General features: G+C 38.3%; 4 protein-coding genes, 1 non-coding gene and 2 pseudogenes across 11 annotated transcripts in view; 3 read left to right on the top strand and 4 right to left on the bottom strand.

Moving 5' to 3' along the window:
* Positions 1-43299, bottom strand: part of PPIG (peptidylprolyl isomerase G) — a 44553-nt gene extending 1254 nt beyond the window's left edge. The window contains exons 1-15 of one of the 4 annotated variants that reach the window (XM_054722876.1): positions 43197-43299; positions 42806-43060; positions 33302-33349; positions 31223-31300; positions 31048-31122; positions 30576-30683; positions 29876-29920; positions 27423-27510; positions 21163-21192; positions 20936-21075; positions 6076-6283; positions 5150-5317; positions 3357-3444; positions 259-395; positions 1-85 (exon numbers count right to left, since the gene is read on the bottom strand). The exon at positions 1-85 is cut by the window's left edge and continues 1254 nt beyond it. In XM_054722876.1, the coding sequence (XP_054578851.1) occupies positions 1-85; positions 259-395; positions 3357-3444; positions 5150-5317; positions 6076-6283; positions 20936-21075; positions 21163-21192; positions 27423-27510; positions 29876-29920; positions 30576-30683; positions 31048-31122; positions 31223-31283 (1233 nt within the window). In that variant the 5' untranslated portion in view covers positions 31284-31300; positions 33302-33349; positions 42806-43060; positions 43197-43299. Of the gene's footprint in view, positions 86-258; positions 396-3356; positions 3445-5149; positions 5318-6075; positions 6284-20935; positions 21076-21162; positions 21193-27422; positions 27511-29875; positions 29921-30575; positions 30684-31047; positions 31123-31222; positions 31347-33301; positions 33350-42805 lie in introns of those variants that run through there. The other 3 variants (XM_054722875.1, XM_054722877.1, XM_054722878.1) reach the window with 3 other exon arrangements.
* LOC103283431 (probable 18S rRNA (guanine-N(7))-methyltransferase) lies at positions 14487-15172 on the top strand (annotated as a pseudogene).
* Positions 28147-28242, bottom strand: LOC114230528 (U6 spliceosomal RNA; annotated as a pseudogene).
* Positions 43300-52311: 9012 nt separating the features above from the next.
* Positions 52312-84137, top strand: FASTKD1 (FAST kinase domains 1). The gene is made up of 15 exons (XM_028141052.2): positions 52312-52375; positions 55097-55614; positions 59942-60010; positions 62876-63001; positions 65577-65975; positions 67368-67478; positions 68861-68992; positions 70675-71161; positions 73125-73239; positions 77029-77157; positions 79217-79348; positions 79727-79840; positions 82102-82240; positions 82821-82935; positions 83891-84137. The coding sequence occupies exons 2-15, from the start codon at positions 55280-55282 to the stop codon at positions 83984-83986; spliced, it is 2499 nt and encodes an 832-aa protein (XP_027996853.2). The 5' UTR covers positions 52312-52375; positions 55097-55279; the 3' UTR covers positions 83987-84137.
* Positions 60166-60329, top strand: LOC129150824 (U1 spliceosomal RNA). Its single transcript, XR_008557569.1, has one exon. It is a non-coding gene; the product is annotated as a U1 spliceosomal RNA (small nuclear RNA).
* A 4193-nt stretch (positions 84138-88330) lies between the features above and the next one.
* On the bottom strand, positions 88331-102397 carry KLHL41 (kelch like family member 41). Its single transcript, XM_008138597.3, has 6 exons — positions 101199-102397; positions 97638-97795; positions 97178-97285; positions 93567-93752; positions 92246-92392; positions 88331-88678 (listed from the first exon to the last, which is right to left on the bottom strand). Exons 1-6 carry the CDS (start codon positions 102303-102305, stop codon positions 88567-88569), a joined length of 1818 nt encoding a protein of 605 aa, XP_008136819.1. The 5' UTR covers positions 102306-102397; the 3' UTR covers positions 88331-88566.
* Positions 102398-105539: 3142 nt separating this feature from the next.
* BBS5 (Bardet-Biedl syndrome 5) lies at positions 105540-139375 on the bottom strand. Of its 4 annotated transcripts, XM_008138598.3 has the most exons (12): positions 139229-139375; positions 136741-136823; positions 133042-133107; positions 131555-131604; positions 131296-131423; positions 125980-126115; positions 116751-116846; positions 113074-113136; positions 111206-111340; positions 107108-107191; positions 106103-106126; positions 105540-105949 (listed from the first exon to the last, which is right to left on the bottom strand). In XM_008138598.3, exons 1-12 carry the CDS (start codon positions 139285-139287, stop codon positions 105848-105850), a joined length of 1026 nt encoding a protein of 341 aa, XP_008136820.1. In that variant the 5' UTR covers positions 139288-139375; the 3' UTR covers positions 105540-105847. The 4 variants fall into 4 exon arrangements, with proteins under 4 accessions (XP_008136820.1, XP_008136821.1, XP_027996857.1 ...); XM_008138599.3 differs by lacking the exon at positions 113074-113136; XM_028141056.2 differs by lacking the exon at positions 116751-116846.
* Between the last annotated feature and the right edge of the window lie 4804 nt (positions 139376-144179).

The raw sequence follows: 144179 nt of genomic DNA, 5'->3' as shown, positions 1-144179 counted from the left end.
AGACACATGCCTGAGATCAGTTATTTTCTTCTCTTTTACTCTAACTGGGCTTCTTTGATTTTCTTTTATTTCATTTAACTCACTCCTAAAATATAAGAGGGGGAAAAAAGCCTTTTTATTAAGAAAAAACTGGTGTCATTAGCTAAATGATATTCTATTTTCCTTAAGATACCCAGAAACGGCTACAAATAACTGGATGCACTATAGTAAAAATATATTTATGTTCACTACATTTGAAATAATATAATTAAATCTTACTTATCCCCTTTGATCCATCTTTCACCACTTGATACTCTCATTCTTTGAGCTCTTTGCATCTCTTGCCTCCAATGTGGAGGAGTCTCACTCCGTCTGAAACGATCCCTTGATCTGGATCTAGATGGAGTTCGATAACGCTTAAGAAAATAAAAAGGAAAAATTAACTTATAAAAATATAAAAGCATTATACCATAGCTGAAGTGTATATATTTCTAGGTTCAAATAAAGTGTCTGATATTTCTATGCCCTCTAAAATAACTAAAATTTCTCCAATTTTCAGATAGGAAATCAATGAGAAAGAAATACTTTAAAAACATACTGAAATTCCAAATAAGCATTAACCACAGAAACTCTAGCCACCCACGCCTTCTCTAGAGAACTATCTATTTAAATGATGCTAAAGCAGAATAGGTTCAAGAACCCTCACAAGTTGCCAAGTTCCAATTTGGAAGTACGTGATCTTGATGCTTCAAAGCAAAAAGTCCCATATTATTAAAAAACAAAATAACAAGTAAATGTACAGATACTCATTTATTCAACCAGTAGTTTTTCAACTCTTAGGATGGCCAACCACTTGACCACATACTGAGGAAATATTAGTGAGTCAAGACACACCTGATTTTGCTCCCTTGGAACTTATATTCTACAAGGTTAGGAGAACAGAGACAGACATATTATCACAGATATGAAACATATATTCAGCCACAATTAGAATGAATATAAAAGAAGTAAAAGGCGCTTAGGGAATATATAACAAAGATATCTAACCTAGTGTAAAGAAAGGGTGGGAAAGTTAAAATGATAAGTAAAAGCTAAAAACTACGGAATATGTATTAGGAGATACCTAGGCAAGGGTGAGGAAAAGAGATAAAAGGGGGTGAGGAAGAACATGTTAGGCATAGAAATATACCATGGTTGAAGGTCCTGAGATAGAAAGAAATAGCATGTTTTAGAAATGATCAGAAAACAGATCAGTGTGGCTAAAGACAAAATTGCAAAGGAAAGTAGCACTTGATAATTTGATGAAGTAAGCAAGGACTAGCTTTTGTGAGGTCTTGTAGGTCATGGTAATAATTTTGGATTTATCCTAAGGACAACAAAAAGGAGTGACATAATTAGATTTTCATTTTCAAATGATCACTCTGGAGAAAAGATTACATCAGTGATTCTCAAAGTGTGGTTTAGGAATCCCAAGACTCAGTATGGTCTAGGGATTTGTGAGGTCAAAATTATTTTCATAATATCACATTATTTACCTTCTCCACTTTCATTCTTTATCACACAATGTAATTTTTCAGAGACAACATGGCATGTTTTGATGTCTTTGCTTTCATAGCTAATAGATTATGTGCTTATATACAGTAGTCTTATGTTTTAAATACTTCTCAGTTTTAATTTCCAGAAGAGTAAATATTAATAGATATAATCCACATCAACAAAAGCTCTTTTGAATCCTCAATAGTTTTTTAAGAGTATAAAGAGGTCCTAAGACAAAAAGTTTGAGAACTGCCATGAGAACAGTTAGGAAGGTATTTACAGTTCTGAGAATATACGATGAATTGAATTAAGATTACGGGAGTGGAGTTTGAGAAGCAGATAGATTTCAGAGTATTTAGGACAGGGGTCCTCAAACTACGGCCCACGGGCCACATGCGGCCCGCCGAGGACATTTATCCGGCCCACCGGATGTTTTTGCCGCCGCTGCCTGTCCGGCTTAGCAGCCGACTTAGCAGTGTGCATAGGAATTTGTTCACAGTTTTTTTTTTTAAACCATAGTCCGGCCCTCCAACGGTCTAAGGGACAGTGAACTGGCCCCCTGTTTAAAAAGTTTGAGGACCCGTGATTTAGGAGGTTAAACTGAGAGGACTTGGTGATGAATAAGATATATATGGTAGCAAAGAAAGGAGAAAAACAAAATGATTCTTGGGCTTGAAATTTAAGTAACTGTACATGTGGTAGTGTTTGTCCTGAGTCCAGGAATCTAAAGGAAGATTAGGTCGTAAGAGAAAGTGCTTATTGTATATACTGAGTTGAGGTGCCCATTAAGCAACTAAATGGCTGTCAAATAAGCCTTTGGTGAGAGAAGAACCGATGAAAATTTGACATTTATCAGCATATAGGGGGCCACTGAAGCCATGGGAGTGATGAGATTATCCAAGGAGCATATGCAAAATGAGAAGAGTTGGAACCCTGTTGTAGCACAATATTTAAAAGTGGGGTAGAAGGGTATGAACTGGCACTGGAAATGCAAGATAGAATAGCCAGAGATAGGAAGAAAATATGATGGGAGTAAAGCAAAAAGAGTATTACAGGTAGGGATATTAAGTAAGACAAAGACTGAAAGGATCCACTGGATTTTGTGACAGGAAGCTGACCACATGGCAAGTGCTGCTTTCAGGAGAATGGTAGATGACAAACTGAAATGGCTGAGGAATGAGTAGGAAATAAATAATATACTAAGTATACCTAAGTTTCTAAAATGCTAAAAACACAGATATTTAAATTCTGACAGGGACAATCTAGTAAAGACAAAGGGGGTGGGAGAAAAGAGGTAAAGGGGGAGTAAGGGGAGATATCTGTAATACTATCAACAACAAAAATATATTTAAAAAAGGAGATGGAATGTAAGAATAGAGTTAATTTTTAACAAGAGTAGAGATATAGTGGTCAGGAAGCAACAAGGGGGCACAGCAAAGACTTTCATCTCATTTTACACCATGTATTTGTAAAAATCCATTAACATCCCATGAATTTTAAGTTTGGAAGTACTAACACAAACAAGTTACTATGAAAAGAGAACATAATTCAATACCCACACCTACTCTGAATTTTAGTTACTTACATATATAACTATTTAAGAAACACTCAAATTATTTTAAGATAAATGCAATACTATTAAGATTTATGGGAAGGCCAAGATGGTTTGGCTCAGTTGGCCTGTGGACTGAAGGGTTCCGGGTTCGATCCACAGTAGGGTGTGTGCAGGAGGCAGCCAATCAATGGTTCTCTCACATTATTGATGTTTCTATCTCTCTCTCTCCCTCTCCATTTCTCTCTGAAATAAATAAAAAAGGATTTATGGGAAAAGAATCACCTACCCTCGGTCCTCTTCCTTTAATTTTCCTGCCAGACCTAGTAACTAAAAGTCGCCTCTGGTATGAAGCAGGCTGGGAGTTAAGTGGATTACTAGAAGGAAGCAAAGAGAACATTAAAACATTATTTTATAAAAATAAATCTGGGAAATATAGCTTTGCTGATCTAAAGTAATAAATTTAAAATCATATATAATCAGTGGTTTTCAACCTGGAATGTTATCAATGCCTAACAGTTATCTAGAAAAGTCGAAGCACTTTTTCAACAGTCAACAATGTCTGAAGAGGGTGCTATTGGTACTAAGTGCTCAGGAGTGAGGAATGCTAAAACCTTATAATGCATGAGGAAGAAGAACTAATTTGTCCCCAAATTCCAATTGTACCCTGTTGAAAAACATTGTTCTATAATCATTACTAAGATGAAGTTAACCTGACAGTGCTAAGGAAAATCACCAGAAGAGCTCAGTATAGAGGCCATATGCTGTTGAGAGAATAGTTTTAAAACTACCTTATTCCAAAGTACCTTATTATCTTACTAGGGGCCCGGTGCATGAAATTCGTGCACTCAGGGGGTGGGGGTTCCCTTAGCCCAGCCTGCGCCCTCCCTGCTGGGAGCTGGCCTAAGCTACCAGTTGGACAGCCTTAGTGCTGCCATGGAGGCGGGAGAGGCTCTTGCCACCACCACTTCACCCGCCAGCTGTGAGCCTGGCTTTTGGCTGAGTGTCGCTCCCCCTGTGGGAGCACAGGGGCCACCAGGGGGCAGCTCCTGCATTGAGTGTCTGCCCCCTGGTGGCCAGTATGCATTATAGTGACCAGTCGGTCTGTTATTCTGTTGATTTGCATATTAGCCTTTTATTTATATAGGATGAGTAGTTGTCCATTGATAATAAAACTATAGTGAAGTGTAATTATTGTGAATTAAGCAGAAACAATCTAGTCTGAATAAGCAAGATGTTTATACCAAAAAGGAAAACTATTTTCAAATAATGAGTTAATATTGATTGACATTAACAATATCCATATAAGTTATATTTGAAAAGGTCATTCTAAAGTAGTTCAAACATTTTCTCTTTAATATTTACTTCCTTAGTACAACTTAATACCGGAAGAAAAATAAAAATTCAATCAATATTAAATTTTATGGTTTTACTGTATTATGAAAGTATTGGGAGATTGCTCAGAATTGTATTACTTTTATAACATTCCTCTTTGTTCATAAATAATAGAAAGACTTCAACTTTTTATATAGAAAATTTCTGCAAGTATTTGAACATGATATCAATTTTCATTACCAAAATATCGTAAATCATGCAAAGAAAACAGCATTTTTTCCCTATCAGAGAAACTGAAAATGGTTTTTACTTAAAAGTTTAATGTATACAAAATAATTGAACTGTATACTTCAAATGGGTGCATTTTATTTTATGTAAATTTGTCCTCAACGAAGTTCATTTTAAAAAGAAAAAAGTTTAATGTATACAAATAACACAGTAAAACACATCTCATTTTTAAATGGAATTGGTTTAGAATTCCACTTAACATCTTTTTAGCATTTACAGTGCTTACTTTTCTTAAAAAGTAACTGTTACTCAAAATCTGCTTGCATTGTCAATTTATCCTTTTACCTATGTGGTTACTAGCAAAAAGGAGCTTTATGAACATTACCCTCTAAAGAAAGATTTCAATCTTGTGACAAAGTCACCAATTAAATTTTGTCTAAAATAAGTATACACTTTTTTTTAAAAAGAGAGATTACGTTAAAGATTGTAAGGCACTACAAGGTATATACATGTACATACCACTCTCTCTCTCTGTCTCTTTCTCTGTTTTTCCTTTCTTTCTCATCAGCTTTAGGAGGACTTTTTCTCATTAGAAATCTATTTTCAGGTATAGGAGGGATCTCTTCTGGACGGACAGTAGACTGGGGTTGTGCATCAAGATTTTCAGCCTCACTTTCACTAGATGGGCTTAATAGAAACACAAAACAAGTTTCATTTAGTTATTATGTGTCTACTCCAAATTTCCAATTGTTGGTACTTCTTTTCTTTAAGATATCTCAATATATACACCATCCTATACCCGAGACAAACCAACTAACCAACCAAAAATTAAAACGAAACGTCTCCATTGTTACAGTTTCAAAAAAGATTTCCCACTAAAATGAGCCCAAAATATAAAATTCCTTGGACAATGTAAACTTAAATAAACTTAAAATGTTTTAAAATGCAGGTAAAGAAATTAGTTGTTTTAGAGGAAATAGGTATATAAAGACAAATTTTGATACTAACACATGACTTCAGACAAAACGGGGCAAACAAATACAGTAACATCTGCTTTCTATCCTATGCAAAGGTTTTTAGAGCAAAGAAAATGAAGGACAAAAGAGCAAGGTAGACTGCTACAAAAAGTAAGGAAAAACAATAGTTGGTTTACTTCAATTCTCAGTAATCTCATATTCCATCCATAATTACAAACCTAGAAAACCACAAGTATAATTACACTGAATTCAGACAAAATTAACTGAATGGTTTTGTTGAAAATGGAAATGAATATACCCAAATTTAATCTAGAGACTGTAGAATACCAAAATGATTTTAATACTTCAAGCAATAAAATATTTCTATTTTAATGTTCCCATATAATTGATCCAAAATCCCAACAGATTTATTTATAAACAGAAGGAAATTAGAATATAAAGCTAGTATTGAAAAAGTAAAATTAAGACCTTTTTTTGCTTTTCTTTCGCTTCTTCTTTTCTTTCTTGTGTTTTCGGGAATTTTTCCTATGTTTCTTTTTTCTTTTTTTTGATTTCTCTTCAGAAGCACTTTCAGAATCAGAAGAATCAGAAGAAGATTGAGAATCACTTGAGCTATCTGAGTCACTGGATGATGATGAGGAGGAGGATTTATGCCTTTTCTTTTCTTCTTTCTTAGCTTTCATAAAGAAACAAAAAGGTCTTTTGGTCAACATGTTTTAGATAAACATTTTAAGTGGAAATTTATATTTTCTAAGTCCAGTATTTAATAGCTAGTCCATCTAGCTATTTGAACTGAGAGTTACAGGAAAGGAGTTAAGATTAGAATCCAGAGTTGTATCTATTGAAGGTCCCATTGGCTGTATAAGCCCATGGAATCATTTGGCCTGGCCCTGCCAAGGGATTAGGGGTGAGTTAATTAAGTGTTTGACCAAATATAGCAGGCTAATTTTTAAGTTGATAATTTTGTATAGCCTGAGAATGATTTTATAAACATCCAAATGGCCCTAAGCAGAAAAAAGGTTCCCCAACCTTGTAGAATTTTTGAAAAATAACAGATAAATCTGTAACAATAAGCTAAATTAATTTTAGGAAACATTTGATAGCATAGTTTTTTCAAAAAAGCACAGAAGCAACATTTAAGAGTCCGAGGTTCTAATCTTCTTGTAGTGCTCAACTTTTTCTCTTATCAAGACTGCAGGTAGAATAGGAGAAAAACAGCAGGAAAATACTTTGCATGAATGTGGAAAGATAAGAAACATGATTTCATTAGCATGGACTTATGTTTCCATGCCTTAGCATTCCCCTGATTAAGAAATTTAGCCATTTGAAAGTACTAACACAAATAGGTTACTATGAAAAGAGAATATAACAATTCAATGGAGACCAGAAGAGTAGACTTACAATAGAGGATGGTCATTTGACAATAATTAATAACTATATTTTTGAGATCTCTACAAAAAAATTCTTCAAATTAAAATCTTACTTTGGTTTAAGTAATAATTTTAAAAAGGGTCCCAAAAATCAGATGCTTTAAGGCAGGGGTCTTCAAACTTTTTAAACAGGGGGCCAGTTCACTGTCCCTTAGACCATTGGAGGGCCAGACTATAGTTTAAAAAAAAACTATGAACAAATTCCTATGCACACTGCACATATCTTATTTTGAAGTAAAAAAACAAAACGGCAAAAACACCCGCATGTGGCCTGTGGGCCGTAGTTTGAGGACGCCTGCTTTAAGGACTAGTAAACTAACATAAATAAGTGAAGTTAACCTGGTATAATACAACAGGAATTGGTGAAAGATATGACAAACCGCATAGAGCTTGACTTATCTAAATGTATTCTAATTCAAACTATGGACTTAAAGAGTGAATTCAAGCCAAAGATGGGACACCATTGTTACATGGGTAACTACAATAAACTGGAACACATCGACTACATTAGAACCCATCTATATATATATATATAAAAGCCTAAGTGACCAAACAACCAAACGACTGAATGACTGATCGACCGGTCACTATGACGCGCACTGACCACCAGGGGGCAGACGCTCAATGCAGGAGCTGCCCTGTGTGGTCAGTGCACTCTGACAGCCAATCTCGTGGCCCCTTCCCCCACCGGCCGCCCCACCAACCTCCCCTGGAGCCAGCCAGCCTCAGACCTGATCCCCACTCGTGCATGAATTCATGCATCAAAGCCTCTAGCTAGTTAACAATGATACCGGTAAATAAAATACAAAGTATTTATACTGCTTTTTCTATTAAAACTGTACCACTGCTTAACTAAATAGTAAATGAAGGGAAGATGCTATTTATCAAAAGTATTCCAGTAATAAATGTAGGGATCAGAGTTTGTGTATCATCATTTTATAACTAATAAGGCACACTGATCACCAATGGCTGCTGCAGAGAACAAAGACAACCTATCCTGTGCGACTCTTGGTCCTATCAAAACATTAAAAAAACTGAATCTGATCAATTTTTCTACAACCACAAAGCTAATAGGAAATAGAAGTACAAAAGAATACATTACATAACATGCGGGTGCAATCAGTAAAATCCAACATGTACAATAATGGGAAACACTATAGGACAAATGACCGAGGCAGCTCAACAAATAAATCTCAAGGAAATATATAGGGAGATGGTGTTGGAATCTATTAAAAACAAAAAAACTTGTAAGATCAACCCCAATGTTTGAACTTTATTTGGATTCAAATATTTAAAAATTAACATTAATGAGACAATCAGAAATTGAAACAGTCAGAATTTTTTATATTCAGAAATATATGGTGTATTTTTACGTGTTCATATTATTATGGTATTGGTTTTTTATTTTTTTATTTTTATTGATTTCAGAGAGGAAGGGAAAGGAAAAGAGAAAGAGAAACATCAATGATGAGAGAGAATCATTAAATAGCTGCCTCCCGCCAAAGCCGGTTTGGCTCAGTGGATAGAGCGTCAGTCTGCGGACTGAAAGGTCCCAGGTTCGATTCCGGTCAAGGGCATGTACCTTGGTTGCGGGCACATCCCCAGTAGGAGTTGTGCAGGAGGCAGCTGATCGATGTTTCTCTCTCATCGATGTTTCTAACTCTCTATCCCTCTCCCTTCCTCTCTGTAAAAAAATCAATAAAAATATATATATATATAAATAGTTGCCTCCTGCACGCACCATACTGGGGATCGAGCCCACAACCTGGGCATGTGCCCTGACCAGGAGTAGAACTGTGACCTCCCGGTTCATAGATTGACGCTCAACCACTGAGCCATGCTGGCTGGGCATGTATTGATTATTTTTTAGAGTATCTTTTAGAAATAATTAAATAATTATCAATAAAATGTTATGCCCAGAATTTGCTTCAAGATAACAGAAAATGGAGAACTGGTCAGGTATAGGTAAAAAGAGACTGGCCAGAAATTAATTGTTGAAACTAAGTAAATAACATGGTGTTTTGTTACAGCTGGTTTATAAGCTTTCCTTTAGCCTCAGGAACACCTAAGGTTTTGACACTTGGCCAAATCAATCTTGAAACTCTTAACTCAAAATTTATAGTAGTGTTCTACATTTTTGTGAGATAAGTGAGACTCTGGCTAAAGTTATTATATACTTGGTTAAGGACTTGTAGTTCACTGTCAAGACAGCTTTTCTAGTATCACTCACATGCTGCTGCACTGAAGAATGGGGATAAGGTTAAAAAGTTGACGTGACCCCAGAGGTAATGGCTTCCTCACCAACTGTGTTCCTCAGGACAATAAACATATCAAGTGTGAGATGCCTGGGACATAAGCAAGCTCTGCCTGGAATTTATGAGATCTCCACTATGCTACTGCTGTGCAAGCCATGCTGTTTTCTGTCCTGTATCATCTCTTAAAGTACATAAACTTACTGCCGCGTGAGCTATCTTATCCCATGAGTTCAATGGTTAATCTGAACCCAAGACCACTGTTGCTGGTGAGGCTGAGTGAGCATACAAAAATGTAGAACCTGAAAAATCTACTTATACATACTAAAAACCTGAGGGATATTGTGTGTGTGGGGGGGGGGAGGGGGGAGAAGGAGAAGGGAATCAAACTCAAATCTAAGAAAGAAAATAAATTGATAGTGAATATGTATAACTTTAAATAAAAATATCTGGGACCACATAATATAAAAGCAAAATAAAAATAGTACACATAAGCACAAAATATAACTGTTAAAATTACTTGACAAAATATAGTAATGCTTTACCCCATGGTTAACAAAGCTTTCTTCACCAGTTCTAACTTTTATATTTATTTTGCATTGAGATTCTTCCCAAGAGAAATATACTGTGACGTGTTTCTTTAAAAAGCAAGCCCATTCTCCCCACCAAATGTATTAAACATATTTCAAACACAATTTTTTAGTTTACATATCACTTTTCAAGGAAACATCTGTGTGAAGCAAGATATCACAGTAATAGGGAAGGCCAAAAAGAGATTATAACTATTTTTTAAAATATATTTTTATTGCCGAAACTGGTTTGGCTCAGTGGATAGAGCGTCGGCCTGTGAAACCAAGGGTCCCAGGTTCGATTCCGGTCAAGGGCATGCACCTTGGTTGCGGACACATCCCCAGTAGGGCGTGTGCAAGAGGCAGCTGATGGATGTTTCTCTCTCATCGATGTTTCTAACTCTCTATCCCTCTCTGTAAAAAAATCAATAAAATATACTTAAAAAATATATATATATTTATTAATTTCAGAGAGGAAGGAAGAGGGAAAGATAGAAACATCAATGATGAGAAAGAATCATTGATTGGCTGCCTTCTGCATGCCCCGCACTGGGGATCAAGCCTACAACCCAGGCATGTGCCCTTGACCGGAATTAAACCTGAGACCCTTTAGTCCACAGGTCGACGCTCTATCCACTGAGCCAAACTAAGGGCTATCTATAATAATAAAAGTGTAATATGCTAATTAGACTGGATGTCCTTCTGAATGAAGCCGGGGCTGCGAGGGAAGCTCGGGACCCGGGTGCCAGAGGGAAGCTGGTGCTGGCAGCCGGGGGAAGGAAGGCCTACTCTTGCACAAATTTTGTGCATTGGGCCTCTAGTTTTTTTTATATTGATCTTAGAGAGGAAGGGAAGGGGAAAGAGAGGGAAAGGGAGAAGGAGGGACAGAGGGGGAGAGAGGGGAGAGGAAGAGAGAGAAGGAGGGAGGGGGAGAGAAAGATATCAATTGGTTGCCTCCCATAGGTGCCCCGACCAGGGCTGGAACCAGCAACCCCATCATGTGCCCTGACCAGAACTCGAACCCAAGTCCTTGCGGTGCATGGGAGATACTCCAACCAACCAAGCCTCACAGGCCAGGGTGAGATTGTAACTATTTTTATGGTAATACTAGAGGCCCAGTGCATGAAATTCGGCCATCAGCCCAGCCTGCACCCTATCTAATCTGGGACCCCTTGTGGGATGTCAGACATCCCTCTCACAATCCTGGACCTCTGGCTCCTAATCACTCACCTGCCTGCCTGCCTGCCTGCCTGGTCACCCCTAACTGCCCCCAGCTGCCAGCCAGGTTGCCCCCAACTGCCCCCTTCCTGCCGGCTTGGTCGCTCCTAACTGCCCCCCCATCCCCCCGCTGATCTGGTTGCCCCTAACTGCCCACCCTGCCGGCCTGGTCGCCCCTAACTGCCCCCTCTGCCAGCCAGGTTGCCCCCAACTGCCCCCTCCTGCCGACCTGGTCATCCCCAACTGCACCCCTTTGCCAGCCTGGTCGCCCCTAACTGCACCTCTCTGCCAGCCTGGTTGCCCCCAACTGCCCCCCTGCTGGCCTGGTCACCCCCAACTGTCCCCCACCGCTGGCCTGGTCACCCCACGCAGCCTGCTTGTTCAGTCGTTTGGTTGTCCCTCACTAACCCCCCTGCTGGCCTGGTCGTAGGCAGCCATCTTGTGAGGGTTGATTTGCATATTACAGCTTTATTATACAGGATCATCTGCCTGAGTATCATATGACATCAATTATAAAAGGAAAATATACTGTGTTTTAGAAAAAATGCCTTGAAAGAGGGTTTAGAAAGTGCAGAAGTTGAAAAAGTTCCCCCCTTTCATATTTTCAGTATTGTTTTATGTGCAAAATTTAATTTAATTTATTAGTACATGTCCTTTTCCTAGGTATCTGTTCAGAATAAAAAAGAATCTGATTGGGGGAAAAACAATAGTAAAAAATAGATGAGTAAAAAGGCAAAAATTAGAGACATGACAACATCAGTATTAAACTACATTGTATTAATAGAATGTTGCTTTAGTTTCAAAATCTGTGTTAACCTAAATTGAAAAATATTATCTAGGCACGTAATTCTGACTGAAATATTATCCTTCTCAAATCAACAAGTATGTTTAACTGATTAGTATTAGACATATACACAAAATGAGGCCAAGACACGGAGAGGAAGAACTGTAGAATATATGGAGAAGTTCCATAAGGAACTTTACAAGACAATCTATTTGGAAAATAAGAACAACAAGTGTGAATTCAATAGCAAATAGCATCGGGAAATAGACACTTAATACATTTTTCTAGAAACTCTGACTAATGGTATACGAATTTAGCAGTATGGTCAAAAAGTACACAAGTAGAGTGGAAATGCTTTACAGAACTACAGTCAGTTTTGTAACACAACATATGTATTCCTATAAATCTCTGCTATGGAAAACCATACAATAAAACCACATGGCTTATGGGGAAAATGGTGTTGGGGTAGAAAATTCAAAAACTTCAGAGACACATTTTTAAAAAAGATAGAAAACTACTAAAATTGCAACAGCTTTACACATGTTAAATGGTTAGAAATTATATAAATATGACAATAAACAAGGCACTTTACTTTGAAAAAGATCTGGGGTTTTCTTGTGGAAGTGAACATGAGAAGGGCTGCAGCTAGTGAGTTACTGTAGAGTAGTAGAAGAGTGATCTGAAATCAGATGGAAAGTTTTAGCAGATTATGCTTAATAACACAGGTGATGAACTGAGGCAGCTTAGCAGATGTTTGAGGTGTGTGCATGTGTGATTTTTGTGTATTCCTATGAAGCTGTTCAGCTGGGTATGACTTTTTGCATTCAGTGTTTGTTATAAACAAGATCAAACAGACAGAGGCAAAGGTGAAATTGCTAAATTCAAATTGTTTTATAATCTATATATATAAAAAGCCAGCGACCAGAACGCCGGAACGACCAGAATGACGGGTCGCTATGATGCCCACTGAGGCCAGCAAACCAGCCCGATTGGGGGGTGGGGCCGGCCGGCCACCTCCTGCAGCCCCTCCCCCCGGCTGGCCCAGCCCCCAATGGGCCCCCACCATTGGCCTGCAGCCCCTCCACCTGGCCAGCCCCACCCACATCAGCCCTCACCACCCCATCGGCGTGCGGCCCCTCCACTCAGGCAGCTCCGCCCCTGATCGCCCCCCCACACCAATCGGGGGTAGGGCTGGCCAGCCAACCTATCCTGGCCCCTCCCCCTCCCCACAGCTGGCCCCACCCCCAATTACCCCCCCCCCAAAGAGGGCGGGACCCGCTGGCCATTCGCCCATGGCCCCTACCCCCAGCCGGCCTGGCCCTGATCTGGCCCCAATCAGGGCCTGAGTGGCTGGACCCCACCCGTGCATGAATTCATGCACTGGGCCTCTAGTACATAAATCAAATGGAACAAATCTATGATTTCAAAACAAGTAGTACAGAATAGATTATATTAGGATTAGAAATAAGGTCAGGAAAAAGTAGTGAAAATATCTGCAGAGTACTTACAAACTGCTAAGCATTGAACAAAGTCCTTTATAGGTATAATTTAAGGATGAGTATAGTCTGTATTTTAAGAGATGATTTTTACATGGTCAAAAAGTACACAAGTAGAGTGGAAATGCTTTGTAGAACTACAGAAAGGAATGGAGCAATTCTGAAGATGAAATAGATCCATCCCTCCCTAACATTAGAGAGTGTGGCAAAATAGGTTGAGTTGTTTGAATGGAAAATACACAATAATAAATAAATAATACAAAATAAAGTCTGTTTGTATACTCACAACTGTAAACCTACTTTGGCCCCACCCTGTGTAAGTAGAAACCCTAGACATAATATAAAAAACAAACATAGCCCTAGCCAGTTTGGCTCAGTGGATAGAGCCTCCGCCCTTGGACTAATGGGTCCCAGGTTTGATTCCAGTCAAGAGCAAGTACCTCAGTTGCAGGCTTGATCCCTGTCCCTGGTTGAGGCGCATGTAGGAGGCAACCAATTGATGGGTTTCTCTCATATCAAAGTTTCTCTCTCTCTGTCTCTCCCCCTTCCTTTCACTCTCTCTAAAAACTAATGGAAAATGCCAAAACCGGTTTGGCTCAGTGGATAGAGCGTCGCCCTGCAGACTGCAGGGTCACGGGTTCGATTCCAGTCAAGGGCATGTACCTTGGTTGCGGGCACATCCCCAGTAGGAGGTGTGCAGGAGGCAGCTGATCGATGTTTCTCTCTCATCGATGTTTCTAACTGTCTATCCCTCTCCCTTCCCCTCTGTAAAAAAATCAATAAAATATATTTTTAAAAAATATAAAAAAATAAAAACTAATGGAAAAATATTCTCAGGTAAGGATTTAAAAACAAAAAACAAAGACAAAACCATAAAAAAACTCTGAAAGGTAGAAAAAAGGCAGAGCAGCCAGGAATCTCTTGAGGATGACATGGTAGTTTTCAATTTGCCTCCAATATATCCTAGACTTCATGATGGAAAAGCCTGCTACTCAGAAATACCAGTGGGTACATGTTTTTAAAAGCCCCAAGAAAAGCTCTTTCCAGACAAAGGACTGGAAAAAGGATGACTTAGCAAAACACACACACACACACACACACACACACACACACACACACACACACACACACACGGCGAGGCTACGGCGTGTCTTGGATGAAGACCAGATCATGGTGGACCGGCAGAGCTGTTTTACCACAAGAATGAAGCTTGGGAATACATGCACACTCTAGGATGATTGATATGCAAACCAAAATGATTAGACAAGCATTGGAGCTCCTTGATCTGCCTGATGAGAAGCCCTGTTTCCTGTTGGATACTGGCTGCAGTACTGGGCTGAGTGGAGATTATCTCTCTGACGAGGGGCACAATTGGGTGGGCATCAACATCAGCCTTGCCATGCTGGATGAGGCTCTGGACCGAGAAGCACAAGGAGACCTACTTCTTGGGGGCGAGGGCTAGGGCATTCCCTTCAAACCGGGCTCCTGTGATGGTTTTATCAGCATTTCTACTGTTTAGTGACTCTGTAATGCTAATAAGAAGTCTGACATTCCTGCCAAGTGCCTGTACTGCTTTTTTCCTCCTCTTTATTCTTTGCTGGTCTGTGGAGCCTGAGCTGTTCTGTAGCTATACCCTGAGAATTCGGAGCAGTTGGAGCTGATTACAACCCAGGCTATCAGGGCTGGTTTCACTGGTGGTGTGGTGGTGGGCTACCACAACAGTGCCCAAGCAAAGAAGTTCTACCTCTGTTTGTTTTCTGGACCACTGACCTTTCTGCCAAAGGGCCTGAATGAAATTAAGGAAGAAAGGGAGGCAAGGGAATACAGTAGGTCCTTGGGTTACGTCAGAGACCCGTTCCTACAGCGCGACATAAGGTGATTTTCCCATAAGCACCTACGTCACTCACATGGAGCACATACACAGCAGTAATGAAGTGAAACAGTAAAATTTAAAAGATAACAATTCCCGACCTTTACTTGTGGTAAATAAATAATAAAAAACATAAAGCACATATGTACATATGTCGAAATGACAGAACTTTTTTTTTTTATAAATAAATGGGAGATGGTGACGTAACCACGAAACGACGTACGCTGAGTTCAACATAACTTGAGGACTGTCTGTAATCACTTAATATAAAAATAAATATAAACAACTTTGTAAGAAAGGCTGACATTAGACATTTTAGAGAAATGTGAATTAAAATTAGCTTTTTAAAAACCTATTATTAGCCCTAGCTGGTTTGGCTCAGTGGATAGAGCATCAGCCTTTGGACTGAAGGGTCCCCGGTTGGATTCCGGTCAAGGGCACTTACCCGGGTTGTGTGCTTGAGCCCCAGTAGAGCGTGTGCAGGAGGAAGGAAGCCAATCAGTGATTCTCTCTTATCATTGATGTTTCTATCTCTCTTTCCTTATATTTCCTTTTATTCTAGTGGCAATGTCTACCAAAATTACAAATGCATGACTTGTATAATCTTTTAATTCCATTTCTAGAAATGTATCTTTATAGTCAACATTTGCATACATGTAAAATGATATACAAAATATGGGAATGGGAACTGATGGGCAGAGATGGAAGACTTTTACCAACTATCCTTTTATACTTTCTAAATTTTGAACCAAATAAATGTTAAATTTAAAAGTAGAATTTATTTTTATCCTCACCCAAGGATATGTTTGTTTGTGTTTTTTAAAGAGAGAAAGGGAGAAACATCGATCAGTTACCTCCTGACAAACCCTCAACCTAGTTATGTGCCTCGACTAGGAATCGAACCTTGAACCTTTTTTTTTTAACTTCTCTTTTTTAAAAAAAATATATTTGTATTGATTTCAGAGAGGGAAAAAGAGGGAAAGAGAGAAACATCAATGATGAGAGAGAATCACTGATCAGCTGCCTCCTCCACGCTCCCCACTGGGGGCCTGCAACCCAAGCATGTGCCCTGACCTGGAATCGAACCGTGATTTCTTGGTTCATAGGTCAAGACACTCAACCACTGAGCCATGCTGGCTGGGTAAACCTGTAACCTTTTTGATGTACAGGACAATGCTCCAACCAACTGAACTACCCGGCTAGGGCTAAAAATAGAAAATTTTAAACTTTCAAGTATAACAATTGTTTCCATTCCTTCCTCTAAAAAACCCTACCTCCTGCCTATCGACTTGCACAAAATCGATTTCAAAGTATCTTTTACAAGAATAAAAATCCTTAAGACATAGGTATTGACTTTACTAACAACAACCAAACTCCAGAACATTTTACTTGTAAAAACCTAAGGTAAGAAAATGCTGCCAGAAACCTATATAATTTAATTTACTAAAGTAACCACAATAAATGCAATAAAGAAAAAAAGACAGAAAATGATACCTTTCCTGTTTATTTGAGATCTATAGACACAATGAACTTCAAATGAAACCTTTATGTTGATGAAAATCTCTAGTGTCTAGACCATCATCAAAATAAATTTTGAAATAAAGAAAACTATTCGTAAAATAGGTCTCCTTTAGATATTTTTATTCCACATTACTGTCTCCTCTTTCAAACATTTCTAAATTTAACATCCCACTGTTTTCCAGTAAAAGACCATCATCACAGCTCTTAATTCCTGGGTAAGGACATCGAAATGGAACCCTGTCAGCATAGTCTCTCTGGTGTCCTCCACTGTCTCCTCAGTGCAAGATTCACCAGCTGCTTCCGTACTGTATTCTTTCTGTACTGCCAAGCAATGTGTTTCCTGCCCCATATATGCAAAATTTCTGCTCATATAACTACTTATTTATTGCAATGTTGCCATAATTCATAATTCAGAACTTGTGTTTCGGTGTACTCTGTAATGTAGCAATGACTCTGTTTCTTGTTGCATGGCCATGGTGGACAGACTTCTCTTAACAACTGAAGTGAACTCTGAAAAGACCAGTATAACCTGAGGTCATGCCACGTCCAAAAAACCAGGAAATACCTTAATCAAGATAGTAGTTTCATTTTCTGGAGCTCTGTGTTCTATCCTCCACTACTATGCCCCTGAAAGCCTCTACAGGGATGTACTTTTTATTAGTCTCTAGTTTCCACCTCAGCATCTGTTGAAGGTTCTTCTGACTCTGAACCTTCTCAAGCACATTCAAATAGCCACAAAAAGCAGAATTTCCAATCTTGCAACAGCAAAGGGAGAAAGGCCCCAGAAGATTGCCCAGACTCACCAAGACCATTTACAGGTGGGCCCAGACAGTCAGATTTCTTCAGAAGTCTTTTTGTTTTCTTTCATGAAGTTAGAAAAAGAAAAAAAAAAGATTCTGTATTTATTTCTTTTTAAACTGGGGTATAAATCTCTCAAACAAGGTTTTAAATGTAATGATGGTGAACACCACAGTGTTGCACAAAGCTTTTTGAATATTCACAATTTAAAATTGTAAGGAGGCCATGAAATTTATAAATTGAATGTAAGATACAGCTCTGCCTTAAAAAAAAGATTATATAGATGCATGACAAAATCCATTCTGACCAATGTTCTAAACGGTAACTGAAGGACTGTAGACTAACACGTGCCAAACTGTGCACTCAAACATAATGGTATTTTCCTCTTTCCGCAGTGTTATCCAGAATAGCGCAGGCATGGTTGGAAACAAATCTAACCTCTTCAGGAACTATGGGGAGACATTAATCTTCCCCAACTGCTGAAACTGGTAAGGGCAAAGTTTGCTACCTTAACATGAGATTGAGGAACACACACTAAGATGCTACATCAACTTTCAGTACAACTTCCTGGCCACAACATCATGGGCAAAATTAGCATTTATCTCTTCAGGTGAAAAGACATTATAAGAGCACAAATGATATATAAAGAGTGAAGACAATCATTCATTTTCTCTTCCTTTCAGCAAATATTCAAACACTGATCCTTTAATACCCAAAAATCCCCACAAAAAACTGTTATAACAGTTACTAGAGAATCTATGATTACGGTTTATGATTTAAAATGTAACCTTTTAAAAATTACTTCAATCTCTAAATATTCACACAGCAGTCTTAACTTTTATAAGCAGAAAATAGATCCTGGCACAGAGACCTTAAAGACTACAAAATGAAAGGAGAAGAAAAAACTATAGTTAGTATAGAATAAAAGCTGAAGATTTCCTAGATGATATGGGGAAAAATAATATCTTAAAACCAAAATATTCCAATTGTACAGGTGACACTCTCAAGGATTAAGTATAAGTAGGTTCAGGGTCTAAAATTTGCAAGTAATACAGATGGCTTATTAATTTTTTTTTTAAACAATGTATAAGGTATGTAAATGTCTAATCACCATGCTGTATTCCGAAAACTCATATAGTAATTGTATGTCAGCTATAATTAAAAGTTTAAAAAATTTTTAAATTAAAGATACTCAACAACTATTCTTTTATTTAAACCCTTACTCAAGGATATGCTTTTCATTGATTCTAGAGAGAGAAAAAAACATCAATGTGAGAGAGATACATCAGTGGGTTGCCTCCTGGACACACCCCAACCAGGATTGAACCTACAACCTGGGTATGTGCCCTCAACCCTTCGGTGCATGGGATGATGTTCTAGCCAACTGAGACACACAAGCCAGGGCAACACCTCATTCTTTTTCTTTTTCTACTTTTATTGAATTCAGAGAAAAAGGGAGAGGGAGAGGTAGATACATCAATTATGAGAGAGAATCATTGATTGGCTGCCTCCTGCATGCCCCACACTGGGGATCAAGCCCACAACCCAGGCATGTGCCCTGATTGGGAATTGAATCGTGACTTCCTGGTTCACAGGTCAACACTCAATCACTGAGCCACGCCAGGTGGGCCAACACCTCATTATTTACTGAATCTTCATGAACACAAGGCATGCATTATACCTGTTGTTTGTAAATAAAGATAAGTAGGCAGACTCATGAACACCAAGAAGTTATATACACAGTCCCATTATGAGCTGCAGCATATATTCCTGAAATGGTTTATGAGGTACATATCTGATATGACAAAAAAGGAAAGGAATCTATCAGAATCAAAATTAAGCGCAGAGACAGAAAATAAAAAATAAGCCTTCTCTATGACCATATTGGGTCTTTCACAATTAAAACAAAACAAATTGTGCGTATTTCTTTTATAGATATGATTTCAGAGAGGGGGGAAAGAGGGGGGAGGGGGAGAGAGAGAGAAGAGAGAGAGAGAGAGAGAAACATCAATGATGAGAGAGAATCACTGATCAGCTGCCTCCTGCACGGCCCTCATTGGGGACCAAGCCCACAACCTGAGCATGTACCCTGACCAGGAACTGAACCTTGATTTCCTGGTTCATAGATCAACGCTCAACCACTGAGCCACGCCAGCCAGGCAAAATGTACGTATTTCTAAATGTTACAGAGGAACTCAGTATACCTAAAACTTGAGAACAGAATGTTCTACTTAAGTCAATTCTGAAAGGAATGTTAAAGACTAATGATTTAGTGACATAACAGAAAGAGCTCTAGATTTGGAGCCAGCAAACTAACTTGGGTTTGAGGCATAGTTCCCTGATGTGGTACATATATCTTCATCTGTAAAATAGGGGAAATATTATAGAACTGTTGTGAAGATCAGAAAAGATTATAGATGACTCTTGCCTTTGTTAACCATGAAAAACTAAGTATTGATGTTATTGGTTCCTAGACTAGTAAGAATAGTCAGTTCAACATTTTATCGCTTTCTACACAAATTTGAAGGTAATTCCACTATTTTTAGAGTGTCAGACTCAATCATCTGTAATAAATGGTAGCAGTTACATATTTGATATGTAATATAAAGACTTAAAATATTTACTTAAAGTTCTTACCATTTCAGATAATATCCTATCAAACTATTAGTCATGGTAACTTTAATTATCCTGGACTAAATAAAAGAAGTTTTTCAAACAAGCCAGATACTTCTGAATCTAAGCAGTACATGAAGGGGAAATAATTTATTCCCCTAAATTTTCTTAGTCTATGTTATTCTCCTCAATTGTCATCTTTTTTCCACTCTTTCTTTCCCTAGAACATAATTATTTTCCACGCTACCTAGACAACTAAGTTTTTTTTTTTTTTTTTTAATATATTTTATTGACTTTTTACAGAGAGGAAAGGAGAGGGACAGAGAGCTAGAAACATCGATGAGAGAGAAACATCGACCAGCTGCCTCTTGCACACCCCCCACCGAGGATGCGCCCGCAACCAATGTACATGCCCTTGACCGGAATCGAACCTGGGACCCTTCAGTCCGCAGACCGACGCTCTATCCACTGAGCCAAACCGGTTTCGGCGACAACTAAGTTTTTTTAAAGCTCCCCTCCCCCCCCAAAAAAGGTGGAAGCAGGACAAATTACTGCAAACTAATAATAAGAAAAAGTAAGTTGTTCTGTGGTAAATGAACAATGTATGAAATAAAACAAAACATGTTTTAAAAAAATGACATTTAAAAAACAAAAATATATTCAAAACTCAAAATCCAAATATTTATATCCACTTTAATGTGAACCTTATGCCAACTATTTAGAGTGTCTGCTGTTTTGTATGCATAAGAATTATCAGATATATGTATTTGTTCTTACCTTTAGATTTGGGAATTAGCTCTCCACAACTGAGTATCCGCACCTCAGCAAATGGTTTGCTAGCTGCATCTGTTTTCTGATTTTCTATCTCCCTCACAACTTCTTGACCAGAAATCACTTGCCCAAAAACAACATGATGCCTAAAGAGTCACATAAAAGTGATTAAATAAAAGCTTCTTATTTTAATGTTAATTTAAAGTAGGTTATAAAATTATTAAAATATTTACCCATCTAAATGAGGAGTTGGTTTTGTTGTTCTTTTGGAAATCATCAGACAGAAGAATAAAAACAAAGTCAGAGAAAAACAAAGTTAGCATCTCTACAAAGGAAAAGAAAATAACTGCATTGGAAACAAAGTTGTACAAACAAATCATACATCTTAACATAATACTTATTACATTAACCTTAAGGAGAATAGAATGCAATGTGCTTTCCACATAATGAATTTTCAAAAACTTGTTCTGATTATAAAAGTAATATCTACACATTGCTGAAAACTTCCATGTATTTAAAGTTAACATTTTGGTGTTATTTCTATCCATCCATGTTTTTTGCATGTGACTGGGTTCTTACTGAATATTCATGGTTGTATATTGTTCTACTATATGGACATATCAAAATTTGTCAAACCATTCCACTAGTTAATGGTTTAACAATAGTATTTTTAATCTTAACATTTTAAATAGTTAAATCACAGATCATATTGATGGCTCTCATACATTTCCTGTTGAACCTGAACAGAAGCATACAGTGTTTATAATTATTAAATTACATGTCAACGTTTAAAATTTTGGATGCTTTTACATAAAAATCCAGATTTTAGACCTTCTGAAAACCGGGAAGATGTAGAACCCGGCACATGGAAATAGTTGGCCAGACCGAGAATCCCTGCCTTCTTTAATACAGGAATTAATAGTTTGGTTCCTTGTCCCAGTAGTCTTTACTTATATTATTTAAGACCTGTAGCTTTTTGAGTTTGTTACCCCTGTCATAAAGTAAACTTCATGTTGAAGAGAGTTCTTGATTAAAACTTTGGATAAGCCGAAACCGGTTTGGCTCAGTGGATAGAGCGTCGGCCTGCAGACTCAAGGGTCCCAGGTTCGATTCGGGTCAAGGGCATGTACCTTGGTTGTGGCACATCCCCAGTAGGGGGTGTGCAAGAGGCAGCTGATCGATGATTCTCTCTCATCGATGTTTCTAACTCTATCCCTCTCTCTTCCTCTCTGTAAAAAATCAATAAAATATATTTAAAAAAAAAAACTTTGGATAAAACTCCAAGAAAGAAAAAATTCCTCTTTTTGTGAATAAAATATATTTTTAAAATCCTTTCTTTTTCCATATCAGCCTTAAAAGCTTTGTGGTTAAAAGAAGGCTGCTACTTGAGTAGCTAGTAGGACACACTAGGATGGGCATTGTATAAGATTTATTATTTTTTAAAAATCTTATCAGCCGAAACCGGTTTGGCTCGGTGGATAGAGTGTCGGCCTGCGGACTGAAGGGTCCCGGGTTCGATTCCGGTCAAGGGCATGTGCCTTGGTTGCGGGCACATCCCCAGTCGGGGGTGTGCAGGAGGCAGCTGATCGATGTTTCTCTCTCATCGATGTTTCTAACTCTCTATCCCTCTCCCTTCCTCTCTGTAAAAAATCAATAAAATATATTAAAAAAAAATCTTATCAAAAAAGACATTAGAATTTTGGAAGTAGAAATACCATTTAAGTTAACTAATAGTTAGCCCTAGCTGGTTTTGCTCAGTGGATAGAGCATTGGCCTATGGACTGAAGAGTCCCAGGTTAGATTCCAGTCAAGGGCACATGCCCAGGTATGGGCTCGATTCCCAGTAGGGGGTGTGCAGAGGGCAGCAGATCAATGATTCTCTCTCATCATTGATGTTTCTATCTCTCTCTCTCCCTCTCCCTTCCTCTCTGAAATCAATAAAAATATATTTGGGAAAAAAAAAAGTTAACCATTGGTTAAAGCACATACAATACTACTAAAAAAAAATAATCTAACATATACATTTATTTTTAAAAGTCCACCTTACTTTTAAAACTAATAACCCATTATTTCCTCACTGTTAATAGCTATGCTTACTTGAACTTGCTAAAAGCACCTAGAAATATAAAAACCTAGGTGCATACTTAGTTTTTATTATGTTATATTCAATGTGCAGGCATGTGTGTGTGTGTGTGTGTGTGTGCATAATCTGCATCTAGATACAGTTAATCCTCACTCCGCAGATTTCATATTTGCAAGTTTACTTGCTCACTAGAATTTATTTGTAATCCCTAAAGCAATTTCATAGTTATTTTCATGGTCATTCTCAGACTGGTGAAAAAGGTTGTTGGTGAGAAATATGGAAAAATGGGAACTCTTATAACAGTGCTGGTAGAAACATAAAATGATGTAACCACTGTGGAAAACATTCTGATGGCTTCTCAAAAAGCTAAAAGTGCTCTGGCTGGTGGGGCTCAGTTGGTTGTCCCGTGCACCAAAAGGTTGCTTGTTTGATTTCCAGTCAGGGCACATGCCCAAGTTGAGGAAGCCTATCAATGTTTAGTGCTCTCACATTAATGCTTCTCTTTCTTTCCCTTCCTCTCTCTCTAAAAATCAATTTTAAAAGTCTTTTAAATAAAGTTAAACGTAAATTTCCACATGACCCAGCAGTTCCGACTCCTAGGTATGTAGCCAAAAGAACTGAAAACGGGGACTCGTGGAAAGAGGTAAGATGAAATTAACACTTAGAGGGAAGATTCAGTGAATATACTTGAAAGATGTTATGAACTTAATAGAGATTTTGGTTAGCACAGAAGAATTTTATCTAAAAAAGGAAAATCAATTATCATGCCCAGTGTTAAGGATCTGATAAAATTGGCACTTACTGCTGATACTAAACTATACATCTTTTTGGAAGTCAATGCAGCAATATACAAAGAAAAACTTAAAAATGTGTAAAACAGCCCTAACGGGTTTGGCTCAGTGGATAGAGCGTCGACCTGCGGACTCAAGTGTCCCAGGTTTGATTCTGGTCAAGGGCATGTAGCTTGGTTGCGGGCACATCCCCAGTAGGGGGTGTGCAGGAGGCAGCTAATCAATGTTTCTCTCTCATCGATGTTTCTAACTCTCTATCCTCTCTCTCTAAAAAAAAAAAAAAAAAGAAAAAGTGAAAAACAGCCCAGCCAGTGTGGCTCAGTGGTTGAGCATGGACCATAAACTAGGTCAAGGTTCAATTCCAGTTCAGGATACATGCCCGATGGCAGGCTTGATCCTCAGTGGGAAGCGTGCAGGAGGTAGCCGATCAATGATTCTGTCATCATTGATGTTTCTATCTCTCCCTCTCCCTTCCTCAATAAAAATATATTTTTAAGAAAATGTGTAAAACATTTCAGTAAGTAAACTTGCAGCAAATTATAAACAATAAATAATTAAAATGCATCAAATAATAGGCACAACAATGTTCACTGCAGCAATTTGGAAAAAAGGGAACTAAACCAAATGTTCAAAAATTAGGTTAATTTGCCAAAACCGGTTTGGCTCAGTGGATAGAGCGTCAGCCTGCGGACTGAAGGGTCCCAGGTTCGATTCCGGTCAAGGGCATGTACCTTGGTTGCGGGCACATCCCCAGTGGGGATTGTGCAGGAGGCAGCTGGTCGATGTTTCTCTCTCATCCATGTTTCTAACTCTCTCTTCCTCTCTGTAAAGAATCAATAAAATATATTAAAAAAAAAAAATTAGGTTAATTACCCGGCCAGGTTGACTCAGTGGGTTGGAGCATTGTCCCGTTCACCAAAAAGGTTACAGGTTCAATTCAGGGCACATACCTAGGTTGCGGTTTCCATCCCTGGTTGATACACATACAGGAGGCAACCAATCGGTATTTCTTTCTCACATTGATGTTTCTCTCTCTCTCAAATCAATACATATCCGCAGGTGAGAATAAAATATATATATAGGTTAATTATATAAATAAACCACTGTACATTCAAACAATGTACTAACATGTAGCTATTAAGATGTTAATATTTAATGATGTGAAAAGAAATTTATATTATATTTGAAAATTGATTATAACAGTATATATACAACACTCACTCTACATACGTTTTTATTAGAAAGATGCTCTGGGGATGGGATTGTTTTCTTTTCATTTGTATGGTCTAACTTTTCTTCCTTTCTTTCTTTCTTTCTTTAAATATATTTTTATTGATTTCAGAGAGGAAGGGAGAGCCAAACTGGGTAGGGCTGTGTGGTCTAACTTTTCTACAAAAAACACAATAAAGTTGTTTTTGTTAAGAGAAAAAATATTAAAAAATCAGGCCCGGCCAGGATGGCTCAGTGGTTGAGTGTCGACCTATGAACCAGGATGTCAGGGTTCGATTCTGGTCAAGGACACATGCCCGGGTTGTAGGCTCAATCCCCAGTGGGGGGCGGGGTGTGCAGGAGGCAGCTGATCAATGATTCCCTCTCATCACTGATGTTCCTATCTCTCTCTCCCTTTCCCTTCCTCTCTGAAGTCGATAAAAAATATTTAAAAAAAAATAAATAAAAAAGAAAAACATCAGAAACCCTATGGTGTGGGACAAAAGTAGGTTTACAGTTGTGAGTACATGAAACAGTTTATTCCTGTATTACTGTTTATTAATTATTGTATTACTTTCCATATAAACAACTGTAAACCTACTTTTCTACCACCCTGTATACACATAAGAGAGTATTATGCAGCTGCAAAAAAAGAATGAGATAGGATCAGTTCATATTTATGAACTGATCTGGAGTGATTTCCAGGACATATTATTAAGTGAAAAGAGCAAATATTATAAATATACTACCTACTGTACAAGAAAAAAAGGGAAAGTAAGAAAATATATATGTATCTGTGTTTATGTTTGCAGAAAGAAATATAGGAATATAAACCAGAAACTAATGAGGTTGGTTACTAGCATGGATAGCTGGATATGGGGTGAAAAAATGGGAATGGAGTGAAGAGTTAGGAGAGAGTGATACCTCAACAGAATTTTAATTTTAACGTTTGGAATCATGTTAATGTTTTATAAACTTTAAAAATGAAAAGAAAAGAAAAACACACACACAAAAAAAACCCAGAACAAAACAAAACAACATGGGGAGAAGGAGAACTAAAGGAAATGTAATCAGAAACAAATGACCCTAACATGTTTTGAGTCATAAAACCACATAAAATTCACACCAAAAAATACTAATCCAAGTAACTTTTAAACATGGTATTTTAACTACATACTCTATGTCTAAAGAAAAAGTAGCTATACATAAATAGTGAACTCTAGATAATAGGCTATCTTCAGTGATATAGGATGGTTTTTTGTTTTTTTTAGGATTCATCGAGTAGAAATTTTGAAGATAAAAGGAAGCCAGGTGTTTCACTGTTGAAGAAGAGTTACAAATATGGAATGGAAAAACACTAGAATACACATGGTGCTGTTGGACTTAGTTCTTCTCAGAGCAGGAGAGTTTAAGGCTCTTGAAAGGGAGAGCAGATCTGTTCCCATAGGACATGATAAAAAATACATATTACTAACAAGAGCTCTGGGTCACAATTTTTTTATAGTCAGAATTACAAAACATCAGCAGTATTAGCTTTGGGGTTACAAATATATTTTAGTGAGTAGGCAAATTCACATATACAGAATCTTAATGAGGACTGATTTTATTTTACTTTTTGTAATTATGTAATTTATGGAGAGATACTCTGTAAATATCCTATTCCTTGTTAAATATGCCCTCTAGACCAGCCAGCATGGCTCAGTGGTTGAGCGCTGACCCATGAACCAGGAGGTCACAGTTCGATTCCTGGTCAGGGCACATGCCCGGGTTGGGGCCTCAATCCCCAGTGTGGGCGTGCAGGAGGCAGCTGATCGATGATTATTTCCCTCCCTCCCTCCCTCCCTCCCTCCCTCCCTCCCTCTTCCTTCCTGTCTGAAATCAATAAAAATTTATTTAAAAAGAAAAAAGTATAGTTTTTAAAAATATATATGCCCACTAAATTTTCCACCTAAATCTTTCCTTAATCAATTATTACTGAGATGACTGCAAATATAGTGATTTTTCTACTGCATCATTCCTTTTACAATAATGAGTTCATATTCTACTAAGGGACAGCTTTTGTGTTTCCCATTATTCACTAATTTTTTATACCTATGGACTCCTAGACTTGTTTTATTTGACAATGCAACACTTTTTGATGGTCAAATTGTCCTAAAGATGGTCAGTGGAAACACCACCCCTTCAAACTGGGTCCTGTCTTCTTGACAAGTTTTCATCATTTGAAAACTTTAGTACAATTCAACTTCCCTTTCAATAATATTCCCTTCTTCAACAATTCCTTGTTCTCCCTTCTTTAAAAATGCCCACCCCTTATAGGGCCCTCCTCTGTTTGTTAGGGATCAAGGGCAGGCACACAGAAAAACGACACACCAAGAGAAATATTTTCAGCTATCAGATCATAAATACTTACATGAAAAACTGAGAACCATTTGTATCCTTCCCTCTGTTGGCCATTGATAAGAGAAATTCTTTGTTGTGTTTAACAGCAAAACTCTCATCTACAGAGAAGCAAAGTTTTCAATTACATTACTTATAAACTACCCCCCAAAATTATTTCCACTCCTCTTCATGTCTTATGTCCATGTCATGTGCTCTTTAGTACCAGCAAAATTTAGGTAAAAGTCAGATTAAAAGAAGAATCAAATATTAAGCAATTTCCTTCCCCATCTTTTTAAAGTGTTTTTTTTTTTTTAAAAAACAAACCACCTCACCACAGGATATGTTTATTGATTTTAGAGAGGAAGGTACAGAGAAACGTGATGAGACAGAAATATTGATCAGTGGTCTTCTGTATGTATGTGCGCCCTGACCAAGGATGGAACCTACAACCCAGACACATGACCTGACCAGGAATTGAACCCGTAAGCTTTTTGTGTATGGGACCACACTCCAACCAATCAAGCCACCCAGCTGGGGCTCTACATCTTTTTATATTAAAATATTTCTAATTTTCAATCCCTTGCTATAAACTCCAATTACTCTATCAACCCCCTTTCTTTCCATTTACATTTGTCCTTTATGTTTTTTTGGAAAAGGCAAATTTCTTTGTTTAAACAAAAAAATGAAACTTACCTAAAAAGCAAGAGAAGAATCCAGATAGAATTTTTTTATATTGCCCCCCCCTCTTAAGAATTGAAAATAAGGAATGCTTCACAAATGTGTGCATTATCTTTGTACATAATCTTCTCTGTATCATTCCAATTTTAGTATCTGTGCTGCCAAAGCCATACTATTTATTTTACTTCTGAGCTCAAAGGGTACATATTATTCTGAGCATAAAGAGGTACTCTTTAACTTAATCTCTGCCACAGCATCACTTAATGCAAAGAGCAGCTTGCCTTCCAATCTGCATGAGAATGAAAACTAAGCAAGTGAAATTTGAAACAAAATTCACTGAATACCAAAGGTGAAAGATGGATAACAAGAAATATTTCCCCATTCACATGTTCATAGTCTTTCAAATGATCTTCACATCAATAAAAAATTCTAGCGAGAAAACTCAAATCTGGGAAAAATATTATAGCTAAATTTTGGAATATCAAGGAGAGTTTAAAAATTTTTTTACAGAAAAATGGACCCAAAATTTGGATATTGTTACTAAGAAATACTGCTGAATCACCTTTAATAAAGGTTAAGATCATTCAATATCCATTTATGGTAAAGACTCTCAACACAGTGGGTACAGAGAGAATATGCCTCAGTATAATAAAGGCCATATGTGACAAACCCACAGCTATGGGATACTGAATGGTAAAAAGCTGAAAGCTTTCCCTCTAAGGTCAGAATGAGATAAAGATGACCACTCTTGCCACTTTTATTCAACAGTAGAGGCCCGGTGCACAAATTCGAACACCGGCGTGGTCCCTTGGCCTGGCCTGCACCCTCTCGCAATCTGGGACCCCTCGGGGGATGTCAGAGAGCCAGTTTCAGCCTGATCCCTGCAAGCCAGGCTGAGGGACCCCACTGGTGCACCATCGGGGCCGGGGAGGGACCGCGGGAGGGCTCCAGGGCGTGTCCGGCAGTCTTGCCCAGTCCTCACTGGCTGGACCCCAGCAGCAAGCTAACCTACAGGTCGGAGCATCTGCCCCCTGGTTGTCAGTGCACGTCACAGTGACTGGTCCAATGGTCAAAAGAATGGTCAGCACTTAGCATATTAGGCTCGGACATCCCTCGCAATCTGGGACTGCTGGATCCTAACCGCTCGCCTGCCTGCCTACCTCATCACCCCTAACCACTCTGCCTGCCTGCCTGACCACCCCTAAATGCCTCTGCCTTGGCCCCCGCCACTGCAGCTTCATCTGGAAGGATGACTGGAAGGTTATTCGGCTGTCCGGTCTAATTAGCATATTTCGCTTTTTTTATTATAGATCACTTAAATCCTTCAAATAGTATGATATATGTATGTCCTACACCACAAACAAAAATTCTATCTCTATAAAAAGTCTATAATTTAAAAAATATATTTTTTTATTGATTTTTTGAGAGGTAAGAAGAGGGAGAGAGAAAGAGAAACATCAATGTGAGAGCAGAACATTAGTTGGCTGCCTCCTGCAAGCTACCTACTGGGGATAGAACCTGCAACCTGGGCTTTGTGTCCTGATTAGGAATTGAACTAGCAACCTTTCAGTGCATGGTACAATGCCCAACCAACTGAGCCAAACTGGCCAGGGCATATTTTATAAAAATTTTCACAAGAAAATTTACCTAACAACAAAAATTACCTCCAGAGTAGTTGAAGGTAGATGGATATTAGTACTGTAAACACTGTTTAGTAAATAATCTTATTGATTTAATAGAGAAAATCAAGTGAATAAAACAGAAACCATTAAAAACACAATTTAAAATAAAAGTAAACAGTTTTACCTTCAAAAAATCCTCCATAAATAGATTCCCCTCCTCGTCCATTTCCTAGGGATGAAAAACATGCATTCTTAGAACTCTCAAGACAGTAATTTCTTTCAAGGTGCTACCTAAACAAAATGCTTCTTAGAAAGTTAGTGCTTGAATGACTTTCAATACTACTCAAAGGTTCATAGCAAATCGTAGTCAATACTGACAAGATCCCAAATTACTTTCTTTCCCTTACGATATAATAGTAAGAATATGGCAAAATCTATTAAGATAAGGGACACACACACACACACACACACACACACACACACACACTGGTCAATTCTAATGATGATTATGTAGGTTTTTCAACAGAAATTACTGACCATTTTGAAAATGTCTTTAAAATAGAATCTTGATGATTTTATAATAAAAAATAAAGGTAAAAACTGTATGGTAGGTAAGGATTACTAGCTGTGAGGAAATCAAACACATACACTGATAGGTTACTAATGGAGAAATACAGTATTTTGTTTTTTATCAAGAAGCAAATTTCTGAAATTAATTCATACTTCAAAGGTGAAATTATTTCCTGTGCTTCCTTCTTTTAACTTATTTCTATGAGTACTTCTAATTGATAGGGCAAAAAAAAAACAAAAAAAAAAACCTGAAGATTTGAGATCTATGATATTTAACAAGGAATATATAATTTTTTTGTGAATCAAAGTCTTACCTTCACTGAAGTCACCACCCTGAACCATAAAATCTTTGACAACTCTGTGAAAGAGACAACTCTTATAATGCAATGGCTTCTGAGTTGATTTCCCTGTTCCCTTTTCACCTATAAAAAAGAAAAATTAGTAGGCCATTTAGTAGAAAGAAAATCAAGGAAGTAGTATTAAAGCATAATTAATGATGAAAGCTTTCACCCTGTAAAATAAATAATATAGATTTTTTTAAACTATTGAATTTTCACTCGCTCAAGAATTTTTTTAAAAATTCATTTAAAAAATGCTGAAGAGTGCTGAAATGTAGAAATCAATGTCAAATAAAATCCCATTACAACTAATATTTCTAAAAATTACTTTAACACAATGCTGCATAATTTGCATGTTAAGAATAAAAAGTAATATGCAAAAAGAAATCTAAAATTTGTTTAAATAAAAATGGGACTACTGTTAGGGAAATTGAAAATATCCACAAACCTGTACAAAGACAACGGAAGTTCTCGCATGTTTTGGGACACACATCAGAAAATAATTCAAAGACAACTCTTCCAGCTTAAAAAAAAAAAAAAAGGAGTTGGTTTAAACTTCCTTACTAATTTAAAATATTAAATACTCATTTATAAATGTTAAATAAGAACATTAATCTTCTTACCTGGTTGATTATTAATGGCGATGTCAAAAAAACATCGTGGACGTTGAACCTTTATTCCCATGGCTCCAATATTTCAATCTATGAGTAAAATACAGTTTTCAGACAAAGATTTCTTCATAAATTTCTGTAAAAAATATTTTATGGAGCATAAACTAGAAATGTAGTTTGAAATTTATTTTGATATTTACTTCCATGGCACAAAACATAAAGATTCTTTTCTTTTAGAGATAGATTGCATTTTATGAGGCACACAGAAAAGACAGGGGGAAAAAAGGCTTAGCCCTGGACAATGTGGCTCAGTTGGAGCATCCTCCCATGCACAGAAGGGTCTTGGGTTGGATTCCCCGTCAGGGTGAATACAGGAGGCAATCAATTGATGTTTCTCTTTCTCTCTCTCTAAAGATCAATAGAAACATAAAAAAGAAAAAGAAAGAAAAGGCTTAGCCATTATACAATACCAAAGGCCCAGTGTATGAAATTCATGCACGAGTAGGGACCCTAGGCCTGGCCGGCAATCAGGGCCCATCAGGTTCCCTGCCTCCCCGCCTCCTCCTTCCCTTGCCATCCTCACGCTGCCGCCACCATGCAGTTCCCCCTGCCTCCCTGCCTCTTCCTTCCTTTGCTCCCTCAGCACCCGACCGCCGCTGCTGGTCACCCGCCATGTCCTGCACCACCCCGATGGTCAGCACACATCATAGAGATCCAGCGAACTGCCATTCTCCCAGCTGAACTCCCGAGGAGACACTTTGCATATTAGCCTTTTATGTATATAGACTAGGGGCCCAGTGCACAAAATTCATGCACTGGGGGTCGGGGGTCCCTCTCACATACTGGGAGCCCTCAGGGGATGTCCTACTGATGGCTTATGTGGGGAGCGGGCCTAAGCCATACTCTGGCCTCCCTTTGTGGGAGGCAACGGGGCTGATCAGGGGAAGGCACCAGCCCCATCACGGCGCTGCTGCAGCCACTGCTAGTCACCGCAGCCACCAAGGTGTTTTTATCAACACGGACTCCAGTCCCTTCACCAAGAAAAAATGACAACTTTCTTTAGGCATTTTCAAGATGTGTCTTTCATAGGATATGCATTTATTTATTTATTTTTTATCCTCACCTGAGGATATGTTTCCATTGACTTTTAGAGAATGTGGAAGAGAAAGGGAAAGACAGAGAGAAACATCAAAGTGAGAGGAACACTTTGATTGGTTGCCTCCTGCATGAGCCCTGATCTGGGCCCCGGCCAGGGAGGAGCCTACAACCTAGGTACATGCCCTTGATCAGAATCGAACCCAGACCCTGCTGTCTGCAGGGTGAGGCATTATCCACCTAGTCAAACCAGGTAGGGCAGGATATGACATTTCTTCCAGCAGCAGACCTTCATTTTTTTCTCCAGAAGTGTGGTGGAAAAACCCTAGACCACCTTTTTGGATTCTTATTACCCAAGTTACTAAGAATATTACCAGTGGCATACAGGAAGCTTAGCCAATGTGCAGTCAGAAAAGGTGTTTCCTCTATAGTTCACACCAATCAACCGCTGGGCCCTGCCCAGGCCTAAAGCCTCTGGCCAAAGCTTTAGGCCTGGGCAGGCCCCTCCAGCTCCCTCTGATCACCTGCTCAACCCTGACCAGGCCTGCCCAGACCGAGGCTTTCGGCCTGGTGCCGCAGCGGACACCCAGCTCCCTGCTATCGATTGCAGGGGGTCTGCTTTGGCCTGGGGCCAGAGCAGACACCCAGCTCCCTGCTATGGATTGTAGGGGGTCTGCTCCGGCACCAGACCAAAAGCCTCCGCCAGAGGTTTTCGGCCTGGTGCCGGAGCGGACCCCAGCTCCCTGCCATCCGTTGCAGGGGGTCCACTCAGGGAGCCTATGTATGCAAATTAACCGCCATCTTGGTTGGGTTTATTTGCATACTTGCTCTGATTGGCTGGTGGGTGTGGCTTATGTAGCAGAGTGATGGTTAATTTCCCTATCACTCCTTTATTAGAGAGGATAATTTCTATTTTAACAACCAAATATAGATTGCCACCCCAAACAGAAAACTGTATTAAGTCTGTATGACTAGTGAACTCAACAGGCAAATTACCTTTAAATAGAGAAAAATCAAGGACAAAATGATCCAATCCTTTCAGCCCTGGAAAACAAAAGGAAAGTTTTGATTAAAATGGTGGTTTTAAAAAGAAAACATGCAAATCTCTAAAAAAACAAAGCAAAACAAAAATAAATCATCAAGGAAGAAAGGGGGATAATTTAACAACAGTAATAAATGGTTGATTTATATTTTGAGTAAAAGCACATTAAGTTTTACGTATGATATGTTCTAATCATGAACAATAGCATTTATTGATATGCTAGTGTAGACACAAAAAATCAGAAACATCAATAATGATAGAATTATTGATTGGCATGCCCCCCACAAAGATTGAGTACTGACAGGGAACCGAACGGTGACCTCCTGGTACATGGGTCGACACACAACCCTGACTCACAATGGCCCGGTGATCACAGAGATTTTTTAAAAGAGTAATTTCCAATACAGTATCCACTCCTCTGGAAACAAAATGCAAAACTCAAGGTTTTATGCTTTAAACTGGTTTATACCATAAACCAGTAAAATTCAACTACTAAAAATCTACTGTATGGAACTACCCTAAATTTAGAAAGCCTTTATGTATAAAGTTGGCCATCTTAGTGCTCATTTTAGTAACATATAATCAGAAGCAATCTATTAAATTTTATGAAAATTGATTAAATTATAGTCTCTAGTTAAACAAAATATCAGCAATATTAAAGCAATGCTTATAAAAATTAATAATTGGGGAAATGCTCATAATTTGTTAAAAATAATCAACATAACAGTATATGTAACATAATTATAATCACATACACTACTCCTGTCCCACCAAGACAAAGATTTATAAAAAGAAAAAAATGAGCCCTAACTGGTTTGGCTCAGTGGATAGAGCGTTGGCCTGTGGACTGAAGGATCCCAGGTTCGATTTCGGTCAAGGGCATGTACCTTGGTTTTGGGCACATACCCAGTAGGAGGTGTGCAGGAGGCAGCTGATAGATGTTTCTCTCTCATCGATGTTTCTAACTCTCTATCACTCTCCCTTCCTCTCTGTAAAAAAATCAATAAAATATATTTTTAAAAAAAGAAAAAAAAAAATGATTGAAAGGAAATAATCATTACTGTGTTTCAGCAATTTTCAACTAGTGTGCAACAAGAGGCACACTGTGTACTGCAAAAAATGTTTAAAACATGAAAGACCTGACTATTTAGTCACGGGAACTGACCTCCTTTTTCCTTGGATTGTCAAATAAAAAAAATGACAACAGCTTATACCACAACAGCCGTCTAGTGTGAATAAATCAAAATTATAACAATATTTTTGGTCAGATAGGCAAAAATCATGTTTGGTGTGCCAAAGAATTTTAGTAATAAGTTTATGTGTGCCATGAGATGAAAAAAAATGAAAATCACTTGTTTGATTGTAAGACTGGAGACAGTTTTTGTCTCACTGTACTTCTTGTCTACTTTTAATAAACACAATTGCTATTATAAAGAAAAAGTGAATAATAAAAAAGAAAATGTATATATAATCTCCGAAGAATATATAGAATGTACACATCTGGGAGGGCTATTATATTTAGGTTATGCCACATAAGGATACTTTTCATAGATATAGATTAAAAAATGATAAATATGCCTTAATTCAAGAAAGACGAAAGATAGCAAATTATCATTAAAAGCACTACACAAATCTTGAGAACATAAATGCTCTAATATTTAAAGCTAATGAAGAACAATGGTGACACAATAGATGGCTCAACACTATGTCCCTAACACTATTCAAACCAGATTTTATCTAATCAGAAATAGGACAGTATTTCCTCCATGAACTCCTGATACTACTCAAATAATATCCAAAACCAAACACAAGACAAACATCTGGTCAACTTTTCTTTTTTTTTTTCTCAAGAAAAAGTAAAGAGAAAATAATTCAGGGAAAAATCAAGCCTATGCAATTTTCAGTAAAATAGATGAATTTCCTAAGAATGGTGAATAATGAAATCTTTTAGTGTAGCAGTCTATAGATGTTCTGTTTGCTGCAAATTTGTTTAATCTAAATGAGTTGCAGCTATTTCTATAAAATCGATATAAAAAAATAATCATATCTAGCCTCATTCCTGTATAGCAATCACAAGTCTCCCCCATTAGATGAGGTATATGCTTTAGTTTAACCTAGTTTCCACTATTGCCTATTACAGTGATGGGCAACCTTTTGAGCTTGGTGTGTCAAACTTTGCCAAAAAACTGAGCATAACTCGGGTAGTGTGTCACTTTGAGGAAAAAACATTATTTCGCAAATGTTTCATCCTCGGCATGCGGCAACCTCAGCGGCCGCGTGTCATCAGAAATGGCTATGCGTGTCAGTGCTGACACGCGTGTCATAGGTTCGCCATCACTGGCCTATTAGCTGTTACCATTTATTATGTACTTGACCTCATGCACTCACCTCACCTGCCCTACCCCTTCAGAAATCTGAACTTGATATTTAATTTCATCTACTTTATTCAAAATAAAAATACTTAAAAATAAGATAATAGCCGGGACCGGTTTGGCTCAGTGGATAGAGCGTCGGCCTGTGGACTCAAGGGTCCCAGGTTCGGTTCCGGTCAAGGGCATGTACCTTGGTTGCGGGCACATCCCCAGTAGGGGGTGTGCAAGAGGCAGCTGATCGATGTTTCTAACTCTCTATCCCTCTCTCTTCCTCTCTGTAAAAAATCAATAAAATATATTTAAAAAAAAATATTTAAAAAAAAAAAATACTTAAAAATAAGATAATAAAGTTAATAACTTACCAAAAAAAAAAAAATCACACAAAAACTGCATAAAATCCTGGCTTTTAACTGTAACTTTATTTTATTTTTATAGTAATTTCATCTTTATTTTTATTTACTTTTTATATATGTACTAGAGGCCCAGTGCATGATTGAATCATGCACGTGTAGGGTCCCCTACACGCTTTCGCTTTCGATCACGGGGGAGCTGGGTGCCTGTCCGCTGGTGCACCAGGCGCCGGAGGCTTCTGAAAGGCCTGGTGCCTGAGCGGACAGGCACCCAGCTCCCACGCTTTCCCTTTTGATCGCTGGTGCACCAGGCCTTTCAGAAGCCTCCAGCGCGGCGGAGGTTTCTGGAAGGCCTGGTGCCTGAGTGGACAGGCACCCAGCTCCCACGCTTTTGCTTTCGATCGCGGGGGAGCTGGGTGCCTGAGCGGACAGGCACCCAGCTCCCCCACTTTTGATGGTCTGCGGCGGGATGTGAGCTCACTGCCCCAGAGGCCCCTTCTGTGTCGCAGCACAGCCATGGTGCAGACGCTGAGCTCGAGCCGCCGCTGGCGACGCAAACTCGGCGTCCCGCCGGCCCAATTGGCCACCCCAGCCACCCCGAGTCCCGCCGCCCCCCGCGCCTCCTGGCCAATCGCGGGCATAGTGAAGGTATGGTCAATTTGCATATTTGTCTATTATTAGGTAGGATGTTTATTGATTTCAGAGAGGAAGAGGGAGGGACAGACACATCAATGATGACAGAGAATCATCAATCGACTGCCTCCTGCATGCCCCACACTGAGGATCGAGCCCATAACCCAGGCATGTGCCCTGACCGGGACTCAAACTGTGACCTCCTGGTTCATGGGTCAACAGCCAACTACTGAGTCACACCAGTGGGGCAAGCTGTAACTTTTAATATTTTTTCACATATACTTCTACTTTTTTTCTAAGTAGAGAGAATCACATGTTGATTTAAGTGTTTATCAAAAATATCATACTTTTGTATGTGAATAGACATGTTATAATATTTTAAAATATAAGTGCTAGAATTATAAAGTTCTACAACAAATATGTATATTTCATAAAAATATCAGAGGTAACAAGTCATATATAAAAATTTAAATCTTTTAAGTTCATACATAAAATAATTTCCATATTCACCCAAAAGTAACATAAAGGATGGGGGTAGGGTTGGGGAACAAGCATATGGGCAACTAATTATTAAAATATACGGTAAAGGACAAGGTATTTATAATTAGGCAATAAAAAAATACAGTGACTTCATTATATTCAAAGAATCATTCACACAGTATGAGGGAATCAGTATATTACTGAATCTTAAAAAAGTAGATAGTAAATCCTTTTAAACTGTTAATATTAAGATGATCACCAGGTTTTTGCCGTTTCTGATTCCCTTGGTTAATTCCCAAGTGCCCTTAAATATTCAGCATAGCCAGAGTACACTCTGGGAGTTTCACCCTGACTATCAAAAGCTTAAGTGACCCTTTGTTGAATCTTATTTACTTTATTGTAACTGCTCTGTAAAGTCCTCGAACTGAGAACCTATGTATCTTCAAAGCAATGACTGGCCCAGCACTATATTATCAAATAAAAAGAATACTAGTTAATCAAGGCATAACTGGAACTAGACTTTTTAAAGAATATATATATATATATTTTATTGATTTTCCCAGAGGAAGGGAGAGGGATAGAGAGTTAGAAACATCAATCAGCTGCTTCCTGCACACCCCCCACTGGGGATGTACCCGCAACCAGGTACATGCCCTTGACCGGAATCGAACCCGGGACCCCTCAATCCGAAGGCCAACGCTCCATCCACTGAGCCAAACCGGTCAGGGCTAGACTCTTCTATTAAAAACCAGTGTCTTGGCCCTAGCCAGTTTTTCTCAGTAGTGAGAGTGTCAGCCCGCAGACTGAAGGGTGCCAGGTTTGATTCTGGTCAAGGGCATGTACCTCAGTTGCAGGCTCGATCCCTGGTCCTGGTCAGGCATGTGCAGGAAGCAACCAATCGATATATTTCTCTCACATCAATGTTTCTCTCTGTCCCTACCTCCCCCACTTCTGCTTTCTCTTAAAAAACAATGAGCCCTAACTGGTTTGGCTCAGTCAATAGAGCGTCGGCCTGCAGACTGAAGGGTCCCAGGTTTGATTCCAGTCAAGGGCATGTACCTTGGTTTTGGGCACATCCCCAGTAGGGGGGTGTGCAGGAGGCAGCTGATCAGTGTTTCTCTCTCATCCATGTTTCCAACTCTCTATCCTTCTCCCTTCCTCTCTGTAAAAAAAATCAATAAAATATATTAAAAAAAAAAAATAAAATAAAAAACAATGAAAAAAAATATCCTCAGGTGAGGATTAACAAACACAACAAAAAAACCCAGTGCCTTTCCTCCTGTAAGTACTGCTTCTCACATAGTTTATTGCCAACATGTATCTGTAGTCAGAAATTCTCCCAGAGCCTACCAGTAACCATCCTCTCAGCCTGTTTCACAACTGAAACAACCTATTTCCTACATCTGCCTAGTGCATTCTATGTCCCCCCAAAAATGTATACACACTTTAACAGCTAATAGCTCCATTTTGAAAATGAAATGTATTTTAAGTAAACACTACCTTTATTCAAAGTGTGTGTATACATTTTTTTGCGACACTATGTTTTTTAAAAAAGTGTTTTTCTTTCTTCCTCCTCCTCTCACTCTCTTCCAACCAAATCCACTATAAGAGGGAGCATATTCAGTGCAGAACCAAGATACAAGGATGGGAAGTTCTCATCTGCTTAAGTTTAATAAATAGGTAACAATTTATATACAAGATTCCACCTCTAAGTGTAATCATACTAAGGTTAATTAAAACTACAGTGGATCTTGAAGATTACTTTCAAAAAGGCAATCTAACATTCACAGCAGCCTCTTTACACTACCCCTAATGTAGTTCCCAGAGAACAAATGAGAAATGAAAATGAACTGCTTAAAAAACATTTAAATACACTCTTGTATGCCAGATTACTCACGAATTAAGTACAACTTAACTTTCTTTTCTGAGGTGTCAGGAAAGGTAACTATGCTCTACCACAAGTGCCCCTTCCCTTAGTGTCGCTAACAGTTACAAACAATTATGCTAGAATTTAACAGTGTATAGACATTTCCTAAATTCTTAAATCCTTTAGAAAACTTAAAAAGAGAAAAGCTGTAATGCTGCCAACTTCAGTGTTAAATAAGAAAATTATACACTTAAAAAAAATTTTAGCCTCCCCCGAAAACATATTTTTATTGATGTTTAGAGAGAGTGAGACAGATAGACAGACATCAATGTGAGAAACATGGATCAGCTGCCTCCTGACCAGGGGTTGGAACCTACAATCTAGGTATGTGCCTTGATTCAGAATCGAACCCAAAACCTTTCGGTATATGGGACGACACTCCAACTAACCAAACCACTCAGCTAGGGCAAGATACACTTTTTACACATACAATCCAAGAGCCATAAAAATATAGTTACAATTGTGTTAGTGCTGAACTGAAAAAGTATATACTAATTGGGAAATCTCTGCTAATATTCTTAATATTGTACCTGTAATTATCTAAGTTCTGTAACAATAAATTTATTTAATGTCTCCAGAGTTAACCTACACCATCCTATCAACATTATTCAATCCAGTAATTCCTATATAAAGAACTACAAAACTCCTGAAGTTTGGAGAAACTTTAGAAATAATCTGGCCCAATCTTATGATTTTATAGATTGAGAAGACTAGAGAGCTGAAGTGACTGGCTCAAGGTCACAAGTGGGGAAAAAGCAAGAGTTTCCTGATTAAGTACTCTATAGCTTCTCTGTGGAAACCAGCTTATTTACAAATATTCTAAGTAATGGCTCATTTAACTTTCCAGCATACTGACCGTGATGCAATAACTTAATTATGACTAAATCTTAAAATGAAGTTTTAATAATTAACATGGCTTAATATATAAACAAACAGGTTTTTCATTAGTTTTTAAAAAATCAATTCATAAATAAATGGAACAACAAATCAATGTTTCTCAAGTCAATAAATAAAAAAATTTTTAAATCAGAGGTAAAGCCCTAGCTGGTTTGGCTCAGTGGATAGAGCATTGGCCTGCGGACTGAAGGGTCCTCGGTTCGATTCCAGTCAAGGGCACATGCCCAGGGTGCGGGCTCGATCCCCAGTAGAGGGCATGCAAGAGGCAGCCAATCAATGATTCTTTCATCATTGATGTTTCTCTCTCTACCTCTCCCTTCCTCTCTGAAATCAATAAAAAAAATATGTTTAAAAAAAATCAGTCAAGGAATCACTCATGTTTTAAAAATAACCATTTTAAGCTGTAACCAGTTTGGCTCAGTGGATAGAGCCTCGGCCTGCGGACCAAAGGGTCCCGGGTTTGATTCCGGTCAAGGGCATGGACCTTGGTTGCAGGATCCTCCCCAGCACAGGCCCTGGTCTGGGCTCGTGCAGCAGGCAACCAATCGATGTGTTTCTCTCACATCGATGTTTCCCTCTGTCTTTCACTCTCTCTTCCACTCGCCCTAAAAATAAGTGGAAAAATATCCTCGGGAGAGGATTAACATAAATAAATAAATAAATAGCCCAAGTTAAAAAAAAATTAATATCAAAAATTGATGTCTACATTTATAAGTATGATTTAATTCTATTTCAGAAGGAGATTGCTGCTTATTTTAAGCCACCACTCAAACTGAAAGAGCAGATTTCTTGTCTGCACTAAAAGTACAAAGTCCCAGTTGCAACAGTTTTCTTGAGTATTCATTATACTTGCCTGTAGCAAATTCCAAGATGCAAGATTTGCCCTGCAGAAATAAAAACACATTGAGTTCTTATTAGGACCATATATGCATTAAACAATGGCAAAACCATTGACATGTAAATCAAATGAAAACTGAAACTTGGTGCTAAAATTAAAGCCCGGGGGTGGGGGAAAGTGCCACGTGACATAGTAGCAGAAGATTTGCAACAAACTCTTCAATCATTTGAGTCAATTATCTATGGATTCCCAAGTAAAACATCTTAGTACATTAGAATACTAAAAACAGATAATACATTATAATTCTGTTGAAATACCCTATTAGTAAAATAATAAGGAAATCTATCAACACATATTTCTTTAAAATAGCAACATTGAAAGAATTACAGATGGAGTCCTGATAGCTAACAGAACTAGTTCACCTATTATGAATGGCTACCAATTTCCCTTTAATTAAAGAATGAACGCTGCCTGACAGAAAAATCTAATTTAAAATATACAAAAGGACAAAGACCTTACTTCGAAGCCATGGATAATGCAAGACCACAATTAAAAGCACCAAAAACTAAGGCCTTTACTAAGTCCCAATAAATGCAATGTATGCTCTTCACTTCACTGGTACAAGAACTACCGAGTTCTTCTTCAAAGCCAATTTTACACAGAATTTTAACAAACCTGAATATTTTTGAAGCCCAGCTTCATGATAGTCTAAAATAAAAAATATATCGTTTTATAGATGAAGAAACTGAGGTTCAGAAAGATGGTTGAGTCGGCCCTAGCTGGAAAGCTCAGTTGGTTGAGTGTCCTCAGGATAGCCAAGGTAGTGGCTTCACTTCCCCGTCAGGGAACATACAAGAATCAACCAATGAACGCACAAACAAGTGGAACAACAAACTAATGTTTCTGTCTCTCCCTTCCTTTCTCTCTAAAATTAAAAAAAAAAAATAAATAAAAAATGGCTGAGCCAGAAACAAATCAGTATTTTCTAACCTAGTAAGTCTGCAAACTTGTACACTCCTGACAACAGTGGAAGGCGGCCCTGATAACAGCCTGCAACTACCAAAAACAAAACAAAACAAAAAAACACAACACGTAAAAAGCAAACACAATTCAAAAAATAAAAATAAAAAAGCACGGAATCCTACAAAACAAGACCCTTACGATCCCAGGGCACCAATAATACTGAATCATAAAGGAAACATTAAACAATGTAAAGTGAACTCTTTAAGACATGTTATAAAAATGTTCACCCCCCCCCCCCCATCATCCTTCTGAACTGGTAAATTACTGGCCATTCTTTGCCAAATGAAAATACACACACACACACACACACACACACACATTCTCCCTATCTGGTTTAAGCTAATGAAAGTTAACGTACCCCAAAAATTCCAAAACATTTAATTATTCCTTGGAAGTATTTGTGATCATTATTGCAAAAACTTGGTCCCGCACAGCAAGTACTGTTATGAGAAGAAATTGCACAAAATGGTGCTTTTATAACATTTTCCAAACGACTGGGAATTCTCCATCCCCTGGACTTAGCTCCTTTAAGATGAGCCAAATACACACACTTCCCCGCAAAAGCATATGGAGCTCAGAAGCCGTCATCTTCCTCCGAAAGTAATTCTCTCTCCTAAAGGGCCTGCGTTGCTCACGGATCGAGGGAGAACTTCGAGACAGCCCTGGGATGCGAGGGGAAGAGCCTGGCTTTCGGTTTTAGGAGGATGCTGAATGCTTAACTAAGTGGCCTGGGCCACTCAACTAGTCACGATAGACGCTGTCTCTACGAGGTGGAAAAGAAGGTCGCAGGAGGAAAGCCTGTCTTCAATCTAATCTTAACCCCCGTGATCCTGGCTCCTCGCCCGCTACGCTCCAACTCTAACCTGACAGGATGGCAGGTCACACCGCCCCGGACCCCGCCAACTCTCCTACCTGCCCACATTAGTGTTTCGTCTTACAATTCGGAAGCATCCAAAATCAGCCCGGCTGCCCAGAGTTCAGGCCGCCGTCGCTGCCGCCATATTACAGCTTGTGCGGCAAAATGCGTCAGGGAGGGAGGCGTGCGCCGCGATGGAGAGGGCGGAGGCTGGCAGGGGGAGGGCCGTGTCCCAGGCCCGGGTGACGCGGCGGGAAGCCTGCTCCGGGATCCAGCACCCGCAGAGCCAGCGCCACGGCCCGCGGGGGTCCTCGCTGGAACCTGGCAGCCCCGAGACCTCAGAGGGAAGACGGTTAAGTCGGCAGGGCCTGTCGTGCCGGCTCCGCCCCTCTTCTCCGGGCCCTTCCCGCTCTCGTGCCCCAGGACTGCTGCAGAGGACGCCGCCGAAACAGCGCGGGCTTCGGGCCACTCACCTGCACCCGTACAGTCTCCTCCCTCCCAGGTCCGGTCCTTCAGAGCGCTTCAAATCTACCGCCGCCAGAAAAGGCGCTAAAGCCCACTACCCGCCTCCCTCCCCCACCACCCAGTCCCAGTGTGGAGGGGAAGCGTCGCGCCGGAAGTACGTCACGGGTGGGTCGACCTTAGGTCCTGGTGTTCCCAGGATTGGGTCACCCCGGCCCTGCCTGGAGGTCTAGGATATTGGTGCTTGTGAAATAGCTCCTTTATAGGTAGTTTAGTTGATTGGGACCGTTTGTAACGGTAAGAATGCCATGTAATTCGCGAGATGAAGTGCTTCATTTAGGAAACACTTATTTGTCGTCTTTATTGAAAAGAAAGCCCTACCTTTAGGATGCTCCCAGCCAGTCTGGTTGTCCCTACACCAAAAAGGTAGCGGATTCTATTCCAGGTCAGGGCACACACCTAAGTTGTGGGTTGGATCCCCAGTTGGGGCGCAACCCATGGATGTTTTGTTTATCTCAAACACCCATGTTTCTCTAAAAAGAAAGAAAGCCCTTGCTGGTTTGGCTCAGTGGATAGAGCGTGTGATTGCGGACTGAAGGGTCCCGGGCTGCGGGCTCGATTCCCAGTTGGGGGCGTGTGGGAGGCAGCCCATGGATCAATGATTCTCATCATTGATGTTTCTATCTCTTCCTCTCTGAATCAATGAAAGTATATTTTAAAGATAAAAAGCAATAAAAACATAGGTGAGGATTAAAAAAAGAAGCTTCCAGTTCCGCTTCTAGTTAATGCTATGACACAAGTGTGTTTTTTTTTTAAGTGCTACTTGAGGAAAAGGGACAATTTCAAAGTCATTGATGCTCGTTTTTTATATTTTCACAATACCCCATGGTATAGGTTATTATCATTGTTTTTCAGATAAAGAAATTTAGGCACAGGGAGATTAAGTGGCTCCTCTTAAACACAGCTTCTAAATATCAAAGCTAGTCTTTGACTCCAAATACAGTGCTCTGTAGGGGAAATAGAACATATACTGTTATTATTTTAAGAAGTAAGAATCCCTAGATTATGTTAGAAATAAATGCCCACTGCTTTTTTGGGGGAAGGGTGCTGGGGCTATCCTTGTGGGGATGTGGGCAAGTTTTAAAGGAACTAGCTAAGGGAACTTAGGTTTTATTATTGTGTAAAAAGAATGTAAGTTATAAACAATAAAAATAAAAGAACTTAAGTTATGATTTAAATTTTTCACTTATTTATGGCCTGTGAATTAATTATCAACAGTAGTTAGACATGTGGTACATGTAAGGGTCTTGTAAAACAGGACAATTCCTTAAGCTATTGATTGCCTTTATTGCAAGGGAGCAACAGCATACTCATCTTTGGACAGTTAAATCGTTGTGTGATTTACACTTTGCAATGAGGAGGGCAATTCTGCAAGACCTTAAAAAATCTGATTTATATTAAGCACTATTAAAATGGATTTTCCTGAATATTGGTTTGTTTGATTTTTGTTTATTCAGCTTTCATCAGAATATATTTTTAATTAGGTATGACATACAGATTAGTTTCTTAGACTTCTACTTACTGGTAGAGGTAATGTGTAAATGACATTGCTCTTACATTGGTGTATTCTTCCTCTTTCTCATCCATTCAGTCAGAGACATTTTTGAAGAAATGTTACAGATCATCATACCATAATTAGCATGTTGAAGTATACAAAGGTAACATTACTAATCTTGTTCTATATATACCATTTTCCAAGATAAATACACATATATTGTCAATGTAAGAAACATCTACACCTAGAGAATTTTTATGAGTTCATTTGAGCCAAACTGACAACAACTGCTGGGGAGCAAAATATCAACAAATTGAGAATATGCTTCAGAGAATTTCAATTTTGCAGCTTATCTATATATATATAAAAGCCCAGCAACCGCAATGGCAGGACAACCAGAATGACTGGTGGCTATGACATGCACTGTGGCAGCCAACTAGCCTGATCTGGGCCCCCATTGGCACCCCCACCCAGCTGGCCCTGTCCCTGATCAGCTCTCAACACCTCGATCGGGGTCAGGGGCAGCTGTCCAAACACCCACGGCCCCTCTGCCCAGCCAGCCCTGCCCCCAATCGCCCCCCCCCCCACCCCATCAGGGGCAGGGCCAGATGGCCAACTGCCCATGGCCCCTTCCCCCGCTGGCCCCCACCCGTGCAAAAATTCATGCACCAGGCCTCTAGTTTTATATATTAGAATCAGTCAAAACCGGTTTGGCTCAATGGATAGAGCGTCGGTCTGCGGACTGAAAGGTCCCAGGTTCGATTCCAGTCAAGGGCATGTACATTGGTTGCGGGCACATCCCTGGTAGGGGGTGTGCAGGAGGCAGCTGGTCGATGATTCTCTCTCATCGATGTTTCTAGCTCTCTATCCCTCTCCCTTCCTCTCTGTAAAAAAATCAATAAAATATATTTAAAAAAAAAAAAAGAATCAAAGGAGGTGAGGTAAGAAGGGTTACAAGAAATCCATTGGTGGGAGATTAAGAAGGCGGGAGAAAAGCAAAATGGGGAAATCTCTGGGATTGGATAAAAAATAAAATGGAGAGCTACTTCTTTACTCCAGGTAAAGATAGACCTTTGTTAAGGAAGCTACAGGCCTAGGATGTGACTACCTGCTTAACCCTTTCAATTAAAGATTTTTATATTCAGAACATCCTATGTGGTTACTTTTAGTCTCTGAGTTTGTAAGGCCCACTATGCAGGCCTCCTCTGAGCTTGTCAGAATTAGTATGTGACCTCTTTCTAATTCATAATATGAGTTGTCTGATAATTATTTAATAGCAAAATATTTTTTTTATTTTATTGATTTTTTACAGAGAGGAAGGGAGAGGGATAGAGAGCTAGAAACATTGATGAGAGAGAATCATCGACCAGCTGCCTCCTGCACACCCCCTACCAGGGATGTGCCCGCAGCCAATGTACATGCCCTTGATCGGAATCGAACCTGGGACCTTTCAGTCCGCAGACCGACGCTCTATCCATTGAGCCAAACCGGTTTCGGCTAATAGCAAAATATTAATAAGTACTGTGGGAGCTAAAAAATAATACTTTCCCTCCCACCTTCTAAATTCTTCTAACTGGGCTAGTAATCAAATTAATAGAGATAGATTAATATGAGAAAATCAAAATTTTAATGCATGCTCATGGGAAATTCACATAGTCATGAAAATTCTAGCAAAGCAAATTTAAAAGAGTTTATATGACCAATTGCTATACTTGTTGAAGTTATACAAATAATCAGGCCAAATTCATTGAAACTAGACTTATGCTGTAAATTAGTCTTAATTTGGCTATCATTGAGAAAAATGAGGGTGATTTTAAAAAGAAAAATTGTGTTTCAATAGAAGCTATAATACACCATTGTGGACATTAGATTCTAGTTTAGTTAATAGTGCTTAAAGTTTTATTTTTCACGTGTAAACTGAACTGGGTCCTGAATTTTTCTTGTTTTCTTAGATATTTGACAACAACCCTCTGAACCAGCAATTTTCAATCAGTGTGCCAGGGTAATTTTTAAAACATGCAATATCTGACTATTCCGTCAGGAGCACTGACCTCTTTTCCCTTAGATTGTTAGATAAAAAATGACAACAGGCAACACAACAATATCCATATGGTGTGAGTAAATCAAAAGTATACTTTTTTGCCAAAACCGGTTTGGCTCAGTAGATAGAGCGTCGGCCTGCAGACTGAAAGGTCCCAGGTTCGATTCCGGTCAAGGGCATGTACCTTGGTAGTGGGCACATCCCCAGTGGGGGGTGTGCAGGAGGCAGCTGATTGGTGTTTCTCTCTCATCGATGTTTCTAACTCTCTATCCCTCTCCCTTCCTCTCTGTAAAAAATCAATAAAATATATTTAAAAAAAAAACAAAACAAGTCAGGAACACTGCGTCAGCTTACACCCGGTCAGCTTACACCCGGTCTCCAACACCCACCCATGCACGAATTCATGCACTGAACCTCTAATATATATATATATAATACATACACACACACACACACACACACACATACACACACACATATACACACACTGAGTGGCCAGATGATTATTATGCATTCAGAGATCATAATAATCTGGCCACTCAGTGTATATCCAATGCTGTCTCATGGGAATTTCATGTTTATGTGAATTTCCCTTGTGTATGTATTAAAATTTTATTTTCTCCTGTTAATCTGTCTCTGTTAATTTGATTATTAACCCAGCTGGAAGAATTTAGATAATGGGAGGAAATGCATTAATTGTTTTTAGCTCACACAGTGCTTATTAGATACCAGGGGCCAGTGCACAAATTCGTGCACTTTGAAAGGAACATGGGCAGCAAGGCTGCAGTGGGCACAGGGGCGGGTCTCAGCCCATCCTCCATGCCCCCACCTGGCCCCTCTCATTGCCGCCCGGGTCCCCTGTCTGCCGGCAGCCCTGCTCCCAACACTGCAGCTCCCATGCACTGACAGTGCCAGCCCCGCTTGCACCCGCTGCTAGCGCTGAGCAATTGGGACCAGTGGCACTGGGCACCCGCAGCGGGTGTGAGCTGCAGCTTCAGCGCTGACAGCGGGTGCAAGCAAGGCCAGCGCTGGCAGCAGGTGCGTGTGCCCGGCGGGACCGGGACCGTGATGAGCAGGAACAAAGAATTTTCAGTAACCACAGAGGCTCGCCCCAATGACAGCGACCGGCATCCTGCCTTGGTCTGGCGCCCCTGCTCACCTGCTTCACTAGCCCGCTGCAGCCGATGCCCACCATGTTCCGTGCTCTGCTGCCTGCTACCAATGCCTGCCATGTTCCACACGTGCCCCTGGTGGTCAGTGTACGTCATAGTGACTGGTTGTTTGGTTGTTCGGTTGTTCCGCTATTTGGTCTATTTGCATATTAGGGTTTTATATAGAGAGATAATATATATTACAAAGGGTGAGATTTTAGAAGATTCTTTTTTTTAAAGATTTTGTTTTTATTTATTTAAATATTTATATAAATATTTGGTTAATCCTCACCCAAGGATATTTTTTCCATTGATTTTTTTAGAGAGAGTGGGAGGGAGAGGGAGTAAGAGAGAGAAACATCAATGTGAAAGAGACACATTGATTGGTTACTTGCCTGGACCAGGCCAGGGATTGAACTTGCAACCCAGATATGTGCCCTTGACCAGGAATCAAACCTGCAACACTTTGGTCCAAGGGCTAGTGCTCTGCCATTGACCCACACTAGCCAGGGCTAGAAGATTCTTGAAAGATGTTTAGAAGCAGCATTACAAATGGCTGGTCCTGAGCCATGACAAAATTTTCACTGCTCTTTTCTTAGGAAAAATTGTTCGTTTTTTAAAATTGTCACCTTTTCTTAGTGTTAAAAAATATTTTTATGAAATGATGGTTATGGAATGTGGTAATTGTTTTCTTTCTCTAGATGTCCTTATTTGGACAAATGAAAAATTGGCATACTTTTTTTTGGTACCAGATATGTTGACATTTCACTGGTCTGTGAAATCCCAAAGTTTCCCAAATGGATTTGACATGGATTTATTGTTCTAAGAAGGGAGTTGTTGCAAGTAAAAGGAAGTGTTATCTCCAACAATACTGTGGCTTAAAGAACAAAGGATTTATTTCTCTCTTACACAACAGATCTGAGGTGGGTAGGCCAAGTCAGAGCACAGTTTTACTCCATATAGTAATCCAGGACTTCACTTTCTTCCGTGGTGTTATTCCAGCATACTCAGAGCCTTGACATTGCCTTAGGGTGTGTTGCCTTGGGTTTCAGCTGGCAGGAACAGAAAGAAGTAGTAATATCTTAAGACCTAAACCAGGAAGTAGCACATGCACTTTGGCTCTAATTCTATCAATGAGAACGTGGCCAAACGCAATTACAAGGCGGGAAATGCAATATTGGTGTGTGTCCTGAAAGAAGAGAAACAGGTATTTTGGTGGAATATTAACAGTCTGGACCACATATCCCATTAAAAGGTAGTTGTTTGCACCTTAGTTGGTTTGGCTCAGAGAATAGAGTGTAGGCCCTGTGGACTAAAGGGTGTCCCAGGTTCGATTCTGGCAAAGGGCACATGCCTGGGTTGTGGGCTAGATCCCTCCCACCCCCCAGTGGGAGGCGTGCAGAAGGCAGCCAACCAATGCTTCTATCTCATCACTGATGTGTCTATCTCTCTCTCTCCCTCCCTCTCTGAAATCAATAAAAATATGTGACCATTCTACAATGTGAGCAGACACAAGATTTTGCTGTGATGTTGCTAGTGTTTTGAACTATGTTTAGCCTCCAGCTCTCTTACTATAACTTAAGGTCACTTTTAATATCAGATTTAAAACAAAATAAAATAATTTAAAAATAATCAGAGCAGGGATTTCCAAGGAGTGACTTCAGTTAGCCCTTGACTTATTTTGCATGCCTTTTTTAAAAGATAGGATTATTATTATTGTAATATATATTTATTGATTTCAAAGAGAAAGGGAGAGGGAGAGAGATAGAAACATCAATGATGAGAATCATTGATTGGCTGCCTCCTGTGTACTCCACACTAGGGATTGAGCCCCAAACCAGGCATGTGCCCTGGGAATCAAACCATGACCTCCTGGTTCATAGGTCCACGTTCAACCACTCAGCTATGCCGGCTGGGCTATTGTTATTTTTAATCCTCACCTGAGGACATGCTTAGAGAGAGGAAGGGAGAGAGAAACATCGATGTGAGAGAGAAACATCAATTTGGTTGTCTTCTGCACGTGTCCCTACTGGGGATCGAACCTGAGACCCAGATATGTGCCCTTACCAGGAATCAAACCAGCAACCTTTCAGTGCACAGGATTATGGTCAACTAACTGAGCCACTCTGACCAGGCTAAAGATAGGATTTTTAAATTAAAGTTTAACATATATTCACAAACCGTAAGTATAGCTCAATACATTTTACAAAGTGAGCATGCAGATGTAACCTCCACCAGATTATGACGAAGAGCAATATGGGCATCCCAGAAGTCTCCATGCCTGTCCTCAGTAATTCTACCACCCCACCCAACCCACCCAGTAATTATGTCTCTTCACCCCACCCTACAAAGATAACCTCTATTCAGAGCTCCATCAGCATATATTACTTTTGTCTATTTCTGAACATTATCTAAATGAAATTATGAATATGTATTTATTTCTGGCTGGCTTTTTGCTCAATGTTTGTGAGGTTATCAACATTGCTGTATGCAACAATAGTTTGTTCTAATTTCTGTGTAGTGCTCCATTATTTGGGTGTATTAGTCAGGGTTCTCCGAGAAACAGAATCAACAGGCTATATATAGGAAGATATTTATTATGAGGAATTGGCTCATGTGAGAACACTCACAATCTGCTTTCTGCATTCTGGAGAGGGTCCCTGGAAAGCTGGTGGTGTAATTCTAGTTCACTACCAGGGGAGCTGATGGTGAAAACCCCAGTCCAAAAGCGGGAGAAAACCAATGTCCCAGCTCAAACAGGAAGGTAGAAAGCAAAATGGGAGAATTCCTCCTTTACGTGCCTTTTTGTTTTATTCAGGTGCTCCATGGATTGGATAATATCCACCCACTTTGGGAGGGCAATCTACTTTACTAAGTCCACCAATCCAAAGAGCAGAGAGCACTTTCATCCTAGGTCCTTTGTCTTCAAGCTGGTGCCCCGATTGGGGATCAAACCCGAAACCTAGGTATGTGCCCTGTCTGGGAATCAAATCCAAAAACTTTTTGGTATACACTCCAACCAACTGAGCCACCTGGCCAGGGCTGGGTAATTTTATTTTTAAAGAATGTTATTGAAGAAGAACTAGGAATGAGACAGGTCTGCCCAGGGAGGGTCTGGACCATGTAAACCATTTGCTCCTAAGTGTCCTTGGTTGGGAAGATAAAACCTTGTGATTCATTAACTGGCTGTAAATTGTTTAGCATTGTTTAATTATTTTGTTTCAGTTTTCTTTATTCCACTTGTCAAAGAATTTTCCAAGCTTCTTACATCCTGCCACAATATCTCATTTTAATTTTGATTTGAATTTCCCTAATGATTATTGATTTTGAGCATTTTTTCATGTCCTTATGGCCATGGAGAAATGTCTACTCAAGTTCCTTGCACATTACAAAATATTTTCATCATTGAGCTATAGGAGTTCTTTATATATTCTGTCTATTAATCCCTTAATCAGATACAACATTTGCAAATATTTTCTCCTTCTGCCTTCTAGATCAAGTTTACTAAAATACCTAATAATAATTGCCCTGGCCCATGTTCTCTCTCTTCTCTCTCTCTCTCTCTTCTCTCTTCTCTCTCTCTCTCTCTCTCTCTCTCTCTCTCTCTCTCTCTCTCTCTCTCTCTCTCTCTCTCTCTCTCTCTCTCTCTCTCTCTCTCTCTCTCTCTCTCTCTCTCTCTCTCTCTCCTCTCTCGCCACCACACACTCTCTTTCTAAAAATCAATGGGAAAAATGTCTTTGGGTGAGGATTATAAAAATAAAAAACACAATAAAAAAACCTAGTAATACATTTACCCTTGCTTCCTCACAGCATCCAATGTAGAGAAAAGCCCCTCTTAAATCTTTCCCAAATCACTTAGCACAAGACTAAAAACTATAATAAGTTCCTCTTAACACCTTAATTTAACATCCCCTGGGGTATGTTCTGCTTCATTGCAACCAGTCAAATTTATTTAACTGTAGGTGTATTCCTGGTGGTCTTTGATTGAAAGGCATTGTCACAGGTCAATCTCAGTTTCATCCCTATACAGTAGTAGGAAACAAAATTCCACACGTGTCTTTTCCATGTTTACGTTTTCAAATTTTATTTTTCTAAATATTAATTTTTATTGTATATATAAAAATGTCAGCCTTCCATGACCGAGACCAAACCTCAGATAGCTGAGAAACACTGACCTAAACGGCCTGCAACACTTCAACAATTTTAGGATGTGCTGCCCCAGCGTCTCTTTCAAAGAGGAACTACAATGCCCATAATTCCTCCAAACGCGTAAGCGACGTCTATTCGCCCGACTTTGCCGCGACGTCCTCTGGGGCATGTAGTGCTTGCATTCCGCCTCGCACTCTGCGCTCACCGGCATTTTTTCCGGTTTGGGGACGCACAGCACCAGAGGAAAGGTGATGTCTCTTGAGTCAAGACTAAAAACTGTGCTATGAGGGAAGGGTGAGCAACGCAACTGAGCCCATTGTGTCTGTCGTTGGGGATCAGGAGTAGCCTTCTGACCTACCGTTACCAGCTTTCGCGTGGATCCTTCTACAAAGTTGCAGGGCGTTGGAGGAAGTGTTTGCGGGCAAGTCGGGGTCAGGTAGCTGCGGTGGATTTTCTTTTTCCACCCAGCATGTTTTCAGGCCCGGGGCACAGGGTTCCACGGAGAAACCGAGGCCTTCTAGGTGGTTGGATATTTTTAGAGCGCGAAGATCCCGGGCCGGGGCTGAGCCCACGCCGGCCGACCCGAGAGACCACGTTTATTCGTTCAGCGCTGCTGTGTGCGGGGCGCGGAGCGTGCTGTCATTTGCGAAGGGTATCGCTATTTATCCTGCACGGAACCATCTGTACCAAACTGGGAACAAACTAAACCAGTTCGCAGATGGTACCTATCTCTCACTTATAGCCCCAAGGCCCTCCTTTGGTTAGATGTCTTCCCCAAGGTTACTTGTTGGGGAAGAGCTGGAGACTTGTCCCTGGTATTGTAACCATGGAGTTGCTTCCACTTTCAATTGTGGAGAGATGGGGGAATCTTGAAGATAACTTGGCTTTTTGTGCAGAGTTTTCCGAGTTGTGTTTGGCCCAGGTGGCCCTGGGGTCCGGTTGCTGTACTGATGGCCACACAAGTAGCCAATACTTTTTCTTACCGTTTTTTTTTTTTGTGAGCTTGGCATAGTCCCAGAGAGGAGTCTGAGTACACGTTTAGTGTTGGGTTGTTAGTGTAATGAGGAGTTCAAGTTGAAAGAGTCGGAATAATGGGTATGATTGTCCCAGCTTCACTAGTACTAGAGTAGTTTTTAAATCCTTTTCAACCTAGCTTTTCTTATCTGTAAAATGCAAACGACAATATCTACCTGGCAGGTCCAGAAAATTTAATGGCATAATATATTTTAAAAGTCCCTTTTAGGATGTTGCAGAAGTATTAGATGATGTGATTTTAGCCCTAGCTTTAAAACCATTGTTTCTTAACTAGAAATATAAACAGTTATGTTTTAATTATTTTTTAAAATTGATTCTACAGAGAGAAGGAGGGAAGGAAAGAAGAGAAACATTGATTTGTTATTCCACTTATTTATGCACTCATTGGGTTAGTTCTTTTTTAAAAAAATTCTTTCTTGTTGAAAGTATTACATATATCTCTTATATGAGCCCTCAACCTTGGCGTATCCGGACAACACTCTAACTAACTGAGCTACCCGGCAAGGCCTATAATATATTTTTAAAACAAATTATTTTTCATAATTATCTTTAGTTCATTTATTGCTTCACCATATCTTGTTACATCACTTGTTTTTTTTTTTTCATATTTTCTGATTGGACCTTTAATCATCTTGCTTATTGGTTAAAACCTATATCTAAGGTCAAAAATGACTAAATTGTTTGAGTTACTTTGGGGCACCAGGAGAAAGAAGCAAGAAATTATCCTGAAAGCAAGTATACCAGAGACTTATCCTTCTGAATTTTTTTTTTTTAATTATGGCTCTGAATTAGTGGTTACTCTTTGTAGAAACTGTAAAGGTGATATATTTATTTATTGCAGTTTTACTCTCTCTCTTTTTTTTTTTAATCTTCACCCGAGGACAATGTTTAGGAAGGGAGAGAGAGAAACATCAGTGTAAGAAAGAAACATCTATTGGTTGCCTTCTGTATGCTCCCTGGATGGGGATCAAATCGTACATTCAGGTATGTGCCCTGACTGGGAATCAATCCAGCAACCCTTTTGTGCACAGGACAGTCCTCAACCACCTGAGCCACTAAGTCTGGACAACAATTTTACTCTTTTTTTTTTTTTTTAAATTTCTTTATTGATTAAGGTGTCACATATTTGTCCTCATCCCCCCATTCCCATCCCACACCCCTCCCCACGGATGCCCCCCCCCCCCTGTTGTCCTTAACCGTTGGATAGGCTCATATGCATGCACACAAGTCCTTTGGTTGATCTCTCCCCCCTCCTCCCAACCTCCCCTATCCTCCCTCTGAGGCCCGATAGTCCGATCGATGCCTCCTTGTTTCTGGTCCTGTTCTTGTTCCTCAGTCTATGTTGTTCATCATTTCCCCTAGATGAGCGAGATCATATGTCACTAGAGATATACTTATAAGAACTGAATGTGAGACGAGCAATAATAGTTATGCTGATAGACAAATGAATCAGTCTGTAGTGAGTTTCTTTCTGGACCAACAGTTCTTTTGAGACCCAATTTCAATGTCCACCAGTTCCAATTTTACTCTTTTATTTAAAAAAAAAAAAAAGTTCTGAATTTGAGACTTTCCCCTGTTGCTGTTATGGTTAAATTTGAAAACTTTATCTAAATGTTAGATGTAACAACATTTAAAAAATAATTTTAAGTTATAGTTGACATGCAATATTATTTTATTTTCAGGTGTACAATGTAGTGTTTTGACATTTATGTACCTTATGAAGTGATCACCACAATAACTTTAGTACCCGTCTGCCACCATATTATTGACTATATTTCCTAACAAACATTTTTTAAGTGGGATGCAGAAAGAAGCCTTGTTTTCTGGACATTCAGTTTTGGATCAAACCCTACTATCTAGTTTAGACTAAGAATAACATCTCTAGTTAGTGCAAAAAAACTTGTTACTTTAATTTGAATGTTGGAATTAGTTTGATATTAATCATATAAGTATAGCCATCTTAAACCAATTATTTTACAGAGGCTGTCTGTTGGAGTGGGACTTGGAGTCATCATAATGGAAGCAAAAAATATGAAGGAAAAACAGTTATTTTTATGCCAGCATGTTGTACCTGGCTACTAGTTGTAAATGGTTTTCTTTACCCACGAAAATTTGTGATGTGAATGAAAAAGCACCTTTTTTCTAGACTCATTGTTTACAAATATGCTTGCCCTAAGAGCTATTTGTTCATTCTCCTGGAGAGTGTTTCGTTTTCGACCCTTCGGTTGTGAACCATTAATTAGCCAGATGGATAAGTGTACAAATGAAGAGCAAGTATTTGATCTTATTGAAGAAAACAAAGCCATAATTTCAGAAGAGGAAGTGGGATGTGCATTTAATATACTTTGGCAGTTTCAGAGCCAGAAGACCGGCTTGTTGAAAAGTGTTGAATGTATCAGAAACCATCCCCAATTTCTTACTCTTTATAATTTAACTACAAACAAAATGGAATTTATGAATGATGATAACCTGGTGAATGTGTTGTACTGCATACAACAGTAAGTAATGTATTTTTAGATTTTATAGAAATGATTATATTTAATTTTCTAAATATCTCTTTAAAATGGAAAACTATATTTTTCTTATAGTTTTTCTGATCACCTAATATTTTAAAGATGTTTAGAGAATATTCTTTGATTGTGGTAATCATTTCACAATATTTTTATCTCAAAGCATCATGTGCAACCTCAATATATACAATATTTGTTAATCATCTATACTAATAAAAGGGTAATATGCTAATTAGACCAGACATCTTCCGGGCATCCTTCCGAAGTCCTTCCAGACAAAGCCACAGTGGAGGGGGCCGAGGCAGAGGTGGTTAGGGGCAACCAGGTTGGCAGGGGAAGGCAGTTAGGGACGACTAGGCCAGCAGGGAAGGGCTGTTAGGGGCAACCAGGTCAGTAGGGGAGGGCAGTTAGGGGCAACCAGGCCAGCAGGAGAGGACAGTTAGGGGCAACTAGGTCCACAGAGGAGGGCAGTTAGGGGTGATCAGGCAGGCAGGCAGGCAGAGGTGGTTAGGGGCAATCAGGCAGGCAGGCAGAGGCAGTTAGGGGTGATCAGGCTGGCAGGGGAGCAGTTAGGAGCCAGTAGTCCCAGATTGCGAGAGGGATGTCCGACTGCCAGCAGGATTGGGCCTACACCAGCAGTCGGACATCCCCCGAGGGCTCCCGGATTGGAGAGGGTGCAGGCTGGGCTTAGTAACACGCCCTCCCCTGTGCATGAATTTTGTGCACCGGGCCTCTAATACTTCACTAAAGCTGGGGGAAAATTTAAAAAGGAAAGAAACTACATTGTTTGCAAGGGAATCAAGCCTTCAGAAGAACTGAACTCCCTAAATAAAGGATTCAGCAGTTATATAAAGGGTAAGAAAGCACACAGAAGTTATAATTAGTCTGTTTGTTAGTCTCTGGTGGAAAAATAGTTTTCTCACAGGATTATCCAACTTGCAAGGGCTATTTAAGTAGCTACAGATGTTGACATTGCACAAAGCATAGATAGTTTTTATTAGGGAGTCAACATACAGCAAAGGGGTCTAAAACTTTACTTATATTGGGGATATGTGTAAGAATAAAAAAGAGTGGCTCTCCCTTGTTTTTGGTGGTCTTTCTCAGATTGCAAAGTTTTTTCTCCGAGGTACATGAAGAGAATATGTAATGATGAACTGGGCAAAATACCAGTTTTGCTTTCTCAGTGGTCATGTTAGTTTAGAAAATGCCGAACCAGACAAAATTAAACAGATCTTTATTGCAGGACTCTTCAGAGCCATTAATATGCCAGTGTATATTTGAATTCTGAGTGGGCATTTTCCAAACTTATTTAACCACAAAACATTGTGTTGAACTGATGTGTGTATCAGGCACAGAAGGAGAAATGCTGCTTGGTAATTTGCCTAAAAACTGCATTTCTATGTTTCCCTCAAGTCATCTATATATATAAAAGCCTAAGTGACTGTTACAACTGAACAGCCCGAACGACCGGTTGACCAGTCACTATGATGTGCACTGACCACCAAGGGACAGACGCTCAATGCAGGGGCTGCCCCCTGGTGGTCAGTGTGCTCCCACAGCCAACCTCCCATGGCCAGCCAACCTTCCCCAGTCCCTCCCCCTGCTGGCAGGCCCTGTCTGGCAACCAACTGGCTCAGCCCCAATTGGTACTGGGCGAGATGGCCCCAATAGGCCCTGGTCACTATGGCCAGGCCTAGGAACCCCACCCGGGCATGAATTTCGTGCAACGGGCCTCTAGTATTTTAATAAGGAAAGGATTTCAAGAGTAATGTAATTGTGTTTTCAAGATTTTTAAACAGGGATGTAGTTTGATTTTGCTTCATGACTCAACCTGAAATTCTTTGATTTTTAGGAGATAAAATAATATAGGCTTATTAACATTATAAAGAAGCTGAAATTGGTTAAAAAGAAAAACTTTTATACATACAATATATGGTATATGTCGCTTAATTACATGTGTAAAATGTCCATTGTTAGTAAAGATATACTGGAATAGGAATTCTTTTCTAAAAAATATATTTTTATTTAAAAAAAGCTTTACTGGAACAGGAACTCTTATATGTTGCTGGTAGTGTAATATGTGTTATGAACTTTATTACATTTTTATTTAAATTTTATTTTTCAATTACAGTTTATATTCTGTATTGTTTTGTGTTAGTTTCAGGTGTATAAGATAATGGTTAGACAGTGGTATACTTTACAAAGTGATTCCCCCGATATTTCAAGTGCCCACCTGGCATCATACATAGTCATTACAATATTATTAACTACATTCCTTATGTGTACTCTACATTCCTGTGACAATTAAAAAAATATTTTTATTGATTTCAGAGAGGAAGGGAGAGGGAAAGAGAGACAGAAACATCAATGATGAGAGAGAATCATTGATCAGCTGCCTCCTGCACGCCCCCTACTGGGGATAGAGCTTGAAACCTGGGCATGTACCCTGACCAGAATTGAACTGTGACCTCCTGGTTCATAGGTCAATGCTCAACCACTGAGCCACACCGGTGGAGCCCGTGACTATTTTGTAACTACCAATTTGTACTTCTTAATCCCCTCACCTTTTCATCCAGTCCCCCAGCTCCCCTCCTCTCTGGCAACCACCACTCTGTTCTCTGTATGTATGAGTCTGTTTCTATGTTGTTTGTTTCTGTTCTTTAGATTCCACATATGATATTTGTCTTTCTCTGACTGACTTATTTCACTTAGTATAATACTCTCTAGGTCCATCCATGGTATATATCATGAACTTTAAAACTACCCTTGGGGTGGAAAAAAAACTACCCTTGGATCCAATAATTTTGCTTCTGTAATTTATCCTAAAAGAGTGATATGAGATACATATAAAGATTCTTCTACATGGAAATTCATCTCAGCATCTATCTATATATATATATAAAAGGCTAAGTGACCGATCGTCCATTCATCTGACTGACTGACTGGCTGGTACATATGATACACACTGGCAATTTAAAAATAAATGTTGACTCATGCACTTCTTTATAGAGAAAGGGCGAATAGCAATATTAAAATATTTTGTATTTTAATTTTATACTATATTATATATACTATTTTGACATGTAATTTTCTGCAGTAATGTAATTACCACACAAATCTTTCTTCTAATTAATTTCCTTTCAATGTGCACGAATTTGTGCACCTGGCCACTAGTTGTTTATAATATTGAAAAACTAAAATTCAAATAGGTGACTGTTTAACCAAACGATATTATATTTACTTAATGGAATAATATACAATCATTAAAAATTATGTTGCCCTAGTTGGTTTGGCTTCGTGGATAGAGCTTTGGCCTGTGGACTGCAGGGTCCCAGGTTCAATTCCGGTCAAGGACACATGCCTGGTTGTGGACTTGATCCCCAGTAGGGGTGTGCCAGAGGCAGTGGGTCAATATTCTCTTTCATCATTGATGCTTCTCTCTCTCTCTCCCTCTTCCTTCCTCTCTAAAATCAATAAAAACATATTTAAAAAATTATGTTTTGAGTACTATGTAATAACTTACACAAATGTGTACAATATAAATTAACTAATTTAAAAAAGCAGGATATAGAAATGTTAAAGAAGTATGTATATTTCATGTGTGTAGAAAAAATAACTGAAGAGAAATATTCCAAATAAATGATGGTGGCTATTTATGAGTAGCAGAGTTATAATTGATTTTTATTACCCCATTACAATTTTTCTTTATTTTACAAACTTTATCCTATAGAAATATTTTTATAATCAGAGCAAAGTAATACAGGTTATGTGCACATTTATTTATTTATTTAATAATACATTTGTGTTGTTTTTTTAAAATATATTTTTATTGATTTCAGAGAGGAAGGAAGAGTGAGAGAGAGATAGAAACATCCATGATGAGAGAGAATCATGGATCGGCTGCCTCCTGCAAGTCCCCCACTAGGTATCAAGCCCACAACCCGGGCATGTGCCCTTGACTGGAATCAAACCTGGGACCTTTCAGTTTGCAGGTCGACGCTCTATCCAGTGAGCCAAACCGGCTAGGGCTATGTGCACTTTTAACATGAAATGCATCTTTGAGCATTTTTATTGTTCAGTGGAGGGCATTGAAACAAGCAGATAAAACGTTAACGGGATATGAGATAAAGTATAGATATATATTAGATTGTACTAAGAAATCAGAATACTGAAATGAAAGCGGACCAGAAATAAGGACTATTTAAGAGTATAATAACCTGCAGTTCACTTTTGCATTATAATTCATACTACATGTGTTTTTAATAATTTAAAAATGCATAGATATAGAAAATTATTTTCTCTTGTTTTTATTGAGGTTTGCTGTTGAGTCCCATGACCCACTAGTTGAAGCACTAGTGACAGAAGCATGGAGAAGACTGGAAAGGCAAGTACTCTGAGTTCTTCCCCTACGGTCAGGGTTATCTTTTTCAGGGTTAGCACAGTGAAATCTTGTAGGAAAAAAATGGGGAGTGTGTTTTTCCTTGAGGGAGAAAGAACAGTATTTCAAATGTTTCCTCTTTAAATTAAGAGTCAGGAACAATACTTACCTGGCAGGGGAGATACCATGATCACGAAGGTGGTTTTCCCAGGGCAAGGCTTATCCATTGCACTCTGGATGTGCTGACCCCTGCGATTTCCCCAAATGTGGGAAACTCGACTGCATAATTTGTGGTAGTGGGGGACTGCGTTCGCGCTCTCCCCTGGGAAAAAAAAAAAAAAAAAGAGTCAGGAACATACACAAACAATAGTATGGGGAATGCCTGGGGTGGGGCAGGGTTGGGTGGAGGGAGGCAAAAGGGATAAAATGGGAGACATCTGTAATTTGTTTCTGTCAACAATAAAACAAAAAGAGTAGGGAACATAATGTGCTTTTCCACATTTACACTTAATCCTATCTAATAAAAGAGTAATATGCAAACTGACTGTCACTCCACCACACAAGATAGCTGCCCCCCTATGGTCAAAGATGGCTGCCCCCATGTGGACACAAGATGACCACTACAAGATGCCTGCACGGGAGGGCAGTTGGGGGGGACCAGGCCTGCAGGGGAGGGCAGTTGGGGGCGACCAGGGCTGCAGGAGAGGGCAGTTGAGGGGGACTGGGCCTGCAGGGAAGGGCAGTTGAGGGGGACCAGGCCGGCAGGGGAGGGCATTTGGGGGGGACCAGGCCTGCAGGGGAGGTTAGTTGGGGGGGGACCAGGCCAGCAGGGGAGGGCAGTTAGGGGCAATCTGGACAGCAGGGGAGCAGTTAGGCATCAATCAGGCTGGCAGGGGAGTGGTTAGGGGGTGATCAGGCTGGCAGGCAGAAGCGGTTAGGGCAGTGATGGGCAACCTTTTGAGCTTGGTGTGTCAAACTTCGCCAAAAAACTGAGCATAACTCGGGTAGTGTGTCACTTTGAGGAAAAAACATTATTTCGCAAATGTTTCATCCTCAGGAGCAGCAAATGTTTCATCCTCGGCATGCGGCCGCCTCAGCAGCCGCGTGTCATCAGAAATGGCTACGTGTGTCAGTGCTGACACGCGTGTCATAGGTTCGCCATCACTGAGTTAGGGGCAACCAGGCAGGCAGGTGAGCAATTGAGAGCCAGCAGTCCTGGATTGTGAGGGGGATGTCCGACTGCCTGTTAAACGGGCAGTTGAACATCCCTCGAGGGGTCCCAGATTGGAGAGGGTGCAGGCTGGGCTGAGGGACACCCCTGCCCCCCGCCCCCATGCACGAATTTCGTGCACCGGGCTTCTAGTCAAACTATAAATAAGGTAGAGTCAGCTATTCATGGACTGGCATTTTTTTTAACTTTATTTTTATTGTTGACATTATTACAGGTGTCCCTATTTCCCCTTCCTCTCCTTTCCCCTTTGCCAACCTACACCCAGGTCCCCCTCAACCCCCCTTCCCTCTGGCCAGCACTACACTGTTGCCTGTCTATGGGTTATGCATATATGTTCTTTGGCTAATCCCTTCACCTTCTTTCATCCAGTCCCTCTTTCCCCCCTCTCCCCTGACAGCTGTCAGTCTGTTCTATGTATCCATGCTTCTGTTTCTATTTTATCTGTTTATTTTGTTCATTAGATCATGGACTGGCGTTTTTGAATTTTCTTTTCTGGAAGAGTTCTACTTCAGAAAGAATATTTTCTGAGTGATAGGCAGTTAATTAAAACCTAGATGTTCAAAGGACAACAGGGGGGTGGGGGCATGCGTGGGGAGGGGTGTGGGATGGGAATGGGGGAATGGGGACAAATATGTGATACCTTAATCAATAAAGAAATTAAAAAAAAAAACACAAACAAAAACAAAAAAAAACCCTAGATGTTCAGGAGCCATAAAAAGAGAAATAAGAAGATACCAGTTTACTAGAAAGGAAAACACTTTAACAGCATCTGTAGGAACTTGCCTATCTCTCTTTTTTTATGGAGAGGCAATGAGCAGAGTTCATCAGTGACTTAGAAGCTTTCAGGTCCATTGCTGCAAATATTATCAATTCAGATTTATTTCCTAAACTACAAACTCATCTATTTTCTTTCTTTCTTTTTTTTTTTTTTTTGTTAATCCTCACCTGAGGATATTTTTCCTTTGATTTTTTTAGAGAGCATAGAAGAGAGAGGGAAAGACAGAGAGAAACATTGATGGGAGAGGAACACATCAATTGGTTGCCTCCTGCATGTATTTCCACCAGGGCCCGGGTCGGGGAGGAGCCTGCAATCAAGGTACGTGTCCTTGACCAGAATCAAACCCGGGACCCTTTGGTCCACAGGCCGACGCTCTATTCACTGAGCAAAACTGGCTAGGGCCAAACTCTGTTATTTTCATCATGTTGTTATAATCAATAATCATCTAAAAAATGTGAAATTTATTCAGGGTATTCTTGAATATTGAGGAGTTTATACAATTTATATTATACAAGAGTATATGAGAATTCTCCATTTATAAGAGAGCTGAGAGAATAACAAAGCTCATTTTGGCAAATCTTCACTGAGGATCAAGCTGGCAACCTGGACATGTGTCCTGACCAGGAATTGAACGGTGACCTCCTGGTTCATAGGTCGAAGCTCAACACCTATGGTTGAGCCACACCAACCGGGCAGCATGGGTTACTTTAAAAATAACAAATAACATTTTAGAAAAATTCATTTTAAAGTAGTAATGTATTAGTAATATAATAATATTTTTATAATTTTTTATTTTACAACTGTTTTTTATGTGTTTTAAGAGGAAGTAAATACTAATGATCTCTGTATATTTCTTCAATAGGTTTGATATAAATGTGCTGGCAAAATTTGCCACTTGCCTAGCAGATCAACACTTATATTTTAGTCCATTAATGGGAAAAATAGCTGATATTGTAAGTAGGAACTTGGAAACCATACAGGACTTAAGGTAAATTTATTCAGAAAGCCCTTGTGTTGTGGTGGAAAGGTTCTGGGCTGTGTACGCATACACACTTAGATTGGCCAATTTCTAATTATGTGACTTTAACTTCTTGAGAAGTTCACTGTCCGCATTTATAAAACAGGGCTAGTAGTGTAATTACTTTGCAATGTTGTGGGAATTAGAGATAAAGTATTTAAAGTATAACACAATATTGTAACAGTTTAGTCCGTTATATATACCAATGTTTATGGCAGTATTAGTTACAATTGCCAAAAGATTTGGAAACAACCCAAATGTCTTTCAATAGAAGAATGGACAATCAAAATATGGTATGTATCTACAATAGAATATTATTCAGCTTTAAAAAGGAAGGTAATTCTGACACATGCTACAACATAAATGAACCCTAAAGACATTGTGCTAAGTGAAATAAGCCAGACGCAAAAGGACAAATTCTGCATGATTCTGCTTCAGACGAACTACCTAGAGTAGTCAAAGTCAGCAAAACGAAGTAGAATGTCTGTTGCCAGGGGTTGGGTGGAGAGGAAATGGAGATTTATTATTTAATAAGTAAGGAGTTTTAGTTTGAGAAGATGAAAATGTTCTCCAGGTGGATGGTGGTAATGATTGTACAACAATGTGAATGTACTTAATACCACTTAATTGTACACTTAATAATGTTTAAAATGGTAAATTTTACATTATGTCATTTTTCTACACACATAAAAGTAGCTTATAAAAGCAGACAATAAAAATTGTAAAGTAAATTTTGTTTAACTTTAAAAATTATTATAGACCCCTTTAGAAAATCTAATGAAATATTTGGACATTTCCTCACTCCAAACTGCAGTTACAAATATATATATATATAATTTTGAAAGATAATTTCAGGAGTCTTTATGGTTAAACTAAATAGCAATGTTAGGTTACTAGTTAATGCTAATATTAACTTTAAACATTTGTTTTTTTTTTTGTTTTTTTTTTTTAACTTTAAACATTTGAATGGAGAAGCCAAAGTATTGAACAACTGGGTCTTTAAAAATAGATTTATTTTCTTGAAAAGATTAAAAGAAATTTGGAAACAAAAATATGTAAATAGTTCCGCTATCCTAATGGTTGAGATAGTTTCCGATTTATATTTTTATATCTTTTCTGTAGGTGGTTTTCTATTATCATCACCAGGTATTTGTTATATGTCTTTTTTAAAAAAAAATTCACTTATTGATTTTTAGAGAGAGAGGAAGGGATTTTTGTGTGTGTCCCAATTGGGGATCCAATCCATAACCTTGGCACATTGAGACGATGCTCCAACTGAGCTACCCAACCAGAGTCCTTGTTATATGTCTTTTCCATTCTGCATTTATTCATCATTATGGATGCATTCTTGTAGTTGTGATTTTCATTATGTAAGAGCTGTCATTTGAAAGCAGGGACCTCACTTTTATAATTTTGTTGTCTTCCAAGTGCCCAGAAGAGCGATTTATGTTTTTTTATTATTATTATTTTTTTGATATATGTTTTTTAAAAGTGTTTATTGATTGAAGAAATATTAAATGCTACTTCATGTTTGGTATTTTCTGTCATATTTAATATCAATCTAGCATGAAACATTAAAATATATAAAATCATTAGAAATATTTAACCAAGATTTTTATTAGTAAACTAGAGGCGCAGTGCACGGATTTGTGCACAGGTGGGGTCCCTTGGCCTGGCCTGCACCCTCTCGCAATCCAGGACCCCTCGGGGATGTCAGAGAGCGGATTTCAGCCTGATTCCCACAGGCCAGGCCAAGGGACCCCACCAGTTCACAATTGGGGCCGGGGAGGGAACATGGGAGGACTCCAGGGCATGTCCAGCCCATCTGGCCCAGTCCCAATCAGCCGTACCCCAGCAGCAAGTTAACCTACTGGTTGGAGTGTCTGCCCCTTGGTGGTCAGTGCGCGTTATAGCGACTGGTCAAATGGTCGAATGAACGGTTGGACACTTACTGTATTAGGCTGTTATTGTATAGGATTACAGATATACAGAGACAAGAGTAATAAAGCAAAGTTCTATTACCAAAAATACAAAATGAGACTTTTAATGTTGCATTCATGGGCTGTTGGTCCAGTGATTTCTGAGTAAACTTCATTAAAATATTTTCCTTTAGTCCTGGCCTGGTAGCTCAGTTGGTTAGCATCATCTTGATACACCAAGGTTTGATTCCCAGTCAGGGCACATACAAAAAGCAACCAATGAATGCATAAATAAGTGAAACAACAAATTGATCTCTCTCTTGCTCTAAAAAAAAAAAAAAAAAAAATCAATAAAGAAAAAAATTAAAAAAAATTTTTCTTCAAAGAAGATGTCTATAGAACAAGATATTATATATACTCAATAAAAATATTATTTCAGTGCTTTTTTTTGTTCAAAGAGGTTCAATTACTCAGAGATCTGAGTCAAGTTCTACTAGTATTTAAAAAAATTGTTATAAAACCGATAATATTTTTACCAGTTCCTTTCTATATCTATTTTTTTAATCTTAGATTTGTTCATTATTCTTAAGTAATGTAAAAATTTTTGCATCTTTTTCCTTTTTCAGGTCTTTGTCTGTTTTGATGGTCAGCATATCTTCTTTAACATCACGACGTTTTCAAGAACAATTAGTGAAGAAAACAGAACTTCTTTTTGGTACCATAGATTCTTCCCAGGTCAACACTGCAAGAAGAATAGTACAATTCCTTAGAAATATTAAATATAGTTATTACCCACTATTAGAAAGGTGTAATAAAGTGTTCTTAAGCAATATGAATGACCTTGACTTGGACGTCATCAGTAAAGTATTTAGTCTGTACCACTCTCTACAATTTCATAATTTTGAATTTATTTTAACAACTAAAAAGAGGCTAACTGAAATGATTCCTCTGTTTGATCAGCCGGCTACCTTTGTAAAATTGTTTGTAGTATTGGGACCCGTGGCAGGACCTGAAGAAAAGAAACAGTAAGTTCTGCTAAAAATGCTTTACTTTTCTGTGGAGACTATATGGAGCCTTCAAGCTTAGATCTTGCATTCTGGAAGGCACAAAAATCAACTGTGGAATGGAAAATAATCTCATGTGCTCTGCTCCTTGATTCTCTGTTTATTCTAATTTACATCTCAAACTCTTATTCTGCTATTGTGTTCTGAAAGGGAGCCAGTACCCCCTTGTGACAATGGATGAAGGAGAACACTATTTAAAGATCTTTATTCTCCCTTCCTAGGTCATGTTACTGGCTTTAAAATAGGTATAAGACTGCCCTGCCCAGTGTAGGCCATGGACTATTCAAAATTATAGTAGTTAACAAGACCAATTTTTGCTTTGTCTTCCCATTCATTATCAAAAACATTTATATTCTGCACATTGGCATATATTCCCATGCCAGGTTTGAGTGAATTTGATCTACCTCCCATCTTAGAAGAATTTCCAGTATTGCTAGATATTAATGTAGATAGAAATTTTAGGGATATAAAAATGAGCAAATACTGTATAAATGATTACTGATAAGAGCAAATGGGTAGCCGAAACTGGTTTGGCTCAATGGATAGAGCGTCGGTCTGCAGACTGAAAGGTCCCAGGTTCGATTCCGGTCAAGGGCATGTACCTTGGTTGCGTGCACATCCCCAGTAGGGGGTGTGCGGGAGGCAGCTGGTCGATGATTCTCTCTCATCGATGTTTCTAGCTCTCTATCCCTCTCCCTTCCTCTCTGTAAAAAATCAATAAAATATATTTTTTAAAAAAAGATTTAAAAAAAAAAAAAGCAAATGGGTAAGTACTATTAGTGGATTAGTTAAGCAGGGGTTCCAGAGAGTTGCATAATAGAGGTATCTACATCATTACTCTGTTAGCCAAAACTTCATGGAGAGTTTTATTTTTAAGAATCCTTTGAAATATATATGAAGAAATTTAAAGATACATTTTAAGAGACAGTCATGATGAGAACAAGATGATTATTTAAGAAACCTGTATTGGAATCTCTTTTTTTTTTTTGTCACTATTATTAAAATCTCATATGCTAACGCAGTACAAATGTTGAATTTAACTGGGTTCCTGCCTTCAAAGATTTTATATTCTAATTGGGAGGGTAGAAATATATAATTGAAATATGTAAATACTATGACACTGCAAAATAGTTTATGAATAAGTACTCAAATTAGTGATACAGTTAGTAAGTGCTATGGGCAGACAGAAAAGTGAGAAAAATGAACTAAAGTGTCTGGGAAAAGCTAGGAAGAGCATATTTGAATTAAGTTTTTCTTCATATTATTTTCTATTTGTTACTTAAGAACTGTTATTTAAAATTTTTTTAATAAACTATCCATTTTTCAACCTAAAATATTTTTCTTTGCTTCTAGACTTGAATCAACTATATTATTGATGTCAGAGGAGCTGACCAGCCAGCAAGCCCTGGCAGTTATTGGAGCAATGGAAGAGATGGAAAGCAGAAATTTACGTCTGATTAAAAAGTAGTCCTTCCTGAAATTCATGGTGTTAAGTTTAGTTGTCATTCATAAGTAGCTATGTTTTTGAGGAAAAATTATGTTTTTTTCCCCTATAATCTAGCTGTTGGTTTTGAAGAAATAAGGAGTTAACACTTACGGTATTATTTATTTCCTAGTTTGTTTTTCAAAATAGAAATTCTGAAATTGTTTATAGTATTTTTCATTTCATTTGCTACTGTTGTTATTCTCAAGCAGAGTATCATAATCTAGGAAAGTTGAGAGCATAGAGCAGGATCCTACTTTTCAAAAGGACAGTTTCTGGAAAATAGTTGACATCTTTGTAAGCTTGGTTTCACACCACAGTTGTTACCTTGAAATCATACTACCACATATTAACTTTTTTGTTAACTTGAGATTAAGAAGGAAATAAATTCATGGTTCAACATATATATACATGTATATGTATATATGTTATTATTATTATTATTTTAAAAATATATTTTTATTCATTTCAGAGAGGAAGGGAGAGGGAGAGAGAGAGAAATATCAATGATGAGAGAATCATTGATCGGCTGCCTCCTGCATGCCCTCTACTGGGGATCGAGCCCACAACCTGGGCATGTGCCCTTGACTGGAATCGAACCAGGGACCTTCAGTCTACAATCCAAAGCTCTATCCACTGAACCAAACCAGCTAGGGCTTATGTTATTTTTTTTATTATCTATCATGTTCCATTTTGAAAATATTCCTTCTGCCTTATCCCTCCAACTTACTGTCTCAGCATTTCCGATTGCTTTGAAGCATTTCTGTTATAAGGCCAGTGGATTTAAGGAAGAAAAATCAGTTTTGATAATTGTTAGTAACTCTTGGTAAATATTATTTTTGGAGGGAGGATGTGGAATTTGGTGGCTCTTCTGAGAGATTTATTTATTTAGGAAGTAAAACTATGCTTTTCTTCTTACTATTGATAATTAAATATTTCATTTATACTTCATTGATAGCTCATTCTATTTTGTTATATTTCTATCACCATCTTTAAAAATTTATTTTTATTTTTCAATGACACTTGATATTCAATATTATATTAGTTTCAGGTGTACAGCATACTGGTTAGACACTTATAACTTATAACTTACAAAGTGATCCCCCCTCCCATAAGTCTAGTTATAAGTTATAACTTATAACTTATAACTTACAAAGTGATCCCCCCTCCCCATAAGTCTAGTACTCACCTGACAACATTTCTATCGCCATCTTGAGACGGTTCTTCAAGAACAGAAAACCTTGTCTCATTCATTGCTGTCTCTCCAGCACAGAGTGTGTCTGGCATGAAGGAGCTCCTCGGTAAGTGTTTAATAAATAAATGAGTGAACTGGTTATAATAGATGTTTTATCATTCTTTTTAGAATTGCTTCAATTCTGCATAAGAATTTGGAGAACTATAAACCAATAGAGTTATTGAAGATAACTCAAGCATTGATTGTTTTACATTTCCAAAGTAAAGAGTTTTTTGTGAAACTCAGAGAATTATTGCTTAGGTAAGATCAAAGCAGAAATATTTGTTGAGTCTTTCATTTTGTAATCTAATCTTTCAATTTATAATCTAGTTTGGTTTAATTATGTAAAGAATTTGGAACTTTAGGAGGTAGAATTGGATAGCTTATTATTAAAAATGCTAAGACACTTATCTCTTCCCATGCCCATTCTGCCAATGCTTATACTTGGTATATTTTGAAATGGAAATGAGGCCAGTGGGGTGATGAGTTCTGTAGGGCATGCATAAAAAGCCAAGCCATTCTTCTTTTTGGCAGGAATAGCATAACATGAAAATATTGGAGCTGCTGAAGAAGGCAAAATTCATATTTAGGGGCCTTCAATTTGATTTCTTATCTTTATTTTTTAAGATGTTTTATTGATTTAAGAGAGAGGAAGGGAGAGGAATAGAGAGAGAGAAACATTGATGAGAGAGAAACATTGATTGGCTGCCTTCTGCATGACCGCCATTGGGGATCAAGCCCGAAACCCAGGCATATGCTCTGATTGGGAATCAAACTGTTATCTCCTGGTTTATAGGTCTATGCTCAACCACTGAGCCACATTGGCTGGGCCATTGGTTGATTCTTGTATGTGCTGACCAGGGATCAAATCAACAACCTTGGCATATGCTCTAACCAACTGAGCTACCTGGCCAGGGCCTAAAGATTTTTATTTATGTATTTATTTTTTAAAACTCTTCTTTTAAAATATGTTTTAATTGATTTTGGAGAGAAAAGAAGGGAGAGGTAAAGAGAGAGAAACATTGATTATTTGCCTCCCATATGCACCCAACCAGGGATTGAACCCACAACTTGGGCATGTGCCCTGACTGGGAATCAAACTGACGACCTTTCAATGTACAGCATGATGCTCAACCAACTGATCCACACCGGCCAAGGCCCTAAAGATTTTTAAAAGCTCTCATTTTTTAATTTTATTTTAACAACTGCTGTCCTCATGGTAAGAATCTTACCCTGGATGTTTGGGAAAGGAGACATAAAGAATGGAGTCAATTCTGTTTGTTTTTTTTAAGGCTGGACTTCCTAGATAGAAGTAAAATGGGAACCAGTATAATTCAGTGATTGCTGTATGCTGATGCCTGTACTAAGTACCAACTCCTTACAGGTCATAGCAGAAATTCAGTCCAAAGTCTGTCTCTAGCAATAGCACTGGAAGAAACATTGTTCTGATACTGACCTTTTTGTTTTCAGGGACCATGGTTTTATTTTTGCATTAAAAAAATTGGGGCCCTAACCAGTTTGGCTCAGTGGATAGAGCGTCAGCCTGCGGACTGAAGGGTCCCAGGTTCGATTCCGGTCAAGGGCATGTACCTTGGTTGCGGGCACATCCCCAGTAGGAGGTGTGCAGGAGGCAGCTGATCGATGTTTCTCTCTCATCGATGTTTCTAACTCTATCCCTCTCCCTTCCTCTCTGTAAAAAATCAATAGAATATATAAACAAAAATTGGGATGTGCTTTATGTTATCTTAAGGCTTCCCTTAGTAACTCTATGGACCTGTCTTTGATTTAGTTAACCCTTCTTTAATTAACTTGTATTTTAAGCCTCCCCCATCCATTAGTTAGAATAATAATTACATATTTGTATTTTAATACTTACGTATATTTTGTTTTTCTTGCTGATGTGTTAATTTTGTTCTTTTTACTTTCCCTCCCTTTCTTTATAGTTATTTGAAAATCAGTGTCAAAACTAGTGAGATTTCCATCCTGGTCTGTGCCATTTCTAAACTTCCATCTCCTCACTTAGATGAAGTGGGGATATCTCGAATTGAAGCAATTTTACCACAGTGTGACCTAAGTGACCTGAATAGCTTTGCCACATCTGTTTTAAGATGGATTCAATATGGTCATGTGTATCTGGATAACACTACTGGAAAACAGCTGAAACTACTTCAAAAATTAGATCACTATGGTCATCAGAGACTACAAAAATACAACAATTTGAATTCGTTAAGGGAAGAACTTAAATCTTTAAAAGGAGACTGGTTTTCTGAGTGTCTTCTTGAAGAAACAGTTGCTACTTTACAGCGCTTGGTGGATGAAATTAATTACACAAATGTTGCGGGAATTGCATATTTTATTTCTAGAACTAACTACCTCAATACTTTGCTGCTTGACAAGATAGCCTCAGTGGTCCTTCAGCAGATTGAAAAGGTGAAATTGAAATGTCACACCATTTTATATAGTTGTCAACTTAAAAAAACAAATGTGTATCGTAAGTACTTTGAGACCTTGATTGGAATTTGAAGTTTAAAAATTAAACTTTAATTTTTGGTTCAGCAATTTGTTGTTCCTCCTCTTAAAGCCTTTTTCTCCAGCATTACAGATATGGACAGATTGTTAAAATCAGTAGTCAAAATTAATTGACTAGAAGGAAGTACTAAAAGCAATACTGGTTATTATTAAGAAGGATATTAGAGTATGAATAATTTTTGTTTTCCCTTTTTCTTATTTTCTGTAATCCTGTGATACTACTTTTCCTATTTTAAAAAAAACTACATTTAAAAGTGTAAGAAAAGTGTGAAAACAGAAAATTATAAGGTATCCACTGACTTCAGTACAGTTTACCCTTGAACAATGTGGGGGTTATCATTAAATCCTTATATAACTTTTGACTCTTCCAAAACTTAACTACTAATAGTTTACTGTGTTTTTTTTTAAATTTCATTTTATTGGTTTTAGAGAGAGGGAGAGAGAAACATTGATTTGTTGTCCCATTTTTTATGCAGTTGAATAACATATTTTGTATCTTAAATGTATTATATATTATATTCTTATAATAAAGTAAGCTAGAGAAAAGATGATGTTTTTAAGATAGCCCATCCAGTGTGGTTCAGTGGTTGAACATTGACCCATGAACCAAGAGGTCACCAGTTCAATTCCTGGTCAGAGCACATGCCTGGGTTGCAGGTTCCATCCCCAGTAGGGGGTTTGCAGGAGGCAGCTGACCAATGATTCTCTCTCATCATTGATATTTCTCTCTCTCTCTCCCTCACCCTTCCTCTCTGAAATCAATAAAAAAAAATTGTAAGAAAGAAGATAAGGAAGAGAAAATACATTTATAATATTTATTGAAAAAAATTGCATATAAGTGGATCCATGTAGTTCAAACCCATATTGTTTAAGGTCTACTGTATTTTAAAAAAATTTATTGATATTTAGAGAGAGGAAGAGAGAGAAACAGAAACATTGATTTATTGTTCCACTTATTTATGCATTCAATGCTTGCTTCTTGTATTTGCCCTAGCCTACAACCTTGGTGTATCGTGACAATGCTTTAACCAACTGAGCTACCTGGCCAGGGCAGGTCTGCTGTATTCTTAAATTACCAGTGTGTTTTCTTACAAATTCATTTCTGGAACTTACTTGTAAAATGCTGCTTTTTGGGTTATTGTTTTTATAAGATTTTTACTTAGTATTCTCTCAAGTGAAAATAAAAGTCTGTCTTATCTGTTTAGCATATTTTTTGGTTGTATTGGATGAGTGAGTGAATAGTGAAAAATAGTAAATGAGAGAAAAATAAATTATGATTATTATAAAATAAGAAACCTCTTTAATTACATTATGAGTACAAAATGCACTGATATCATATAAATTATATAAATTAGTGACACTTCCTTTCATTTTTAAAAAATATTTTTTCATTGATTTTTATAGAGAGAGAGGAAGGGAGATGGGTAAAGAGATAGAAACATCAATGGGAGAGGAACAACACCGATTGGCTGCCTCCTGCGTGCTCCCCTTCTGGGGACTGAGCCAGCAAGGGGGCTTGTCCCTGACTAGGAATCAAACCGGTGATCTCTTGGTTTCTGGTTTGACGCTCAACTGCTGAGCTATAGTGGCTGGGCTTCCTATGCATTTTAATGACTAGTGAATTTCTAGAGTAGGATTTTACATCTAACAAGATTAATTTGTACATTATCTGATTTACTTTTTCTTTAGAGTTACTAGAAATTAGTGGCGTTAAATAGATTATAGTGGGGTAGAAAAATTAAATAGAGTAATGCATGTGTCATTTAACTATAGGCATGTTAGAAAATAACTTCTATCCAAAATAATTAGGTTAAAATTTTGTTTTACTGAAGTTAAAGTAAACGTTTTTGTTCTGTTTATACAGATCCATCCTTTTGCAATCTTTGCTATTATTCTTCCATTCAGCACCTTGAACTATGATCCACCTCAAAGGGATGAATTTTTTGGAACTTGTATTCAACACCTTAATTCTTACTTAAGTAGGTAACTTGGTACTAAATTGAATGAATAGGTGGGAGAATACTATTGCTGATATTTCTCATTTAAAGGATAACCATAATAGCTGTGAGTTCTATAAAAAAGTTTATATCCAGTTTTGAAACTTTATTATTATGAAATGTCAAATGTATGGATAAAATTGAAAGAATGAACAAGGAACAACTACATACTCATGGGGTAGATTCAGTTATCATTAACATTTTATATTTGCTTTACTGTTTGTCTTCCTTGCTCTTATTTTTTTCTGAGCCATTTGAAAGTAATTTGTAGACATTGTGACCCTTCACCTCTAATTACTCAGGCATACGCCTTCCTAAAAATAATGAATGTCTTCTATATCACCACAATTCTGCTATCACAACTAAGAAAATTAATAGTCTCCTAATATATAATACGCAGTTTATGTGTAAATGACCTTCATTATTCCCAAAATACAAAATACTGTGGTTGTTTACCCAGGATCTATTCAAGGTTCACTCATTGTGTGGCTGATCTCTTAGAGTCTAGAATATTCTCTGGGTTTTTGGTTTTGCTTTGGTTTTATTTTTTGCTTGAGATGGATTTGGAGAAAGGTTGTTTTTTTTTTTCTAGTATTCTCTTATCATAGCTTTCAAATATACAGAAAAATTGAAAGAACAATATAACAAACATCTCTATACTGTACCCACAATCTAGCTTTTGAATAATGATTGATTTATTGCCATATTTGTTATGTGTATATACTCATGCATGTCTGATGAACTATTTTTTGTTATTGTTTTTATATATATATATATATATATATATATATTGATTTCAGAGAGGAAGGGAGCGGGAGAGAGAGAGAAACATCAATGATGAGAGGGAATCATTGATTGGCTGCCTCCCGCATGCCCCCCACTGGGGATTGAACCCATAACCCGGGCATATGCCCTTGACCAGAACCGAACCCGGGACCCCTCAGTCTGCAGGCCAACACTTTATCCACTGAGTCAAACTGGCTAGGGCCTATTTGTGGATTGTTTAATGTTTTTGATTTTTTTTTTTAGATAGAGAGGAAGGGAGAGGGATAGAGAGATAGAAACATTGATGAGAGAGAAACATCATGGATCTGCTGCCTCCTGCATTTCCCCTACTGAGGATCAAGTTAGAAACCTGGGCATGTGCCCTGACCAGGAATTGAACCAGCGACCTTTTGCCTTTTGATTCATGGGTTGATGCTCAACCACTGAGTCACACTTGCTGGGCTGATGAATGATTTGAAATATCAGCCCTAAATACTTGAGGTTATAAGGACATTCAATATCACATTAAAAAAAAAGTTAACAAGTACCATCTATACCATAATCAAATTTTCCCAAATCTCACCAAATTGTCTTTTATGACTTTTTTTAAAGCAACCAATATTGAGTTATTATGTCACTTTCTCCCTATCTTTTTTTCCCATTGGTATTATTATTTTTTAAGAGATTGGCCATTTATTGTTGAATGTTCAGATTATTGATTTGTCTGATTGTTTTTTGTTAAAACTGTGCTCCTTCATCTGCAGTATTTCTAGTAATCTAGAAATTAGGAATAGATGCTTGATTAGATTCAGATTAAATATTTTTAGCAAACATGCCTTGTATGCGTTGCTGTGTACCTGACGTTTGTATCACATCTGGAGACACACAATATCTGATTCTTTGTATCAATTTTAATAGTTAAGCTGGTGTGAGACCAGTATACATTAATTTATCAGTATCATGCTCAGAGACTTTACTACATTTTTGTGGGATTTATAGGTCATATAGTGTCTAACCATGTCTGCCATTATTGTGTCTGCTAATAGACAAGTAAAATGGGACTGTGATATGTGTATGTTTGTATATGAATGAGTATATACAACATTTTTAGTAGCACAAGTGTATGTAGAAAGATGAGACTTGAAACTGAGACTTAGAATATGCTCTCCCGGTTGTTCAGAAGGAAATGAAAATACATCTCTTCTCATATTCTCTAAATAGAGGCTTAGCTATTAGAATTTCTTTTTAAATTTAGGGTATAAGAGAAGAAAGGTTGAGAAATACAGCTTTGATTTTTTAAAAAGACTTTCTGAGAATGAAAATTTTTAGAGACCTTTATAAGATAATTAAAAATAACTAATGGAGTAATAATTCTCTTTATTTTGAATAAATGTTAGTTTTGACAGATCAGTAAATACCTCATTTATCTTGATCTTGCTTTATTAAAATAAACTCAGCAAAAATTCCAAAAGAAAATATTTCATTCTTTTTGTAAAAAGACAGTTGCAGTAGGGCATTTTGGATGACTCCTTGCCTCTCATCAGAAATGTCTCTTGGATGAGGCAAATCAGCTAAATTATCTCAAGCCTTATACTCTGGGATATGTACCATGCTGCTGGGTGACAGGTAAGGGAGGAGGTGCTAGGTGAGATCTGAGCTTTTTGCATGTCTGCACTCAGCCTGGAAATCTGAGATCCCTACTGAGTAGCACAGTGCAGCAGTCCAGGCTACAGGCTGGACTCTCCAGGTTAAATCTCACCTTCCACCTGCTAACTGTGTGACTTTGAGCAAGTCATTTGACTTCTCTGTATCTTTGTACGTTCATTTGTAAAGTGGAAATAGTAACCATTTCTGCTGCATACTGAAGTGAGATTTAAATGAGTTAATATTTGCAAAGTGCTTACAGTGATACCTAACAATTCTGAGTACTATTATATTATTATTAGAGGCCCGATGCATGAAATTCCTGCAAGAGTAGGCCTTCCTTCCTCCAGCTGCTGGCACCAGCTTCCCTCTGGCACCTGGGACCTGGGCATTCCTCCAGCCGCCGGCAGGCACCTGGGACCTGGGTTCCCTCACAGCCCTGGCTTCATCCGGAAGGTTGTCCGGAAGGACGCCTAGAAGGACATCCGGTCTAATTAGCATATTATGCTTTTATTATTATAAACTAGCGTTCCCGTTGCAGGAAAAATCCTGCAATAGGATTTCCTGCTGCACTCTACCCCGCTTCCGTTCCTCCCTTGTCGCCCGCCCCACCTTCTCCGCCAGCCCGCCTGCTTTTCCCTTCACCCCTGGCCCCGCCTCCGCTCCTCCCTTGTCGCCCGCCCCGCCTTCTCTGCCAGCCCGCCTGCTTTTCCGTTCACCCCCGGCCCTGACTTCGCTCCTCCCTTCTCCCCCCCACCCCCCCCTCCCCCGCCAGCTTGCTTGCTTCTTCGAAGCTTTACTCCCTTCTGCAGCTCTTGGCTTCTTTCGACACTGTCTTGATATGCAAATTACCCCACCATCTTTGTTGGGGTAATTTGCATACTTGTCCTGATTGGCTGGTGGGCGTGGCTTAGGTGTAGCGAAGGTGCGGTCAATTTGCATATTTGTCTATTATTAGATTAGATCATCAGTATACAGAGACTGGGATCACTTAGTTTTCTGTATACTATTGACCTTTAGTTTTGAATTCTTTTTATTTTCAAGGCAATTAAAAACTTTTAATGAAAGGATAATAATAATAAAGAAGCATATAGTATGAATTTATACAAATTCATAAATTCACCCATGGAATCAGTATGCAGATCAAGAAACAAAATTACTATAGTACCCTCCTTTCTTTTCCCCTTTTCTATTCTACCCCCACCCAAAGGCAACTACTTAACTACTGGCAATATATATTATTTTGGGCAAGAATGTGTTTGTATCATTTCTTAAAAACCTGGTTTTATCTGAATAAAGTGTGTGCTTACGTATATGTGAGGTGGCTGTAATAATTTTTAAAAAATCTTAATTTTGTTTTAGGTCTATTGGATCCTCTCAGGTTAGTGTTTCTTGGTTTCTTTTTGGCCACACTTGAATATTTTCCAGAAGATCTGCTAAAGACAATTTTTAACATCAAATTTTTAAGCAGATTGGATTCTCAACTTGAAAGTATGTATCTATATTTTATTGTTATCATTTGTATATTATATCTAAGTTTCAGCTCTACCTATACCAAAGCACTTAAATGTTAATTTTTTGTTTGCTTATAGAAGTATTTCCTGCTTATTGTAGAAAATTTGGAAAACACAAAAAATATAAGACAGAAAGTAAAAGATTACTCAATCTTATCATCAAGTGAAACTACTACTTTTAATGATTTGGAGGGTTTCTTTCTTTTCTATCTCTTGCCTGCTCTTTTGTATATGTTTATGTATCTACTAGAGGCTCAGTGCATGAATTTGTGCACAGGTGGGGTCCCTGGGCCTGACTGGTGAAAGGGCCACCCGATCTGGCTGATGGGGCTGGTCAGCTGGAGGGAGGGACTGCAGGGAGGAGGGACCACGGGAGGTTAGCCAGCAGCCCCGATCGGGGTCATCGGGGCTGGTCAGCCGGAGGGAGGGACTGCAGGAGGTTAGCTGGTCGCGGGAGGTTGGCTGTGGGAGTGCACTGACCACCAGGGGGTAGCTCCTGCGTTGAGCGTCTGCCCCCTGGTGGTCAGTGCGTGTCGTAGTGACCAGTCATTTGGTTGTTTGGTCGTTCGGTTGCTTAGGCTTTTTTATATATAGAAGATACATATTTTAAAACAAAATTTGGATTATTTATGTATTCACTTTTATATGTTGCCTTAAGTCATTGAACTGTATTTTGAATGATTTTTCATGCCATTAAATATTTTTTGATGTCATGATTTTTAAAAAATAATTCTTTATTGTTGAAAGTATTACATATGTCCCCATATTTCCCCCATTGACCCCGTCCAGCCCACCCCTGCCCCAGGTCTTCAGCACCCTGTCTGTGTCCATGGGTTATGCATATATGTATACAAGGTCTTTGGTTGATTACCTCCTCCGCCTTCCCTCTGAGATTCCCCACTCTGTCCCATGATTCCATGTCTCTGGATCCACTCCGTTCATCAGTTTATTTTGTTACTTAGATTCCACACAGAGTGCAATCATGTGATACTTGTCTTTCTCTGACTGACTTATTTCACTTAGCATGATATGTCATGATATTTTTAGTGTCTAAATAATCTGCCATTATATAGATGAAATGAAGTTTATTTATCTTAGAGGTTATTATAAGGAACTAAAGGCCTAGTGCATGAAAATTCATGCAATGGAGGGGGGTGGTCCCTCAGCCCGGCCTGCCCCCTCTCACAGTCCAGGAGCCCTCAGGGGCGGGAGGCGACCTGGCGATCAGGGGAAGGTGACGCCCCATCACACGTCTGCTGCTGCCACTGCTGGCAGCGCAAGTCTTGGCCGGCCCTGGTTACTTGAGCCTCGGGAGGCCATGAATGGCTGGGAAGCTGCCATCCAAGGCTTGCCTGCGACTCAGGCTGGCCCTGGGTGGCTGGGGGGCTGAGGGGACTGGGGGACTCTGGAGGCAGGTGCCTGACGCCCTGGCGGGGCTGAGGGGACTGGGTACCGCCATCTTGTGGCTGTTGGCGCCGCCATCTTTGAGGGCATGGCAGTCAATTAGTATATTCCCTCCTTATTGGCTGTGGGTGCCTCCATCTTTGAGTGGGAAGTCAACTAGCATATTCCCTCCTTATTGGCTGTGGGCGTCGCCATCTTTGAGGACAGGACTGTCAATTAACATATTCCCTCCTTATTAGCTGTGGGCGGTGCCATCTTTGTGATGGTGTGAGGGCCAATTAGCATATTCCCTCTTTATTAGCTAGGATGATTGTTATGTATGAATCATTGACCTCATTTTTGTTTCCTGTGGATAGAGTCCTAAATGCAGAATAATGGGTCAATGAAAATTCTTTGGTAGTATTTTTAAAAATATAGATTTAACATTAATAATTAGTAGAAATAACATAGGAGTTGGTCTTAATCATGCCACTGAATGTAGTAAGTTAAAAACATAAAGCATGTGTGTGCAACTGAAATGATTTTATCAGAATAAAAGTGTCAACCAATAGTGAGGACAAATGAATGTGAAAAATGGATTGTCTTTGCTAGGTTCAAGCTATCAAAATCCATTAATATATTTTTTATTTCAGTTTTATATTCAACTCTAAATAGCAAGGTCCAGTTTCGTCTTATGGAATTAAATAGAGCAGTCTGCTTGGAATGCCCTGAGTATCAGATTCCATGGTTTCATGACCGCTTCTGTCAGCAACTTTATAATAAAGGTTTGAGTTTTCTTTGGTTCAGAAAGTAAAGTTTAACTCTAAAGTACATTATTGTTATTTTTAAATTTACATTTAACTCATAGTACATTGTTGTTATTTTTAAACCTAACCATGACACCAGAGTTCCCAACAGTGCCATGACCTGTTTAATGGGACCTTTTTGTAGGTGAGATTTGTGTAATAAGAATTTATTATTATTAATATTTGGTAGAGAGCAAAGAACTTGTGTTATACTGAATCTAGTGTCATTTCATATGATATTACATTGAAGCCCTTGTTGGGAATATGAATCTTTATGTTTCAGTTTATAGAATTGGATGGTTTTCAATTCAAAAACTGATTATTTTAAGTAAAGTAATTCTTTTTATTTTTATAAAGATATTGGCAGCCTGAATGGAGCACAGCAGCAGATTTATAAAATGTTAGCAGAAGTATTAGGAGGAATCAATTGTGTAAAAGCCTCCGCTCTTACACCTTATTACCACTCAATAGGTAAGTCATCTCATCAACTGGAATTTTAAAGAGAAGCTTTTTTGCATTTTTTCAAGTTATCTTGAAAATTTCTGGCCCTGGCCAGGTAGCTCAGTTGGTTAGAACATCTTCCCGATACACCAAGGCTTCAGATTTGATCCCTGGTCAGGGTACATACAAGAAGCAACCAATGAATGCATAAATAAGTGGAACAACAAATCGATGTTTCTCTCTCTCTCTTTCCCTTCCTCTCTCTAAAAAAACAAACAAACAAACAAGCAAATAAAAATTTCCAAAGACACAGAAGTAGAAAAGAACAGTGCAATGATCCCTCCAGTTCCCATGACCCAGCTTTGGTTACTATTAGCATTTTGCTGTTCTTCAAAAAAATTTCTTTTAAGGTCAGTCTTTCATCACTTCTAAGTACATAAAACTCAGGTTTAGATTCACTGGACATTTCTGGATCTTCTAGACATTTTGTCCTCTCCATGCAGTGTCCTAAAGTTAGGGAAATTATTTATGTCATTGTTTTAAGTTCATCTCAAAAACTAAGTTGGATTATCAACCTGGATGAGGATTTTCATAGGTATGTACTCAACTCTAACCTGGTTAATCTTGTTTCTCAGTGGTGTAGTTGTAGAAGGAGAGAGAAAGAAAGAGAGAGCCTTAACCAGTTTGGCTCAGTGGATAGAGCGTTGGCCTACGGACTGAAAGGTCCCAGGTTTGATTCCGGTCAAGGGCATGTACCTTAGTTGCGGGCACTTCCCCAGTAGGAGGTGTGCAGAAAGCAGCTGACCAATGTTTCTCTCTCATTGATGTTTCTAACTCTCTATCCCTCTCTCTTCCTCTCTGTAAAAAATCAATAAAATATTTTTAAAAATTTAGATTAAAAAGAAAAAGAGAGAGAGAAAAACACTGATTGGTTGCCTCCTTCATGCACCCCAATTGGGGTCGGGATCGAACCTGCAACCTATGGAAATCAAACCCTGATCCTTCGGTACATGAGCCAATGCTCTAACCACTGAACAACGCTGACCAGGGCGATAAGGATGGCTTTTTAAAAACTTAACCACAGTACCATCATCACCCCCTACAACCATTCACAATAATTTCTCAATGTCAGATAGCTTGCCAATGCTCAAATGTCTCAATTTTCTTTTGTTTTATATTATAGTTGATTTGTTAAAAGTGGGATCCAAACATTGCATTTGGTTATTTATCTTTTTTTTTAAGTTCTACCTTTCTCTCTTTTTGTTCTTACAACTTATTTATTGTAAATACACATGCACACACACACACACACACACACACATATATTTCATATTCTGAACTTTTCACACAATTGCAACCCTTGGTGTCATTTAACATGCTCCTAGATCCCCTGTTTTTCCTGTAAATCAGTAGTTAGATTTAGAGGTTTGATTAGATTCAAGTTATATATGTATGTATAAATTGGCCAGACTACTTTAGTATAGGTGGTGTGTAATTTTCATTGGATCATATCAGAAGACACATTAAGCTCCATCAGTGGGTTTGTATATTATCATCTCATCCATTAGAAAGTTTTCCCATCGCATTTCACCTACTGGTTTTAGTAGCCATTAAAATAATTGTCTAGCCCTGGCCAATGTGGCTCAGTGATTAGAGAGTTGGCCAGAGCACTGAAGCGTTGTGGGCTCAATTCACAGTTAAGGGCATGAGGGCATGTACCTGAGTTTCAGGCTCCATCCCAGTTGGGGCACATGTGGGAGGCAACCAATCGATATGTCTCTCACATATTGATGTGTTTTTTTTCTCTCTCTCTCTCCCTCTCTCTAAAAATCAATGGGAAAAAATATCCTCAAGTGAGAATTAACAACAACAAAAAATTTAAAAAAATATCATTGCCTAAATCCATCATTCATTGGAGGGGGGCAAAGTAGTGATCTTCTACATCTGTCATTCTTTCTGAGTTTATTGGCTTGAATTTGTTTAAAAAACTTTCAATATCAACTATTTATGCTTATGTACACTTCCTATAGCAAAGACAGGATACATGCCTCAATCTTTACTAGTTTTCAGATGTGTTGGCTTAGCTCCCTCCAAATGTGACCAACAGAATCAAGGGGGTTAAAAAGAAACTCTTCAATGTGATTTGGCCTAGTCTAGTGCTTAAATGTAGCCCCATGCTAAATACTAGTTATAGTTTAATAATACTTGCTGGTTGATTTGTATTGATTGATTTTGGACCAGATCTTATAAGTTGGATAATTCATACTGTTGATTCTTGTACTTGCTTATAGATTTTGAGTGTATCTTGGATAAAAGAAAAAAACCTCTTCCTTACGGAAGCCATAATACAACTTTAGGAAAACTGCCACAAATGCACTGGGAATCAACTACCCAAATAGTTGGATCGAGACTGCCACCAGGAGCTGAAAAGTAAGTTAATTTTTAGTTTCAGATTTTGTCATCTAAATGTTATATTTGGCATAATCGAATGAACTCATTTATCAAGGATTTATGGCATAGCAGAATCTGCTTCTCATTCATCTTATGCATTCTGCCTCTATACCTTTGCTTTTTCTGTGCTTTCTGCTTTAATGTCCATCCTTCATTGTCCAAAGCCTAGCATAAAGTGCTAATCTCCTAGTTGACTTCAGCAGAAGCAAATAGTATCTTCTTTGGAGTTTCCATACCTTTCTGCTTTTCTGATAGCACTCTGCCACTTCTTACTAAAGCTTTGTCATTTAATCTTTGCATCTCACAGTGTTTTCCTTACATATGGTAGGTTCATAATAAATACATATTGGATAGAGAAACAAATGGATGAAAGCATTGAGATATTTATTATAATTGCTATAATTCTAAGAAATAGGCTTAATTGTCAATATTAGACAAACAATAACTTGGTATACTCATTTATATTCATTTGATTTTTTATAAAATACAACCTTTTCCTGAAAGGCTTATAATTATTCATTTTGATTTTAGAACAAATATTTATTTTTATCTTACATAGAATTGCTTTGGAATTTTTGGATTTAAGAGCTTTTTGTAGAAACATTCCTCATTTAAAAGGGAAATCTGCTATGAAAAAACGACATTTGGAGATTTTGGGCTATCGTGTAATTCAGGTATGAGATACTCATGTAAATCATCCTCTTAAAAAACCTATGGTATGTGAATTATATCTTAATGAAAAAATGCTTTATGTAGACAGTTATTCAGACAGAAAAATGTACATGTGTTTCTTTTTTTTTTTTCATGTGTTTCTTTTTAATGATGAAGTTCTAGAATTACATCTTTTAAAAAAAATTTTTAAAAATATTTTTATTGATTTCAGAGAGGAAGGGGAGAGGGACAGAGAGATAGAAACATTAATGATGAGAGAGAATCATCGATTGGTTGCCTCCCACTGGGGACCAAACCCGCAATCCGGGCACATGCCCTTGATCAGAATCGAACCTGGGACCCTTCAGTCCGCAGGCCAATGCTCTATCCATTGAGCCAAGCCAGCTAGGGTGAATTACATCTTTTTAATATTTAAAAAAGTTGTATTAAAATATCTGAAACAAAATATCCTTTATTTTTTGGAAGAATGTATAATCATAAAAGCATAATATGCTAATTAGACCAGATGACTTTCCGGACAACTGTTCAGATGAAGCCGCGGTGGCGGGGGCCAAGCCCCTTGCATGAATTTTGTGCATCGGGCCTCTAGTAGTAAATAAAAATCATTACTTATACCTAGAAGACCTGTTGACTTGTCTTCATTTATCTTACCAGATGGATAGAGTTTTAAAAGAAAAAGGCTAGAGTATGAATGTTGGAAAGGTGCCTAGAAAAAAGTGACCATTGTTGGTATTATAGGAACAGGAGAATGAAAAGAGCTGTGAGGTAGAAAAAGATTTTCTGGGCCGCCAGGAAGAAGGACCCACTTGGCTTCCAAAACGGGTTCAAAGGCTATGCTTATGTAAACTAACTTCATAGAGTTTCTACTGCTATGCTCAGTAGTGCTTAGAAGTCTTCCCTGATGTTTTTTGTTGTTGCCTTAATATCCACTCAATCTGCATTCTTATTTTTTCACAGATCCCTCATTTTGAATGGAACTCTATGGCACTGTCAACAAAGGATGCTCGAATGGACTACCTAAGAGAACGTATATTTGGAGATGGCAAATCATGATAGTAGTTTTTATTTAAAATTAGTTACCATAGTGTGTTACATATGAACTTATTTTAATTAAGTGGTCTGACTCAGTTAAATAATTGACTGGTTTTAAGGTCAATTGAATCCATATTAAAATAAACAGACATTTTACAATAGAATATCCTCTCTACTGTCTGTTGGAAAATTGTTTAAAATTCTTAATATAAAGGACATGTAGCTTTTAAGAAACTTAAATAGTTTACAATACAATTCATCTTTGAGTACATACTATGTGCCAGGAACTGTTTTTGATATTGAGAATACAGCAGTGAGTACACTGTATCTTCAGGAGTGTAGTCAAACAAAGTAAATGAATAAAATATACCTTAGCCCTAGCTGGTTTGGCTCAGTGGATAGAACATCGGCCTGTGGACGGGTTCAATTCTGGTCAAGGGCACATGCCCGGGTTACGGGCTCGATCACCAATAGGGGGCATGCAGGAGGCAGCCGATCAATGATTCTCATCATTGATGCTTTTATCTCTCCCTTTTCCCTTCTTTTCTGGGGGGAAAAAAAAATAAAAAAAATATATGTGTGTGTGTGTGTGTGTGTGTGTGTGTGTGTATGTATATATATGTGTACATATATATATGCATATACACATCTTAGATGATATATTTTTAAAATATATTTTATTGATTTTTTTACAGAGAGGAAGGGAGAAGGAGAGTTAGAAACATCGATGAGAGAGAAACATCAATCGGCTGCCTCCTGTACACCCCCTACTGAGGATGTACCCGCAACCAAGGTACATGCCCTTAATCGGAATCAAACCTGGGACCCTTGAGTCCGCAGGCCGACGCTCTATCCACTGAGCCAAACTGGTTAGGGCTCCTTAGATAATGTTAAGTGGTATGGAGAAGAATTCATAGGAACATTATGGGTGGGTGTAATTCTCAATAGGGTGGTCTGGGAAAGACTTACGAGGTTATCATTTAAGTAAGGACTTAAGGAGGTGAGGCTGACTCAGGGTAGAGTACTTTAGGCAAAGAGATGAGTAGGTGCAAAGATCCTGAGGTAGGAATATGCCTGCTATGTTTGAAAATAACAAGGAATCTACTGTGGCTAGAGCAGAACAAATGGGTTGGAAGTATAAGAGGAAAGGTAGATAACAGCCAGAGTATGATCTCATGGCTACTCTGAGTGAGATGAGAGGCCGTTGGAGAGTTTCTGGCAAAGAAATGAAGCACTCATATTCTAACTGGATCACTTTGACTACTCTGATGATATGAGAAAAGACTGCAGTGGGGCAAGTGTATAAGCAGGGAAACCCATTGGAAGATCATTACAGTAATCCAGACAGGAAATGGATGGAGGCTTGGAGAGGGTAGTGGCAGTGGAGGTAATGAGAAGTGGTCAGATTTTTTAATGTATTTGAAGGCAGAGGCAACAGAACTTGCCCAAAGATTGGGTATGAAGTATGAAAAAAAGAGAGGAGTTAAGGACAATTCTGTTTTTGTCCTGAGCAACTGAGAAGATGTCAATGCCATTGACTGATTTGGGGAAGTCCAGGAGAAGAGGAAGGTGGGAAGTGGTGGTGGTGGGGGTGAGGACCACAAGTTTGTTTTAGACATGTTGAGTTTGTGATGCCTTTTAAATATCTAAGTGGAGTAGGCACTTCAATAAATGAGTTTGGAAGCCAGGGGAGAGGTGCAGGTTTCAGATTTAAATTTGGAAGTTTCAAGCAGTATTTAATGTGATAAGACTAGAAGAAGTCACTGAAAGTGATTAGAGCAAAGAAAGTGTGACTGAAGGAAAGGTCTGAGGACTGAGCTCCGGGTGCTTGGACATGAAGGGGTCAAGAGGAAGAGGGTCAAGAAGAAGCAAAGGAGACTAGACAGGATTGGCCAGTGAGGTAGGAGGAAGCCAAGTAGGTGAGCTGGAAACTGGGAAATATCCATTACATTTAGTAATGTGAAAATCACTGGTGTCCTGGCCTGTGTGGCTCCTTTGAGTATCATCCCATGCACCCAAAGGTTGCTCCTTCAATCCCAGTCAGGTTACATGCCCTGGTTGTGGGCTCAATCCCTGGAGGCAGCCAATTGATGTTTTGCTCTCACATTGCTGTTTCTCTCTCCCTGTCCCTTCCTCTCTCTCTCTAAAAAAAAAAAAAAATCTTTAAAAAAATCACTGGTAACTGTGAAAAGAGTAATAAAAGAGTAGTGAGTAGTTTTGGTGAAGTGATGAGTTTGAAAGTCTGACTGATTTAAGAGAAAGTGGGAGGAGACAAGACTTGCTTATAAATGGAAGCAAAGAAATGGGGAGATAGCTGATGGGGAAGTGAACCAATCTTGACTTGGTCTGATCCAACAGATGCTGAGGAAGGAATAATGATTTCCTCTCTGTCTTACAACACATTTATTCAATTAAATAGTTACTTAGGGCCTACTTATGTGATATAATCCCTAGCCCTTCTTCCAAGAGTGGTATAATTGTGCTCAGTGGAAAGCCATATTGTAAGACCTTTAGGCCACCTGGTCCGGGGGTGGGAAGTGTGGGTAATTGACTATCTGAAATTTGTTATCTTCTGACTCCATGACCCTCTAAATTCATTCTGTCTCAAAATAAAGTTGGTGGCTAGAGTGCCTTGAATCTTAAAATATGTGCCCTGCATGTAATTTGCTCCACTGATATTTAGTTTAGGTTTAAAATATACAATTATTTTGCATGTCGAGATCCAGTTCTTAATTTTACAAAATGTGAACTTCACAGAACCTTTTGTGCAAAACAGAATCAGTACAGTAAGCAAATGAAAGATGTCTCTCCTTACTTAGTTTCCTAATTCTGAATTTCCTCATGATACTCATTTGTATTAGCTGATACACTTAATGCTAAGTGTTTATTATCCATTTTATGAATGTGTCCTATTTCTCAAGCAAATGATTACCAGGACTAAACCCCTTGAAGAGGTTAAAATATTTTACTGTGTAACTTTTAGAATAAAATGATTAGACTGGTGAGGGTTATAAATTAAACTGACGAGGGTTATAAATGAAAACCCAGATAGTATATATTTTAGATACATAAAAATCCTGATTAAATGACCCACGTATACCTTTCACTTATTGTCACACAAAATCTGACTTCTCATATACCACATCTCTCCTTTCTCTAAGTTACCTGATTCAAAGAATATATAAATATATTTGTATGTATTTATATTTTTGTTTGATGATTTTTCTGTCTAAATAACTAAATAAAGCATTTTTTCATTAAGATATAATTCACATACCATAAAATTCACTCTTTTAAAGTATACAGGTCAGTGGTTTTTAGTACATTCACATGATGTACATGCAACCATCATCAGCACTATCTAATTCCAGAACATTTTCCTTATCCCAAAGCATTATTTTTACAACTTAATCTCATGTCTACAGAGTTCAGCACTCTCTCTAATCAGAGAATACTCCATATCAGTCCTAAATCAGGTTTCTCAGAAAATAGCATGTCAGGATAGATGTTAAACATGTTTATGAAAGCAGGTGAGGCCCATAAGCGAGGATTAGTTGATGATTGGAGAGCATTGAATGTGATGGTTCTGGACAAACCTACGAGTCAACTTACTATATACAGTTGTGAGTATATGAAACACAGTTTATTCTTGCATTATTATTTATTAATTATTGAATTATTTTTCATATGAACAACTGTAAACCTGTTGCTCCACCCTGTATACTACTACACTAAGAACAAACAGCTTGAATATAAGGGTCTTATATCCCAGGAAAATGGAATAATACCGTCATCTTCCCTTCAGAAATTTGCAATAGTTCTTTCCTGGAAAGTATAGATAAACCAATGAATACACACCCTCCTCCATACCACCCACTGGCCCCAACTTCTGCCTCAGCAGTTTACGGACACTTCCCCTCCCTCTCACCACAGATACTTTTGTTAATGGCTTGAAAACTGCGATTGGCTGGTTTTAAATCGAAAAATTTTTTTTATTTAAATCACAAACAGTATACCAGTGTCACAAAAGAATGGAGAAAAAGATCACTTGAATTTGATTACTTAGAGACTTTTCCCCTTCAAATGAGACTCATTTATTATACTCTTTAAATAGCATTTTGGAAGTCTCTTGGCATGTAATCTTTAATATAATGCACAGGATTCTTGTCATATCTTGAAGCACTAGGAGGGAATGTTTTTGATGTTTTAAACATTTAAAAAATGTAGATGTACATATCTCATTTTCCAGTTTAATTTGTAATAGGAAACATGTAAAGTTACCCTAAAAATGCAAATGAAGGAATTAGCAACTCAAATTTAGGAACCTGCTTTATAGTCATTGATTGAGAGATCTCAAAAGAAATAATCTGTTCAAATTAATATTTAATTTCTCATTAGAAAATGGTTTTAAGATATGATCCTTACATTGAAGATTCAGTGTCTCTGAGGTTTTGATACCCACTGCTAACCTCTTGCACAGTAACTTAGTGGATAATTTCTACATGGATCTCTGTATAGGCTTTAAAAAAAACCCAATAAATTAAAGTCCTGTTATCCAAACAAACCACCTCCCAATCTATTACATTTTTTCACCTTCTTGTTTACAGTTTAGACACTTTGAAGAGATTTAAACGTGTTGCGAGGCAACTAGCTCCTGAAGCATAACGTATTTCCTTCAACATCCCAGCCCATTCCTTTTTATCATCTTCATACCTGGTAGAGAAAAAAGAATAATCAATAAGCAGTTTTTAAGTAGACAGTTCTTTATGTGTTAAATATACAAATGTGAATCTTTGAGAAACCCTACTGGTTCTTAGCCAGAGGAGGTTGCCCTTGACTGGTGTAGAATAATATTTGAATTCCTCCCAAAATATTCATCCTTTGAATGAGCTATGTCTGAACTTCCATAGTATTTAATCTGGATGCTTAGGCAGTTACGTCTTATTTGGGAATCAGAGACTGTCCAGAGGTGAGGAATAATACACAGGCAATTAATCATTCACTTTGGACTGATAGATATGGCTGGTTTTTATGAATCAAGGCCAACAGACTCTATCTTAAGGTAAGAACTGGATGAGCAGGGACCGATGGTTGCCTTGGTTATGAATTTCAGTTGTTCTCATACCCTAGTGCTCAGCACAGAACCTGACACTAGTGGTTACACCATAAAAATCAGTTTTCCTGCCCCTGTGTGAGTACTACTCTTAGACAGCACTTATGTTAACTAAGATCTGGTTGTTCCCTGTGAATATTCAGGGTTATAAAGTTTCAGACAACTAGAATTCCTCTGCCTGGTGCCTGGAATGCTTTTCTGTCTTTGAGAAACTCCCAAATGCTGCCTTCTCTCTGAAGCCTTTCTTGCCTTCGTCTCTTCATTTTTCACATTGTCCTTTAAATAGTATCTTTATAGCAATTATTCTGTTTCAATACCCCTCCTATATTTATGTTCTTAACAAGCTCAAGGGCATTTGAGGACAAATAATATATCTTACTCATTTTCCCTCCAGAAGCAATCATTACTTGGCATAAAGAATTACCCCAGCCCTGGGTGCAGTGGTGAGAGTGTCAGCCCAAGCACCAAAGGGTGGAGGATTCCATTCTCAGTCAAGGGCAGGTACCTGGGTTGCAGGATTGATCCCAGCCCTGGTCCCCTTGTGTGGGAGGCAGCCAATCGATGTGTCAACCAATCGACCTCTCTCTCTCTCTCTTTCCCTCTCCCCCCACCCCCGTGCTTTCCTCTCTCCTTCCACTATCTCTAAAAAAAATTAGTGAAAAAAATATCCTAGGATGAGGATTAATAATTAGCTGATAACTATGTAAGATATGCACTATGTGACTTAATTTCTTCAATAGTTCAAATTTAATTCTCAACAGTTGTATTATACATCAAGTGATTTTTATGTAGAGAAAAGTAGGCAAAAAATATTTTACTACTAATAAAGGGAAGAACCTTAATTATCTAAAGAAAATTTGGGGCAGAAAATTAAGAGAATGTTTTTTTTAAAAATATATTTTTCTTGATTTCAGAGAGGAAGAGAGGGAGGGAGGGAAGGAGGGAGAGAGAGAGAAAGAGAGAAACATGAATGATGAGAATCATTGATTGGTTGCCTCCTGATTTCAGAGAGGAAGGGAGAGGGAGAGAGGGAGAGATAGAAACATCAATGATGAGAGAGAATCATTGATTGGCTGCCTCCTGTGCACCCCCCACTGTAGATTGAGCACAACCTGGGCATGTGCCCTGACTGGGAATTGAACTGTGACCTGGTTTATAGGTTGAAGTTCAATCACTGAGCCATGCCGGCTGGGCAAGAGAGAATGGTTTTAAATGACCTAATGAAAAAAATGACATTTAAGCATGAGGAAGTAGAAGTTAAATGAGGCTGAAAAGGTTTGCTTCCTGGCAGTTATACTGATCATTGTCATCTCTTTTTTACATCTCTGCATGTGTGAATAGACCTTCACTAGGAGGTTGAGGGCAAGTGGGCAGCCACTTTCCCAAAGATCAGTGGCTTTCCACCAAGTCACACTGATTGCTGGACCCCACCTCCAGACTTTCAGTAGGTCTGTGGGGAGGGCTGTGAACTGGCATATTGGACGAATACCAGGTGCTGCTGTTGCTGCTTTGGGAGCCACTGCAGATCATTGGTTCTCAAATTTGACTGCACGTTGGTCTTAGGCTCTACAGCAGCGGTTCTCAACCGGTGGGTCACGGTTGAGAACTGCTAGCAGGGTCGCCTAAGACCATAGGAAAACACAGATATTTACATTACAATTCATAACAGTAGCAAAATTACAGTTATGAAGTAGCAATGAAAATAATTTTATGGTTGGGGGTCACCACAACATGAGGAACTGTATTAAAGGGTCACGGCATTAGAAAGGTTGAGAACCACTGCAAGCTGAGGGGGAAAGCATAAGTTTGGCAGTTTCTGGATGGATGTTCAGCTTGAACTCACTTATGCTCACCTCAGGCAACTGAGATCTATTTCCTGTAAACTTAGATCCCCAAGCACAGTGCCTGGGCTGAAGGCAGCAGGCACATGGTTTTCTGATGGTGACCAGACATCTATGCACTGTACACCCTGCTTCTGACTTATGTGACTCTTCATGACACAACACTTATCTGGGAGGTAAAGTGGATGGCTACTTTTTACTTTTTAAAAAAGCTTTTCTAGCCCTAGCTGGTTTGGCTCAGTAGATAGAGTCATCAGCCTGCGGAATGAAGGGTCCTGGGATCGATTCTGGTCAAGGGCACATACGATTCCCAGTGGGGGGTGTGCAGGAGACAGCCAATCAAGGATGTTTCTCATCATTGATGTTTTTATCTCTCTCTCATTCTCCCTTCCTCTCTGAAATCAATTAAAAAAAATACAATTTTTTTGCTCTAACCGGTTTGGCTCAGTGGATAGAGCGTCGGCCTGCAGGCTGAAAGGTCCCAGGTTCGATTCCGGTCAAGGGCATGTACCTTGGTTGCGGGCACATCCCCAGTGGGAGGTGTGCAGGAGGAGCTGATCGATATGTTTCTAACTCTCTATCTCTCCCTTCCTCTCTGTAAAAAATCAATAAAATATATTTTTAAAAATAAATAAATTTTTTATAAAAAAAGCTTTTGTAACTAAATCCTCAAGAAATATGTAAAACCATAGAAATTAGATTTAAAATAGAATTAATGAATTCATGAAAAACTCAAGAGTTTAAATATTTCTTCAGAACTCTGTTTTCTGAGGAAATTAAAGTACTCTCTGGTAGAAAGGTAGGTGGCTTGGAAGTAGCCTAGAGCATTGCACTTTTAGAGCTGGAATGGAGCTTAAAGGATCAACAGTCCAATTCTCATTTAATTGGTTAAGAAACAAGCCCAGCCCTAGCCAGCTTGGCTCATTGGATAGAACGTCAGCCTGTGGACTGAAGGGTCCCAGGTTTGGTTCCGACCAAGGGCACATGCCTGGGTTGTGGCTTGATCCCCAACGGGGGTTGTGCAGGAGGCAGCCGATCAATGATTCTCTCTCATCATTTATGTTTCTATCTCTCTCTCCTTCTCTCTTCCTCTCTTGAAATCAATAAAGAAATACATTAAAAAAAAATGAAACAAGCCCAGATAGGTTCTGGTTAGAAGTAGCAGCATTCGCAAAGGTTCAATTAGATTCTGAGTCTACTACCAATAAGTAGCTTACATTTTGGGAAAGCCTGGCTTACTATTTACTTAAAAATTGTTCATTTTGTCAATTACCACTTATCTGAATTTGATATTTGGTTCAGAAAATTGGAGTGGAGAGAACTTACTTCCATATATCATTGACTTCAGTGGGTGCAAACTCTTTGGACTCCAGCTGAATCATGGCAAAACCACTGATGGCATACAAGGATCCAGCCAGACTCACCAAACTGATGGAACTTCTTTCCTGGGGAAATTCGGTCATTGCTTCCCATCTAGGAATTATTGAAAAGACAACCAATGTAAAACTAAAGAAATGCCAAATGTATTTACTGACCAATTATAGGTAATTATAAAGAAATTCAAGAAGCATGGGCACCCAAAATTAGAAGATGAAATTTGCTACTAGGAAATATCTAAATATTATTCCTTCCTTTGAAAGAAATAACCAGATTAGATATAAAGTTCTCAATATGACAATAATATATGCATACTATAGACAATCTGGAAAATACAGAAAGGTATAGAAGAAAACAAATATCCCCTATGATCATACCTTCCAGACATAATCAGAAGTAACATTTTGGTGTAATTTTGTCATTTTTATAAAAGGATACATTTAAATATTAACATCCATTCATACATATAAATGAAACTAAGAAAATAATTACAATTTTGTGTGCAGCTTCTTTAACTTTCTATATCATGAGTTTACCCATATTATATAGTCTTCAAAAACATTATTTTTTTAATGATTATTTAAGTCCTAGCCATAGAAGTTCCTTGTAATTTTCAGATACTAAAGTCTATTTTGTAATCAGGCATACATGGTTTCTTAAAAATGTAATAATAGTTTAATTTTTTCTTCATTGCTAAACTGAGAGTATAAAAATTATATATTTATTCAGTGTGTGAGTTCAAAAATTTAAAAAAGACGAATTTTCTGTAAATATTTGTCTAATGTTTTCACAATAACTTTAAGCCAATAAAAGCTTAAAAGTGAAAAATTTAAGAATATCATAAAAAGCATAAAAGAATTAAACTTCTGAAGCACTCATGCTTTACAAATATCACAAGCTACGGGTGGAGGTCTTTTCATCCTTAAAGAAACTACCTGTTTCAAATCAAATAACTCTATAGAGACATGTATATCCACTTATGTGTAGATAATTATTCAGAAGTGTTACCTTTGCATGAATAAATTCACAAAGTTAATAACAAGTACAAATTAAGCACTCCAACATTACCTTGAGGGTCATGCGTTCCAAATTACAAACATGTAATGCAGCAAAATGTTATGCATTTTTACACTCAGTAACAGGAAAAGAAACCCAGATGAAGATATTTTCTCTTTAAGTCTTACTTTCCTATCCTCCTCTCCCTGTGGTCTAGAAAGCTTAACATTTATCCAAAGTTAAAATATATAGTGATTCACATGCAGTAACTCACTTATTGGTTGTGAGGTCAAAAGCTTCAACAGATGCTGAAAGACCATCTTCAGTGACACCTCCTGCAACCACAATTTTGCCTTTATGGATAGCCACTCCGAACATCGAACGTGGGGTTTTCATTGGAGGCATATCTTTCCAGTCTCCTTTTTTGGGGTTGTAGATAAATACTCTGTTTGTACACTTTCTGTAAACATATAAGACAACAAAATGATCCTTATAGAACCTTTCTTTTTTGAAAGAAGCAACTTCACGAGGCATCTAGCTTTGCTTCTCATATGAAATATGTAGTATAGCAGAGAATCAGAAAACCCCCAAAGTATTCTTTATCTAATTTATTTTTCCTTTTTATTGAATTTATTGGGGTGACACTGATCAACCCCAAAGTTTACTTAATCGGAACATATGCCACCAAGCAAAGGACAATTTTTCAAATGTGAGCACCAAAACTATTTTGTAATTTAATTATACTATTGGAAGGTAGAGCACCTTTACTCTTTTTGTTGTTGTTGTTTTTAATATATTTTATTGATTTTTACAGAGAGGAAGGGAAAGGGATAGAGAGTTAGAAACATCGATGAGGGAGGAACATCGATCAGCTGCCTCCTGCACACCCCCTACTGGGCATGTGCCCGCAACCAAGGTACATGCCCTTGACTGGAAATAAAGCCTGTGATCCTTCAGTGCACAGGCTGATGCTCTAACCACTGAGCACATCGACCAGGGCAGGAAATCCACATAGAGTATATTTAATTCTGTTTCTAAATTCAATGGAAGACATGAATAGAGCAAAATATAAACCATAAGCCCTTCATTGTGTGTTAGTAACAAAATGTTTATTTCATTATCTGAATATCCTGAGAATGAATCAGTTAACTTAAAAAGTAATTAGGTGAGACTGTACCTATTTTAAAATTTATGTAATATGCCCTAACCAGTTTGGCTCAGTGGATAGAGCGTCGGCCTGTGGACTGAAGAGTCACAGGGTTCGATTCCGGTCAAGGGCATGTACCTTGGTTGCTGGCACATGCCCAGTAGGGGGTGTATAGGAGGCAACTGATTGATGTTTCTCTCTCACCGATGTTTCTAACTCTCTCTCCCTCTCCCTTTCTCTCTGTAAAAATCAATAAAAATATATTTAAAAAATTTATGTAATATGATGGCTCATTTCATTTCAGTCCATCATTAATAAACCAATGTATTTTAAGAACCCTGGAACTATAGATTAGATAACTAGCCATCTGAGTTGATGAGTAATGAGAATATTTTTATATGCTAAATGCTACTAGAAAAACATGGACTCACCTGAATTCTTCTTCTTAGTGTATGCCTTATGTTTCCTTAAAGTTATCCATAATTTAGAATTCCTAATAATAATTGATTAACTGAATATATTTGGTAGCCAAAAAGCAAACAAACAAAATCCCAACTTTTTGTGAGGACAATTTTTTCTTCAGTCTTAGAAAAGACCAGATACCTGAAGTAGAAGCATTTCTCCTAATATTTGACTATGAATATTACTTTAAAATTTCTTGCCCTTCCAATGTAGCTCTGGTTGAGCGCTGACCCATGCATCAGGAGGTTACAGGTTAGATTCCTGGTCAGGGCACATGCTCAGGTTGCAGGCTCAATCCCCAGTAGGTGGCGTACAGGAGGCAGCCAATTGATGTTTTTCATTGATGATTCTATCTCTCCCTCTCCCTTCCTCTCTCTGAAATTAATAAAAGAAAAAACATTTAAGATTTCTTGACTAGAACATGATACAAAGTCATGTTCATCACATTCAGTGGTGATAATTAGTGCAATTCAGCGCTTACTTTTAGATAATGACTCATTTCAAAGTTCCTGACTGGCATTTGCCAAGACATGCCTTAGTTAATCATATTCTCAAGAGGAATATATTCTTACTGACAAGACTTGTACGCTTCTTACTGACATAACAATTTCCCAGTTACTAATACTTGAAGGAAACAATTTAAGCCACTTGGCAGGGTCATTATGTTTCCAAAATCAGAAGCTGCTTAATAGATTTTCTATTTCATTTACTCAGGAAAAAATGCCCCAAGTAAGATTTCTTTTTTTGAGCTACAGAACTTTCATTTCACATACAGTGGATTTGACAGTTAATCTTGAACAGAAATTTTGGTCATCCAAAATAAGATTTTACACTGGGTGGGTTTATAATATGGCTTTCCTTTAAATATTCATTTGACAGTAATAACTGGGATTAAGGAGAATTTCAAAATGTTACCTTTGACTATAAAATGATTATATAAAAACTCATTGCTTTTTTCAACCACATTTTATGTGCTATGTTTGTCATTTTAATTGAATATTAACTATTAACTCCAGAACATAGAATTCTTTACTTCTATCACATTTCCATATTTTACTCTCCTTTCCTGTTTTGCCCTTATAATTCTTAAAAAAAAAAAAAATCCTCATCAGAGGATATTTTTTCCATTGCTTTTTCAGAGAGAGTGGAAGGGAGGGAGAGAGTGGAAGGGAGGGAAAGGGGAAGAGAGAAAGAGAAAGAGAGAGACAGAGATAACGATGTCAGAGACACATGGACTTGTTGCCTCCCCACATGCACCCTGATCTGGGGGCAGGGAGGGAATCAACAACCCAGGCACGTGTCCCTGACCGATCGAACCTGGACCCTTCAGTGTGTGGGCAGATGCTCCAACCACTGAGCACACCAGCCAGCATTGCACTTAAAATTCTTTTTTTTTTCTTTTTTTTTTTTTTTTAATAATTCTTAATTCTGGCTCCCTTTCCAGGATTGGACATCTCTATTAATTAAACAACTTGGACAAATGATGACAAAGCCAAATTAGAGTTTTCAGGGGCAGGAAATATTTCTCACTATTTAAATGGAAAATCTTCATTTTACCAGACAGGCTACTGGCTTATCTGACTGACTTCTAGAATACTCTGAACTCAGGTCTCCCTTTGAGTTATACAATATTTTTCCTTATTTCCTATCCCTTGAGAAGTGCCTAGAAATCAAGTTAGGTTTACATATGGAACTGCATCCTGTTTTTCTCACAAGCGACTGGGCATTAGTGGACATACCAGGGTTAAATATTGTAAATACCCGCTCTGTCCAGGAGTAAAGTGAAACATTGCTGAAGAAATAACTGCCCTATTTTCAGTCACCATGCTTTTCAGTTTTAAGCTCTCCTATCTAAATTCTCTCTTATGAGTGTAAAGTACAAATCCATGATATTTTTATGCACTATTGTCAGTAATTATATTTTAAATTCTAAATTAAAGAGATACTTAATTTTGTATCTCCTTCTAGCCAAATGAATAAAAAAAGCCCATTGGTTTTAATGCAGTAAGATATAATTATAAAATAGCTAAATAAAATATTTGATTATGCTCCTAAGTATTCTTTTTCTACTGTAAGACGGCTTATGTTGGAGGTATTATGAAATCATTTATAATATACTCCAATAACTTTTCTAAATTTAAAAAATTTCCCCCCAAAGACGTATGGGTGAGAATCAAGTCCTATTTCACTACGGAGATTTAAATGAAAAGAGGAAGGAACCCTTGTGAGAAAAAAACACTTGGATGTAAAGCACCAGGAGGGTTCAGGGTACTCACTTGTCATCCGTCTTTCCTCCCAGACAGTATATCATCCCCTTATGTGAAACCACATTATGGCCATAGACTTTGATAGGAAGTTTTTTTACTTCATTCCATTTTGCAGCCCTAAAATCAGAAGATGAAAGAATTTATTTATAAGCTTTCAGTAAAAATATGAAATATGAATGTTCTAGGCCAGTGATGGCGAACCTATGACAAGCGTGTCAGCACTGACACGCGTAGCCATTTCTGATGACACGCAGCCGCATGCCGAGGATGAAACATTTGCTGCTCCTGAGGATGAAACATTTGCGACTAGAGTCTTGGAGATAGTTTTTTCCTCAAAGCGACACACTACCCGAGTTATGCTCAGTTTTTTGGCGAAGTTTGACACACCAAGCTCAAAAGGTTGCCCATCACTGTTCTAGGCACTCATGGAACTGAATGCTTAGGAAATGGGAATGTCATACAAACTTACACAGGATCATAGCATAATACTGAGTCCAGCGAACCCTCCGTTTGAAGGTCTTTGCCTGCAACTACATAGATTTTGTCATCTGCCTCTCCCAGACCGAAGAGACACCTCGCTGAAGGCAGAGGTGGAAGTCCAATCCACTCAGATGCAACGGTATCAAGCTGAAAGAAAAAAAGAAAAAAAAGAGGAAATGTGGAGCTTGTTAGCAAAAGGTTACAGATGTACCAGAAAATATCTATACTTTATGAGGTAGTCAAAGATCTTGCAAGTAAAATACAACTATAATTCAAGAGTATTATATTTTACTTAGGAAAGTGAGAAAATCTACTTGGTTTAACAAAGTAGCTGAAAGTAACAAAACGTGTAAGATTTTAAGAAAGGAAAGGGAATGAAATGAGTCACCAGAGGTTGGTTAGAACTGTGAAGTTTGTTGTCAAATTTTCATCCCTCGTTCAGGTTTGAACAGGGAATCATAATACTTTTAGGACACTGGAGAAAGAAAGGTTTTCACTGCAGGGAGGGTCACAGTATGTGAGTGATCCCCGCTTGCTATATTTAACATGCTCCCCAAGCCGGCATCCGGGACAGCTGGACCTGTCGCTCAATCCACAGACAACTGGAACATTAGGCAGTATCTTCTTTCCTCCAAAACTTTTCAGGTTTGCTTTATTGCTTTATGAGATAGGCAGGTGTTCTAGCTTATCACCTCCCAGCCTTTTGTTGAGAGTCAACTGAAATGTGCTTCTCTTTTTTTTTAAAAAAAAAAGTATATTAGGAAGTAACTGCTTGTTTTTGTGACTGCCACTTCTGCAAGCCTAAGATCGCCTTCTAAGTGCCCGTGGCCTGGGGGAGGTGATTCCGGTATGTCTGGCATCAGTTTCAGCTTACTGTTACTATTACAACTTACTATTGGTTATTTTAAGATTTTCCAATTTGCATGTAGGACACCAAGGCACAAGAACACGGCTCTCTGAAGGTAGTGCCACCACAGACTTGTTGAGCTCTCTAGTGCTACTTCTGTGTAGCGGAAGAAAAAGAAATAAAACCCAGAATGAATGGATACCAAGAACAAATGTAGACGCTAATGGCTGTGGTGTAGGGAGGGGTCTCTGCGGAAGCCCATCAGTATCTGGTCTAGTAACCTTGGTTAAAGCGAAGTACTAATTAAGACTAGATGAGAAAAGTGGTTTAATCCCCACATGTGCATTAGCTTTGCATTTACTAATTTCAATATCTACATTGTGATCACTAATGTTTTCATTTTTGGGAAAAAAAATCCTTTGATCAAGAAAGTGGTGCGCAATATAGTAGAAATAATAATGAACATTTATGGAGTTTTGACTCAGTGACAGGGTTTGTACTAAATGCTTTACACTGGTAATCTCATTTAGTTCTCCAGGATAGGCACTTTTATTGTCTCCATTTTACAGATGAGGAAACTGAGGCACAGAAGTGTTGAACAGTTTGCACAAGCTCACAGAGCTTGTAAGTGATATTCAAATGCAAGCTACACAAATCCATAGTTTTTGTTGTAAAATGGGAACAGAAGCCCTCATGACCCCATGCTGGTGGGTTTATTGCCCATGCTTTGCAGCACTGTCGACATCCCCTACTACCCCTGAAAGGGCATTTCCTGAAGCAGACGGAACAGTAGACTGCCTGCCAGACTCTCTGACATGTGAGCTGTCAAGTTATTGAACCACTAGGGCTCCAGTTTTCTCATCCTTAAAATTAGGGTTTGGACCTAGATTATTTTAAGATGTGGTGCTGTTCAAAGATTTGATGAATCTATTAACTCTATGAAAAAAAAACACCCTCTCTTATCTATGTAAAAAAATCCTCATAATCTATTTACAGTATACAATCAAAGGCCATATTACTCCTAACTTAGTACATTTTAAATAGATGTGAACAAGCAAAAATGCAACACCTGAAGTTCTCATACCTAAATTTTCTTATGAGTCATAACCCTCTTTTATGACTGGGTGTTTTTTTTCTACTTTAATGCATAAAGAGAAACTTAATAATGAGCCTATGATGCAATGAATAATTCATAGTTATATTAAGGAATACATAAGAAGGAATAATAATTCATAGTTATATTAAGGAATACTATAAAATAATTGTTATTTGGGTAGAGAATTAAATTTTTTACGATGCTAAGACTTCTGCTAACTAAAAACTTAAGAGGAAGAAAAATCAATATGACAGAATTCCATTAAGGTTCATTTGTATGTCCCCTAGAGCAGTGGCTTCATGCATCACAATCACCTAGGGGGCTCACTCTCCAGAGTTTCTGTCCACAGGTCTGGGTGGGGCGATTGGGTATTTTTATCCTGGCATTTTGTTCTACTATTTGTGCCTTTTAAAAGGAGCAAGGTATGGGCAATTACAGGGAGCTGACCCTTTCAACTTTGTATCACTGTTTTTATGGTTATAAAAACATCAAGCAGGTTTCTTGAACCAGAAATGAGAGGCTAAGTCAATAAAAGTAAGGGTAGTAACAGGATGGAAGAAAATACAGGTAAGACTGTAAGTATTCCATGGGTCTATACTTTCTAGATATCAATCTGTATTTGATGTAATTTTTACTTCCTAGATATAATTATTGTCTTTTAAATTGAATTTGCCCTTTTTGTAATTAAAATTAGGACTTAGGAAATTTTGTGTCCCACATTCAAATACTTATGATTACAGCTTCTATTTTATTTTTATATTTCTAGTTAACATTCTTCAGTGGATCTTTGAAAATTAAGAAGCATGGTTAACATGTATTATTACATTTTTCAAGATTAGAAAAAGCTGGTTAAATGCCATATTTTGTGAATGCACAGTATTCACACACTTTGAGAGTACGTAGTTACTGTGGTATGACATTCTACACTTACTTAGCTCTAGCCTTCCCAACTCAAGTGCCCAGAAATCCCAGGCCATGACTAGATATGACCTAAACAAACTCTTCGAGCTAGCCGTAAGCTGCAAATACTGGTACTGGCATTAGTGAAGATAAAGGTGAAGCCGCTGGTTCCTTCATAAACTGATCAAGTACAAGGTGTTGATAATATGAAACAAACTCCCTTCAGACAAACTACAAAGAGTCTATTAGTTTAGGATTTGTTTTCTAAGAAACTTCTGTGGTTTTACAAAACAGATTAAGTTGTAATAATGTCTAAGTACAACAGTGATCCAAATAAATGTGACCATTTGTCATAATAAAAAATTATTGTAAATTCCTAATATTATGAATCAATTCAAATTAGTGACACTTGTGCAGACAGTTTTTCCTAGAAGGTAATTCAAAGTGCGAAATATATACACAAGTTCTTTTCATTTTCAACAAAATTATATTATAGGCAGTAACTATAAATAAGAGATGACAAATTAGTTTCAGGAAACTTGGAAGAAGTTAGAAAATCTGTTCAATTATAGCTTCTTTTGGACTGGAATAGGACATCAAGTAGAATAAAATGCAAGCAGCCCGAATAATTCGCAAATCAGCTAACTGGGTGATGAGTAACAACCTTTCATTTATATCTCTACTTGTATAAAAATTGCCTTTCTTACCTGGAAGAAGTATGACTGTAGAGGTTGATCCTTATTTTCTTCATCCACATATAGTCCTCCTACCACATATACCTGATTTTGTTGGGTAACGATGCTGGAATGATTTCTGGGAATCTGTTCAGCCAATGCAGTAAGGTAGCATTCATTTTCTGTGGGATCATAAGCCACTGCAGCTGTGTCATTAACCAAGAGGATGAGGTCTTTGACAAACATTCCATGCCTGGGAATGTCATTCAGGTACCCAGGAAGTAAATCTTCATCACCAACATCTCCATTCACCTCACCATCCCCAGCCTTCTCTGCATTTTTGCTAGGTTCTGGAAGTTTGCCTGCGAAAGCATCTTTGAGAACCTTGATTTTTTTCTGGAGTTCTGGGTTGCTTTTAATTATATCATCTTTCTCAACGTGATCTTTGAAATATTTTTCTGTCATAAGGCGAAAACGGATACAATCAAACACTTCGCTAAGGCTTTTCACTCTTTCTTTGTCTGTTCGCACCCATTTCATCACTGCCTCAAACACCGCTTCTTCCTTTTCTACATTGAGGCTGTCATTTGAAATGACGGAGATCAATTCCTGTGGAGACAGTTGCATGAAGTCCTCTTCCTTACAAATCTGTACAAAGCGATCAGACACAAATTCCCGGGCAGAGATGGCAAGTCTTGGGCAGTCCAGGAGAAGTCCTAATCTCAGGATGGCTAGACAGTTACCAGGAGCCAGTCTTTTCTGAAGGTAAGAGACACAGACAGTGAACACTGAGGGGATCTGAAAGCGGCTGGCCAGTGCAAAAATGTCTTGCACGTTTCCGTCGTTGAGATCAATACTGGCGGAGTAGAGGTACTTGATGATTAGATCCAGGATGGCGGAATCCACATTATCTAGCACTACCTCCTTTTTTTTCGCCTCATCAATGTCAGATAAAAAATACTCACGGAAGTAAGGACTACACGCTGACAAAATCAATCTGTGGCACGGAATACTTTTGTCGCCAGCTTTTAGGGTGCAGTCGATGAATTTTTTCTCATCCAGGAGATCTCTTAGACCATCCTGAAGAAGGGTGGATTGGTAAAGCCGCAGTTCCTCTGCGAGTTCCCGCTGGGATTCCATTCTGTGAGTAACCTGGGTGAGGAAGGGGACACTGAAGGCCTTAGCTCCGCGCAGCACACAGGTCTAGCGGTAAAAAGGCAGAGCAGTGTGCTTCGCCCAGCCTGAAGCCTTTGCAATTTAATCCCACCGGCTAAATATAGATGCCAACTCTAACGACGGGAATTTAAGGAGAGCTGGTTTGGAAAGAAGAGTGGTTCTTGCAGCTGTTACCGATGGAAAGGAACAACTGAAACTTTTTATTACGAAGGAAACAGCTCAGAAACAAGAGATTTAAATGAAGTGGAAAGCTTTAAAATACACAAAGCATTAGAAGGTATGCTAATAAAGGCTACCACAAGAAAATGTTTATTGAATTAACAGAAAACTGAATCATAAAAATGAGTCAGTCCACTAAAAATGGTCTGGTGGCAAGCTACTTGGCTATCTGAATTAATCATGCAAAGGTCAAGAATGTGAGGTGAGTTCATTTCAATACTCAAGCAAGATCCCCTTTCCAATAACTGTTACAAAGTTTTATTTTCAACTTAAAACAGTGAGGCATATATATATATATATATATATATATATATATATTTTAAAAAATATATATTTTATTGATTTTTTACAGAGAGGAAAGGAGAGGGATAGAGAGTTAGAAACATCAATGGGAGAGAAATATCGATCAGCTGCCTCCTGCACACCTCTTACTGGGGATGTGCCCGCAACCAAGGTACAGCCCTTGACTGGAATCGAACTTGGGACCTTTCAGTCCGCAGGCCGACGCTCTATCCACTGAGCCAAACCAGTCAGGGCTATATATATATATATATTTTTAGAAACAGGACAATTAGAGACTTCTACTTATGTTCTATAATTATAGTTGTCTTAGAAAAACATTAAAAGTAATACCCTCATCATAATTGAAATAAGAGAAACTGCAAATTTTCTAAGATATTCTAAATTATCTTTGTTAAATGGAAAAAAGTATAATTGGTATTGAATTAAATTATAAAATTATTTTATTCACACCCTGCCTCACTCTACATAGTATTTGGTGTGGCAAACAATAGCAATAAAACAAGTAAAATAAAAGCTATCATCAAGACCCAAAAGAAAAAGAAATAGTTTAAAGTCAATACTGGGGAAATAAACCCACACACAAACAATTTGATCACTAAAGATATTCTATGATGTAAAGTGTTTAAGGTGATCTTTCATTAAAGAAAAAGTTAAGAACAGATGTAACCCCATGAGAACAATGTTATCAACAGAACATAGCAAAATCAGGATGAAGTGCTACATCACCTGTATAATTTGGAAAACTGGTCTAATACATGGAAAAGAAAAAAAAAAAAGAATGTATAAGTGGAACCATAATTTAAGTTTATTATAATAGAACACCATATTAATTATGGAATGCAGAAAGCATGATTTGAAAGAAAATTGATCTTTTCTTTATAAACAGAGAGCATCATATACTTATGAAATATTACAAAATTATATTGTCACATTTTCTGAACTCAGTGGGGTTGTAGAAATACTGTAATATCAATGATTAGTATTTTTTCTCTTTAAATAATATTTTATTTTTCAATTACAATTGATGTAGAATATTATATTAATATCAGGTGTACAACCCTGTGATTAGACATTTATATAACTTACAAAGTGATCACTCTGATAAATCTAGTACCTGTCTGACACTATAATTATTACATTATTGACTATATTCCCTATGCTGTACTTGACATCCCCATGACTATTCTGTAACTACCAATTTGTATTTCCTAATCCTTTCACCTTTTTCACTCATCCTCCCAACTCCCCTCCCATCTGCCAATCATCAAAATGTTCTCTATCTATGAGTCTGTTTCTGTTCTGCTTTTTTATTTTGTTTTTTTTAGATTTAAGTGAAATAATCTGACATTTGACTTTCTCTGTCTGACTTATTTCACTAGCACAATACACCCTCTTGCAGATTTTTTTTCATATTCCATTGCATATATGTACCACTTCTTGGTATTCTTAAACATGCTCAAAAGAACATAAGCTCCATGAAGAGAGGGATTTTTTTTTTTTGGGGGGGTGTGTGTGTCTGTGTGTTGTTTTGTTCAATGCTATTGCTTCCAGGGCCTTGTGGGTGCTCCAAAAATATTTGTTGAATGAATGAATGCCTTCAGATCAGAGAATTACGTATTTTTAAACTTCAAGATCTCTATCCATGAGTAAAGGTTTTTTCTCTTATTTACATCATAGTGAAGTCAGTGGTACTGTCAGCTGCTAAAACAACAGCTGAAAGAAGAGCTCATTGACTCTTTTTCCATTTATAGATGCCACTAAGGTTTTAACACACTAGGAAAAACTAACAGCTGCTCCCTTATTTAAACAATAAATGACTCATTTCTCTCTACACGTACCACCTAACATTTGAAAAGATTGAGTCAGATACAAACACCATGATATGATATTTGAGATTATTCCTTACTAGCTGATAATTTTATAGTCACTTTTGCTTGAAAAACTATTTAAACAATATTCCTGGTAGCATTTGGTGACCTTATACATTTTTCCAACAACCATTTTTTCCCTTAATATAGGTTATCATATAACCCCACCCCATAAAATGTAGAAATCCTTTCCTATTTAAATAAAGTATTTGATAGATTTTATTCATTGTTTTTTATTAGACGCAAGTCAACTCTTGGTTGAACCTTATCTTAAATGTTTTTACACGCTTATTCTGTTCCCTCTAGAGAAAGAGGGTTTCTTTGGTTAATTTCAATGATTTGACAAAGGTTCCTTATGACGCTTCTTTATACAAAGCAGTGGCCAAAAGCACTGAGGCCAGAGATGTCACCACATCTTACCTAACCAAGAAATCAGAAAACTGATTTTTGAAAACTTCAAAGAAATTTCAATTAATACAAACAAGGATGAAGTCAATAAATGAACTATTTATTTATAAGTTATTTAAAATTACTTACAAAATAAAATGTATTCTTGCCAAAACTATATTGAATTTATAAAACTGCTCAAAACTTTACATGGGGGTTGATATATTCCAGAGTTAGCTATAATTTTTATAGAAATAATCACTTAAAAATGACAAGTTTAAGGGTTGTAATTTATATTAGAGTTGGCTTACATTATATTTAAATAATATATTTAAAGCAGATTTTTATAGTTAACAGTTGTAATTTGATTACTTTATAAGAATAGTCTTATTCTTTTAAATAATACTTTCAAAACATTAAGTGGTGCTGCATAAAGTTTTTATTAAACACAATGTGATACATTCATTTAATATCTACAGACTAATAGTTAACAAGTATTAGGAACAAAATAGACATATTTACAAACCAGATACATTTTGATTACAGTTTCAAATATAATTTTTTAAAAAACTGATAGTTAAAGCCTAAATGAAATTTTCTTCAATCGTTAAAAAACTCTTTCTTAAAAGCTTTTTCTGTAAATGTAAAAACGATTCCATGCCTTATAGAATACAACTAGTATCTTTAATCTTGAGATATCTTTAAATAAAAATCCAGCTCAACTCAAGATCAACTCATTACTTCCCAAAGTCCCTGTAGGGTGAATCCATCCTTCAATTTCTCTATTGCAAGCCCCAGTTCTTCTGAAAATACAGGTTCACGATCTTGTTGCTTTTTGAGAGATAAGAGGATGAGATGGGAATAGAGAAGGTAGGCATGGAAGAGGAAAAAAAACAAAAAATAGGTTTCACATAAGTTTGTGAATACTAAATGTTGGAAAATAGAAAGTATTTTTTTCATATGCTATAGGTAAAATATCCTTACCTTATTGCCATCAGCACAATAAGCCTATAAGATAAAGAAAATTATATTTTACATATGTGACATAATATTATAATAGGTCAGTGAGCTAAGGAACAGGTAATTAATTTACAGAACAATTCTGTGACAATATATTTTATATTATATTCAGAAAAACATCATTGGTTTAACATACGAAAGTAGCTGTAACAAAAGCAGTATTTTATATTCTGTTACTATGTGTCTAATAATTTTCTTAATTATCTACAATGCTGGTAGCAGAATTTGCTTTTTCTGTCCATCATTATTAAGATCTTCAAGAGTTGTGCTTTAAGCTCTAAAAATTGTGCTTTGTTATTCATGTGTAATTAGCATTGTTAAAAGATAAAAAGTATGACTTAGAGGGTAATGAAATATCATCCCTACTTTTTGTTTACAAGAAGATGCTGGCAAAACAAAACAAAGCAATCAGTCAGCAAATTCATAGAGTTTAAGATAATAGTAGAAGTTTATAATTAAATATTTTATCCTAATTTCACATTTTTGTTTAGAAATATATGTTCTCAGAGAGGTATTCTGGTCAGATTCTTAGACCACAATATAAAGTAAGCATTATTATTATTTTGACTATTAATTACATAATACAAATTTAGAAACAGGAAAGTTTATTGTTAAAATGGATATTCATTTTAAGATAAAATACCTATAAATTGAAGGTAATACCTATAAATAGAAAGTACAGGTATTAATTTAATTAACTATATTTAGCATTTTCTATTAGTATGGAAAACTTTTCACATATCTGAAATCTGAATAATTGTGTTCTCAAACTATTTCCCAGTTTGGTAATTAAAAAATATTTTCACACACACATAAAATCCCTAACTTAAAAAAAAATTACACTCCAACTCATGTTTAAAATACTCTCAAAAGTCTCAAGTTCAATGGTATTTACATACTTAATCTATAATTTAATAAAACGTGACTCAGAATCACAAGAAATTGAGTGACCTCCTTTGTGATGCTCACCACAAAAGCATCTGGGTGATCATCAGAGTCTATTTCTACATCATCTTGAATTTGTTCAACTGTCAGAGCTTCAAGAGGCTGTGGCTGAAAATCAGATGTTAAAATGCATTAAAGAGACAATGTTAATTAAACAAATAATTTTAGTAAAATTTGCTGAGAATTATAAATTTGTAAAAGGATAACACAATTGTAAACTATTCAAGTCTTATAAAATTCATTGTATAACATATTCTATTAAAACTAACTTGGGTAATAAAATGAGTCAGTTAAACCTAAGCTTTTAAATCTGAAATTGATATCATCAAAAGAATTAAAATGACAAATTTACACATCCTCAATATGATATTCTAAAAGAAATCTTACAGATAGAATTCTAAAATAATACTTACAGATATTCTACAAGAAAAAACTCTCATTGAACTTTATCTGATTTTCTTTCATACAGTTAAACAAAACAAAGTTTTCCCCCAAATAATCATTTAAGTAGAACCTGTGAAAAGTAAAAGAACTAAGCTTTGTAGGGAGTATTCTAAAAGGTAAAACATAATATAATACTCATACTTATGAACTTGCTTTTCAAATACTTGAGTATCCTTGGTATATTAGGTACTATACTAGTGCTACCAAGGGTTTAAAGTCCCTGACCTTAACCAAGAAAGGTCTGTAATCTAGTGGGAGGTGCGGCAAAGGATAAAACATAATTACAAATAACTAATTATTAGGTTGAACCATCTGAAATTGCCATTTTTATTAGCTGAAAATGGTAAAATGTTACTAATATCATTGGTTTAACATACGAAAGTAGCTGTAACAAAAGCAGTATTTATTATAATCAAAGAGTTTGGAGAAAGCACAACTTCTGAATTGTGAATCCCAGAAATTTTCATGACGTAAAGGTCTTGATCTAGGGCTTTTAGGATGAGGATGATATTCATAGGGAGGATTAGGGGAAAGGGTGTTTCTGGCAGAGGGGGTCAGCATCAGCAAAGGTGAAAAATCACAGGATGTGGCTGGAGAATGATGAATAACCTAGTATGGTCAGAATATGAGAGTTCCATGAGACAGAAGGAACTAAGTAGGGCTCTAGTATTAAACAACACTAGGGAGCATCAGTCACACTCAAGTTCATGTGAACAATGTTCTCTAGAGTTGAACAGTGTGCATGTACAACCAGACGCTGTGGCTGTGCAGATAAGGTGAGAAAGGTAGGCTGAAGTCTACTGAAATTCTTTAATATCAGCTCAAAAAATGTGAACTTTATTGATAGGTAATTGGTGGGGGAGGGCTGAGGGTAGAGGGTATTGCTTGACAAGAGAGTGAACTGATTCATATTCTGAGGTTAGCCTCAGTGTTTCAAGTATGTTCAGAGCTGTGTGATTGTTACAAGTAATTTAACCTATCTAAGGTCTCCTTAACTGTGGATGAAGATGATAATATACTTCATAGTATTGTTGAGAGGATTAAATGAGATGTTGCATATAAAGTTCTTAGAGCAGTGAATGGCAAACATGTGTTCAACAACTATGAATATTCACTAAGAATCTGTTATGTACCAGTTGAGACTTTTGGAGATATAATGGTTAAAGAAAACAGATAAAAATCTTGACTTCATGGAGTTTATTTATAGCAGAAGAGACTGATTAGTGTTACCAAAAATAAAGCAAGTAAGCAGAATGAGGGACAAAAATGTGATGGGAGTTGCCATTTTATTTATTTGTTTGCTTATTTTTTATTTATTTAATGTTAATCCTCACCCAAGGATATTTTTTCCATTGGTTTTTAGGGAGAGTGGAAGAAAGAGAGAAAGAAACATCGATGTTCGAGAAACACATCAATTGGTTGCCCCCTGCACGAGCCCTGATCAAGGCCCAGGCTGGGGAGGAGTCTGCAACCAAGTTATGTGCCCTTGACTGGAATAGAATCTGAGACCTTTGATCCATTGAGCCAAACCGGCTAGGGTGGAGTTGCCATTTTAGATGGATAGTCAGGGAAGACCTCCCTGGAGAGGTGGCTGTTGGAGGAGGGATTTATATGATGTGACAGAGTGAGCTATTATGGTAGGCTATTGTATGTACTGGGGCCAAAGAAGGGGGAAAGAGAGAAATAATGGGTAGAACTAACAAGCCAAGTGTCTTGCAGGTGCCAAGCATTTTATGGATATGATCAATAACATTTTTATCAATAACTTTAAAAAGTATATATATTTTTATTGATTTCAGTGAGGAAGGGAGAGGGAGAGAGAGAGAAACATTAATGATGAGAGAATCATTGATCTGCTGCCTCATGCTGGCCCCATACTAGGGATTGAGTTGAACTGTGACCTCCTGGTTCACAGGTTGATAGATACTCAACCACTGAGCCATGCCTGCCGGGCTTTCAATAACTTCTTTTGTTGTTTAGGCTATCAATAACTTTTAAAGAGAGATTATCTTCATTTTATTTTTTTAATTAAAAAATTTGTTTGCTTTTTGTTAATCTTCACCCAAGGATTAATTTACTAATTTTCCATTAATTTTTTTTAGAGAGAGTGGAAGGGAGAGGAAGAGACAGAGAGAGAGGCACATCGACTGTTGCCTCCTGCCATGTGCCCCACCCGGGGCCAGGGATTGAGCTTGCAACTGAGGTACGTGCCCTTGACTGGAATAGAACCCAGGACCCTTCAGTCCACAAGCCAATGTTCTTCCCTCTGAGCCAAACTGGCCAGGGCATTATCTTTATTTTATAATGAGAAAACTGAAACTCAGATTTGCCTAGGATAAAAAATAAATAGTGAAGTTAGGATTGAAGTTGGGTTTGTATGGAAAGGAGGAGATAGGAACAGGGAAGAGACTGGTATAATTGACTGAGTAAGAAAATGGGGAAAAGACCTGGCTGAGTAGCTTAGTTGATTAGAATGTTGTCCCGATATGCCAAGGTTGTGAGTTTGATCCCCAGTCAGAGCACAGATAAGAATCAACCAATGAATGTATAAATGAGTGGAACAACTCAATGTTTCTCTCTCTCTAAAATAAACAAACAAACAAATAAATAAATAAATAAAGGATGGGGGGAAACTCCGTGGTTTTGAGTATAGCCAACTTTGACAATGCTAAAAATAAATAAGTAGTAAATAAATAGATAAATCGGCAGGATGTTGCTTTTGAGAAAAACGCTGCCATTTTAGGTATGCCAAATTTGAGATACTCAACCAAGTCTTAGTGTATTTTACTGACTTGGAAAATTATTTATCTAATTAAATTACTAAAATAAAATTTTAAATGAGAAATTAATATAGATAATATATGTGATATGTGATATGGCTCAACATGCTGAGTACTGGTAGGGACACTGATGAAGGAGTGAATAACAAGGACTCCAGCAATAGAGTATACAGTGAGGGCCCAATAAAACAGACAGCAAGGGAACCTGTGATGGAGTGGTCAGTGAGGGTACCAGTGAGAGAGCCTCTGGCGAGGGTACTGATAGAACACACAGAGAAGGCATCTCTAATGCAGTGGCTGGTAAGTACACAGTGATAAATCAGATGACAATGGTCCTAGCTGGAGAGCTGAAAGTAAAGCCAAAAGAGAACTGATGTACCTGGTGAGAAACCAGATATCATGGGGAGACAAAGAACAAACATGTGGGCAATTCAAAAATTTCATAATTTTATGAAATTAAAATATTTCATAACTGGTCTTGCACAGGAACTGAGGAATAGGGATGGACACAGGCCATACTGATGGAGCAAACTCCTGCAGTTGCTATGCTGTAAGGGCCTTGGAGGAAGAAAATGGTATCTGTAAGGTTTGCCTGTTCAGATGGGAGGCTGAAGTAGAATAAAAACAAAGCTTATAGAGTGAGAGATTCTAGTCTGCCTACATCAAGGAGCCCTGCATATGGAGACTTCTCTGGATAGGATGCTCACCGAGAAGGGCAGGAATTAATGATGAAGCAGCCTGTGAGAAGACAGGTGGTGAGCACAGAGCAGAGTCTGTCTAGTTGTCCTTTTAAACATAGTTTAAAATTAAATTGTATATAATGTATTTATATCAGAATTTTATAGATTGTGTGAAAACAATTCAGCAAACACTGTACTTCACACAGTGAGCAAATTACCTTTTCTTCCATCTCATAATCTACTCCAAATATAGGACTGGCAGAATAGACTTTGTGAAGTGAATTGATTTCCTTAACTGATGCTTGTAGTTTTTCCACAGGATCTATTTTAAAGCCAAGAACATATCCTCCACTCTACAAGGGAAAATAATGAAAAAACAAGAAACAAGCCAGATAAATGGTATTTAAGGATATACATATGAATTTTAGCTCTAATTGTCCTTATTTCAGAGCATAATATGTAAGCTGATTTTTTAAAATAAAAATTTTATTATTAAAAACTTCAAACATAAACAAAAATAGAAAGAGTACAGTAAGCATCCATGAAACCATCATCCAGTTTACATCCAGTTTACCCTTCCATCTGTAACCGTACCCTCCCCCAAATTTCCTCCCCTCACACACTCAGGATTATTTTAAAGCCTATCCATATATCACATCATTTCACCTGTAAATATCAAACCTGATATTTCAAGTTTAAAGATATACTGTAGATTGTGATGGCCAAGGGAACTAAGTTTTTATTGTGAAGACCTTGAAAAGGAATATACTATATATTAAAAGAGGTAAGGGGATGATCTACCTGAGGCTATCACCTTGAAAAATGAAAAATTTAGTAGTTGGCCTGGCCAGTGTGGCTCAGTGGTTGAGCGTCAAATCTATGAACCAAGAGGTCACAGTTCGATTCCTGGTCAGGGCACATGCCTGGGTTGCGGGCTCAATCCCCAGTGTGGGGCGTGCAGGAGGCAGCCAATCAATGATTCTCATCCTTGATGTTTCTATCTCTCTCTCCCTCTCTGAAATCAATAAAAAATATCATTAAAAAATTTACTAGCTATATGATGCTGGGAAACTTTTATTCTTTCTTTTTTTTTTAAAAAAAATATATATTTTATTTATTTTTTACAGAGAGGAAGGGAGAGGGATAGAAAGCTAGAAACATCAACGAGAGGAAAACATTGATCAGCTGCCTCCTGCACACACCCCACTGGGAATGTGCCCGCAACCAAGGTACATGCCTTTGACCGGAATTGAACCTGGGACCCCTCAGTCCGCAGGACAATGCTCTATCCACTGAGCCAAACCGGTTAGGGCCTTTTATTCTTTCTAAGCTTCAATTTTCTAACCATAAAATGGTTAACAAGTTGTTGTATTAAATAAAATAATGTATAATGACATTTTGTACCATTCCTAGAACACAGTAAGCACTCAATAAATGGCAGCTTTGAATCAACAGGCTACGGGAAAGTAGACATTCATATTTAAACTTAGAAATGAAAAGAGGAGTGATTTTACAAATAATAAATTTTTATTTAAATGTATTTCTTAAAAAATCTGGTATAATGGGGCATAGCAATTTATAATTAGATACAATATAATCTTGAGAGAATAAAGTCTCAAATGTGTGTGTATATCTGTATATATCTGTGTTTCTCAAACACAGTCTTGTGAATCAATCAGATCTGAATTGAAACCTAGCCCTACCATTTACTAGTGAGAACATGGGCAAGGTTCCTAAATTCTCTAGGCCCCTGTTTCCTTGACTGTAAAATGGGGAAAGAATAGTAACTGTATCATAGAGTTGTGTAAAGATTGAGGTAATGCACGAAAAGTACAGTGACTTGACTCTGTCATTAAACATGATAATCATAATGATAGTAATGAGTATGCTTGTCCAACAAAGAAACATAACCAGGATTCTTCCTATGGGGACAATTACTGCGTGACTTCAAACTCTTCATATAACTTCATGTTAGAGCTAAAATTCTTCTTGGATGTAAACTGGTTACAGTATAAATAAAACTAAAAGTAGACTCACATAGTTTAAAATATCTATTGAAGATTAATAAAAATATTAAGTATCTTACCTGCTGAGAGCTTTCTATGACAAGAGCTAACCCAAATTTTGAATCTCTAATCTTTATTGAACGCTAGATGTAAAATGAAAAAGAAAAAACAATGCTGTTTTTATTATCTGATAAGTAGTGAATTTTTAGCATATTTTTTCAACTTTCATACAATAAACCACTTTTCATAGTCTAAATAAAAGAATTCTTCTTTCCTTCATTATACTCCCACAGAGATCTAGTAAAATGAAAACTTTCACATTTGAAATAAGTTGTAAACTTATAAGGCAATATAAGGATGACATCTCTGAAATATGTACAAATTTCTCTGACTTCTTTAGAAGTCAGAGAATCTTTCTGGATATTTTGAACCAAAGGCTAGCAAACTTTTAGTTATGCAGAGCCAGAGTCTTCTGTGGCTCCTAAGGCTGGTTTTTTAAAAGTCACATGTGCCTTCTGTTTCTTACATCGTAGGTGGCTAACTTCTTAAAGAATCTTCATTAAAAAAATAAAATAAAAAGAAGAAGAATCTCCATTCCATTTGTTAAAAAAAACCCACAAGTTAAGTGCATTCATCACTGGGCATCTAGGAAGGCTGGGATAGGTCGAATGTAGCTAACACCAACTGGTAAGCGGAACATGAAGATGAAGCTGGCCTAGCAGATGATGAGCAGTGACATCAGTGGCCTAAGAAAAGGGAAGAGGGGAAAGCACCATGGCAGGCAGGACCTGTGGAAAGTGACACAAAAGGTACTTGGATGGGGTTAGAGAGAAAATATGGAAGATCTACTATTATGACCAGCAGACCAACAGACAGAGAAGGGTAGTCTGTGGTGGGTGATGGCATATTACACTTCCAGACAGACACCTGAGGTTGAAAAAAGAGAGAAGAAAGAAGAAAGAGCCGAAACCCGTTTGGCTCAGTGGATAGAGCGTCGGCCTGCGGACTCCAGGGTCCCAGGTTCAATTCCAGTCAGGGGTATGTACCTTGGTTGCAGGCACATCCCCAGTTGGGGGGGGGGGGGTGCAGGAGGCAGCTGATGGGTGTTTCTCTCTCATTGATGTTTCTAGCTCTCTATTCTTCTCCCTTCCTCTCTGTAAAAAATCAATAAAATAGCCGAAACCGGTTTGGCTCAGTGGATAGAGCGTCAGCCTGCGGACTCAAGGGTCCCAGGTTCGATTCTGGTAAAGGGCATGTACCTTGGTTGCGGGCACATCCCCAGTAGGGGGTGTGCAAGAGGCCGCTGATCGATGTTTCTAACTCTCTATCCCTCTCTCTTCCTCTCTGTAAAAAATCAATAAAATATATTTTAAAAAATCAATAAAATATATATATAAAAAAAAAAAAAAGAAAGAAAGGAGAAAGAGAGGAAGAGGGAAATGCCTGGAGAGGGAAGAGGAGGGAGGGGCAGAAGGGCGTGAGATAGGAGATTAGAGGGGGATGGGAGACTGATTAAATGGTAATTGTTATGAAAACCTGGCCTTCTATCTAGACTACTTCACACCCCACCAGTTGTGCACATAGTCCTGGTTTAGAACCATAAAACACTGGCACCTGAATTGTCAGTAGGTAAACTAACCAGGGAACTGTGGGTGACATAGGTCGGTAAGATGGAAACTGGCAAGGATATATATAGGAATGGGGTCAGGGCAATGGCTGAGGTGTTAAATGAGCTGAAGTTAGACTATGACTGCCTTAGTGACAGACTGTGATGATATCAGATTGCAAGCTGTTTGGGCCTGGCTGAGTTCATCCAGAAGACATACTGGCAACTGTATTCTTAAAGAACAAGAAGTACCCTATTTGAAGAGCAGAAAGCACAGGTTACTAGTAGTTACTACTCATCAATTATTCAGCATAATAGAATTTAGGTTAGGCAAGCCAAAACACATGTAAATACAATATAAAACAGCAATGAACACCAGAAGAACCAATTTATCAAATACCTATGTGGACTCTGTCACATCTTCCCAGCCATGACTATAAATTCTTGTATTTTGTTAGATGGCCAGAAATAATTTTCTTCCTATCAGTATCTATGATTTTCTGTTTAATGTGTTGCTTTTCACCACCTGACAGAAAGCTCCTTGATGGCAGGAACTGTGAAGTTCTGGTTCATGATTTTTCTGATTGTATCTCTAGCATCTAGCACAGAGCAGCTTCTCAATATCAGGCAAATGAATGATTAGATATTTTAAAGTAACTCAGAAATCAAACAATTTAGCAAAAGATAGGCTTGGGAATATTTTCCAAAGAATCATCCTTCTCATAGGCCAAGAAGTCTCTTAAAAATGACATTTTCCAAATATACATACATTGTATCTAATCCATAAATATTTATTAATGAAACTGCTTAGTCTTAAGACTATTCTTATACTACATTAAAGGCAATTATCATAGAATAACTTCACAGGATTTTCATTAAGTATTTTTATGTTCCATCTAATTTGCAATAGATTGTATGTAAAATGAAATTCTTCAGTTTATTGTTTATTATTTGTTTCTCATAGCAGCAACAGCAGAGTAAAAAGAACCACTTTTATATTTTCCCAAAACAAATTGGTCTTAGATGTAGTTACTTCTTATTTTGGATTTTAACAGCTTCAACTTAAGCTAAAACCATTATCATTAAAAACCATATTGATTTCTTTCACCAAAGCTGTATCAGACTACAATGTAAACAGTTCATTCACAGAATGAATGATTTTATTCTGTCTTTAAAAGGGTTTGAACAGCACTCTCCCTCCAGGGAGCACTCCCATGCCCTTCCCTCTCCCCTCCCCTTCCCCTGAGGCATGAATCCCTTAACCTCTAAGGGACCCCTGAGACTTGCAACCAGGGGAGCAATGGGCAGTGGCAGCTTGTCCTGGGCTAACCCCCTGAACCTGTCTCCAAGGCTCCCTTTTCTCTGACTTCTCAGTGAGCCAAAGCAGCCCAGCCTAGGCTCTCTTGCTACTTCTTTTATATCCTTCCTAGTTTCACTGTCCTAAGTGTGTTTTTGCTTTGGTCAATAAATTCTTTCTTGCTTTTCTAAAAATAAAAAATAAAAAAATGGTTTGAGCAGAGCCCTGATCGGGTGGCTCAGTTGGTTGGAGTGTCATCCTATACACCAAAAGGTTGCAGGTTTAATCCTCAGTCGGAGTGTATATGGGAGGCAACTGATTGATGTTTTTCTCCCACATTGATGTTTTTCTCTCTCCCTCTCTCTGTCCCTTCCTTTCTCTAAATATATCCTTGGGTGAGGATTTTAAAAAAATATCCATTTTGTTTGAGCAAAAAGTAGCAAGAAAGCCAAAATAAAGTGTATGGATTAGTATGTTGAACCCATGCCCAGGAACAATCAATATACCTGCATCACAGAAAGGTTATAGAAACCTTTAGTAGCCAAAACCCTTTGAATGGAATCTAAAAAACATACATCTTAATCTGTATGAAAACTAACTTTTAGAATCAGTATATTTCTTTCTTAATAGCAAGTTGTAATGGTGCTGTTTCCCTTGAATATAAGTACAACTGGATCTTTTCTATGTTGAAATAGTAAATTATCAACATTCTAAAAGTATGCTCTCAGCTAAACTGCTGCCACTTAAAAAGGCAGAAAGATAACTCATCTAATCCCCAAAGTTCTCTTAACTGTTGAACAAAAATTAATTATTCTGCATTAAAATGAGGTCATCAAAATGCATCATGCACTTACAATTTGCAGATATGGTATACTGACGTTAAAACTGTCATTCATATTTGCATGCCACACAATTCTCACATTGGTAATAAAAAAGGTTCCTAAATTTCCCTATAAAGGAGAGTAATGAGAGATATATCAATGATAATTTGTTTGAATACTTATTCTTTATTTTCTAAACACAAGAATAATTCTAATAATCAGAGCAACAGCAAATACCAGAACTGAGTACAGGTATTATGGAGTACAATTAGATTACTGAGAGCATGGCTCTGGAGTTAGATAATCATTATACCATCAGTACTTACCAGTTGTGTCACCCAGGGGCAAATATCTTCTTGGTGCATTGTATGAAATGTAAAATGAATACCTGATTAAATAATCCATGTAAATAAAGCCCAGTGTCTGGCACACAGTAAGCATTGTGAAGTGTTAGATCTTATTATGGCTATTATTCAAAACCTGGGATAAGTCAAGGCAAGGGAGTTGTGGTACAAAAAGAGACAAAACACAGGTGCTAACCCTCATTAGTCCACAAGATTATACTGTGGCTCTTCCACACTAACTACAGATCAAACTATAGTTACAGGGCCCCTCAATATCTTTCAAAATTATCCCAATATGATAGCCAAGTGCCCTAAAAAATCTGCAAGACCTAATAACATGGCACCAAAATTATCTGCCTCTATCATTTCCACCTCCTCCCCACCACATACACTAGAAGAATTTTCCTTATTTTATACTTTGAGGTTGCACATAAAACTTTAACTAATAAATCCAAAACTTAAAAAGCCTTCTCCTGGAATGACCAAGTTTGAAACAGCAAAAAAGATCACCTATTTCCCAATTATAATGAAATTAATAAGAATATATATAAGTTCATATATTCCCCCTTCACTTTTACCTTGCAAAAAATTATCATACAAAATATTTTAGTCACCATTATTCCCAGCCCAAGTCCCATTAAGCAATACTAAATCTAACTTTACAAGGACTAACTTTTTAAAAATATATATATTTTATTGATTTTTTTACAGAGAGGAAGGGAGAGGGAGAGTCAGAAACATGGATGAGAGAGAAGCATCGATCAGCTGCCTCCTGTACACCCCCTACTGGGAATGTGCCCACAACCAAGGTACATGCCCTTGACCAGAATCGAACCTGGGACCCTTTAGTCCACAGGCCAATGCTCTATCCACTGAGCCAAACCGATCAGGGCAGGAATAACTCTTTATATCACTGTTTTATCTTATTTTAGAAAAAGAGAACTTGTAAAATACCATAAAAACTTTAAAAAATAATAGAAGGGCATATTTTATTTATTATTTTTTCAGTAAACATTAATTAGGTTGACAATAACATCCCTATTTCCAATAAAATGATATATCTGATCATTTTAGAACATCTTAATTAAAAATGCCGGCTGTTCTGCTAGATGATACGGATCTAACTATGAATAGAGTAACTTCACTCCTACCCTTATAAAGCCTACAATCTAATGAGGGGTATAGACAAGCTCTGTGTTTTAGAGTGGTAATAATATGGAGTGGTAATTGAGTACAGGGTGAATAAGAAACACATAAAAGTATTTCAGAAAGTGACATCTAAACTATGAACTAGAGCAGGGGCAGGTAAATTATGGTCCATAGGCCAAATCTGGCCTGCTGCCTCATTTTGTATGGCCCACAAGCTAAGAATAATTTTTGCATTTTTAAATGGTTGGGGGAAAAAGCAAAAAGAACATTTATGACACATGAATATTGTATGAAATTCAAACTTCAGTGTCCATACTGAAACCCAGCCATACACTTGTTTATGTGTTGTCTATGGCTGGTTTCACACTATAATGGCAGGCCTGAGAAATTGGAACAGAAACTATATGGCCTGTAAAATCCTAATATATAAAAAGCCAGGGGCCGTCACGACCGGACAGATGACCGAACACTGGCTGCATGGGGCGACCAGCCCAGCAGGGGGGTGAGAGATGACCATATGACTGAACAAGCAGGCTGTGTGGGGCGACTAGGCCGGCAGGGGGGTTAATGAGGGACCACCAAACGACTGAACAGCAGGCTGCGTGGGGTGACCCAGCCGGCAGGGGGGTTAGTGAGGGACAACCAAATGACTGAACAAGCAAGATGCATGGAGCGACCAGGTTGGCAGAGGGGTTAGTGAGGGATGACCAAACGACTGAACAGCAGGCTGCGTGGGGCGACCAGGCCAACAGCAGGGGGCAGTTGGGGGTGACCAGGCTGGCAGTGGGAGCAGTGAGGGGCGACCAGATCGGCAGGGGGGGCAGTAAGGGGTGACCAGGTTGGCGGGGGGCGGGCAGTAGGGGGTGACCAGGCTGGCAGGGGGGGCAGTTGGGGGTGACTCAGCTGGCAAGGGGGGGGCAGTTAGGGACAGTCAGGTGAGCAGGCAGGTGAGTGGTTAGGAGCCGACAGTCCTGGATTGTGAGAGGGATCCTGGATTGGAGAGGGTGCAGGCTGGGCTGAGGGGACCGCCCCCCATGCATGAATTTTGTGCACCAAGCCTCTAGTCTATATATATATAAAAGCCTAAGCGACCGTTATGACCGAACGACTGGAATGACCGGTTGCTATGATGCACACTGACCACCGGGGGCAGACGCTCAATGTAGGAGCTGCCCCTTGGTGGTCAGTGTGCTCCCACAGTGGGAGCACTGCTCAACCAGAAGCTGGGCTCACAGCTGGTAAGCGCAGCTGTGGCAGCGGAGCCAGGTTGAGCGGCAGCAGAGCTGCGCCCGGCCCTGGCTGGGGGTTGGCCGCCTGCCACTTCAGCACTGCTACATCCCCCGAGGGGTCCCCCATTGTGAGAGGGAGCAGGCCAGGCTGAGGGACCCCACCTATGCATGAATCCGTGCACCGGGCCTCTAGTCTAAAATATTTACCATCAGGCCCTTTACAGAATAAATTTTGCTGACTTCTGATAAAAAGGAGTTAGTCAGGTGGGGAATGTATATCTCCTATAGAACCTTTATCATAGTTTAAAACTAGAACTTTTCAAATGAGAAAAGTTTATTTACAATTTAAGTTTATGATTCAATGTTTATTTTTAGCAAGATGCTCTTCATTCAAATGCTATAGCTTTACCACAGTGGTTGTCAGTATAATCTAGGTTGTAACACACATATAAACTGGAAACTATTCTTGGTAAGAGACAAATTTTTCTCTAGAAATTAATTTTACTTATTCCAACTATTAGTTGTTTACATGTTTCAACTAGAAATAATTTCAAGAGTAAATGAAAAGTTACAATAATGGATACAGGAGTCACCAAATGAATTATATATTTAATTCCACTAAGACCAGATTAAAAAACTTCTGTGATGGTCCAACCCTTAGCTCTCCTCCATTAGTATAGGTTATCAAGATGCGGAGTGCAGTGTAGTAGCATAGGGGGAAGATCATGGCTCTGGGCTGAACTAGGTATGTGAGGTCACTTGATTCTTAAGGGCCTGAGTTTTTCTTTTTTTTTTTAATATTTTTATTGAGGTATTATATGTGTACATATCTTACTATTACCCCCCACCCCACACCCACACATGCCCTCCCCCCCCAGAGTTTTGCGTCCATTGTTTATGCTTATATGCATGCATACAAGTCCTTCGTTTGATTTCATAACTCCCCCACCTTTCCCAAACTTTCCCCCTGTAATTTGAAAGTCTGTTTGATGCTTTACTGTCTCTGTATCTATCTTTTTGTTCACCACTTTATAATGTTCTTTACTATCCCTAAATGAGTGAGATCATGTGGTATTGTTCTTTCATTGACTGGCTTATTTCACTTAGCATAATGTTCTCCAATTCCATCCAGGTTGCTGCAAATGATGAGAATTCCTTCTTTTTTATGGCAGCATAGTATTCCATTGTGTAGATGTACCACAGTTTTCCGATCCAGTCATCTGCTGATGGGCACCTAGGCTGTTTCCAAATCTTAGCTATTGTAAATTGTGCTGCTATGAACATAGCGGTGCATATATCCTTTCTGATTGGTGTTTCTAGTTTCTTCGGATATATTCCCAGGAGTGGGATTACCGGGTCAAATGGGAGTTCCATTTTCAGTTTTTTGAGGAAACTCCATACTGTTCTCCACAGTGGCTGCACCAGTCTGCATTCCCACCAGCAGTGCACAAGGGTTCCTTTTTCTCCGCATCCTCGCCAACACTTGTTGTTTGTTGATTTGTTGATGATAGCCATTCTGACAGGTGTGAGATGGTACCTCATTGTTGTTTTGATTTGCATCTCTCGGATAATAAGTGACTTTGAACATGTTTTCATGTGTCTGTTGGCCTTTCTTCTGTCTTCTTTTGAAAATATTCTGTTTAGGTCTGTTGCCCATTTTTTTATTGGATCATTTATCTTCCTCTTATTAAGTTGCATAAGCTGCCTGTAGATGTTGGAGATTAAACCTTTATCAGTGATAGCATTTGCAAATATGTTTTCCCATGCAGTGGGCTTTCTTGTTGTTTTGTTGATGGTTTCTTTTGCTGTAAAAAAGCTTTTTATTTTGATGTAGTCCCATTTGTTAATTTTCTCTTTAGCTTCCATTGCCCTAGGGGCAGTGTCAGTGAAGAAGTTCTTGTGGCATATGTCTGAGATTTTGTTGCCTGTGGATTCCTCTAGTATTTTTATGGTTTCCCGTCTTATGTTTAAGTCCTGTATCCATTTTGAGTTTATTTTTGTGTATGGTGTAAGTTGGTGATCTAGTTTCATTTTTTTGCATGTATCTGTCCAGTTTTCCCAACACCATTTATTGAAGAGACTGTCTTGACTCCATTGTATGTTCTTGCCTCCTTTGTCAAATATTAATTGAGCATAGTGGTTTGGGTCGATATCTGGGTTCTCTATTCTGTTCCATTGATCAATATGTCTGTTCTTGTGCCAGTACCAGGCTGTTTTGAGAACAGTGGCTTTGTAATACAGCTTGAAATCTGGTTTTGAGATCCCACCTACTTTATTCTTCTTTCTGAGGATTGCTGAGGCTAGTCGGGGTCTTTTTTTATTCCAGATGAATTTTTGGAGAGTTCTTTCTAGGTCTGTGAAATATGCTGTTGGTATTTTGATGGGGAGTGCATTGAATCTGTAGATTGCTTTGGGTAGTATGGACATTTTAATGATGTTGATTCTACCAATCCAGGAACATGGTATGTTCTTCCATCTGTTTACGTCTTCCTCTATCTCTTTTTTCAGTGTCCTGTAGTTTTCTGCGTATAGGTCTTTTACCTCCTTAGTTAAGTTTATTCCTAGGTATCTTATTTTTTTTGGTGCGATGGTAAATGGGATTGTTTTTTAGTCTCTCTTTCTGTAAGTTCATTATTGGTGTATAGAAAAGCCATTGATTTCTTGGCGTTAATTTTGTATCCCGCTACATTGCCGAATTCATTTATTAAGTCTATTAGTTTTTTGATGGAATCTTTTGGGTTTTTTATGTACAATATCATGTCATCTGCAAATAAGGACAGCTTCACTTCTTCTTTTCCAATTTGGATGCCTCTTATTTCTTCTTCTTGCCTAATTGCGATAGCTAATACTTCCAGTACTATGTCAAACAGGAGTGGTGAGAGTGGGCATCCCTGTCTTGTTCCTGTTCTTAGGGGAAATGGTTTTAGTTTTTGCCCATTGAGTATGATGTTTGCTGTGGGTTTATCATAAATAGCTTTTATTATGTTGAGGTATGAGCCTTCTATTCCCACCTTGTTGAGAGTTTTTATCAAGAAAGGGTGTTGGATTTTGTCAAATGCTTTTTCTGCATCTATTGATATGACTATGTGATTTTTATCTCTCAATTTGTTTATGTGATGTATCACGTTTATTGATTTGCGGATATTGTACCATCCTTGCATTCCTGGAATAAATCCTACTTGGTTATGGTGTATGATCTTTCTGATGTACTGCTGGAGCCGATTTGCTAGAATTTTGTTGAGGATTTTGGCATCAATGTTCATGAGGGATATTGGCCTGTAATTCTCTTTCATTGAGTTGTCTTTATCTGGTTTTGGTATTAGGGTGATGCTGGCTTCATAGAAGGAGTCTGGAAGTGTTCCTTCCTCTTGAATTTTTTGGAATAGTCTGAGGAGGATAGGTTTTAGTTCTTCCTTGAAAGTTTGATAAAACTCTCCTGTGAAGCCATCTGGCCCCGGGCTTTTGTTTGCCGGAAGCTTTTTGATGACTGCTTCAATTTCTTCCATAGTTACTGGCATGTTGAGCTGTTTAGAATCTTCCTGATTGAGTTTTGGAAGGTTGTATTTTTCTAGGAATATGTCGATTTCCTCTAGGTTGTCCAGTTTGTTGGAATAGAGTTGTTCGTAGTATTTTGTAACAATCCTTTGTATTTCGTCGGGATCTGTTGTTATTTCACCTCTTTCATTTCTGATTTTGTTTATTTGGGTCCTCTCTCTTTGCTTCTTGGTGAGCCTGGCTAGAGGTCCATCAATCTTGTTTATCCTTTCAAAGAACCAGCTCTTGGTTTTGTTGATCTTTTGTATTGTTTCTTTGGTCTCTATGTCGTTTATCTCCGCTCTGATCTTTATTATTTCTTTCCTTCTGCTTACACTGGGCTTATCTTGTTGCTCTCTCTCTAACTCTTTGAGTTGTTGGGTTAGGTAATTTATTACCATTGTTTCTTGTTTTTTGCAGTAGGCTTGTAGAGCTATGAACTTCCCTCTCAGGACTGCTTTCGCTGTGTCCCATAGATTTTGGATTGTTGTGTTTTCATTGTCGTTTGTTGCCATGATGTTTTTTATTTCTTCCTTGATGTCTTTGGTAACCCAGTCATGGTTTAATAGCATGCTGTTTAGTCTCCAAGTGTTTGATTTCTTTGGATTGTTTTTATTGTAGTTGATTTCCAGTTTTATGCCACTGTGATCTGAGAAGATACTTGATATGATTTCTATCTTCTTGAATTTGGAGAGACTTTGCCTATGTCCTAACATATGGTCTATCTTTGAAAATGACCCATGTGCACTTGAGAAGAATGTATATTCTGTGGCTTTAGGGTGAAATGTTCTGAAGATGTCGATTAATTCCATCTGTTCTAGTGAGTCATTTAGGATTGATGTTTCTTTGCTGATTTTTTGTTTAGAGGATTTGTCCAATGGTGATAGTGGGGTATTGAAGTCTCCTACTATGATTGTATTACTGTCAATCTCTCCTTTGATATCTTCCAGGAGTTTTTTAATGTATCTTGGTGCTCCTGTATTGGGTGCATATATGTTTACCAGAGTTATTTCTTCTTGTTGGATTTCTCCCTTTAGTATTATGAAGTGGCCTTCATTATCTCTTGTTATGTCCTTCACTTTGAGGTCTAATTTGTCAGATATAAGTATTGCAACCCCAGCTTTTTTTTCATTTCCATTTGCCTGGAAAACCTTTTTCCATCCCTTTACTCTCAGTCTGTATGCATCCTTTTTTTTGAGGTGGGTTTCCTGTAGACAGCAGATATCTGGGTTTTGTTTTCTTATCCAGTCTGTTACCCTGTGTCTTTTGATTGGGGCATTCAATCCATTTACATTTAAAGTTATTATTGATAGGTACTTATTTGACGCCATTTTTATTCTATACCCCTGTGTACCTTCTTTGCTTCCTATTTCTTTCTTTCTTTCTTTTTTTTTTTTACAGCAGACCCTTTAGCATTTCTTTCATTGCTGGTTTGGTGGTGATAAACTCCCTTAGTCCTTTTTTGTCTGTGAAGCTCCTGATTTCACCTTCAATTTTGATTGATAGCCTTGCTGGGTACAGTATTCTTGGATTTAGACCCTTCCTTTGCATGACTTGGTATATTTCATTCCATTCCCTTCTGGCCTGATGAGTTTCTGTTGAGAAATCAGTTGCTAGTCTGATGGGGGTTCCTTTGTATGTAACTGTCTGTCTCTCTCTGGCCGCTTGTAAGATTCTTACTTTGTCGTTGGTGTTTGCCAACTTAACTATAAAGTGCCTTGGCGTCGGTCTTTTGGGGTTCATTTTGCTTGGAACTCTGTGAGCTTCTTGGATTTGTGTGGGTTTTTTCTTCCCTATATCAGGGAAGTTTTCTGTTATTATTTCTTCAAACAGGTTTTCTATTCCTTGCTCAGTTTCCTTTCCTTCTGGCACCCCTATTATCCTGATGTTGTTTTGTTTTGTATTGTCCCGAAGTTCCCTTACGCTCTCCTCAATCTTTCTAATTTTTGTTTCTAGAAGCTGTTGTAATTGGGTATTTTTTTCCATCTTGTCTTCTAGCTCACTTATGCGGTCCTCTGCTTCATCTAGTCTACTCTTGATACTTTCTATTGAGTTCTTTACAGCAGCGATGTCATTTTTCATTTCTTCTTGGTTCTTCTTCATTTCTTCTTGGTTCTTACTCATATTGTCGAATTTGTCTTCCATCCTTTTCAGCCACTTTATGACCATTTCTCTGAATTCTTTCTCTGATAGGTTGTTTGCCTCTAAATCGTTTACTTCCTTTTCTGGTGATGCCTGCTTCTCTTTCCTGTGGGGGCTGTTTCTTTGTCTCCTCATGGTCTCTCTTCTCCGGATGTCTGGTTATATAGATTTCTCTCTCTTTCCGTGGTGCAGTGAAGAGTTTCTTTGAATCCGAATGTTTGCGCTGATAGGGGACTGGTGGTCTGGTGCTCCCAGCAGTTCAGTGTTTGCAGTTGTCGCGGAAAGTCAGGTTTCCACTAAAATCCTCCTTTCCTTGCAAGATGGCGAGGCGCCCGGCAAGCCCGCAGCTCCGGGAGGGGACCCAGCCCCTGTGGGTGCTGCGCGGTCAGAGGAACACTGCCCAGCACTCCCCCGCCTTCTCCTGGAGTTTAGCTGTCCCTTGGCTTGCCAACATACACTCCCTCTGCGAGCCTCTGCTGCTCCGACTCTCCGCCCCAGGAACAGACTCCAAACCCGACTCTATTCCGTCGCCATTTTCTCCTTCCTCTGGTTCAGCAAACAAGACTTGGAAGAGGTGGGGCTTGGAAGGGCCTGAGTTTTTCATCTATAAGTGAATAGAGGCTAAACTAGAGATGATCTCTGAGGTCCATTCCAGCTCTAAATGCAATGTAGGACAAATGTTAAACAGACAAAACCATAAAAATATGAAAATTATATTATTTTATATGAAGAGTTATAATGTTAATTTATCAAGAGGAATGATGCTAATTTTAACAGTTAAATGAATATATAAACATAATGATAAATGGAAAAATTATTATCAAGGCACTGATCCAAAAGATTCATTAGTTTCTTGTACAATACCTGATCACTGGATAAATTCCATACTCCATTGATTTTATCATATACATGTTCTTGTGGTAATAACCTTAGTTCCTTATTTTGAATCAGTGCACTTCTCAATTTAAAATCACGATACATTTTAGAAGTTTCATATGCTCTGTAAAAGAGAACAAACAAAAGGCTAACCCAAACTGAAAATGCAGTTTTCTTTGTTTATGTTAAAATATACAATTGTTAGTACTTATATACATCACTCAAGTAATTATCACAGTAAATTGAAAATTTTTTTCTTTTCAGCAAGTTTTGGTGATTACAGTCTTTTGTAAACTTTGTCATTTTAGTGTGGCACTTACATATTTTGTCTCAGTAAACTATTTTTTAGATGTCTAATTTTTAAGGCACTACATATCACACAGCACAATGAGAGGGCACAGATTTTCTCTCAAACTAAGAAACAATGCTTCTATATAATAGACATGAAAATTATTTTTTCTATCAAAATGCTTCCCTTCATTTGTTTTAGTCAAAGGCACCATTATTCTTTTTCTCACTACAACCTGAAGAAATTATGCTCACATCTACCTCTACACAGAAAATTAGAATGAATCTGTACCAATTCCAAAAGTAACCCTAGGACAGAGTCTAAGACAGACAGTGTGTGTATCAAATCTCTATAATTTTGTTTTCTTTCCATTTCTCTCTATTAATAAGTAATAAATACAGAAGAAAATTCTTAACTTTTTAAAATTTTATTTTTCAATTACAATTTACATTTAATATTACTTTGTATCAATCTCAAGTGTACAGCATAGTGGTTAGATAATCACATACGTTACGAAGTAATTCCCTGATATTTCAAATACCCACCTGGCACCATACATAGTTATTACAACACTAGTGGCCCAGTGCACAAAATTGTGCACATTAAAAGGGAATTAATTAGAGGAAATACTTTAATATTGCTATTTGCCCTTTCTCTATAATAGAAGTGTTGGAGATGAAAGAAAATTAGTAAAATGTATATGAAAATCTTCCTCCTGTCAGAGTCTGGGGCTGTGGGATCCAGAGTCAAGTCCCCGCCTACCCGCACATGCCTTGAAATCACACGAGACCCAGACCCGGCTGGCCCCACCCGCATTGGACGAGATCCAGACCCAGCTAGCCCCACACCTGTCAAGCCCCACCAGGTGGGGGTGCAACCTCAGGTCCCCTGGCCTGGTGCCAGGCGGGGGGTGCAGCCTTAGGTCCCCTGAACCGGTGCCGGGCGCAGCCTCAGGTCCCCCGTCAAGCCCCACCAGATGAGTGCTGCAGTCTCAGGTCCACCGGCGCATGCCAGGCTGGGGGGCGCAGCCTCAGGTCCCCTGGCCTGGTGCCGGGGCGGGGGCCATGGCCTGAGGTCTCCTGTCAAGCCCTGCAGGACGGGGGCCATGGCCTGAGGTTCCCTGGCCTGGCGCTGGGGTGGGGGGCACGCCTTGAAGTCTCCTGTCAAGCTCCGCCGGGCAGGAGCACAGCCTCAGGTCCCCCACCCAGGCCTGGTGCCATGCAGCCTCAGGTCCCTGCTGATTGCTCCTTATGGCTTGTTACGGGAACCCTGCCTTTGCTGTGGGTGCAGCCATCTTGTGTTACAGAAACCCCACCTCTGCTGTGGGTGCAGCCATCTTTTGATGGTGTGAGGGTCAATTTGCATATTACCTCTTTATTATATAAGATTATTGACTATATTCCCTATGCTGTACTTTACATCCCCATGACTATTTTGTAACTATCAATTTGTACTTCTTAATTCCTTTGCCTTTTTCACCAGTCCCCCAACCTCCCTCTCCTCTGGCAACCATTAGTCTGTTCTCTGTAGCTCTGAGTCTGTTTCTATTTTCTTTGTTCATTTACTTATTCTTTAGCTTCCACATATAGTGAAAACATATGGAATTTGTCTTTGATTTCACTTAGTGTACCCTCTAGGTCCATCCATGTTGTCACAAATGGTTAGATGTCATTCTTCTTTAAAAAAATTTTCCATTTATTGATTTTAGAGAGGATGGGAAAGAGAGAGAGAGATAGAGAGAGCTGGATTTTTTTTTTTTTTTTAAAGATGAAGAATTTAATATCCCAAATTTTATCCCAGGAATTTAAAAGGTCAGTGAGTTAACTAGTGAGTTAAACAATAGAGGAGAGCCAATGAACCATTAGATGAGAATTCCAGAATGCTAAGAAGAAATTTCCTTGGGTGGATTCTATAATTTGTGGTTTGAATAAAACTTTTGAAAAATTCCATTAGTATTAAAATTCTCACAATGAGAATATGGTTCATATTTAACCATTTTAAATTACTAGACAGTCTCTCCCCAAAGAAAATTTAATGCTTTCTTCTGCCTAGTTCTTGTTCACTGCCTGGTATTAATTTAGGAATAAATTAACCCTTCCAACAATTAGGATATTGTCTAGAGAGTGCCTCTTGCATTCTGCTGGGGAAAATCACTTATATTCTCAATATCAGAATAAAAGAGAAGTGCATTTCTTCATTATAAAACATTTTATACCTAATAGCTTATTCATTATTGATTTAAACCACCATCTACATATTTACCTACATAATTTCATATTACTCCATCTACAGCGCTTCTGAATCAAACCTCACAGTTACACATTTTGTTAATGTTTTATACATTAAGGATTTTACTTATTTATGCACTCATTGGTTGATTCTTGTATGTGCCCTGACTGGGGACTGGACCTGCAACCTTGGCATATTGGGATGACACTCTAACCAACTGAGCTATCTGACCAGGGCAGATTTCACTTTTTTTTTATGGCCGAGTAATATTCCACTGTATATATGTACCACAACATTTTATCCACTGGTCTACTGATGGGCACTTGGGTTGCTTCATATCGTGGCTACTGTAAGAAAATTCTTAACTTTTGATTAATTAATTCTAATTTTACTCCACAAAATTATAGGCTAATTTACCCATATAATGAAACTAAAAGGTTTTCTTAGCCTAAATAACTTTAGAAGTTGTTCATATAAATTATAGTACTCAATGTTAATTTTCTCAGTTTTACTCTAATTAACCTTCTAACATATAAATTGTGAAAGTAGGATACAAACATTTGCTTATAAATCTTTTTTTTAATATATTTTTATTGATTTCAGAGAGGGAGAGGGAGAGCGAGAGAGAGAAACATCAATGATGAGAGAGAATCACCGACTGGCTGCCTCCTGCATGCTCCCCACTGGGGATCAAGCCGCAACCTGGGCATGTGCCCTTGACCAGAATCGAACCCGGGACCCTTCAGTTCGCAGGCCGACGCTCTATCCACTAAGCCAAACTGACCAGGGCTGCTTATAAATCTTAATTTCATTCAGTGCTGTAATTATCAATATTTAATCAGGGGAGAAAATGGAAACTATTTATGCTGTAAATTATTTTTGGGGAAACACATAACATTTTCATACTATTAAAGAAAAGAGCTTCCATGTTCCCTTCAAACTTGATTTTACATTACTTCTCTAGGTAAAGTGAAATAAAAAGCTAAAGTTTAGATATATACCAAAGAAAACTAAAGTATGTTTTCACACAAAACTTATACACGAATGTTCACAGCAGCATTTTTCATAACAGACAAAAAATATCTATTAACTGATGAATAAACAAAATGTGTCCATACAATGGAGTATCATTCAGCTATAAAAATGAGTAAAATACTGATAATATGCTATAATATGATAGACCTTGAAAACATTACGTAAGTGAAAGAAGTCACACTTAGCCCTGGCTGATGTGGCTCAGTTGGTTGGGCATCGTCCCAGGCACAGAAAGGTTGCTGGTTCAATTCCAGGTCAGGGCATAGGCCAGGGTTTTGGGCTCAATCCCCAGTAGGGGGTGTGTAGGAGGGAGCTAATCAATGTTTCACTCTCACATTGATGTTTCTCTCTCTCCTTCTCCCTTCCTCTTCCTCTAAGAAAAAAAAAAAAAGAAAAAAGAAAAAAGGAAAAAGATGGGTCAATTGACTTATAAAAAAAAAAAAAAAGAAGAAGCTGGCCCTGGCAGGGTAGCTTCCTTGCGAGTTTGATCCCCAGACAGGGCACATACAAGAATCAACAAAAATGAATGCATAAGTAAGTGGAACAACAAAACTGTCTCTCTCTCAAAATCAATAAATAAAATAAAATAAAGTCAGATATAAAAGACCACCATATTATATGACTCCATTTACATGTAATGTCAAGAATAGGCAAATCCATAGAGACATAAAGTAAATCAGTGGTTGCTATGGCAGTTTCTTTTTGGGGTGATGGAAATATTCTGGAATTGGGCAGTGATGATATCTTGTGAATATACCAAAACTACCAAAGTATAAACTTTAAAATACTACATTTTATGTTATGTGAATTATATATATATAAAAAAAACACAAAAAACAAAACACTAAACCACTGTGTAGATTTAAACAATCAACAAAATTAAGAACTAACAAACTAGGAAACTAAGAAAAACATTTGCAATATATATGGCTGATAGAGACATAATTAAGAAATTTACAATAGGAAGCTATAAATAACAAAAAAAGAGAAAAATTTCAGCATCACTAGTAATAAAAGAAGTGCATGCAAATTAAAACAATTATATATATATGATTAAAAAAAAAAAAAAAAGAGCTGCCCTGGCCAGTTTTGCTCAGTGGATAGAGCATCGGCCTGTGGACTGAAGGGTCCTTGGGTTTGATTCCGGTCAGGGGCACATGTCCAAGTTGTGGCCTCTATCAATGGTTCTCTCTCATCATTGATGTTTCTATCTCTCTCTCCCTTTTCCTTTCTCTCTGAAATCAATAAAGAACATGAAATAAATGTTTGAGAATAAGTGATTTATTTAAATAATAAAAAAAAAGGAGCTGAGGTAGTGAAAAGAGAAGAATTCAGCAAACAAACAAAAAGCCCCAAATAACCATAAAACAAAACAACAATAAAGTTCTTTGGGGAAAACACCCAGACATATTTTCTACTATTAGAAAAATAATCTTTTTAAATCATTAATTAAATTATATAACTTTGTTATTTACATTGAATGGATTTTCTATTCCCTTGTAACTACCTTTGTAGCTAATAGAATCTTCAGTAAAAAATTTTTTATGAATCTTCAATAGTCGTATGTGCTTTATAAATACCTTCAAAGTGTTTACTAAATGATAATACAATGTGTTCTTCTATATATCTTCAGAATATTTGCAATAGAGCTTGGAGGAAGATAGCACCACACTTCTAAACTTTATTCTCTAAACCTTTATATCATAGAATTATTATAAAAATATTCAGTAATCCACAAAGTATTATCATACCTGTGTACTGCAATCACAGAAGTAAAAAGTCTAGGACTTCCAGGAATCAAATTTGTAAATATAAACTCAAAACGAGTACTGTTACATTTTGTTAGTATATAAAGAGCTTCAGTTTGGCCTCGTAATTTCTGTAAGGACAAATGTATTTAAAAGTTCAGATTTTAAAAGCAATTTCTCACAGTGAAAACAAACACCAACTTCAAATATCTCATGTTTCTTCACTATATAAATATATTTCAATAAGGTTTTTCAGACTTACAGAGTTAGCAGTCCTTGTTGTAATAGTCAGTATGCAGTTGTAACCGATAGCTAAAATTCAAAAGCAAAGAATTTAAAGAATGTAATATAATAAACTGAGAAATAAATCTATACACAGAACTTTTAAGTTTTAAAAAATTAAATGTAAAAATATAGCTTTTAAACATTTTCATGGAACAACTACAAATTTAAGTTAAATAATGAAAAGAAAGGGAAAGTCAATTCTGCCTCTTTGAACAAACACATTCATAACATTGGACAAAGAAAATTTACTTCTCTAAAACGTACAGTATTGTTTACTGAAAATCTTAGCATCACTCTATCAAGAAAAAAATGTTTATCTGGATAATCTAAAATAGGTGTGTGTGTGTGTGTGTGTGTGTGTGTGTGTGTGTTTTAATTTCAGAGAGAGAAAGGAAGAGGGAGAAAGAGAAAGATCAATGATGAGAGAGAATCATTGATCAGCTGCCTCCTGCACGCCCCTTCTGGGGATCAAGCCTGCAACCTGGGCATGTGCCCTTGACCCAAATCAGACCTGGGACCCTTCAGTCCACAGGCCAACGCTCCATCCACTGAGCCAAACCAGCGAGGGCTAAAATAGTTTTTTAAAGTAAGTTAAACAAAATTTAACACAGTGAAAGTTTGTACCTTTCTATTACAATTCAGATTTCCCTTTTTTGGGATTACTTGAAACAGGTCATAGCAAGTTGTCAAAGATAAACAAAAAACAAACAAAATCATTCAATGTAAAAGTACTAATCTCCTGTATGTCCAGGAGATAAACTGGACAGACTGAATAACATTTCTTTTAAATTATGATGCACTTAAGGGCTAGTCAAGGATTTCTGAAACTTTTATCAGTTTAAAGTTTTTGCCCTCGCCAGGTGATTGGAGTGCTGGATTGGAGTGTTGTCTTGTGCACCAAAAAGACTGTGGGTTCAATTCCTGGTCAGGGCACATACATAGGTGTGAGTTCGATCCCTGGTTGCTGTGATTACGGGAGGCAACCAATCAATGTTTCTTTCTCACATTGATGCTTCTCTCTCTTTCTCTCCCTTCTACCCTCCCTCCCAGTTTCTCTCTCTCTAAAAGTCAATAAAAACATATCTTTGGGCCTTAACCAGTTTGGCTCAGTGGATAGAGTGTTGGCCCTTGGATTGAAGTATCCTGGATTCGATTCTGGTCAAGGGCATGTACCTTGGTTGAGGGCTCATCTCCAGTGGGGGGCGTGTAGGAGGCAACTGATCAATGTTTCTCACTGATGTTTCTAACTCTCTATCCTTCTCCCTTCCTCTCAGTAAAATCAATAAAATATATTTTAGAAACACACAAATATATCCTTGGGATGAGGATAAATAAATAAGTAAATAAATAAAGTTTTCCACATATTTTATAGTATAGTTTTTCCGGAAGTAAAAGCCACTGTGCAAGTTCACTTGACAAAGTATTTTTTGTTTTTGTCTAGTGTTATCTAACAAAGATACTTACAAAGATTGACTCTTGGTAATGCCAAAGAGTGCCAGAGAATTCTTAAATTTGTTACTAAGAGTCTACCTAAAAGCAAACAAAAAAAATAGGTTACCTTAAGAGCTTATTTTTTTCAATACAAAATAAGATGATGTACAGAATATGAGTACACACAGACACACACACACACACACACACACACACACACACTCCACAGGAGTGGAGGCATTAGTTTTAGAGCCATCTGGTTCTAATAATAATAATAAAAAAAGATGGACATGAAACTAATGGCCCAGTATCAGCAGCTCCCAGGGGAAAAAAGTAAAGTAAATCTGAACATGGTAAACTATGTATCTTAGCGATTTATAATACAACTAGAGGCCTAGTACATGAAATTTGTGCACGAGGGGGTGTCCCCTCAGCCCAGCCTGCACCCTCTCCAATCTGGGACCCTTCGGGGGATGTCTGACTGCCGGTTTAGGCCCGGGGATTGGGTCTAAACCGGCAGTCGGACATCCCTCTCACAATCCTGGACCGCTGGCTCCTAATAGCTCACCTGCCTGCCTGCCTGGTCACCCCTAACTGCCCCCCCCCTGCCAGCCTGGTCGCCCCTCATGGCCCCCCTGCCAGCCTGGTTGCCCCACACTGCCTGCTTGTTCAGTCGTTTAGTTGTCCCTCACTAACACCCCTGCCGGCCTGGTCGCCCCACACAGCCTGCTTGTTCAGTCGTTTGGTCATCCCTCACTAACCCCCCTGCTGGCCTGGTTGTAGGCAGCCATCTTGTGATGGTGTGATGGTCAATTTGCATATTACCTCTTTATTATATAGGATTAGCATATTATGATAGCATTGAGAAACCCTAAAATAATAAAACTCTCTTAACTTTGTATAACACAATTTTTTTTTTTAACAAATTATAACCATAGAAGTCTTCTATGAGTAATCTATAGCCAGGTCATACTCCTTCCTCCCTGAAAACCCCTAGAATATCTAAAATGAGACTAAATCTGTATGAATGTTGGGGTGAGATGGGATAGGAGATTCTAAAAATAAAGGAAGGTGTCCTCAAGAGAAGCTGCAGAACATTACATGGTATGCTTGACAAATGATAAGTAACCCAGCCTGGCTAGAGTGGAAGGTTCACACAAGATCATAGAAGAGTAGACATTGCATCTATCAGTCGGGGTCAAACAGAAAACAGATGGCACACTCAAATTAGAATAATTGAGGTTTCTATACAAAAGGATTTATTACAAAGGTACGGGTGGGTTGTCAGGAACCATAAGTGAATGTAGCAGATCTATACCACCCCAGGCCCAAAGGGACAAGGATAGGGAGCAGTTAACCAAATGAAGGAACAAAGTCTTAAAGAGCCAAATGTGTTGAGAGGAAAGAACGTGGGGAATAAACACCCAGACTGAACTCTCCTGCCTCCCTTTGATCTTCTGCCTTGGTTTTTCCAACCAGAAGCTAGAGTGCACAAGGAGGCCTTTGATGTAGTCCATACAGTTTCTCAGGAGAAAGGAGAAAGGGTGGAGAAGGTGCTGAGTCTGGAGGGACAAATGGAGGACAGTAGCACATGCAAGAAAGGTTGTTTGTGGTCAAAGAGTTTGCCTTATAAAACCATTGACCAACTCTGATTATCTGTTTTTCTGTTCTTGGTACATCTCTTACAAGTCTCCAGCATTGTTATGTTGCCTTTGTCCTGCTAAAGGACCTCATTGTACAAATCCAAACCCAGTATTCCAAGCATAGACTTTTCCTGTCTTCCCAAACACCAAAATATAATTCTCCCTGTTTCTCTTAATCTTCCAAACACTGAAATATGGCTGTTTCATTCTCATATAGCGTCAGTGCGCAAAGCTAATCTGATAATTCCATATCAGAGTATTTACAGTTGAAGTGGATTAAATGTGCTAATCTTTTGGGATATTTATAGTTTTAATATGGGGTTTCTGAACTTGAGAGTGACTTAGATTAGTTATTTTCACACTTCTGGAAAGGAGGGGAAAGAGATAGCTAGAAGACAGGATTCTTCTTCCCTCCCCCCTTTTAAAAAATCCTCACACGAGGATATGTTTTTAAAAAAAATCGATTTTACAGAAGAGGAAGGAGGAGAGAGAGAGAAACATCGATGTGATAAACATCAATCGGTTGCCTCCTGTACTCGCTCCAACCGGGGATAAAACCTGCAACCTAGATATGTGTCCTGACCTGGTATCAAACCCTCATCCTCTTGTTGTACAGGATGATGTTCCAACAACTGAGCCACCTGGCCAGGGCCCCTTCTTTTTTTTACTTTCTTTTTAGCCAGAAGCTCTGTACACTCCTGTAAAATTCCATTTTCTGAGCAACTGTTTCTGAGGTGTTATTTTTATTAACAGTAAGATTTCTGGCCAGGAAGATGTTTTTTCCTCCCTACCTCAAAGTGCTAGTATAGGCTATTGCACTCAGTGAGTACCCTTAGTCTTTGTTTGAACTAGTGGATGGAATGTCACATAAGAACTCCTGCCAATCTGTATGAGACCAAAACTTTCTCTTGGCTTCCTTAACCTTTTGCACTTGGATGTCGAGTGTGACTCAACACGGTTAGCATCGGTAGCAGGAATCGAGAAAAAAGCGAGTGCAAACGGTTAAGTTAATTCAGGGATTTTTCAAGATCTGACCATCTAGAGATTATTATTCCATCCCCAAAGGCACACACTAAGCCTTCTTATTTGCTACTAGGTCTTGATACCTCATGCTCACCTGGTCTTGGCGTATACTAGGAAGCATTTCAGAAATGTGATCTAAGCATTTCTTTAATGATGGGCTCTAGCTATTGACAGGATCCACCAGTAGCTGGTGATGATGCTAGGTTCTCCTCACAGAGAAGAAAGGCTCAGAGAGGAATCAGCCACTCAAATGCTGCAGTGAGCATGTTATGCCAGTAATGGTTACTGTTTTAGCTCTACGATTTACTGATCCTTCTTACTTGAATGAGGTCTACTCCTTCCTCACTTTTTCTCTTCAATAAGAGGGTTATATCCCACCCTACTAAACCTCCTCTCCCCACAAACATCTTTTTAGATACACTAAGCTGCCCACTCCTTATTTCCTATTTTTTATCTTGAAGAACAGTAGTGATGCATCTAACACCTCTGACCACTGGTCATTGGCTCCATACAGCTGCTTGGGAAAATTTGTTTTGGGAGGGACTCAGCGACATGCACGGACGTCTGACACAGTATTTTCTGTACTTAACCTTTAACTAGACTTCATAATACAGCACTGAATTTGCTCTCCACATGTCCATCTCTAGGTGTCAGTCTTAGGGGATTGTGCATTATTCTTGGATTTCTTAAAAGGAAGCATAGCTCCATGAAGCACAGTTATGGCCTATTTATGTTCCACTACCCCCGATTCTTTTTTGGGGGGAGGCAGATCCAAAAGTCAGAACTATCCCATGACCCTTGCAAACAAAGCTCCTGGACTTTTAACAGCTACACTGGATGAAGCTGATGTCAGAATCAGGGCTTACCGAAGGACCAGAGTTCTGAGGGAAGAACCTGTATTCCCTGGCTACAGGTTTAATACCTACCCTTTCTTCCATTTCAGTCTGAGGAAAGTCTTATGTGGATTTAATGCTCCCACTCTCAGAATTACATATAGTGCTTTTCATATCTTATTCTCCACCTAATATAAACCAGAAATATAAAATGTATTAGATAATATACTCACCTCTATCTCCATTATTTCCTTTGGTGTCTTCAATTGAATCTAAACAATCAATAAGGACTTCTCCAGGTCTTGTTTTCATTTGTCTAAAATAAATATAAATACTTTAACTTTAAAGCTATAATACATCCACTTAAATCTAGTTAGGGAGAAAAAAAAGACATATACCTATAAAACAGCCAAGAATATAAAGGATACAGTACCAAATGCTCATGCATTGAAAATAAGGTATTCAAAAACTCCAAGAACCTGGTGATAAGTGTGACTGGAATGACCAGCACATGTAGAGCAGCCAGAACTAGAAGGAGAGGTAGGACTTGGAGGGGAAGGAAAGGGGAGAGAGAGTTGGGAGAGAGGCACAGGAATAAGAAACGATAAGGGAATGTGAAGAAACTGGCCTGGCTGGAGAAGAAGGTCTATACTGAGAGGTAGTGAGAAATATAGTTGGGCTAGGAAGTAAGAACTAGATTACGGAGAACCGGAGAACCATAAATGCTAGTCAGATAGGAATGGGCCTTAACCTGTGGACAGTGGAGAACCCCCTGAGGTTTCTGAATAGAGGAAAGTATGGAAGCAAAGCAAAGCATCATCATGACTTTGTAAACAATTAGAAACAGGAGACAAAAGAAAGTAATGAAGAACAGTTTGCTGATAGAATGCATTCCAATATATCAAAGAAAACAAAAAACAAAACCTAGCAGAATATGTAGGAGAGTCTTCTAACACATTCTCCATAGAACCAACTCAATTACTTAGTGATATGGTCATATCACTTCCCTGCTCCAGTCTTCCATGGCACCAGACTGCCTGAAAAATGAAGTCCAAAATCCCCAGTTGAACATTTCACAATCTGACTAATCTATTTTTCTATTTGTACCTATCTCCACCCTCTACCTACCAGACATTGCCTTCTCGTCAATGAAGTTTATATTTCCAAGACTCTGCCTCCTTTTTTTTTTTTTTTCTGGAATACTTTCCTCCTGTTTTCCTTGACTAGGCTCTAACTATTTTTCAGAGCTCAATTCAAATATTATTTCTTTTTTGAGGCCTTCCCCAGGCAGAATCAACTATTCTGTTTCTACGGTTCCCCAACTTTTTGTTCATGTTTTTTTTTGGATAGTATTTATCACATTTTTAAAAACAGCTGTCAATGTATATCTCCTGCACTAGAATGGGGGTAGGGAAGGGAGATAAATAATTTCCTATTATTTTGTATCTCTAGCTAATAGCACAATAACCAGAACATAGCAAGCATCTGTTAACTGTTTAATAACTAAAAATATTCATGAGATGGATGTTTTCTTGGATCAAGAATCCCCCAAGAATAACAGAAAAAAAATCATAGAATGTGTGTAATATGTAACTATGGTTTATAATTTCATAAATTCTCTTCCCTTTTAACTCCTTAAAGGTTCTTTTTTAAATATTTTTTTGTATTGATTTCAGAGAGGAAGGGAGGGGGAGAGAGAGAAACATCAATGATGAGAATCATTGATCAGCTGCCTCCTGCACGCCCCCTAGTGGGGATGAGCCCGCAACCTGGGCATGCGCCCTTAGACCAAGAATGGAACCTCGGCCCCTTCAGTCTACAGGCCGATGCTCTATCCAGTGAGCCAAACCGGCTAGGGCTCCTTAAGGGTTCTAAGATCATGCTAGTATTATATATTTAGTCACGAATAAGTCTTGAAAGTTAACATTTCACTTTTCCACCTATTAGTAATTAGGTTCTGTTCATGATAAGGAATCATAAGTGGCTAATAAGTCCCACGTCATTATCCCAAGAACCTTAGCTTTACTGTTTTCCAACATTTAATATCCAAATGGGCATTTTTCCTGGACTTTTGGTCAAGAGATTTCTAACTCTTCTCTCTTTAAAGCATGAAATCTTTTAAAAGCTTCTGTTTGAGAGGCTCCAAAAAGGGGCTCCTTCTTCTATTGGTGACTTGGATGAGTAATTAGACGGAGGCTCACCACGGAAATAGTTTGCGTGGTTAGGAGTTTTGGAGGATGCGTACTCCCACCTCCTTCATCTTACTGACAGAAGACTCAAGCATTGAAGGGCAGTCCTTTATCTAAGGGGTCACAATGTGTGTCGTTATTCTAGGCCTAGTTGTGGAACCCCCGTTTCCTGCGTCCACACGAACTTCTCCCGCCACACGAAACTGCCACCCCAAGCTCGCTTGGGTGTACTGGACGCCCGGGTCCTGCGCGGTCCCCGCGGGGCTTGGGCTCAGCTCCCATAGGTCCCCGGCCCAGGGATCGCGTGGGCCCGAGACCGTGTAGTTTAGACGCGTTTGGCCGTAACGCCGGCCTCGGCAGCGCCGCAGTGTCCGGCCCATCTAGGGTTTCCCGAGGTGCCCAGACAGGCTTAACCCCACTGGCACCCTCGCCCGGGCCGCAGCTGCGGGGGTGCAGGCTCCGCCCGCTGGTCCGGAGCGTGCCGCGGCGCCCTCTAGGGGCTCTTGGCCGCTGTGGAATATCCGGGACTCACTGCGAGGACACGTCGAAGCGGACGTCCCGGTCCTCCCAAAGCGCGTCCAGCACCGACATGGTGACCTAGGCCCGCGGCGGGCCCTCTCCACAGAGGTGGAGGCTGAGCGGCGCCTCGCCGGCTCCAAGGCAACGGGACGCCCCTGTCGCTCCGTCTACGGCGGGCCCCGAGGGCCAAGCTTCGCTGAGGTAGGCGCGCGCTTTCCCTGGCCCCGTGGCGTCATGAAGCGGATTGGAGGCTCCAGGCAGGGTTCAGCGGCTCGGATTCGCCGAGCTGGTCCCTGGCCCAGGAGCGCGTGCTTGACCTCTGAATGACCGTCCTGGCTTCCAAACACACGTGCTTAGGCATTCCTCCTCACCCCCGTTTCTCTACACTGCCAAAAAATTTAGCCTTAAAACTTTGAATTCCCCTCCTGGCCGCTCTGGGATCTGGCCCTCCCAACCTCTAGGACCTCAGGCCACTTTCGCTCCTTTTGCCTACCCTCCGGCCAGGCAGGGCTCAGAGCCTTTGGGGGGCCCCTTTTCTGTCTGGAACTCTGTTTCCTCAGATCTCAGCTTGGCCCGCCCTTTGTCGCCTAGGTCTCAGCTCAAATGTCCACTGAGGGGTCCCTGATCCTTCCTCCACTCTACTGTGAGCATCCTGAGGACCCGGCCTGACTTATCTAGTTACTTTGAACATTGCCCCTAGCCCAGTGCAGGCACTCAATAAATACTTTTTGAATAAATCAATGTGCTTTCCTTCCCCCAATTCATAATATTTTTTCTTTTCTTTTCTGTTTTTTTTTTTGAGTTTAGACATTTAATTATGCATATTCCTTTTACATGAATTCCAAAGAATGGAACATGAGCCTATTTTCCTATCCTAGGTTTCTCCCCCTATCTTGCTCTCTTGCTTTTTAAAAATATTTCCATCGATTTTAGAGAGGAAGGGAGAGGGAGAGAGAGATAGAAACATCAGTGATGAGAAAGAATCACCGATTGGCTGCCCCACAGGGGCGATTGAACCTTCAACCTGGGAACATGCCCCTCCGGGAATTGAACTGTGACCTCCTGGTTCATAGGTTGCAGCTCAACCAATAAGCCATGTCGGCAGGGCCTAGCTGTGTTTTCTGATCCATCAAGTGTCAAATCCAACATTAGCCCAGATGGATGCCAGAATTGTTATATGCCAGTGACTCATTTTTATCTTTCATTTGCCACCCCCCCCCCCCCTTTTAATGTTTTTAAAAATTTTTATTTTAGAGAGAAAAAGAGAGGGAGAGAGAGAGGGAGAGTGAGATATCTATTTGTTGTTCCACTCATTTATACATTCATTGATTGATTCTTGTTTATGCCCTGATCAGGGAGGGATCAAACCCACAACCTTGGCATATAGGTACTATAGAGGGTGGGGTGAAGTTGGAGTGGGTGGAGTCTGTGTAAGCGTTTCTGTAGAACAATAGTGACATCTGGTGGCAAATTCTTGTACTAGACTACATTAAACGGTGGGTGTGGATTCCCTATTTGAAGGCAAAAATACTGTTAATCATTAATCAGACCCGCTTAAATAAGAATTTACTGAGTACCTACTATGCACTGGAACTATGCTAGTACTTTCATAGATATTATTTCTTTATATTATTTTATATTTCTCCCACATGACCAGGCACTAAATTAATTCTGCATGTACTAATGTCATAGAGCAGCTATGGCATCCAAACCCCTAAAATTGTATGCAAAATGTGTGTGTGTGTGTGTGTGTGTGTGTGTGTGTGTGTGTGTGTGTGTGTCTTTAAGGAAATGGGCCCTTAGCTTTTATAATATGCTCACATGGGTTCCATGCTCCCATGACACTTGACATTGCTACCTAACTGTATGTTTCTAACAATGCCACTATGATATACTTTGGAGTAGCTTCATCAATCTCTTTTACTCTGGAAGTTGCCATTTATTCTGGCAAACCACGTTCACCTTAGGTTAAAAAAACTTTAAATGACTTGAATGAAAAAAAGGAAAGAAAGGTAAACAAAACCAAAAGGCAAGATGAATACAGTTAGGTAGCATTGTAACATTGCACAGTGGAGAGAACACTGGAATATCAGTAAGTCCAAATCCTTTACTTCTGCCCATCTGAGCTTAGTCAAGTTAACTGACCTTTGAGTCTCAGTTTCCTCATCTGTGAAATGGAAATACTGATATCAGAGAATTGTTATAAGAACTGAGTGATGGTGATGAGTTTTTAGATACAACCAAAAGTGCTATCCATGAAAGAAAAAAAAGTGATAAGTTGAACTTTATTGAAGTTAAAAACTCCTGCTATGCAAAAGAGACCGTTAAGGGAATAAAAAGACAAGCCATAGACTGAGAAAATATCTGCAAAAAACATGTCTGAAAAAGGATTTGTATTTAAAATGTTGAGAATCCACTGAGAAAAGATATGCTTATAAGTTTAATAATGATAATTTATTATACAAATTTTATTTATAGCATTTATATTTTTCTTAATTATAAAATGATATACACAATCACCATGGAAAACAGAAAAATATCCAATTCATCCCATTAATAATTGCTAAGATTTTAATATAGTTCTTTCATTTTGATACCATTAGTTGGCTGATGTTTAAAGTTATCCTGTTTCTTCAACCTCAGGGGGCCTTGATTTCTACCAAGAAGGAGGGCCCCCTTTCCAACACTGAGGTGTAGAATGTCAAATCCTGGTCCATAAGATGACATCAGCCAAGCTCTGTAGCCACATCTGGATGATTAGGATTAGAAAGAGAAGGCGGATACACTCCTCTGGAGTGTGCTTTTTGGCCTCTCCTGCCTCTGAATAGATCTTGTTTGTGTTTGGGTGTGTGCACATGTACAAGTGAGAGTGAGTGAGTGAGCAGGCACATACACTAGGAAAGAAAGAGGGCTGAGAGTCCATGGCTGAGGCTTAGCGATTGCCCTGCTGGCTGCCCACTAGCCAGAATGGCTCTGAGAAGCTGTTGGCCGGGGCTTTTGCCATATCTTTAGGACATTTTTATTGAAATATAACATAAATACAGAAAAATGTGCAAATCGTAAGTATACAACTAGAATTTTCTATCTGAATGTACCCTGATCAAGAAGTATTACCCACACCCCAGAAACCCCCTTCCTTCCAGCGACTACCTGCCCCAATGAGTGACTTGACTTCTAATACCATCGATTATTTTTGTTTGCTAAACAGACTTTTTCTTTCTATAATGGACTTGTAAAGGGAATTATTGTACCTTCATGAGAACTCGGAAAAGAGTAGAGTTGCAGCTGATGTAAATAACATGGAACCAGAGTTCCACCAAGGGGACGAGGCCTGTGGACTGATGTGGAAAGGCACCATTACAGCCGTGGCTTTGGTATTGCAACTTGGCTCTCTTGGATTCTTTGGGATGTCACATGACCTCTGATTGAAGTCCTGTCCAATCCATGCCTGATCTACTGCTTTCTTTTATTATTGTTATTTTTTAAAGTTTTATTTATTGATTTTTGAGAGAGAGAGAGAGAGAGAGAGAGGAAAAGAGAGAAACATCGATTTGTTGTTCCACTTATTTATGCACTCATTGGTTGATTCTTGTATGTGCCCTGATGGGGATGTAACCTGCAACCTTGGCATATTGGGACAATGCTTTAACCAACTAAGCTACCCGGCCAGGGCCCTGATCTACTGCTTTAAATCTTGCCCATACCAACACGGATCAGTTGCTTTAATTCACATCTTGCCAGACAGAATTAATCTCCATAGCCTGCTTCTTGTCCCAATCCTTGTCTGCTTGATGACTGCTACGTTGCTGCCTGCCCTGATCCTGCCCACTATGACCTTAACTAGGCACTATTGTTCCTCATTTGTAGCAAGACTTTAGAAAACTAGAGAATAAAATATAAGAAGGAAGAGTCAAAGAATTGAAAAGGATAGGAATGCATAGGTGTGTTTCTTTTTGCTTTTGATAATTTTTAAGACATGGAACTTCCCAGTTACCTTGTCTAGACTAGAGCAAAGACCAAATCAGGGAAGTCAAAATATGTCTCAAACTTCATATTAGTCTATTTTTTAAGATGATATACCAACTCATCACACATAGATCAGAGTCAAAAGTTCCCTATGCATTCTTGTTAGAAGTTATTTATCTATTCTCTGCACAGTTTTAATTTTTTCACATGTTCTGCACATCTCCCCTGTTGCTGGTTGGAAGTCTTTAAAACAGCCTAGAATGCTGTTTTGGGACAGTCAATGTTAGGAGGAGTCCTTGAGGATTTTGTAGGGTTTTATGTGAAATGTACAACCTACTGAATTGCAGGGAGTTGAAGACACACGTAGGGTGAGTGTGATTTACAACATCCTTTATAATTTAGAATACAGGAGGTGGCCTTGGAAGAGACCTTAGAGGTTAAAGAGATCAATCTCCTACTCAGTGAAGTAATCCCTTTGACAATAACCTTGATAGATGGGTTTTTAACATCTGCTTGAAAATTTTCAATAATTTCCAGTGATGGGAAACTCACTGCTTATCTAGGCAGGTCATTTTATTTATTCCCAGTTTGGATGATCATAACACTCTATAACGATTTGAGGTCTGCCTTTTTGCGACTACTTTCCAGGGAACCCAATTCTTTCCTCAGGAGTAATACAGATAAGACTTAATAAACTATTGGCCAAATTTTCGTATACACTAAGAAAGTTACCATGTTATTTCTCTCTTCTCCAGGCTAAATAACTCATTCTTTTCACCATTCCCTAACTAGCCTGGTCTCCTTCCTCTAGTGTTAATTTTTATCATTGTCTCAAACAGGACACTAGACATCTACAGTATTTTAATTGTATGAAGTCTAATAGATTTTTTCTTTTATAGATTGAGTTTTTAGTGTCATGTCCAAGAAGTCTGCCTAACCTCAGACCACAAATCTCTTTATATATATTTTTGGGGGGCATTGTTTAGTTTTATGCTTTA

The sequence above is a fragment of the Eptesicus fuscus genome, chromosome 11 (assembly GCF_027574615.1).
Source record: "Eptesicus fuscus isolate TK198812 chromosome 11, DD_ASM_mEF_20220401, whole genome shotgun sequence".
Classification (NCBI taxonomy): domain Eukaryota; kingdom Metazoa; phylum Chordata; class Mammalia; order Chiroptera; family Vespertilionidae; genus Eptesicus; species Eptesicus fuscus.
This window is presented reverse-complemented; position numbering and strand designations above follow the sequence as displayed.

Excerpts from the sequence above, each read along its gene's own strand:
- KLHL41 (XM_008138597.3), bottom strand. The coding sequence starts at position 102,305 with ATGGAATCCCAGCGGGAACTCGCAGAGGAACTGCGGCTTTACCAATCC. Across the intron at positions 97,286-97,637 it reads GTATTATGCTATGATCCTGT|GGCTGCAAAATGGAATGAAG; the intron begins GTAAGTTTGTAT and ends TTCTGATTTTAG. Across the intron at positions 92,393-93,566 it reads TTTGACCTCACAACCAATAA|ATGGGAAGCAATGACCGAAT; the intron begins GTGAGTTACTGC and ends AATAATTCCTAG.
- BBS5 (XM_008138598.3), bottom strand. The coding sequence starts at position 139,287 with ATGTCGGTGCTGGACGCGCTTTGGGAGGACCGGGACGTCCGCTTCGAC. Across the intron at positions 116,847-125,979 it reads GGAATTTATCCAGTGATCAG|GGAAATTTAGGAACCTTTTT; the intron begins GTATTGTACAAG and ends TCTCCTTTATAG. Across the intron at positions 113,137-116,750 it reads GTATACCATATCTGCAAATT|CGTTCAATAAAGATTAGAGA; the intron begins GTAAGTGCATGA and ends TTTTACATCTAG.
- FASTKD1 (XM_028141052.2), top strand. The coding sequence starts at position 55,280 with ATGCTTGCCCTAAGAGCTATTTGTTCATTCTCCTGGAGAGTGTTTCGT. Across the intron at positions 73,240-77,028 it reads ACACCTTAATTCTTACTTAA|GTCTATTGGATCCTCTCAGG; the intron begins GTAGGTAACTTG and ends ATTTTGTTTTAG. Across the intron at positions 77,158-79,216 it reads ATTGGATTCTCAACTTGAAA|TTTTATATTCAACTCTAAAT; the intron begins GTATGTATCTAT and ends TTTTTATTTCAG.